General features: G+C 33.8%; 6 protein-coding genes across 10 annotated transcripts; 2 read left to right on the top strand and 4 right to left on the bottom strand.

Annotated features, from left to right (window-relative positions):
• Positions 1–14,753: 14,753 nt before the first annotated feature.
• LOC111512944 (uncharacterized) lies at positions 14,754–24,533 on the bottom strand. The gene is made up of 6 exons (XM_023169107.2): positions 24,394–24,533; positions 23,978–24,329; positions 23,876–23,928; positions 23,459–23,644; positions 18,368–18,522; positions 14,754–15,115 (listed from the first exon to the last, which is right to left on the bottom strand). The coding sequence occupies exons 1-6, from the start codon at positions 24,437–24,439 to the stop codon at positions 14,897–14,899; spliced, it is 1,011 nt and encodes a 336-aa protein (XP_023024875.2). The 5' UTR covers positions 24,440–24,533; the 3' UTR covers positions 14,754–14,896.
• Positions 24,534–29,574: 5,041 nt separating this feature from the next.
• Atp6v0b (ATPase, H+ transporting, lysosomal 21kDa, V0 subunit b) lies at positions 29,575–32,011 on the bottom strand. Its single transcript, XM_023169108.2, has 6 exons — positions 31,824–32,011; positions 31,693–31,741; positions 30,488–30,571; positions 30,094–30,241; positions 29,788–30,039; positions 29,575–29,727 (listed from the first exon to the last, which is right to left on the bottom strand). Exons 1-6 carry the CDS (start codon positions 31,882–31,884, stop codon positions 29,707–29,709), a joined length of 615 nt encoding a protein of 204 aa, XP_023024876.1. The 5' UTR covers positions 31,885–32,011; the 3' UTR covers positions 29,575–29,706.
• Positions 32,012–41,793: 9,782 nt separating this feature from the next.
• On the top strand, positions 41,794–74,530 carry LOC111508035 (uncharacterized). Of its 3 annotated transcripts, none has more exons than XM_074181493.1 (6): positions 41,794–41,939; positions 63,785–64,080; positions 66,435–66,640; positions 67,361–67,444; positions 70,242–70,492; positions 73,628–74,530. In XM_074181493.1, exons 2-6 carry the CDS (start codon positions 63,786–63,788, stop codon positions 73,758–73,760), a joined length of 969 nt encoding a protein of 322 aa, XP_074037594.1. In that variant the 5' UTR covers positions 41,794–41,939; position 63,785; the 3' UTR covers positions 73,761–74,530. The 3 variants fall into 3 exon arrangements, with proteins under 3 accessions (XP_074037594.1, XP_074037596.1, XP_074037595.1); XM_074181494.1 differs by lacking the exon at positions 41,794–41,939 and adding an exon at positions 42,006–42,028; XM_074181495.1 differs by lacking the exon at positions 67,361–67,444.
• Positions 74,531–76,935: 2,405 nt separating this feature from the next.
• Positions 76,936–97,760, bottom strand: AIF (Apoptosis inducing factor). Of its 2 annotated transcripts, none has more exons than XM_074181666.1 (12): positions 97,324–97,760; positions 97,061–97,269; positions 94,409–94,564; positions 94,270–94,345; positions 94,001–94,146; positions 92,725–92,855; positions 89,898–90,073; positions 86,970–87,161; positions 86,119–86,237; positions 82,883–83,101; positions 82,217–82,519; positions 76,936–77,433 (listed from the first exon to the last, which is right to left on the bottom strand). In XM_074181666.1, the coding sequence occupies exons 1-12, from the start codon at positions 97,421–97,423 to the stop codon at positions 77,167–77,169; spliced, it is 2,094 nt and encodes a 697-aa protein (XP_074037767.1). In that variant the 5' UTR covers positions 97,424–97,760; the 3' UTR covers positions 76,936–77,166. The 2 variants fall into 2 exon arrangements, with proteins under 2 accessions (XP_074037767.1, XP_074037769.1); XM_074181668.1 differs by having other exon boundaries at positions 97,202–97,269; positions 97,324–97,759.
• Positions 97,761–97,915: 155 nt separating this feature from the next.
• Positions 97,916–109,431, top strand: LOC111508037 (polyprenol dehydrogenase). Its single transcript, XM_023163456.2, has 6 exons — positions 97,916–98,842; positions 101,245–101,352; positions 101,483–101,656; positions 101,722–101,929; positions 104,406–104,607; positions 108,660–109,431. Exons 1-6 carry the CDS (start codon positions 98,668–98,670, stop codon positions 108,885–108,887), a joined length of 1,095 nt encoding a protein of 364 aa, XP_023019224.1. The 5' UTR covers positions 97,916–98,667; the 3' UTR covers positions 108,888–109,431.
• A 5,666-nt stretch (positions 109,432–115,097) lies between these two features.
• Positions 115,098–121,027, bottom strand: Rab30 (RAS oncogene family member Rab30). Of its 2 annotated transcripts, none has more exons than XM_023163457.2 (5): positions 120,851–121,027; positions 120,442–120,773; positions 119,846–120,029; positions 118,321–118,472; positions 115,098–118,266 (listed from the first exon to the last, which is right to left on the bottom strand). In XM_023163457.2, exons 2-5 carry the CDS (start codon positions 120,610–120,612, stop codon positions 118,162–118,164), a joined length of 612 nt encoding a protein of 203 aa, XP_023019225.1. In that variant the 5' UTR covers positions 120,613–120,773; positions 120,851–121,027; the 3' UTR covers positions 115,098–118,161. The 2 variants fall into 2 exon arrangements, with proteins under 2 accessions (XP_023019225.1, XP_023019226.1); XM_023163458.2 differs by having other exon boundaries at positions 120,915–121,022.
• Positions 121,028–121,896: the final 869 nt, after the last annotated feature.

Genomic DNA, 121,896 nt, shown 5'->3' on the forward strand with positions numbered 1-121,896 from the left:
GTGTCAGTCATATTTTGCAATTGCAGTACTATAGGTTATCAAAAAGTTTCTCTAAACATTTTTTTATCATCAATCTCGCCGCTTCACTTTTGGGGATAAGAACGGTCCGCCCCTCGACAAACCAATCCGAAATCGGCTGCTCTTCGTCCAGCTATGAGTTGAAAACTCTGGCCAGATGGCGGTGGGTGCTTGGTAGTTTTTTCCAATAAGTGTTCAGCCCATCTGGGCCTGGAGCAGCAAAGTTCTTGGAACCCACAAAGGCTCTTCGATCGTCATCCGGGGTAATCGGGTTGCGCTCAGGCTGTCGAAGCTCTCTGTTGAAAGCTTCGATCTGCGCTAGGGCTGGAGTGTCTGAATTGAGTGGCTGCAGGTGTTCATAGATATCTTTCCAGAAGGATTCCACCTGATTAGCGGTCGGCTAAACCTAAGGTTTTTCGCGATACTTCTCGCTCGCCTCACTAGTGACTTCTTAGCAACCACTAGCATTCGTATCGTATCAAGGCAGTGCTGTTTGGTGGTCAGCAGCACGCTTTGACTCAAAGTGTGATGGATACGTCGTAGTTTGGCGGCGTGAAAGGCCTGTTGGTCGCCCTGTAATCCATCACACATTGGATACGAGACGCGTGTTGTCTCGCCAGCGTGATCTCAGCCTCCATCTTGTGTACTCGCCGTTCAATCTTCCAAATTGTAAGGCCGCAATTTCCTCCTTCCGATTCGGAAAGCGATTGGACGACGCTATACTCGGCGGTGTTGATTTTCCAGATGTCAGCCTCTTCTGTTAGAACACTATGAACCTCCGCATCCAAACAAGCCAGTTCTTGTGGCTTCAAGGGCATAATTCTGTGGAGCCCTCTGCGTGTTCTGATTTTCATCTCCATTTGTGGTATGATGCAAATCTCCTCTCCAGCCGTGCCCACGGGTGGTAGAACTGTCACTTCTACCACTTCGTTAACAGGCTGGGAAGAAGCTAAATAGCCCTGCCGCCGAAGATAAGATACGTAATCCCTAAGGTTTTGGGCTGAAAATGCGGCATGCTCCGGATTTGTTTCACACCACAGAGCATGCAATCTCGCCATGTACTCTCTTCGCGCGGGCTCACTACTCTCGTAGCAATGCATAAGGCTATCTTTCAGCTAGCACTCAAATCGTCTGTTATTGCCAGGGTTGTCATTGGTAGGCAAATCACTGTTATAGGCCTCACCACCTTGCCTTTGACCCCTCCGAGCGGATCGATTGTGGGGGCCCCTTCCTTGATTACTGGAAACCAAGTATTAGATCCATCGGGTGGTTAGCCCTGTGGACCCACGACCGGCACCGGAGGTAGAATAGAGTTCTCCTTCCCAGGTGCGCCTGGGCTACTGGTCCGGTTTTGCACCAGTTGCTCGGGTAAATGGTGTCGCAACATACCAACGGCCATGGGTGTTAATGGTCATCCCTGCGTATCATTATTATTATTACTATAAATGAGATAATATCATAAGAATGTAGGCTCTCAAGGCTGGCGTCAATGTTTTGGTTGGTTTTCAGGTTTTGCTCTGGTTATAATCTTCACACGTTTCAACTGCAACAGTCATCTTCAGTGGCGTGGTCAAAATACTCTTCTTGACGTATCAACTAAAACTCCAAATTTCAATTGATGCTCCAAGTTTCAATTGATGCGCCCCCGTCTCTAATATTTATGAAAAACATCCACGAATCCACATATACTCAACTACTCTTCAACCATTCCTGGTAGATAAAGAATGTTATATACGAGGTCTGTTCAAAAAATTAGGCGAATGAATGTGCACAGCTTCTACATCTTGTATAGAGTTTAGTGAAATTCTCAATCACAGATAACGGCAATAAAAATTTAGGTAGATAAAGTCAGGCATTCTCACGTATTTCTGAAAACTTTCGAATACATCCGTGAAGGCGCTAATGTCTAAATTTTGTTTCCTTCAGTGGTATATAGATGACAACCGAATGAACTGTTAAACACGCCTCGATGAGGCGTCTTTAACAGTTCATTTTGGTTTGAACTATCTTTGGATTTGGTTCATTTTTTTAAAGAACAAAACAGAAGCACTACAGGAAAATCCTTAAGGCGTTCTGAGATCGGTGTCTGCCGCGAAAATAGCGATTCACAGATACATTTTGTCGCGTATTTCTGATATGTACCGCTCTTGGTGGAATTAAATGTGCCAAGTTACTTGAAGACTTCCCGTGAAAGTATCTTCAGAAGAGAGACAAATCCCCAACCTTTCTTCGATATTCCAGACTATCAAGGTGGCAAGTGACGTTCGCGTCTCCATTCAATCGGATGGCTCTTTTCTGGATGGAATCCAGCAGCTTCACGGCATGCTTAGGGCGGAGCTCCGTACATCAGAGCAATACTCCAAATGAGGTCTGATCTGAGCTTTATACATCATCAAAAGTTGCTGAGATGTGTACAGTTGTCTGGTTCGGAACAGTGTTCCAAACTTTTGAGAAGCAGCCTTTGCAATTCCAGCGACATGATTGTGTCGACACATATTGGCGTCTTTTTTAACCCCCAACAAACTTATCGAAGCAGGAAGCGGAATTATCTGTCGAGACATTATTATATCCGGTTCGGAGACATTCTTTTTTTTTGGAGAAAACCGATGCCTGTGTTTATGTACCATTGAATTGAACCTGATTAGTTTCATCCCAACGTGACCAACGTTTTACCGTCTGCCATTGTTTCCTTGCAATATTATATAATTATTGAATAGACGAACTGTCAATTGGCAGACGAATAGACCGTGTATAGACGAGAGTGGTAAACAATTTTTTATGACACAAGTGTCAATGTTACTTCATAAGAGATTTTCATCAATTTTTGTTGAGAACATCCTTAAAACAACACAACTTTTATTACCATTTTTTTCAACCGTTGTTTTGATGAAGTGGCAATGAGTAATGATAAATGAACGAGATTTAGAAATACATAAGCAATATTTTTATTCCGATATCGACATAAAAACTAAATAACTTTCATCTGATTCAATGGTTTCTTGAGAAATATTCAAATCAACGCTAATGTAGCTCTTTATACTGCCTTCTGAATCATCATCATCATCATGATCTTCAGCAGTATTTTCATTTCCCAAATCCGCAACTTCCTCATCATTGAGCCGAGCAAATTCAGTAGGATCTACAACAGAAAATAAGGTAGCAATCTAATAATCAATTTTCGTTATACAGTTCAAAGGATGTGAAAAAAATGCAAAATCATTTAAAGGATACGTGAACATATGCTACTACATTTATTTAATTTCGATTAATTACGTAAGGTAGTATTTTCGATATTTTCATGCTGTATTTTCATTTCATTGAGTTCTCATAATTTCTTAAATACTGACGTACCTGCAGATGTTAATATAATTTTTTTGAATGTTTTCAGGCGTATCAGGTCCTTCGAACCAGTTAAATGTGAACTGTCCATTATCATTGTGACACCAGTCATAATTTAATGCGTCTAATTGGGATGAATTTTTTTTAAAGATTTGGTCCACATGTTTGATATATATGCTGTTCTTTGAATTTGTTGCTTTAACTCTCTGGCACACGGTGGTAGATTGGATGCGTCTAACGATCTAACTTGTTTTTTGAAAGACTCCATGTCATCTATCACTCCGTAATGTCTTTCAAATATCCGAACTCTCGCTTCATTCTTGAGACTTTGGATAACTTATTTTTGGTTGTTGCATACAAACGGCACACAAATTCTTCGATTATTGGTGCAGTTTCGGCAACCAAAGAAGGATTCGCCTAGTCTGCAAAAGCTTTTTCAAACTTTTCGTTGTCCATTTGAATTGACAAAGGTTTTTATACCTTTTTTGTAAAAAGCTGATGTAAAATAACAGCCGGTTAAGGCATGGAATGCAGGTAAACCAGCGCAAAGCTGAAAGGCAAGAGCCCGCCGATTTATGTGGCATTTCTGAATCTGCAAGTGTTTCCATAATCAAATTGTGAAGTAACATCACAAATTGTCTACCACTCTCGTCTTAACACGGTCGATTCTTCTGCCAATTGACAGTTTGTCTTCTTAATAATTATATATTGCAAGGAAACAACGGCAGATGGTAAAACGTTGGTCAAAGTTATTATTTTTTTTCTGGAAAATAAAAAATATTTTTCAATTGTATAAACACGATCTATTCGTCTGCCGATTGACAATCGGCAGACGAATTCGTCTGCCATTAATTTTTCTCTGTATTTTTAATAATGAAGTTTATATCTTATCAAGTTTCATACGGTAAAAATGGTTCAGAGACACTGTAAAAAATTGTTAATTAACTAATGCCTATTAATTATTAATACACCGGCAAACCGTCTGCCTCGTGAAAATTCGTTCATTTCATGCTACTGTTAGCCTACGCTGTATTTGGCAGACAGTAAAAAATTGACTTCAGTTAACCGTTTTTTTACTTGAATAAAAAAATGCATGCTTTAGCTAGTACACCATGTAACCGTCTGCCAATTATTTTTTGTGGGTTGCGTAATCTAGCCTTCCGGTCGCATGAATGGCAGACGGTAAAATGTTGGTCAAAGAAGCTTTTTTTTATGCAAACTAGAGTTAATGTTAAAGCGTGTGTAACATGGGAAAAAATTCTCATAATAACGCATAATAATGTTGCTTGTGGCTGTAAATATGTCCTCTGAGAAAGGCAGACGGTAAAAAATGGGGTCAAAACTCTGTCACGGGCTTCCGGTCTATTTATTTACTGGACAGAATGATCTAAAATATATTTCTGTGAATTTTCAGGTTAGAAAGGAAGCACATTTTCATTTATGTGAATATTACCCGAACCAGAATTTCTCAGCACGCAAGACAACTGAAAATACATCCTGGAAGATTTGTCACTTCAAACAATGAAATTTCCAATACTCCCCAAAGTCCATTCGTCAGTTTCCACCACGAAAAGTCTTTCCAAGAGAACTAATTAGTTTGTAAGTTGTAGCCGCCAAACCTTTCATTCTCACCAGCGGCCCTGCGAGCAAATCTGCCGGGTACTTCCATTAGAAGGAAAAAGGCGTGAATGAAAAGTATCCTTTTCTCAATATCCGTCAGTCGTGCCTCTCGAGAGATCGCCAATAAAGGGTAGATTAGCCGATGAGACGGCGATATAAAAGGAATCGCTACGAGTTCGATCGGATGAATGTGGGAAAAAACGCAGGGGGAAAGGGGATGAAATCAGTTTCTTTTTCACAGACACGGAAAGGCGATCAACTCTGCAATGAAAAATTTCACCCCAGTATTTTTAACGAACTTTGAGAGGTGAGGCCTCGTTAATCCTTAACTATATATATATATATATATATATATATATATATATATATATATATATATATATATATATAGGGATGGCGGGTGATTGACGGAAAGCCCATTTTTAAGTCGAATATTTTCTGTTATGTTGGGACAGGAAACAAAATTGATATAATAATAATTTTCAGGTACAAACTGGAAAAAGCCCCTCCAAAATAACTACTTGAACATTGAAAATACGCGGAAGAAAAATTACTTTCGAAACACTTTCACATGAACATTTTGAACGCTACACGCAATATGATATAAGGAACATTACACTAGTCCGGACTTCCATTGGCTAATATAATATAAGAACAAATAAAATACAAAATTTAAATGAATACCTGAAAATAAAATAAAAATCATATCATGCAATAATCTATGAAATGAAATTACAATAAACTAAAAACAGGCAACGAATTAAAGATTTAACAATTAAAAATGAAAAGATTTCAGTCTAAGTAACCTCACGACGTTTCGATATATTCTTCGGGTGATGACTGCACGATTCTTTTAAGAGATGACTGTTTATAGGTCAGTCAAAGGGTTTCACCTATCTTCTCTTTTCTCTCTCCGCTTCACCAATCTAGTGGGAGTTGATCGTTTTTCCGCTTCATTGAAGGTTTACATAATAATATGTTGCGCCAGTTTGGCTGAATGTGTCGTTGGACAACATATATGCAGCTTCTCTGAACTTCCTCTTTAACAGGTGTTTCTCCCTGTGGACGATCTCAGCTTGGGACCTGAATGCAATTCTTGGATTCGCAGTTCGAGTTTGATGGCCTGGTTTTCGTGAGGCTACAACGGATGGTGTTTCCGGATCTAAAGTAGGTTCTGATGTCTTACTTGGACCCAATTCTTCCTAACCTTTTCTACACCACCACTGCACTGGTTGTAACGGCTTCTCTTCCTTGTGAGGCTCCTGCTGTTTCCTAACTTAAATCTGTTCCATCCTCACTTTGGAATAAACATTCCGTTGAAGATCTTTTTTTATGATGCCTAGTTCCTTCTCGAAATCGTCCTTCGAATTACAGAGCTCGAAGCACGATGCACTACAGATTCCTCTGTTGGTAGGTTGATGGTGGTTAGATTCGTGATTCACATACTGTCCCATGTGAGTGAGTTTTCGGTATACAGATGTTTCCCAATTAGTGCTGGTCCTCTTCACCAATACGTCTAAGAATGGCAATTCGTTGGGAATTCCTTTCTACATTGTGAAGGTAATCGAAGGTTTCACGCTGTTGATGTGCTAGTTCTGGTTCCACTTTAAATTATACAGATGAAGCTATTCGAAGACGAGGACCTAAAAGATAGAATGAACTCACCTATAGAAATAATCATGGACTTACTAGGATGATGTGTACAGAACTGTTATTTTCAACTGCCAATGGGATCGCCATTTTCACCAGTTATATAGTCAACATATACATGAAATGGTTTGAAACACTGGCCATTCAAGATTCCCACAAGAAGAACCGAGTCTGGTTGAGATACGTTGACGACACCTTTATAGTATGGAACGATGGGAATACAGAACTGGACACCTTTCTGAAGCATATCAACAGCGTTATACCTTCTATAACGGAGGAGGAAATCCACAATGAATTGCCATTCTTAAACGTATTGGTGAAGAGGACCAACACTAATTGGAAAACATCTGTATACCAAAAACCCACTCACACGGGACAATATCTGAATCACGAATCCACCAATAACCACCAAATCGTGAACTGCGATTCCAATAATTGCATTTACCGGATACCCTGTGAGTGCGGAAAATCCTATATCGGTGAAACTAAGAGACCATTGAAAATCTCCATTGCCGACCACAAGAGAAACACAGCGAGGAGAATTCCAAGCTGAGATCATCCACAGGTTGAAGAGAAAGTTCAAAGAAGCAACATATATGTTTTCCGATGACTCATTCAGCCAAGCTAGTATAGAGATAAAAATAGTTATCTCTCGGATGTTAGTCCAGTTTTTTCCTATTTTCATTTTAATTCATAATATTGTTTATTGCATAATATATTTGAATTGAAGGGGTCATATTTTTAGGAGTGATTAATTTTTGGGAAAGTTTTTGGCTTTCTACTACTCCATCTGATACAATCAAAGTAGAATTTATGTGAATGATATCTGATTCTTATTCCACAACAAATGTTTGAAGTACAAACTGAGTAGAGAAAAGTATCTTCTGTATAATTCAGTGTTCATATAGAAGTATTTGTTTCGAAAGAATTTTCTTTCTTTCGTGTAATTCAATGTTTATATGAAAGTAGCTGTTTCAGGAGGACTTTCTTTCAGTTTGTGTCTGAAAGTTACTTCTTTGCATGATCTACACATCCATGTATAGAGTTACTTAATTTCAAATTGATTACTTCCTTCCTTTCTTTGGAAGATTCTCTCATCCCTTTTTTTTGTATCAGATGGAGTAGTAGAAAGCCAAAAACTTTCTTTCTCAAAAAATAATATAAGTGTTATTTCATTTTTAGCTATTCATTTCGATTTTCAATTTTTTCTGTTCTTTCAGAAATTTCAAATCATATGATATCAAATTAGACAATGTGAGTCCGAACTAGTAAAATTCACCATGAAACATTGTCAAACACTTTCAAAATTCACTTATGGAACAGTATCATCCTGAATGGCGGACTTCGATGTTTCGAAACCTCATGGGCACTGATCGGTATCATATTATAAGATGAATCACTCTTTATACCACATAAGATAAATCGACTCATGTCACGATGACATTACGTAATGACATCCATACGCTTATTTTATTCAATCTCAGCCATGTGAATCTTGTTTAAATTGATAAAAGAATATTTTTAGAAATTATTTTTCGAGAAATTACTTTCTCAATTCAACTTCTCCATCTTAATACAAAAAATTGTGAGAAAGTCTCAAAGGAATAGACCAGAAAGGTATGTTTTGAAATGAGTCTAATGAAAACACTCTTCCCACACCAGAATCAAAATACTGTTTATCGACGCGCGTTTTGCTAACTAAGTTAGCATCATCAGGAGAAGACTAGAATAGTTCTAGTCACCTCCTGATGTGCGAAAAATGTTTCAATAGAACTCTTTCATCAGCTCGAACCGTAATTTTATTCGCACTTCTCAAAAAAATAAAAGTGCTACAATTGTTATTTCATGTACCTCAACCGATTTTCAGAATTCTAAATAATTTTCGGGCTCAATAAAATTCACCTTTCATCGTTGATACAGCTTTGAACTCTAAATCCGGCAACAGACTCGGCAAAAACTATACTTTTTATTAGAAATTTATACTGCGATAGAATTTTTATGGTAACTACGTACGCCGCGCCATAAAAAAGAACCAATGTGATAAGGTAGGATTTGCGAGATCGTCATAGGCCGATCGCCAGGGGGGTTGAGTATACATTTCGAACTCCCCTCCATAACCTGGTGTTACTTTCTTTTTTGGTTCGTCGATCCAGTGGCGGAACCAGCCAGGGGCGCTCTCCCCCCTAGGACACAGGAAATGTTCAATTACACACTGATTTCAATGTATTCAGTTGTTCTGGAAACTAAAAAAATGATTAAAAATTCCAGAACGTCAGGTTATTTTGCAAAACGCAAAATTGTATTACAAAAAAGGAGTTTGAAGAAAGCGCGGATCCAATTTTGGCGGCAGGGGAGTCACATAGTCGTGGTCAAAGTCACAAGAAGTTATAATTTACTAGTTCGGACTTTCATTGTCTAGTATATAAAATGATTTGAAATCCCTGAAACAACTAAAAAGAAGAATTAAAAATGAATAGCTGAAAATTACAATTATATTAAGCAAAATAAACCTGAAATGAAATAATAGTGAAATAAAATACAAGTAAAAATAAAACAATTGAATAAATGAAAATAAAGAAATGAAAAAAGAAAATAAAAAGTGGAGAGATTCCAAGTCACGTTAGTTCACGACGTTACGATTGTTAGTATCTACAATCGTCCTCCGAGAGATGACTATCACCCGAAGACGATTGTAGATACTGACAATCGAAACGTCGTGAACTAACGTGACTTGGAATCTCTCCACTTTTTATTTTTATTTTCTTTTTTCATTTCTTTATTTTTATTTATTCAATTGTTCTATTTTTACTTGTATTTTATTTCACTATTATTTCATTTCAGACTTATTTTGCTTAATATGATTTTAATTTTCACCTATTCATTTTTAATTCTTCTTTTTTAGTTGTTTCAGGGATTTCAAATCATTTTATATAGTAGACAATGGAAGTCCGAACTAGTGAAATTCATCATGAAACATTGTCAATCACCTTCAAACAAAAGTTATAATTTAATTTTGATATTAACAGATAAAAGTAGAAAGTAGGTAGGTATTCTATCAATAAATGTAAGTAATGTACTCAAAAATACCTACCTATATCCAAATAACAAACTCAATTTATGAATTTTTGTTTTACGTCTTCTATTACTTATATTGGAATTTCAAGTTTTTTCACCTTAGTACTTTATTACTGAAGTTTAGTCGTTTCGATTGAGGTTAGGTTCAGCTAGATGTAAGTCGAAACAAAGCTTATCAAACGAAATGTGACGTGACATATAAGGGTGGCGGCCGTAGTGGTGGCGCGGTAAAGTTCAAATTTTCGATGCGTTCGTACCCGAATAATGCGTTTTCCGTCAAACAAATTAATTAAATATTGGAAGTACTTGAATAAAATCTATATTGTGGAAAAAAATATATAAAACATGTTCAACAAATTTAATTAGTGAGGTTAGGTTAGGTCCAAAGTGAATGGATCTATTCCACCCTCCACCGCAATCCGCAAGGTTTTATTGTGGCTCACACCTATTCACAATTGACCAAATAAACCCAGCTTCTTAACAAAGCCGATTAGTTTGTATGGTAAGAGTACGGCTCTGCCGAACTCTAAAAACCTGATTCGGTCCCCAGCGGGGCAGGTACAAGGTATGTGCTCTGCTGTTTCATCATTTTCCAAACAGAGAAGACAGACACTGTCTTCCGACAGTCCGAGTCTCTGCATATGATGATTCAAATGACAATGACCTGTAAAAAGGTCTGTTAGACATCGTAGTTCATTCCTACTGTATTCCAATAACTGTTTGGTATCAAGCTTCGAAGGGTGAATAAACGCCTTGGAGTGAGCCAATCCTGGAAGATTCTGCCAGAAGTCCATAAATCTTCTTGTCATCCAGGGGTTCAATCTTTGTTTGACAAAGCTTGAAACGATCCAACGACAGGTTCTGGTCCGATAAAGCTGGTTGCAGCACCCTCCTTTGCAAGGTAATCAGCAGTCTCATTGCCTTCCAGGCCAGTATGGCCAGAAATACAGACCAAAGACAATCTGTTAAGTCTTCCTATCGAAGAGAGTCGTTTTTGGCACTTTGCTACCAATTTAGATGTTGGTTGCTCGGTAGAAGGCAAGAGCTTTCAACGCCGCTTGACTGTCGGAGAATATTTTTATTGACTTGTGTATGAGGTTGGATTCTCCCAATCTCTCCGCACATAATTTAATCCTACGGAGGTGGCGCCTGTTTTCATAACACGGGAGGTGGCGCTGGGTCTGAGAGACCCATGTTCAAAATACATACGTGGCAATTTTTTCTTCAAACCAAATGATTAGAGGTGATCAAATAAACGTTTAATTGTCTAAAAATCAAAACATGAACATAAAAATATAATGAAAAGCATAAATAAACGAAATAAATGAAGTAGATACATAAAAATGTTACTCTTATCAAAATATTCAACAACAAATAAAAAATTATAAAAATCTCTACTATTTTGGTATAACTGTGTACTCAATAAACCAAAATGGTCATTCTACAAGTTTATGATTGAATTGGTACATTCAGAACATCAAGCTTTGAGGTGGAATATACAAATGAATTTTCCACACTTTTCACACGAAAATCTTGTTTTAGAGTCTTTTTTGCTACTCCTACTCCTGGAGCATATTCTTGGGGCGGCTTGGTTGCAGTAGAAGAGCCAACATAATCTTGCCTTCGTTCCTTCACTTTTTTTGGTATATTCACCTCCAAAGAACGTCGCTGTATATACATCCTTTAGAAAGGTTTATCAAATATTTTCTATGAATAGTTGAATACTTTTTGTTATTCGGAGCATAAATAACTTGTGAATTTATACCTGGTATATTTAGCAAGGCATAAAAAACAACCATTGGCCATCTTCTTGTGTTTCTGGCCACGTTATATGTAGCACATAACTTGTCTAAGTTATCTACACATCCTTTTGTTGAATTATAATATGTTATTATTACAGGCTTTGATTTTTCTCCTGTTGATAAGTCAATTATGTCGTCGTGGTGTAAGCTTGACACCAATAGAACCGTTTTATATTTCTTGGGGACATATGACACTAATGTCATATCTTCTTGAAAACCAAATACGGTAGAATATACTGGTCTCTGTCTCGTGTTTATGAATTCTGGTGGCACTTTATGGTTTATTAGTAAATGTTTGATCAACTCAATACTAGTAAACCAGTTGTCACAGGTCACGTTCGTATTAGTTCCAGAAATTGGCTCTATGAGCCGTAAAACAACGCTATATGGATCAGTTTTTCGATTACAGGGACCCTCCGGTTGTTGTCCAACATAAACCTCCAAATTATTACAGTATGTTGTAGCAGCATCAACCAGAGCAAAAATTTTAATTCCATATTTATTTGGCTTACTTGGAATATACTGTTTGAATCCACACCGACCTCGAAAGCCTTCAAGTTTTTCATATATAGTTGTATTTACTCCTAAGGTATAGGCTTTTTTACAATTCTCCACGAAAGGGTCAAAAACAGTTCTAATTGGTGCCAATTTGTCACATTCTCTTCTTTCATTTCTGGAAGAAATATCATCAAATCGCAAACAATTTAGTATAAATCGGAAGCACTGTTCAGACATTGTTACCCAAAATCTTTCAACTCCCATTCCTTGTCTATCCCAAATATCTTTGGTATTGAAACGGCAACTTTTTAGAGTACCAGCGAGATATAATAGTCCAAACAGGGCTTTTATTTCATTCAAATCAGTTGGTCTGGCAGATCTTTCCCTCGCATAATTATCTGCCACACTGTATATATATATATATATATATATATATATATATATATATATATATATATATATATATAGATTGGTATTTACAACGATTATCTGTAAAATTTCATCAGAAAAAAATAATGACCAGCATTCCAGTTCTGACCCAGCATTCTTTGCATAATTTTTCACTCCAGGAAGGCGAACAAAATTTTTTTTTGTCTGGTCCTAGACGTTTTTTTTTATACAATGTTTCCTACATTTTGTCTTATTATCTTTTTCTATAAAACATGGATATCTTGGAATTTTTTCTGGAGGAGGTACTTCCTCTGCTTCAACTATATCTTCACACTCTTGTTCTGATTCACTATATGTACTTCTTGTTTATATAGTATCAATTTCTAAAGCTGATTCAGCTTCCTCATCATCAGGTACCTCTGTAATCTCATGAACTTCTTCCCACATTTGACGTAATCTCTCCTGCTCCTTTCCATAATCCATTCCTGGAAACAATCATACCATTGATAAAAAAACTATTCACTAAAAATCTCAAACATACCGAATGAATAAAAAAACACAATATTATCACCTTCACAACTAAGCAACACCAGAGGTGGCGTCGGATCTCTCAGACTTTTAAGCTTATATTAACATTATAAAATAATGCTCCATTTACGCTTGTTACACGGTTACTACTAACCAAAATAGAAAGGTAGTGGGAATGACAGTTTTTTCGGATAATCCCCCGAGAAATACCGAGCGAGTGAATATGCGTCGGGTCTGTCAGACTTGGCGCCACCTCCGTAGGGTTAATAGCGTAAATTTCCTCTTGAAATACAGTCGCATAGGTTCCTAGACAGGTTGATATCTGTCCTGGGTCTGCGACTGAAAACACCTGCACCAGAACCGGAAGGTGTTTTTGATCCATCTGTGAACCAACAACTATCTGCTCTTAATATTTCCTCCTCTCGGAGGAGCCAGTCCTCTCTACTCGGGATCAGTACTAAATAAGACAGTTCGTAGTTGACAAGGGCAAGAAAACAGCTTTCCGATATGCGATTCCTATGGTACAGCGCCAGCAAACGAATCATAGTAATGATTGTTACTTCTGTTCGTGTAATGTGAAAGGGTATATTCAAAACGGAAGCAGTCATTTTCATAACCCATTTTGCAATCAGCTTCTAGTCCAATCCCTCATGGGACCGAAATACCAGTGTCCAAGGTCCCTGCTACCTTGGAAGAGATTACTAATTCTGACGAAGATGGTGCTGTACCTAAACCCGATGCTGCTGAGTTTCTTGGAAAAAGGCTCAAAAGCAGGAACTTAATTTTACCGGGAGTATCTGCCTCCTGGTTTAGACATCGTGAGAAGCAGTTGCCGGTCAGGTTTTGCACCAGTTGTTCGGGTAAGTGGTGGCGCAACTCATCGAAGGCCTCAGGTGTTAGTGGCCATCTCTGCTTATTTACTTGCCTCCTTGCATCCATACTATTTGATTAATGGTAAACACGAAGTAGTGACTCAAATAAATGTGCAGGATATGTTTTAATTGTCAGTCAGAAAAACAGAATGAACAAAAGAAGCATATCTTATGCTCAGATGAATTATGAGGTAACACTTATTCTATTCAATGCCTTTGTCAGATCAAAGCCCGAATCCGCTTCAACAATTTGGAATCCGCAAAAAGCATTTCATTCAGAGATGATAGAAAAAATACAGAAGAATTTTCTCAGGTACACCTACTTCAAAAAAAATAAAGAGTCTCCCTCTATGATCTCTACAGGACACAACTAGAACATTTTGAGATGCCAACCCTGTCAGATCGTCAAAGCTTGAATGATGTACTATTTATATTCAACATATTTAATCAGATAATAAATGTACCTGAACTCCTCAGTGTGATCAATCTTCATGTTTCTGGTGCTAGTCTGAAAAATCGCAATAGGGTTTTCTATGTAGGCACCCGATCAGAGTCTCAACTCAATCGCTGCCTTAGGCAAGTGAATGATCTAGTCGTAAGCCATCAAAGTCTGGATTTTTTTTGCTGTGATGAATTAGAAATAAGTTTTAAAAAAATGTGCCATATATACCTGTTTTTATTGATGTTTCTCTTGTACGTAATTTTAGGTTTTATTTACTCTGTGTATTTTAAAATCATATATTTTATGTACCATGACATCGGCTGTATACATATAATCGATTGTAAACCTGTTTCAATTGTAGTTTAAATAAAATCTATCTGTCTATATATCTAAAAAATGTTAACCATGACACACAAACGGTCATACAGCATATTGTTACATACCTTCTTTTAAAAAATTGGATTGCGATCTTTGTTCTAAAATGAGGTCGGTGATGTTCAAGAAATTAATGTACATAGATGATTTTTTGTCATATTTATAAAATAGCAAAAAAATGTACATCCAAACATTATCAAATATAATACAACCTAGTGGATCTGAAAATAATTGAAATTTCATCGTATTTTTCATGGTGAAGCGCCAACAGTTTTGGTTCATTCGTTCTATTGTTCCACATCAACGGGACCTTTGATGGAACATACTCCTCGTTCACATAAACCCTTTACAATTTTTCCTATTTCTTCGTATGACTGCTTACTTTTGTCTCTCTGTAGCAATATATTCTTGACTGCTTTGGCCCTCTGAATATCCTCTTTCAACCGGCGCTCCAAATTCGAAATAACTTTCTCCCATTTCAAAATAGGTTCTTTCATTTGTTTGAACTACAACAGAGAATGGGTTTATTGAATTGTTTCATCTACCTGGAAATTTGTTTTGAAATGTTAAGTAAAATTTGAGTTTCCGAGTGTAAGTCGAAATAAAGCCCTTCTACGCAGAGACAAACATTCCAAGAATAATTTTTTTCCGTTCTATTGCTTGAAAGAAAACCTCCAATAATACCTATTTCTTCTCAAATATCTTCAATGTACAGACATCGATCAATTATTAATTTTTTTAATACACTGTCGGGCTTCTACTCTACACTACTTAACAATGCAATTCATACAAATTATCGACCTTAATTGATAGAGATTACTAATTGGTAAACAGGTAGTTTTAAGACTAGGTAGTCAACACGTACAAAGCACGTAACAATACAAATTATTTTCCACAGATTCATCGTAATTAATTGTAGTCCCCACTTTTCTTGACATTCAATAAATATTATAGAAATTGAACTGAGTCATCAATAGATTTTAACTCTCAAACAGTAGAACACTAGCTTGAGAGCAAAAACAGAAGACCTACTGCAAAAATAGTAGACCTGGCAACACTGAACACGTCATTTCTCTTGTGAGATGTCTTCTTCATGTGTGGTGGATTGATGCGCAATCTATATTGCTAACTTTATTTCTATTATAACATTACAACGTGAACGTGTCGTCAATTTTTCTCAATGTTTCACCTGTTTTGATAGTTATTCTGCTGTTCTGGGCGGATATTAATCCAATAAATGAAAAATCATGAAAGTCGAACCAGTCTTTTTAAATGTAACTAACATGATTTTGCGACTTTTTTATTCAAACAAAGACACTTCAACCACGTAGGGTTTTAGCGTAGGTTCAGTGATTCAGATATGATAGTGCTATATTACATATAACATATTAAACTGTTATGAAAAACCTAAGAGGTTGTCAGTATTACAATTTTCTCCTAATATCTGTACCTCAGAGCCAGATGGTCGTAAGTCCAAAAGCAGCGATTTTCAGGTTATTGGTGGTTTGCACATATAATTTCATGGTCCATCCGGCCGTAACGACTTATGTTCTCTAAAGATTCATCCTTTGTTATTAGGGACGATTATAAGAGCGTAAGTCCTAAGCTTTATTCGAGCCAAAAGAACGTAAGTCCATTTAATACCTAATGGCTGATTTGAAGAATTCACAAAGTTTCTACTCAAGAAAGCCCTGGACATTAAATAGTACTATTTATGACACGACCGTTGACAGAACTTGGTGTATGATGTGGGATGAGACAACAGCTCAAGGAGGTAATGAAATAGCTTCGTGTTTATTCGTTTGGGCGATGGAAGAACTAAGAAATCCTGAAAGATCTACGGAGAAGTTGACAGTGTGGACAGATAATTGCAGCGGCCAAAACAGAAATATTAATATGGTATTCATGTATCTGTGGCTGTTAGAAAAATTAGGGACCCTAGCAGAAGTGAATCATAAGTTCCTACTTGCTGGGCACACACACATGGAAGTCGATGTTAAGCATAGTGTGATAGAGAGGGCGAAGAAGAAAGTGAAAAGTCACACTATTTTTACAACTAACGACTGGGTAAATTTTATCGCTTCGTGTTCAAAAAATGACCCCTTCATTGTGAGGAGGATGTGCCTCGAAGACTTCCTTGATTTCCTCTACTTGAGAAGCAGAGATGGTCCATTTGTTGCAAGGAAGAAAAACACAGACAAGGAACCATTTTTGATATCCCGTGTAGTGTGGTTGCAGTTTCGCAAAGGTGACAGCAAGTTGTACTATAAAACAAGTTTTGCAGATGAGGCCTTCAAAACTGTCGAATTCAAAAGAAATCTAAGAGGGAGGGTCGTTATTCCAGCGGCGATACCAAAAGTGAGAAAAACAAAGAAGAAAATAAATAACGACAAATACAAAGATCTCATGAATTTGATGCAGTGGGTTCCTGAAGAGACGAAAGGAAACTTTCCTGAGGATGACTCCACTGCTCTGGAGTAATGAAATATTATTTTGTAGTTCGTCTATGTTTTTTATGTTGATTAAAAATTTTAAATGAATGCTTGCTTAGTTATGTTTACTTAAAACGACGTAATAATCATTTTTTATAATATGTCTTATTATCACTAAGTCCCAAAAAAGATTCTTGATATAGAGCCATAATGGCGTAAGTCCTTTCCTGCCTAATTTAAACCACGATAATTATATCAATTGTAAATTATTCACACAAAAATTGTCCATGAATGAATAAGGTACGACCCTTTCAATGTTTTTGATGAATTTTGATATGATATCTCGAACAATAGCTTTGTAGCTTCTTTAAGTGAACGAGCAATATTGAAATTGAGTCTATCATTATGCTATAAAACGCATTCGGTTATATATGTTCAACACTTAGGAAATCACACGTTAAAAGGTAAGACCTCGTTAGTCCTTTGCTCGCACAAGTTTCTCAACTTCTGAGAGTTGTCGTTCGTATGGAGGTGACAGCTGATTAACGGAAAAACATATTTAAACAGAACAGATTTTAAACAGAACCACACACTATAAATTTAGGTTGCTCTTCGCCCGTCAGAAGATGTCCATGTGTAGCGCGTGTATGACCAGTCGAAGTCGTGATAAGATTACCTACTTGTTTTTGCCTGTTTTGAGGTATGTTCTTCCATGGTAAAACCGATGACTTGATGCCGGATAAGTTTGAGAATGATTCGTTCTATTGGGATTGCCAATAGTTGGAGAGAATATTTTTGTAAAGTGGTTTCAGATCTTGATATGCCACTTGAAGTTCTATTGCTGTTATCGGGTTGATAATACCTTCCTTTGCTAGTTTGTCCGCCAACTCATTATCAGCTATGCGATGGAATCCACATAAAATCAATTTGTGAACTTCATTTTCTTGCAGTGATTATATAGCTCGTTTTATGAGGAGTATGATGGAGTGGTGGGTGTACAGTACTTTAATTTTGCGACTTTGTTTTATATAATGAAGATTTTGAGCATCCTACTGATACAACAAACTTATGAAAATATAAAATATATATTTGATTGATGCTTGAAATGGTTGTTTGATTATTTAGTACCATAATTATTATTTTGATTAATTCACATTACATGAAATTGACACATAGCAAAAATATCGTCTGAATTGAGATAAAAACAATTTTCGGAATAAGTTTCTAATAAACGTGGTCTACAAAAAGTGGGCATTTGAGTGATTCAAATTATTCGAGTTCAACCAAACTTGTATAAACCCAGAATTTGAAATCATTAACCCCTACCTTATTTATTCTGTTCTTCAAATAAACTACCTCTTGTTGAAGTTTCTTGACGGTATTTTCATCTCCACCTTTCAAAATAGATTGCGGTACATCATTCGGTTCTTTGAATATCCCAATCTTTTCTTTGAGGTCTTTCAATTTCAACAGAACTTGTTCTGAAAACAAACGGTTAGTATTCATAATGATTGGTCTAAAATAGCAGTTATTCAAGTCTACGAATCGGAGAATGTGATACAGTTAACTGAGAAAAAATTTCAACATAATATTAAATTATACCACTAGAAATAATCAGCTGAGTTCGACATTTGGCTTCATTCAAGAAAATTCCTGCACTTAGTTTATTTTGAGGAAGCAATGGCTTCATGATTTCTAAAACAATAAAACTGTTTTATTTTGGTTTCTGGTTTCCATACTTTTCAGAAGGTCAATATTCAAACTTTTTTTCTAGAAATGAACGAGTTTTGACTTCATGGTTGAACTCATGTCCCTCTGTAACGAAGTTGAATTTATTTTTCTATTCTAGAAACTATTCCTGTTTTCTTTGAGACGTCCTTCAAATTTTCTTCCAGTTTGACCTATGTAATCATCGGGCATGAATCACAACACAATTCATAGGCTCCTGATCTATCTGACAACAAAATATTGTCTTTCTTGTCTTGAATTTGTTATTTTTATTATGCATGCTCAAGTATATACTAGTTTTGAACAATAACACCTTTTTTTTTTTCGAAAAATAAGAAATCTTCAAACTAGGTTGGCCCAAATATGTTGACGTTCTATAATGTTTTCTTCGTCTCCTGGAATTGGGTGAGTTTCCTTAATGACTTGACTGCATAGTTTGTTGGAGAGTAAAGAATCTCTTAGATGGCTCTGTGTGGAGAATTTTACATCCAATCAAGTCTGACGGATATATCAAAACCTTTTTTTCTGAATCAAATACTTGTAAGTTTGTAGGATGAATATTCAAAAGATTGAGCCCAATTGCAAGCAGTTGACAAATATTTTTTAAATGAGTCTCAGAACGAATTTATCTTTATCTAATTCTAACAAATAGTTCAAATGTCAAGCTCAAGAAAATTTTTGTGCTGCATTTCTTGTACTAATAACATTTAAAGAAATATTTTCAAAGCCTAAACAGCCATCTGGTGATTAATAGGTGAAGTATGGAAAAGCAAAAATGAAATCACTATAGAGATTTTATCCATGACGCACATGGACTGATTATATACGGGCTGCACTAGTTTCTGAATAGAAATGTATGAGTTTGTATACAAATGTATGAACAATAAAAGAAATCTGAAATGTAATTATCGATGCAATTTCAGATATTTGATGCTCTTTTCTGAGGTCCTACGCTAGAAGTAAACTGTAAATATTGAGTCTTTTTGCCGTTCTTTAGCCGGCCATCTGCTCGATAATGAACGAAATGTTATTCATAGCTACATATCGACCGATGTATCCATGTATGTGATTTATTGTGTTCTTCGAAGTTAAATCTTCTCAATTTTAAATAAATTATACATTACAGCTGGATGTGCTCTTAACAGAAGTATAGATGTTGAATTCAATTTAATGAAAACAATTTCCTCACACCATAATACAAACACTCGACTCACGTTTCGGTAAATGAGTTAGCATCATCAGGATATTACAAAAGCTGAATCTAGATCCTTTTATGTACATTAAGAAAGGTAATTATCTAAATGAGTTTATAATATTAGCCAGTGTGTTAGTTTGTTGTATCGTAATGGAAATATCAATGACTAATAACTGACTATACATATATTCCCCGGATTTTAACTTGTAGTTATGTGAGATAGTAAACAAGGGGTGATTTGTATGTGACCTTTGCTGTTGTTTATGGACACTTTCCCACATATTCCGATTCCCAAACTATCTAAGCTAACAGCCTCTAACAGTCTCAAAAAGTTCAAGGGTTTCTCATTTATTTTGTGGCCGTTTCATATGGCTTGTTGAGCGACACCAGACTTCTCTGGTCTATGATACCGAATATGTAAAACTTGTTTCTTGAAACGCTCAGTTTGACCTACACACTTCTTGTCGCAATAATCACAATTTATGTCGTAAATCCCAAACATTTTCGTTTCCATCATCCTTTCCTACTTGTTGTTATTTGAATACACAATTTTCATAAATTAACAGCTTTACCATTTTTTTTTCGATGTCAAAAATAAAAGGTATAAAGTAAATTACTGAATGTAACGGATGAATATACTTCAAACTTGGTCGATGAGTTTATAAAATTCATAAGAAAACAAAAATCTAGAAGAAAGTTTTGAAGACTGCGACAAAAAGCACGTGGGTCATACTAAGCTCACTATAATACCGCGTTTCAAGGAACACGTTTGATATAATCGGTTTCGTAGACCAGAAAAGTCTAGGTAAAGTCTCTGAAAAATATGTAAAATTGTTGAGATCGATACATGACAATAGGCTTTTCGATGGTTAGAAGTTGAAAAATGAAGAAAACATTTTTGAATAGTGACAAAGGTCCTATTCCAAACATCCGGTTGTTGTTGTCTTGGACAGTTTTGAGGACTACGAGTTCTGTTCAAAAAATATTCATTTATTCATAAATTTCTAGTTTGTCCCCTTCAAAGTAGTTTCCCTCAAATATAATACATTTGTGCCAGCGTTTTTTACAATCCTCAAAGCAATTCTGATTTGCATTTATTGGTATGTCCTTGACCTCTCTCAGCGATTCGGTTTTTATCTCCTCAATCATCGCAAAGCGCCGTCTATTCATAGGTCTGTTCAACCCTGAGAACAGAAAAGTCGCAGGGGAGCAAATCTGGTGAATACGGTGGCTTATAGGCATGATTACTGTGTTGTTTTTGACAAAAAAATCACGAACAAACAATGACGAGTGAGCAGGTGCATTATCGTTTGCAAAAGCCATGAATTGTTTCACCAGAACACCGGATGTTTTTTTTTCGTATTGTGGTGCATACTTTCAAGATAATACTCCTTATTAGCAAGAACTTCTGTTGCACTACGCCACGGTAATCGAAAAAAGTAATGAGCAAAACTTTGACATTTTATCGTACTTGGCGTGCATTTTTTGATCTCGACTCTCCTGGGCTCTTCCATTGGGACGATTGAACTTTGGTTTCGACGTCATGACAATTTACCATTTTTGACGCAAATCTGGTTCGGCGTTGACGTCATTCGACAATTTCTGAGCGATGATCATGCGACGCGCCGATTTCTTTGAACAAAATTCAGCAGTTTTGGAACGAACTTCGCTGCCACACGCGTTATGTCCAATAATTCCGAAAAAATTGCACAGAATTAGCCAATCGAAATACTGATATCCTCAGCAACTTCTCTAATCACAGGTCTGCGATGAAAACATTGCAGGATATTCAACTAGTGATTTTAACAGTATTTTGTGTGCAGATTACGGAAAAATGGGTTTTTAGATTCGGTATTGGTTCAATATTTCTGTATTATATAGCCTATATAAACGGTAAATTGAGTCTGAATTATGGAGCTTTCATGACATTACTACACAATGTGAGTGTATCTCTTAAAATACGGTTTAAATCTATTTATTTCAATAACAAAACGATTTTAAACTGGGAAAATCTGGGCCTCCCAAAGGAGTCAGCAGAAGTTTTAGGGTCTAGACTTAAAGAAAGACATATGTTAGCCTCCGGTGTTTCAGTTTCATGGTACCGATTTAGAGAAAGGGAATTTGTCCCTTTTTTACACAAGATGGTGACTTAGTTTACTGCAATAATGTACCCGACGTCATGAAAATGTTCAACATAACCTATGAACCAGAGAAATGGAGACTTTTCATCGATTCATCAAAAAGAAGTTTGAAAGATGTACTTCTTTACAATGGGAACCAATATGTTTCTGTGCCTGTTGGACACTCAGTTCATTTGAAATAATGCTACGAAAATCTTAAATTTGTTCTTGATAAGCTCAGCTACTCTGATCATAAGTGAACCATTTGTGGAGACTTGGAAGTTATTTCAATGTTACTAGGTTAACAAAGTGGTTACACTAAGTTTCCATGTTTCCTATAAGTGCATGGGATAGCCGTGTCAGAAAACAACAATATGTTCAGCAGGTGTGACCAATAAGAAAGGGTCTTATTCCTGGAGCTAAAAATGTTTACTGGATCCTAAAAGAATCTTACTTCCGCCACTCCATATCAAATTGGGACTAATGAAGCAGTTTGTAAAAGCATGAGACAAAGAAGGAGATTGTTTCAAGTATCTATCTGAAAAGTTACCTGGTCTATCCGATCCTAAACTAAAAGAAGGGGTCTTCGTTGGGCCTTTTAAAAGATGAAAGTTTTGTCACTAAAATGAAAGAAAAAAATGCCTGGAAATCATTTAAACTTGTTATAACAGGCTTTCTTGGGAACAAAAAAGACCCAAACTACAAAACTTTGGTTGCTGAATTGATACAAAACTACAAAATGTTGGGCTGCAACATGAGTGTCAAAGTCCATTTCCTTCACTCATATCTGGACTACTTTCCCGAAAATCTAGGGGCTGCAAATGAGGAACAAAGAGAACGGATCCATCAAGACATAAAAGAAATGGAACGCAGATACCAAGGTCGGTGGAATGTTAAAATGATGGCAGACTACTGTTGGATGTTAAACAGGGAAAATTCACAAGAGCACAGCCGAAAAAGTACCAAAAGAAGCTTTGACACGAAAAGAAAACGTTTTACAAAGACTTATAATCACATGTTTATGTACAGACCTCGTACATTACACAATCAGAGTCTGCTTCAGAGCTCACTGTTGGAATATGAGGTGATCCTACCAAAAATACCCTAGAAACATTTCATGTAGGAATTTGTAAACGAACTTGACACCGCAAGTTCTTCAAAATGTATGTAATAAAATAATCTGTATTATTTGGAGAGGGTCAAAACTTACAAACTCGACGGTTTTTTAGATTTATGCGAGTTCTTTTCTGGTAGTTATGCCTTGCGGAAGTTTTCGAAAACCCTCCCTGTATACTTGTTTCATGATTTCCTACTGTCAGGAGTTCTTTAAGATCCTAAGATGTTTTCATCATTAGCTCACTTACTCGTACATACCCTTCTCCTGTATCAATTGTTTCTTGATTCTTCGTGCAGTAATGATAATTTCTTGAATGGTTCCATCCAACAGCTTACCACACAGGTACTTTGTTGCAGTGACCTCAGGAACTTTGAGGTCGTGAAGGGCACTTTTGACTGATTGACTTCTCTTTTTGATTTTATTAAATTCTGTGGAGATGTCAGCTGAAAAATATTAAATATTTTGTTCAATTTCTAATCAGATATATCAGTTTAATCAAAGTAATTATTGACGGAAATCCCCATTTCAAATATTCAATATCATCAATTTCTCTTGATATTTCTATAAAAAAATAATGAAAACTTCCAGATATCAAATTCTACAGCAAGTTTTTTGTGTTAACAAGTAATACAACATTATGTTAGATTTTTTACAAATGAAGTAACTATACTCACAAATACTTTCACTAACACTAAATCCTTGTTTTTCAATATCATCAATTTCGTTCCTTAAAAAAATTGGTCTTAATTATGCCTTCTATCGTTTAATATACTCACATCATCATATTATACTCATCTCTGGCAGTTTGGCATGTCTGATTCGCTTTGTTTCTCGAGGTTTTCACAATTTCCAGATTGTTATAAATCAATTTCAATAATTCAATCCCCCTTTTTAGTTGATCCGTTTGATTCGCATCAAGGATGTTTGTTTCTATCGACTTCTGATTTTTCCTCAACTCATCAAAATTTCCGATATTCTTCAAGAGTGCATTCAAACGTTTGAGTAGTTCATTAATTTCGTTAAAAGGTGAAGGAAATGAAAAATTCGAAGGGACAACAAATGAATGATTCACTCTATCCAATGCATCCTTCACGTGTTTCATGCAGTCATCGTTGATCGTATCTTGACCTGAAAATAATTGAAAAGGTTCATGAGGATTGATGAAAAGGGGTGTACTTTAAATTTTACTTACTAGTAATGAGCAAAAAGTAAACAAAAACAACTGCTATTCGAAACATGACAGTATTTCTACTGATTGACGAGACCTTTTATTAATCATACCTATATAATTTATAAGGCTTATCTAATCTCAAGGTGTTCGTCGTGAATTTATTGTTATCCAAATACTATGTACAGGATGTTATTGTACAAAGCACGATAAAGGTGGTGAAACCAACGACAGAAAATGAGAAGTATCCAAAGATAAAGTGGACGGAACAAAAAAAAGACTCTTCACGTGATACGACTGCTTGGCACACTTGATTCCCCCAAAGGCTGTAGGTATGTTAGAAATACGCGATGTATGTTGGAACTTATTTCTGAAACCTAAATGAATATGATCTGAGACGATTTAAGTAGTAGTGAAGCAGCAATTCACGTTGGCATTTAATCGCTTCAGTTAGATTATATTCATTTAGAGAACGTGTTTCGGGAAGTTCATTTCAAAACGATGATGTGCTCCAAATGTGTTTTTTGATAGTTCCGAAGTATGTCATGTTGAACTTCGAAAAGGATCGAACCCTTCTCGTGAAAATGAATATACAAAACAGACAAATTCCCAGTCATCCTTCGATGTTCCGCACATTCAGTTTCATCAGCATTTATTCAAATCTTCTATACTTATAAATGCTGAAGGAAGCTGAAATTATAGATGTGCAAGAAGAAAGCATTTTTAAACATACTGTAACGAATCTGAAGCCGCCCCTGACCGATATGCCGGCCGACTCAGAGAACAAACACATGATATGACCGCGAAAGAATGCAGTCGGGAATCGCCGGTAAAACTCTAGTCGAGTACCGAACCGACTACAGATTTCTAGACAGGACCGTTACATTATATAGATAAGCCCGGCTTCCCGGCCCAAGAGGGCAGTTCAGAAAGTGAATCGAGCGGCTAAACAAGAAATTCAAATAGTGGAAATAAATTGAGCGTTTGTTGCTGAGTGTTGTAAATAAAGTAGTTTGTGATTAGTGAAATATTGTTGGAAATAAATTTGTTTAAGACAGCTAATTCTTTAATTTGTCACAATTCCAACTGGGAAGCTGGGAGTCGCGAGGACAAAAGGCGCGTTCATAAAATAAAGTTACCTATTAATCACTGTTTGTCCATATCGGTACATTTTTGAAGTATGAATTGTTGTAAGTAGGTTCTTTTTAGAGCGTAGATGTGCAATAAGAAAGTATTTTGAAATATACCAACTGGGGCTCCAGCCGCGCAGGAAAACGGTGCGTCCATAAAACAAAATTATTTTTTCATCACTGTTTCTCCATATCGGTACATTTTCGGAGGCTGAAATTTCGTATGTAGGTTCGTTTTACATTCCAGATGTGCAATGAAAAAGGTTTTTTAAATATTCAAAGTAGAACGCCGGCCGCGGGGAAAAATGGCGTTTATAAAATCATCATTAATATATCCTTTATCCTATCTTTTCCATTTTATAGCATGTAATTTGTATGAATATTTTCGAAAATAAAATGCAGGGACATAGCAGTTGCGGCGGTACCGGGCCAATTATATGTGGCTCTATCAAGATTGATTATCCTCTAAAGAAAACTTGTTTGTATTGTCTACTGACAAAAAAAGCTGTAAAAGTTGTATGTAAAGACAGTTTGTAATATACTTAGTTTTAGCATTGCACCCGTGCGGAGAAGGGGCTAGTCGCTAGTTTTACATATTCGCTTCATTAGTTTTAGTGGCATATTTATTTGAAAATGTATGCGACATCTGAAGTTTAATCATGAATTTATATATGCAATAATAATAATATATATTATTTATTTAAGATCCAAATACAAATACAAATGAGAGGTACAAATTGAAAGTTCAAATAAATAACGAGATGCTCGATAAGTAAGTAACTCTTTCATATATTACGTTGTGAAGAATTCCTGTGTACATAGTGTTTAAATTTCTTTACGAATATTTGGAGGGAAACTAAATAAGAAAAACTGATCTATGTGTAATTTAATATTCATATTCGACAGTACTTGTTTTGTATGGGTTATTTTGTCCAGTTTTTTCATCTGAAAAAAATTATTTTCATAAATATATACCCATCTTTGTTGAAGATTTTTTATTGGTGTATATAATTATTTCTTTCTTTGTTCGAAAGTTCACCGTTTTCTACATAATGATGGAGAAGAAGTAACACGAAAGGGTTTTTTTCCCAGAAGCTAATGTTAAATATTTGAAATGTTGCACCGGCAGATTTATTTGTATTTACGTTGAATGATGAGAAGGGGACGATTTTGAAGTTAAAACGCGACACTCTCCTTTCATTTCCAAATGATGGCTCTCTTCCACTTTATTTTTTCTTCACCTAAAAACGATCGGGCTCTTCATTAACAATCTGGGTTAAATAGTCAATCTAGTTGAAATGAGAGAAAACCCAATTTTCTATTTAATAGGGATTAGAGTTTTTGCGGCAGAAACACAATACCCGAAATCTAGCAACATTTGTAAATTGAATAAAAAATCATCCAATCAAAAGTACTCAATGGGCTCATAAAGTGGAGTAAAGTATCAGTTAACTCATTCATTGAATCCATGTTTTCTTGTCTTGTCAGAATATGGCGTCGAAAAACAATGAGCCTTTTTCCTGAGAATAGTACAGCGAACGTGTCACGAGAGGCAGCACTAGTAGTAGGGACAAACATAAATTATTCACATGTAAAAACTTGATATTTACGCAATATTAATTTATTATTTAAAAATATTAATCTGATATAAAAAATTATTTTGTGCCAGTATAATGCCAACAAAGCATTGCTGTTTTGCGAATTGTACGTCGGATAATCGATATCCGGAAGAAAACGTGACTTTTATACCATTTATAAAACCTCATATGATGAGGTTAGATGTAAGAAATGGATACATGCTTCGAGAGTGGGTTTAACAGTGCCAAAAATAAATAAATATTCATATGTTTGCTCTAAACATGAAATGAATAGTAAATTTTTCATAGTTATAATTATCATTGAATAGAATGAGATATAACCTCAATCGCTTATTAAATCATAATAATTTATTATATTTAACTAAATTTATTTCATTACCATCTATATTATTCTATAATTATTCATTATTATATTATCTATAATTATTTTGAATTTCTTTTACTACAGTTTGAATCTACCGCTACTCTTTTACTAGAGTCTGTATACTAACCTGTCTATTAATTTTTTTTTCCAGTAACTTTTAAATTACGGCATGCAAGCCAACGTTTTAATGTTACAACATTGTTATCCTTTACAGTTGCAAATTTTAGTTTTGCTTCAGGAACATTTTCTTCTGTTAAAAACATTCTTTTTTAATAGTACTTTACCATATATGTTTATATGAGGATTAGGCAGTTTGTCCCTACCGAACTACTAGCGCTGCTAGTGAGTGATTTTTCGTACTTCAGGAAAAAGGTTCCTTGAATTGATTTAAATCCCATTTGAATTTGTGATATTTAAGCCAAGCCGTCGTACCAACGTAAACTTTTAGCTAAAATTTGTCAATTGCAGAATTACCAGAAAACTGCTCTGACAAAAAATATATTGGAAAAATATTAATTTGTGCGAAAAATGTATAAATCAAAGTGGAACAATGTGTGAAGGTGACGAGCCGAATGAAATAATGTGTATTCAGATCGTTTTTTGGTGCAAAAAAGAAGGTGGAATATACCTTTTTTATCTTTCAAGAGCCATAATTCCGCAATATAGCCAAAATGCATTGTATTTACTTCAGAATCGTGTCCTGCTCATCATTTTACATAAGTACAAGTAAAATTTGTTCAAAATGCTCTGTCGGCATCATTCCGAATATTTACCTTTGAAATAAATTCTTTTTTTTCCTGGAGTTGATCTCTTTGTGTCCTAAAAGTGGAGTCCAGCCTCTTTTTCATCCAATCGCTAGTAATATCTGTGCATAAATCTAGACCAGAACCTGAAGATGTTTTTGATCCATCTGCTATCTACTATATTCTCTTCTTGGAGGATCCAGTCCTCTCTACCCAGTATTTGGACTGTTTAAGGCAGGTTGAAGTCATCAAATCATAGGCCAGATCCTTCGTCATGTCACCAGTGAGACAACTAAGAGTTGAAGATCCCAAAGTCAAAGACATCACTCGGGAATGCCTTGTTGTGATTACTATCCTCTTCCTGGTAGTCGAGTTATCGAAAATAATACAAATAAGTAAAACGGAGAATATATGTAAAGTATTCCAAAAAGAAGGCCAGAAATAACTATCCCTTTTTGCTGAAATAGTAACATAATGAACAATGTCCAAAATAACACTGTATTATATGTCAATTTGAATTCATATACCACTGAAGGTACCAAGTTATAACAAGCTGGATTTTCCATTGTTATCATGCACCACAAGGCAAATGTTGGTAAATATTAGTTTCAACTATATAAAACCTGAAATTTATGGTGTAATACTGGTACATGAATCTACATTCAAGTGAAAGCTCAAGGCAAAAATCGATCACTTGATTCAGTTGTAATGTACTGTTTGTGTTCGAGATATTTTTTTAATTTTTTTTAAGGACAAAACACAAGCACTCTAAGAGCGGTGCCTGTACTTCATATTACTTTCATTTATTATTATTGTGCGAATGAAAATATGATAATAACAATACTATTTTTGTTGTCTCAATTATAGTTTCCATTCTGTCCCTAAACTTGTAAAAGATGACTTACTGAAATTATGTATCATTTGTTACAAAAATGTTCAATGAATATTTCCATGAAAATGTAACAAGTTTTATTTAGATAAATTTCTGGACAGAAACTCAAACAATATTATTTTTGTTGTGTATATCTATAATCACACATTTTACCAGTGTATGGTGAGTTCAGCAGAACGATTTTCAAGTGTAATCACCTACAGTGAGAATAATTTGAAACAAAATTTTGAACAAAAATAATGTACCGAAACTTTGTTATCGGTAATTTATTTGAATAATTTGTGTGAATGTGTCGAAATGTCTAGAATTGATTGGATATATGATCTTTTCATAATAATATTCCCATCCAGCACAATACATACCATGAGAAAAGGAAAAATAACATATCAATACACAAACAAAGTGAACCCTGAACAAAATTCAAGGTAGTACTGTGGAACCATCGGTGAAATACAAATTACACAAATGAGAATCAGAATTTTTAACTATCAATATATTCCAAACTTTGAATTTCAAACATATGTAAACCTTAAAAGTTATTGTTTCTTAGACCAACTGATATAAGTATATACAAAGACTACATATTATGATACATATTCACTGAGGATATCTATCCACTTGCCTTGGAGGACTGAAAAAAAACAGATGATTGTAATAAACTTCCAGTACCCTGAGAAATCAATAAACTCACCAGAAAAACTCCCACAATCAGCCCGAACAAGCCAATAGCACTTCCGAAAATTTCGATGATGAGGATTCGAACAAATAGGGAAGCGTTAGCGGCGTCTGCAATTGCTGCACCAGATCCAACAATGCCAACGCAAATTCCACAGAATAAATTTACGAATCCAACTGTCAAACCGGATCCAAAAATTACGTGCGATCCGTAATGGTTAGATGAGAAGACTGACTCGTCTTTGACAAACAGGGCACCATCAAATTCCTGTAAACTCATCAAAAAAATAATTCAAGGGAATAAATATGATGAAGTGTATACCTTGAAATTACTGGAGAGGACAATAGCCATGATCAAGCCATAAATGGCAACTGCTTCACAGAAAATGATTGAAACCAAATTTTTAGTTTTAATTCTTGGAGCTTTCACACCAGCGCCAACTATGCTGACTCCTGTAGTGTGAATACCTCTGAAATTGAGGTTAAATAAAAACATAAAACACTATGTACGATATCTGTTTCATTTAATTATGGATGTTATGGATTACAAACCGAATGAGTGATTTCCATGAAATTCAATGTTTATATATTTGAAAGAAGTGATTTTTGATTGACTTTTTTCTTCCAGTTTGCATCAAAAAGAAACTTCTGTGCATGATCTACGCATGATGGTCTTTTCTATGTTCATAATGCTTCGAAAATGAATAAAAACTTACATTGCAGCTCCAAGCACAGATAGGGATACAGCTAAACCAATTCCAAAGGATGACCACATATATGGAGAAACACCGAGTAGAAACCTAGTGAGAATAAAATAATGTTATTCAAGAGAATAATAACTAAATCAAATTATTAAAGATGGATTCATACACCAATCAAATAGTAAATCACCCTTAAAAGTCATGAAATGTTGAATCATTGAATTTCAACGGGGACATTTGTCTATGCGTGTTTCGAGTCATAACAAATGTTATAGAACATGAATTCTACCAATATAAACCTTGTCAATTGTAATTTGAAACTCATTTGATAAAACTGTTACAGCAAATGAGAAGAGTTCAAATTCATGTAGTTGAAAATGGTAAATATTACACGTCATATAATACGAATGAAAAATATTTTCAAATTGTTTCAAGCATTCAACAATGTTATAAAATGACTAATGATATTTGATATTTCTATATTGACACACATTTTATTTCCCAAAAACCCTTCTTCAGGTTGACCTATAAAATACTTTAATCATTTTACTGTACTTCAATGAGACCTGTAAAAATAAATAGTGTAGGTAATAATTTAATTACTCAAATCAGCAAAGAATATGAGAAATCAATGTGGTACATTGGGAAGTTCATGCTTACAATGGCATATTAGCAGATAGAACTTTCATCTACTTTCAATATTCCTGAAGACTTCCAAGGGTTACTGTTGCTTATGAGGGCATTTAGATGGTTGTGTTACAATTTTTTTACTAATTAGTAACACTAGAGAATACTCATATTCTACTTGTATAGTATTCAAGTCGATTCTTGGGAGATTCTAGAGATTTTATGCCAATGTTGAGCTCTCATCTTGTGTGTAACAGTTTTGAGTCGTTGCTACTGAAAAACTTACAACTGGTACATTAGAGTAAGTGCCTATAAGACAATATCTAGGCTGGTGCATGAATGTTACACTGAAAATTGAGGATCCAACTGTTTCCAATTTCTTACGACTTGCGACTTATGACCTAGAATTGGGTGAGACTTCAGAAGAAAAATCTAGGAACCATTGACATATAAACTATCTACAATTGCGATGGGAAGATATTCTTGAAAATAAATGGTACCCCTCCCTAAGGTACACTTTTTTTCCCACAGTTTCATCTCCTGAGGTACACATAAAAATTTTAAAAATGACTACCAAATTGTTCTATACTCACCATGCTGGACTGATTTGCTCCCCTTTGCCAGTCAGTAGATAATAAAGAACTTAAACAAAAATTGGAAATTATAAACAAGTCACATGATTGCAGAAAGCACATAAGTTAACTATGAAATCTTCTTAACTTACTAAATATTGTAGTAACTGAAGAAAACAATATTGAGGCTGTGTAAGTTAAGTAATAGCGCATCTTGAGTCCTTTGGAGAGCAAATTAAAAATAAAAAATGGTATCAAATATTTCTTAACAGTACATATCAATCACATAAAACTAAAATCTAAAGTAGCGCTAATCCGCTAATCGCTGATAGGTGTGTTGTGTCATGTGTCAGATAAATAAATAACTTTTTGTCAACGTTGCCAAATCATATTTTTATAACTGTCTACTTTCTGGTAAACACAATCAAAACTATAACATTTCGTTTTCAAAATGGATTGAAGATTCTTTTTGCACGATACCAGCACAGTATTTGCTAAGTACCGCGTAGTTCACGAATTAATCTGAATTCATAACTTCTCTTCGTAGTATTCCTTCATCTAAAATATATAATGAATATAAATTTTCCATTTATACTCTTTACAAATAATATAGGGAAAGGATGGATGGCAGTCCATCAAACCTATTTTTTTCCTTTAAATTATTTTAAAGTTACTTGATTATTTTTCCATAAAGTTAGAATTTTTATTCGATATCGGCAACTACGGTCATTGCCTGAATAGGGTCTTGGGACATATTTGCGTGCATATGTCATGTTATGTAAATTCAAATTTGACACGTCTATCTGTGTCTAGAGACGGTAAGGTTGTCTAACTTGGGCTGATAAGCTTACTGACAGTTCTTTGTCACTAATAAATAAGAACAACGATAACAATATTGTGGGTATTTTCAAACACCAGGATTTCTATGCATCTTTGTCTGCCACCACTCATCTTTTTAATCAGAAGTTTGGAGGGCAGTAGTGATGCAACTGTCTCGCGACAGTTGCAGTTTGGCACCCGTATTTAGGGCTCTCGAACGAAGTCAGAAATCTCACAGCGGTTATGACCCTCTCTTATAAATCGTGCACTTCTCATCGAGAAAACTTTCAAAAATTGGCAATTCACTACAGTTCAATTCCTGCTCAAATCTAAACAATGAAATAAAAAATAGGTATTCAAAATAATTTTGAAAGAAACACTGTAATTGACTATATATAATATCATTACCAATCGGCGCGGTAAAATTTATTGTTTATATTACGACCGTTAAATTATGCAACCAATAAGTTACTTCGTAATTCGACAACTCATTTGTCGAGGTCTTAACAAGAGCATAACGATTGACCCAAAAGTCTGACTTTTTGTTGATATCATGAACATTTTAGAGTTAGATATTGTATATCAAAATATGCATGAACAGAAGATCTTCTCAATGTGATGTCGGCATGTACGTTAAGGCATATAAGGTTAAGAACCTGCATGCTATATGAAAGTGTGAACTGTTAAGCTCTTCGAAATATTCCTAGAGAGAACCAGAGAGAAATATTACCCGATTTGCCAATGAGAATAAAACACTTTCATGAGATTCATGATTTCATCCATAATGTTGTACTTGTTATTATGTGGTGCACACAATTTCATTGAAGACGGAAATGAAAAAAATCTACGTTTGTTTCACAACTGTCATATACAGCAAAAAACCCAAAAGTTTCTCAAGTATCTTGAAGGATTCACAGGGGAATGTAAATGAAACCACCGAGAAACCTCAACACTTTTCAACAAAAATACAAGAAATATCAAGTTATAGAGAAAATCATGAGAGTTCTGGTTCAAACATTTGAGAGAAAACAATTCCGACTATGGACTGTGTTTCTTCCGTAGTTAAAATATATGTTGACTTTATTTTACTCAACTGAGGTTAATCAGTTAAATATTTTACCAAACATGATAAATAATAATATAGACGCATAAGGTAACTTTTTGATTTCTCGTAAGTATTTTGTGCCGTGAAGTCACAATATACATAACGTATTCAAGAAACACTTTATTGTGAGATTTTCACTCAACTCTTCGGGGAAAATTTCATAATAGAGTGTTTCTTGATGTACTTAACTTATTTCACTTTCAATATCCTCCTCTATTCATAATCTTTGGCAAAATTATATCAACTTCTATCTACACCTCATTTTCTGCTTTGAAATGTTTCTCATACTTCAATCTACAACTCATTTTTTGTTTTAAATGTTTTTTCGATACTTCAATATACAACTGATTTTTCATTTTGGATGTTTTTCTCAATTATTGTAACAGTTGTACTGAAGCATAGGAGAGTCAAACTATTTTTTTTATATTTTCGACTCTGAACTAAGATTTTTATCTCGAAAATTTCAAATTTGAACTTGGAATAATGTTAAGGTTGAGAGTTCAGGTTGGCTTATAATGAAAAAAACGTCTAAATTCTGAGTTCAAAGTTGGAAATTCCAAATTACTTCTAGCACAACGTTTTCTAATTGGGGTGAAAAAATGTGCGGGCATGTTCAGAAACTAATTTTATGAAAAAAGTTCACATAAACATCGGTCCGAGAATGCATTTTTTCAACATTTGCGGCGATTGTAATCTCCAATAGTTTTTGTAACCATTTCAAAATTGTTCATTTCATGACTCATCAACAAAGCTATATATGAGAAAATCAATTGTATAATCGAGGAATAGGTATGCGATAAAGTGGTTTTTATCATTATCCTCGAAAGCAAAGAGAGACCTAAAAACAAATCAAGAGATACTCAAATTAAATATTACAAGAAACGTGAGTGGCGTACATTTTTTGATCAATAATGTTGGCTAAACCACAGTATAGAAAACACTTATGTACGGTGGCTAAACTGTGACGAGCTGCCAACTTGACCAATTGTTTATATGTGTTCTTTGTGACAAGGTTCTTCCCGTTTGAACAATATAAAGTTTTGATCAAGAACCTCAAGTTAACTATATATTATTAGTCAGTGAGCTATGCTTGAAGTCTGGCAGTAAACAAATCTTAAGCAAAATGAACATTAAACGTTCAAGCCAGTCTCGATATACCTACACAGTAAGTTTAATGGTCTGACGCCTATCAGAAAACAACTACTCCCCTGGCTAATACCACGAAGGGCGTTGGATTATATTCGACAGGGAACTATATACTCCTGATCTACCCGACACTGAAGTTTTATCTGTATTCTTGTTTATAAATTTGCTTAAATTATTATTTGTGTTGTAATGCTGTATTGTACGGAAGCGTAGAAGGGCCAAAAATTATTTGTTTATTTGATCCACCATAATTTCGACTTATCTCGTAATTTCGACTTTTATTTCGTAATTTCGACTGTTATTTCGTAATTTCGACTGTTATTTCGTAATTTCGACTTTTATCTCGTAATTTCGACTTTTACCTCGTAATTTCGACTTTCATCTCGTAATTTCGACTTGAAAGTCATAATTTCACTCAAAAGTAGAAATATGGTTCCTTGAGTGCATTATAATTTACTACGAGGTGATGTTAACAGGAGGTTCGTGAAGTTGTTGTGTGATTGAAATTTTAATGGAAATATGTGGTTGAAAGTGGGATCAACCTCAAGCGACCCTAAATTTAGAAAAAATCATTAACTCTGAATCAATCAATACTTTCAACAATAATAATTTCGAACTGATGTTGAAACAAGAACAAATATTTCAGTTGAATACCTATACATTTTTGAAGATGCTCGTGTCAATGATATTTCATTAACTTTTATAACACTATTTATTATTTCTCATCTTCACACTTGAAAAAATTTGTGATTTTGAAGGTAATTGGAGGATATTTCTTAAAAGGAGGATGTTCCAGAACTTTACGAACCGATATGGGCTCTGAAAATGAAGTAATGGAGAGGATACAAAAAGCCTTTCATGAAGTATTTACTGAATCAACAAATCGACCATGTTTTTTTGTATGGAAAAAGCATGCACAATCAAAGGATATAATCTTGGTGGTCTATATTACGTAAACATAATGCACAATACTGGATGAATTTATTTCAATCCCTAATAGAAGACAATTTATTTGATGCATCATTTTCGGACAAGTCTCTAGTTCAATTTTGTTTCATACCATTAGAACAGGTAAGAGATGAGTTGTTGTTAATGAATTTTTAATTATAATTTTTATTTCAGAGTGATCTTCATCAAATATGTTTTGAATGGAATATTCATAGAATACGGAAAACAAGAAATGCTATCGCTCCAGCAGGGAGAACAAGTATATTGTATGCGATATACAGAAGATACTTTTCTCTACTTAGTTTATATTTCAAACATTCGTTGTGGAATATAAATCAGATATCATTCACATGAGTTCTACTGGTATACACCGATGTTTCGCCTTAAAGCACTTACCCTAAGACTCTTCAGTACCAAATTGGATAACAATTGTGCATTTTCTATAATATTATCCAATTTGGTACTGAAGAGCCTCAGGGCAAGTGCCTTAAGGCGAAACATCGGTGTATACCAGTGAGGGTGACAGTGTTCCATGTAAGTGCAATTTATTACCATTCATTCAAAGTAGAACTCATGTGAATGATATCTGATTTTTATTCCACAACGAATGTTTGAAATACAAACTAAGTAGAGAAAAGTATCTTCTGTATAATTCAGTCTTCATATAGAAGTATTTGTTTCGAAATAATTTTTTTCTTTCGTGTAATTCAATGTTTATATGAAAGTAGCTGTTTCAGGAGGACTTTCTTTCAGTTTGTGTCTGAAAGTTACTTCTTTGCATGATCTACACATCCATGTATAGAGTTACTTATTTTCAAATTGATTACTTCCTTCCTTTCTTTGGAAGATTCTCTCATCCCCTTTTTTTGTATCAAGGTGGAGTAGTATAAAGCCAAAAACTTTATTTCCCAAAGATACAATATTCATTTTGGGTTTTCTCTTCGCGTTCCGAAAAATCGTAGAGATCTAATGACGCAAAAAAATTAACTGGAGCAGATTGGTTCTCGAAGATTCAATCAGAAAATGAGTAGGCTTCGAATATACAATAAAATCGATTTCTGTCATATTTCTTCGTAAAAAACATGCCACTATGAGAAGATTGGAGCACTGTCGAAATGATTTGAAAAGAATGTCCAAATTTCGAGATAAAAGTCGAAATTACGAGATGATAGTCAAAATTACGAGATAAAAGTCGAAATTACGAGATAAAAGTCGAAATTTCGACTTATAAGTCTAAATTATGGTGGATCAAATAAACAAATAATATCTATTTGGCTCTTCTACGCTTCCGTAGTATTGTTTATTGTGGCTTGATTGGAAATAATAGATCTGAGAATTCAGAAAATATGCTGGATGACCAAATAGAATTGAGTTCTTTCCCTCTGTTGAATCTGTTTTCTAATGTGGAAATTGATATTTAGTTTATTACATGTCCATTTAAGGAATTGGTATATGATATAATGTTTAAGTTTTCAATTAGCTTATACTTTGAGTCTGGTAAAATTATTTAGTCATTAAGTAGAAGATCATGTTCCAAATTGTTACATTGTGTAAAACTTAATCATTATAATAAACACGCTTGAAGAAGCTATTATATGTATAGCGAAACACGTATTGCGGTTTTGATCAAATTGAACCCAATGGACGATTCCAGTACCACTATTCATTGTTGCCACTATAAAATTTTTGGGTCTAGGTAAATCGACTGACATTTTCTAGGCTTTTTTTAATTCGAAGTCGAAACAGATAGAATTTGTAACTTTATAGATTCCTAAATGTTCCCGGATATATGAATCGAATTATTAAAGTTGATATGATCAAAATTAAAAAATCCTAGGGAATTTTACTTTTTAGGTTGTTCAATTGTTCGAAACCTCTCACCTATATATTTTACCTGTTGTCACAAACATAGCATTTCAGTGTTCAGTTTGTTTTTGCAGAGTAGTTACGTTTTGATAGTGTATTCTGTAGGTGTTGTATGATATCGTTTCCCATACCATTATTATTACCAGAGGATATTCCAGGTGCCCTATTGAAATACAATTTATTGATTGAAGACCATTCAGTTGCAGAACTCCAAAGATGGATAGACTTTTTCTATCAGAACGATCCTGTTCTACTGAATACAATGACATGTGACGGTGAAATGAAAAAATTACCACTATTAAACAACGTACAAACTCAAAATTCCCTAGGATTTTATATTTTTGTCCATATCAACTTTAATACTTCGATTCATATATCCGGGAACATCCAGAAATCTATGAAATTGAAAATTCTATCTGTTCCGACTTTGAATTATTCCAAAAAAGGCCTAGAAAATGTCAGTCGATTTAGATCCGAAAATTTTATAGTGGCAACACTGAATAGGGGTACTGGAATCGTCCATTGAAACAGCCCAAAAATTTAAACCAGGCAGTGTTGGTGAACGCACTACTCGACGATGATTATAGACATTTATTTCCAGAGATTTTAGCCTCGAAGATGAGCCCCGGAGTAATCGACTGTGCGTGGGTTGGCGAAAAAACTGGGCGTCAGCTCACATGCGGCTTTTGATGGTTCAAAATGTATTGGAAAAGTCAAAAAGCTCCAATGATTTGAACGATCGACAAGTTTCGATGTCTGTTTTTCTTTGCTTCTGTGCAACTGAAACGATTTTTTTTTTATCACATTGTCACGCGTGATGAAAAATGGTCCTCTATGACAACAAGAGACATCAGAATAGTGGTTGGACACTGATGAGCCATCCAGGCACTTTACAAAGGCAAAAACTCCCCAAAAATGGCCGTGGTCAATGTATGGTGTTCAGTGGCTCGTATGTTTCACTATAATTTACTGCAACCGGGTCAAACCATCACAGCAGAGTCATATTGTGAGGAAATCGATGAGAAGTACCCAAAATTCTATCAGCAGTAGCCGGCACTGGTCAACAGAAGAGGTCCGATCCTGCTCCACGACAACGCCCGTCCGCACGTTTCACAAATCACCGTCCGAAAATTAAACGAATTGAGCGTGGAAGTTCTGCCTCACCGACCATACTACTCAAACTTCTCGTAAACCGACTACCATTTTTTCAAGGACTTCGATAACTTTCTCACCGGTAAAACCTTCACCAATCAGGACCAGACAAAAATGGCGTTCTTCGTCTTCAAAAAATCCCGAGCACACTTTTGAAACAACCCGATACAAACACCTGTGAAACACTCTCTAGAATATTTTTATGCCCATGATACATTTCAATGAGAGAGTTCAAACATTTCTTGAAAATCTGATAACTAGATATAAGTTTAAAAAAAATATTTACATTTTTCTTTTTTTTTCTTGTAGGAAACACCGATAGTACCACTACCGATAAAGCAACGGTGTTACCTAAACGTGTCTAGAATGAAAATATGTGTTTGTGAAAATTGCTCAATTATTATTGTTGTAGTACAAAACTTCGAACTCCGACAAGATTTTTTGACAGAGACGTTAGAGATTAAAAAGAGGAATGGTCCTCCTGACGAAAATCAAGTAGTTTTCATAAAAGAGCTCTAAAACAACGCATTTCAAACTTATCATTTCAACCTTTTTCTTTAAAAAATTATTTAAATAGTTAAAAAAGAGGAATGAAATAATGCATTCAACATTTAAAAAGGTTTCGTTTCTATTTAACCATTTGGCAACATCGGTTATAGCTAATAAAGGACAATGAATCTGTTACCTGTATGAGACAAACAAAGATGACATATTTCAGAGGCGTGCTGTTCTGTTTACTTATGTTCCGAATTCCAAGACATTCTGTGACATATGACATTTCGTGCATCTAACCTATTTTCCTCTATATAAATAAATAACAAAACAAAACTGTTGTTTATGTGGCTTGTGGAGGTGGTATTTATATTTTGCCTTGATTGTTGATTTATAAAGATAATTTTCCTTTTTTAAAGTAGAATATCTAGGTACGTATAAATTATTTCAACTTGATATAGACGCTGTTGCCAATATGTGAATTAGAAACAAATCCCTTTAAAAATTAAAACCCAACATTTGAAACATCAATTTGAATACTTTTCGAAGTGAATTTGAAAAACGCATGAATTAAACTCAACTTTATTTTGTTCAAACTTGCTTTTGCTGTAATAACCCAAATTGAGGAACATTCCCTATTGCTCCAACTCATTTAAATACTTGTGGATCGGGGCATAATGGGATAATACCCCGTTTTGCCCCGTCTTTGTGGTTGAAATAACATTTTTTGTGTACTGACAAAATATTTTGTTGTGACTTCCACTCGAACAAAATTCAAATATATCTTTGTTTTTTGCTTTTTTTTGTTTATTATGTGCTTTCATACTTGCTATTTGAACTTACAAACGTCCGTTAGTTTTCTCTTTTATTACATTTACTCAACTAATTTAGATCACATGTGAAAGGATTTGAACATAAATGAAAGTATTAGGATACTATTTTTTCCACAAAAAAATTGTTATTAAACGAAAAATATCGTAGCGAATACGACGAAGACATGAGGAGAGCAACAAGTGCTGCTCTGACTAACAACCTAGGTTTCTTCCAGCTTCAGCTACATACGAAGTTCAGAAGTCGAACTTAGAACGCCGAGTAAGAAAAGATTGTGATACTGTTGATGCTGACACTGATTCCAATAATGACAACGGGAAAAAGCATTTGAGATGATTCACAACTGATTTTACAGCAGAACAAGATGAGCTGGCGTAACAGGAAAAGAGCTTCGTGTATTTGGCTCAGCGAGATCACATATATAGCCTCACGATTTGAGCAATCAACAGAAATTGGCACGTTTTGATGTTTGTTCTTCTTTGCGCTACTAAAACGATCATTTTATGTATCAGATCGTCACGTGTGATGAAAAGTGAATCCTCTACGACAACAGAATTCAGAACACCATCCATGATGGTTGGACACCATAAAAAAAAGACCATGGTTACTGTATTGTGGTCAGCAGCTGGTGTGGTCAACAGAAAAGGTCCGATCCTTCTCCACGACTGGCAAGAAAAACGCTGAGAAGAAGCGTCAAACCAGAAGGCGTGAAAAAGAAAATGAATCGGAAGATGGTTCATCCCAAGAAAAGGATTAAGATTCTGCATCTATCGTGAGTACTTATACTCAGAGTCAACCGAAAATTGGGTCATCTGCAGCGTGTGCCATGGTTGGGCACCAAATGCCCACAATGTGCCGGAGTAGATGAGGAAGACGAAGAGGTACATATTTGTGAATGATGTCTATCTGATTGAAATGTGTTCTCGTTTTACCCCCATAGCGTTTCCCATCATAACCTCGGCTATGGGACAAAACGGGAAATTTACCGAGTTTACATCAATCATTATTTGCCAAAAAAGTTATGTTTTTGCATGCAACAACTTTCAATTATAACAGAGTGTATGAGTGTTGTTGAATAATTTTATCGAGTTCAATTTTTTTTTGTATAACAAGCTATATCATCTTAACTATATCATCTTGCCCTTTCTTCTCTATATGTTTTGTAGTGAAAGGGCTTTTTCAAATTTTGAATGTAATAATAATGGGCCATATAATACGCAACTGAATCTCTCTTCAACCTTCTGGGTAGTTTCTACCTTTTTTGCATTTGACAACTAGGTTGATCATTTTATAAAGATTTATACAACACATACAAAATTCAATTAATTGAATCTACATTTATAGTCAAAACGATAGTTTCTCAAAATTGGTGTAGGATTCAATAATTTGTTCACACAAGTATTGTTTTTTTTTCTTTTGAGATCACCAGGTATATATTATTAAGCCCGTAGATACAATCTACAAATAATCTACGAGTCTTTTGTTTTATAGACTCTCTATACAAATACTGTTAGTGAAACGCTTGCTGAAGAATTTCTGAAAAAGAATAAAATCTAAATCGACACAGATATCCCTATGAAAATCTATCACGCATCCGTTATACCATCACTGTCGAAAGTGAATAGTTCCCAAAATGAAAAGAATCTTCAATTTCCTGAAGTTGGAAAACACTAACTACTTAATCGAAGACATCCTGCTATGAATAATTGACGAACTTTTCGTCATCAGATTTGAGGACTGCTGTGATATCAAAGAAATAACGCTCCTCAGAGGTAAGTGGGTCAACTATATAAACCCAAGTTCAAGGTGTCTGAAGAAGCATTTGTGGAAGTACTCTTGTAGTGAATGTTCATCATAGCCGCGAGCTGTTAGAAACTGATATAGCGACGATACCGTATAATATTCTCAAGTAAGTTTTTTTTTCATACCCAACGGTAGAAATATTATTTGGTACACCATTTGAAGAAAAATTAATTGGAAGATTATCGTTATCAAAAGGTACCTAGTATAATTCCGTATACTGTTTTATAATCCGGGTAATACGTTTTTTATTCCGGGTATTCAGTGGCTTTTCCAAATCGAAGAGTTTTCAAATTTTACAAATTTATCCCTGTCATTCTCACCATTGAAACCTGATTGATTGAAACAGCATAAATTTATCTATTATTGAACTAGTCCTTCTTCAAAAGATTTATCTATTCGTAGATCGTATTCAGGAGTGTGCCCTAGACACAAATTCGCATTTGATTCAATTCATTTTTTATCTCAATAAAGTATATTCAGTGGAATATATTGGAAGTATTTGACTTTTTTATATATTGTTATAATCAAACAATACTTCAGAATCTATTTTTTTCTGTTCAACTGTCCCGTTTTATGCATTAATTTTCGAAAAAAATATATAAAAGGAGTTGAACCGCTAAAGAAACGTTGAGAAATTAACAAATGACAATATCTAAATTGAAATCCTAAGAAACATCTGTTAATAATATTCATATTTTCCTAAATTTTGTTTAATGTTTAATAATTCTTCTGTTCTTTTTCTTCTGATCGACATTTTTCGTATACTTATCGAATCCAATAATTTTAATGAAAATTCCCCTGACATTTTTCGATGTGGACAACAATACAAAATGGTGAAAATTAGTTACACTGGGTGATTTTTGATTCAATTAGATTGATATTCAAAAGAAAATTCTATAAGTAAAATTGTTGCAGATCGAATCAATTTTTAGAATTTTAACTACGCTGCAAAATTATAAAGGATAAACATATAGGTACTAAACGAGTTCTCTGGTTCTTCGGACCATGGACCTTTTCATTTCAACTTGACAATTTTTCAGTTTCATTTTTCAAAACAACCATATGCCTTGCACTCAAGTGATATTAACATGATCGACATTGATCATGGGATAATTTTTATCGAAAGTCCCTCTAGACAAGACCACGAAGAAAGTATTTTCACTTCTTGAAGAACTCAAGTTAACGACTGTTTGGGTCAACTTATGAGAATTCTCTAATGTTAAAATCCTTAAAGTGGGTCACACACTTTTCAGTAGATTGCTGGTCAACGGACAACGTTCAAAAGCAGTTAATGAGAACGAAAAGTTGTCAATAATCATTGGAATCTAACTTAATTGGTTCGGGAGTTATACGAGGGTGTAATGAAAAGTTCTGAGCCTACTATAGAATCAATATGCAATGTTGCAAACAATTGAAGTTTTTTTATCTTGCTCTGGAAAGCAGGCCTCCATAACTTTTATCACCTCTTCGAGTTTTAGACTTTTTTTCGATTGATAAAATTCATTATAGTCGAACATAGCAATTCGCATAAATAAGAGGTTAACTCGACTAATTGCAAATACTCGTTGTTTGTACAGCAACATGCTATTTTTGTGCAGAGGCATTTTTCTGTACAAAATTCCTTCGGACAACATTCCGCGTCTTTTTTCTATATTTTTTCTCATAGATTGATCAACCAATAAGGTCGAATAGTAATTCCCACTGGTTCCACCCTTTTCCACAAAAAATCAATTTAGATCATTCCTTGGCGGGCACTCTCAAAAACTAAAGCAAGAACTCTTCCGATAGATTTCGAACACGAAATTTCTTAGACTCTGGAGTCGTAGAAATATACACAAATTTCATCCACAAGATGAGAAGTTTTCATATTCAATTCTTGCACGCTTCTGGTCAACAGAAATTGGAAGAATCATTTTGTAGCAGCTGTAGGAATCTCATTGCTTTTTAACAGTCGTATATTGTATTATTCAATGTTTATTAGATGAACATTTAAAGGTTTTGGTAATCCTGTATCGCATCGCGTTTTGCGTTCATAAGGTTTGTTCTTGACTATTTTATGTACAATTGAGAAAGGAATTTCGGTCAAATCTGATGTTGCTTGTAATAGTTTATTCCCTCGAAACCAAACTTGAGATGTAGATTCTTATATACATTGAAACATACTCTCTGTGTTTCTATATTCAAATGCATCCGAATCTTATTCACTGATATCTCTTTTTCGCATTGTTCACCATCGCTATTGGAATCACTACACTGGAAAAAGTCTGCGTTGTTCTCACACTTGTTATTACTATTAGTACTTGTCCAAAGACATTTTGAACAAAAGAAAAAATTTTAAGTAATTATAACTGTACCAATATCGAATTTCAACACTCGAATCAATCAATTCCTGAAATGAACATTGATGACACGACGACGATAACCATCCCCGCATTACCCGATTTCTATTCGTCACCGTAACATGTCTTCAAATTTAATTTTATGACTCTTCAGCCAATCATAAAACTCAGTTAGTAAAAATTGTCCAATTCGAACAGCCAAGTTTACAGTCCACGTGGACTAGTTCGCTACCGGTTCATTTCTATGTATTGGTTTTTTTGGCCTTTGAGAGTGCAGCCAACTTTAAGAGTGCACAATATCGTTTACTTCGACTATACAAGTGAACATTTCAATATTCATTTAGCAATTTATCTATAAAAACTATTACTAAATTGATTAAACGTAGAAAAAAATTAGTCTATAGAGTATTTATTGGTCGGTCGGTCGGTAGGCAGGTGGTTCGACGTAAGTGCTTTGTTCACTCACTAGAATTGACTGCCGTGTTCGTGTTGGTCGGAGGTTCAAGCCCCAGTCTGAACGATCGATTTTCACTTACTATCGTCCAACCCCTGTTAGGAATCACACGTTTAAAAGTAAGACCTCGTTAATCCTTGGCTCGCACAAGCTGAGGGTTGTCGTTTGTAGGGGTGCGACGGCTGGTTAACGGAAAAACATATTTTAAACAGACAGACATATTGACACTCCGGCACATAAAGGTTACTGGACTGTACAAATGGTGCTGAGAATTGGGTATATTGATGGGGAATGTGACATTTGATAGTATATAGGGACATTAAAATTAATTTGGAACAATAGAGTTGCTGAGTCCATAGCACCATTGACCAGTTTATAGATGAAAATGAGATCTGCAATTTCTCGTCTTCTTCTGAATGTTACAAAATGAAATTCATAATTTCTAACCGGAAAGTTTCCATGTTTCTTATAATGATGAAATTTGAGGAGTTTCTTCTGAACACCTTCCAAAGCATCAATGTATTTTGTTTGATTAGGATTCCAGACAGAACTGTAGTACTCCAGTTTACTACGTACCAAACTATAGTAAGCCGACCGAATACATTCAAAGAATACATACATCCAAGTTATGCTTGAAGAAGCTATTGTATAGCGAAACACGTGTCGCGGTTTTTATAAAACCCTTATAGTGAAAAACAGAATAAACTCTATTGATTAGTATTAATCATTGATGAGATATCGGAAGAAAATATACTGAAAGCAGTCTTTCAACTCAAAAATAAATTAACATGTGGCCCATGTAATATACCTTGCCAACTCGTCAAAAAACATTCTGAAGTATCCTCTACACCAGAGGTTTCCAACCGGTGGTACGCGTACAACAAGTGGTACGCAGGAACGTGTAATTTCTCATTACAAATTCTATCGACTTAGAAGCTCTCTGAACAGTATTTTCAATGTGCGCATTAAATGTAAGTTTTTTGCCAAAAAAGATTCCAAAGTCGAGAGTATCATTAACTCTAGGTAAGTCGATATTATCAATTGTATAATTGAACTGGTACGGATTTAATATTCGAGCATAGGTCGTAATTTCACATTTTCCAACATTGAAAAGGAGTTTGTTCTCATTACACCACTTTTGGAGTGAGTGAAAAGCTTCAAATCATCAGGAAAAATCGCGCATATGTCACCTATAAAATGTAAAAATTACAGCGGCCCCAAATTAGATCCTTGGGCAACCCCAGCCTGTGCCAAAAATGCATCCGATGTTTTATCTTCATACTCGACATATAGACTACGGCGATTCAAATACGATCAAATACGATTTTGTATTTTTGAAGAAATACCATATGCACCCAACTTCAATATCAATTGTTGATGGAAAACTTTATGGGATGCCTTGATGATTACATCAACTGACTACATCTATTATCCAAAGAGTTTGAAGAATACAGAGATGACTGCAATCGGTCTATCGTGATTTGTGTATCGGACAAATTGATGGTACTTTCCACCCCTTTGGATAAACTTCTTTTTTCAGCATGGCGTTAAAGATAATGAGTGTAAAGCAGGGAATCCCAACCTTCTTTCATCTGGTAACACTTGACCTTTTTAAAATATTGGCGTACCACCAGACCTAAATATTTCAATAAACATATAATATTTATTCTTCTAAAAGTGTTCAAAGGCTTCTTTATTTAAATTTCTGAGGAAACTTCATATTCAATGGTTAGATATTTGTTTATTTATAACATGTATAATAAAGGAGGAATAAAAAGATTAAAATGGTATTAATTTACAGTTTGATTTATTACCCATAGGTCTAAAAACATACAAATAAAAAATTATTAAAAAGTCAGTAAAAAATTAATCATCATAAAAAATATACTTTTACAGGCTTTAATGCGAAACTGTGAATAATCTATCAACATTAGGAGTAATGCAACTTATCTTCACTCTTAAGTTCTCTTCAATACTTATTCTGCTTCTATATTTATTTTTTTATGTACAAGAGTTCAGAAAATCTACTCTTACACACGTAACTCGTAACAAATGGCATCAAAAATAGCAGAGCTTGCCGGGGTTTTACATCCGATCCAGAAATTAGTTAAAGATTTCTCTCAAAAATAATCTTTCATGGAACTATCTTCTGTAAGGTCGATAAAACTTTCTTTTAGTTCCAATTCATTTGGTGAGGTTCCCGATAAAGGATTTCTGATCCAATCCACTTTTGAATAATCTTCAGAGAAATACTTCTTAAAGCTTTTTTGAAGGCCTTCCAAGTGAAAAATGATATCTGCAACCACATCTGGCATTGGAGATATTTCATTTACTTCAATAAATGAAATATCACTCACATCACTCACGTGTACCACCTGAAATGTTCCTGCGTACCACTTGTGGTACGCGTACCACCGGTTGGGAACCCCCGGTGTAGAGAATACTTCAGGATGTTTTTCGACGAGTTGGCAAGGTTTATTATATGGGCCACATGTTAATTTATTTTTGAGTTAAGAGGCTGCTTTCAGTATATTTTCTTCCGATATCTCATCAATGATTAATTCATTATCAAATTTGGGATATTAGTTTTATGATAATTATGACACTCTTAAAATGATTTGCAAAAGAATTGACAATTGACTGGCTATTACAGTTATGAAATATTTCGACTGAATCATTGGCTACAAATCAATAAATAATACCCTCTGCATACAGAATTGAAAAAACATTTTTCTATTCAATATCAGACTTCAGTGGGAACAGTAAATCACCATCTGGTCATTATTTATTTAACGGAAATGAGCAAATACCGGTCACCTTCCGTTTTGTTACAGTTTGAAGACATACCGTTTAAAATACCTAGTGAATTCATATTTCAATTGAACAATGAATGAGAAACACGGTTTTGTTTCGACATATTATAAAACAATTGTGAGGATGACAATATGAACAATGCAATTTTCTTCACTGACGCGCTAATAGAAAATTGGTGCTTATGTCAAAACGTCATTATTCAAAATAATTGAGCGTTACTTACATGAATCGGAGTTAACAAAGGAGTAGAAAGCGCACTAGTTATATAGAAAAGAAATCTGGATGCTTATTGGGAATTCAGCCCGTTGTGATCATTTGTGGAATGCGGTAATATAAAAAAACATTTGTGTAGGTATACGAACCTTACTATCTATGAAAACTGATTGTTTGAATAATATACTATCATTGTTAGGCACAGGCACCGCTCTTACAGTGCCTTAAGGATTTTCCTGTAGTGCTTGTGTTTTGTCCTTACAAAAAAATTACAATAACCACCTATTCTTACCAAACTTAAAATATTTTGGCAAGGAAATATGGAAATACAAGTAATAGGTTGTAGTAATTTTATATGTTTCAATGGAAACTCAGCCACCGGGAACTATAAAATGGAAGAGTGCTCAAAAATTTCGAAGAATAAGTCAATTTTTCGTGGAGAACTCGATATTTTATACTGTTTTTTTTGAGTTTATAGCCTTCCACAATCTGAAAACATGCAAACTAAATCAATAGAGAATCTGCTGTATAGTAAGTATGGTCAAGGGCAAACTGTTAAGTTCACCCCGAAAAGTTACTGCGTAATGTGAACTACTGGAAAGTCCAATTAGTTGGTAACTAGCCGTTACAAAAAATTAGATTCTAAGCTTTTTCCGTTTTCGCAACCTGTATTGACTCTAACAATCACGCATCAAACTGTGTTGATTCTAATTTCTTTTGACACAAGTATGCCCTTTACTACAGATTCTCTATTGATTTAATTTTTATTTTTCCAAATTGTGGAAGGTTATAAACCAAAAAAAACAGTATAAAAAAGTCAATTTCTGTTTTGAGGCCATCCAATTTTGATATGAAATCCATACTCAAAACTTAACACTCAAAAATGTTTTAATTTCAATTCAGATCCATTTTCCAACTAGCTGTGACTTCATTTGCTTGGACTTCAGTTTTTGGGTTTTTCCCAATTTTTCAGGAGCAAATAGTTGTCTTCAAATGTGTGAAATTATCTCTAGAGGAAAATATTTTACCAGTTCCCAGTTGATTTATGCAAATTAGTCATAAAAAAAATATATGATCTTGGCCAATATATTTCCATTATTTGAAACTATTTAGCATATTTCATCCAATTTCAAAAAAAGCTACTAGTGGTGTAAATAAAATTATATTGAATTCTCATTTTCTTTCCCTAAGCTAGTTTTAAATTTGCTCATACCAAATTTCCATCTCAATTCCATTTTCTTTAAAAAGAAATACCGGACACTAAAAACTTCATATTTCTAGACATTCTTCACGATACATTGGTGATAAACTATTCCAAAACAACAGGAATTCACAAGTTCATCTTGAAATAATACTAACACAGCCATCAAATAAGAAAAAAAATTGTGACTAATATTATAATGGCTATTCATGAGAGTTTAACGCATGACTTCAACATCAAACATTTTCCATCACGTGAAGATTTTGAGTTATAGTTATTTTTATTTCATACAAAAATTTGACACATTAATTATAGGGAAATATAAGATCAAAACAAGAAAAAAACAATATATTTTGAGGATAACAGACTTTATTTACAATACACATGAAAAAACATTCAAATGAAGTATTTTGTGCATAACCTTTTTGCAAATGTTGACTTTCGTTTAAATGTTTCATCATTTTCCCTCATAAGGAACCAACAATAATCCCCCATCATTGCTGCATCCCATCTGCCTTGGTAAAGTTGCTCCATTGTCAGTATGTCTTTGGTGGAACGTTTCCCCTTGTTCGTCACTGACAGCACCAACATTTTCTGGGAAAAAATTCAAATGGGAGTGCAAGAAATGGATTTTGAGAGACATGCGACATCTCATTCTGCAGTAGTTTTCCAGTAGTTCTTCTAAAAGTGTTTCGTAATTTTCCTCTTTCTTGTTCCGTAAGAACTCCGAAACAATTCTTTTGAAAGAACTCAACGCAGTCAGGGCCGTCGTCATTGGGGGGATGGGGGGAGCCTTCCCCCCTGCTTTATCGACTTGAGAAAAAGTTGAACAATTTTGGGCCGTGAAGATAGAAGAAAATAATAGTAAAAAAATTAATAAAAAGTAAAAGAATAAGAGAAAAGAAAGGGAGAGGTAAGAAAAGGGAAGAAACTAGGAGAAGGTTGGGATTTCCCAACATGCATAACTTAGAAATCCCATACTTTGAAATTCTGAGTTGTTTGAAAACTTCAAAAAAAGTTCAATTTCTCCCAAGTAAGAGAACAATCCTGAACAGTCCACAAATTTTGAAGTAATAATTTTACAAAATTCCCAACTTTTTGCTGCTTTTTCGACTTGGAAAAGTAGAGAAATTTCAGGCCGTGAAGATAGAAAAAATAATAGTAGAAAACAATAAGCACAATAAGTGTTGTTTCCTTTCATTTGTATTGAATATTCCTATACATGGTCGATATGGTGGAATACCAAGGACCTTGGTCCAAAGTACAATAATTCCCGTTATTATTTTTATAATTACCAAAATTTATTTTTGTTTGTGCATACCCCTAGTTTTTCTTTTCGCTACGGCACGGTACGCAGCTAATTCAACTTTACTTAATTTTTTATCAAACTGTTGATCACTTAGTAGTTTCTACTGTTACCACCTGTTACCATTATGGAGCAGAAATGCTTTTAAACTTGTATTAGATGCTGTGTTGCCAGATTTTAAACAATTTCCTCAATTTAGTGGAAAAGCAAATTTGGAATATCGTTTTGATTAAATTTTTGTGAAAAAAATTATGACTCAAAAATCTTACGTGTTAGGAAATTTTTACTATCATTTTCGCATTCAGGGACCAAAAATTAAAAAAGAACCCCTTCGTTATTACAGTCGTAAATTGGCTGTAAACTAGTGTAATTGATGAATAACTCCGTATTTTTGAAATAAAGTAAATATAATTTTGATGCAAACTTATGTTATACTGGTTTCAATTGAATTCCCTGCAAACTTCGCATTCGTTTTATGGCTTCATAGTTTTACGTATATGAATATTCGAATCTGCATCAATTGTATTCTTATAATTAATAAATAATCAATGACTATCATCATTATTTTCTTGATAAAATGTGCACGAGCCGTATGAGAAACTGTATAAAACGCACGTGAATATTGAAATGATTGAAGCGAGCAGAAGCAACTGTAATGTTAAGTTGCAGTTTACATTTTAAATTTATATATAACGGTAATTATCATCATCACTTCCTGATAGGAGAGAAAGTAACGCATGAAAAGAATAACGTTAAAACGATTTGGTTGTTCGTGGAATAATTCGTGAGACACTTTGTACGTCATCTGAATTCGATAATTATACGCCTGTTCATATTGTTCTTGGAAGATATTTTCGTAAACTCAGAGAAAACAATTTATCGTCATTCGAAAACCTATTTACAGGAAAGTGGAACGAAAGTTTGACCCCTACGGTAACTTACAGAACACGTCAATTTTTGTTTCAGGGAGTTCAAATTTCATACGAGAACTTTCCTCTTTCGGGCGACAGCTACACCCCATATTTTTTCAATGGCTCTAGGAGTTGAATTATACTTCCTTTGAAAGGCCTGTTATCAATTTTTTTTTTTCGAAATTGGTCAACTCGTCATCAACAAATTTGATATTGAGTGTTTTATTTGAGAAAAATCTTTGTTTATACCTAGGCTTCCGTTTCTCTCACTGATTTCCCTTTCAATCTTCTGACTCAGCTTTAAAAAATTATAAGTGAAAAGCTGTTGTTGACAGCAATTGCCCCAAAACAATTTATCGGATTTTTGAAACTGCCTTTTAGATTATCTAAATTACCTGAACAGCAATCGCCACCATCTAACAATTATCTGACTGATTTCAAAACTTTATCTTAGATTATCGAAGTTGCCCGGACAGCAATCGCCACTCCCTAACAATTATCTGACCCAGTTAGGGATTTCCAGTGGTTAACTGTTGTCAAAAAACTGTTGACAACAAAACAACAACAATTGCTCCAAAATGATCTAGCGGATTATCGAAACTTGCATTGTCGAAGTTGTTCAGACAGCAATCGTCATTCCCTAACAATTATCTGACTCAGTTTTCAGTTGTTGAGCTTTTGACAACAAAATAACAACAATTGGCCTATAAAAATTCAGATGATTTTCTAAGCCCCACTAGACCATTTTGCCAATACATGCATCATCCACATATGGAGTAAATAGGGATTGACGTTACTTCAAATCATTTCAGTTGTCTCTGATTACTTCAAAGCTTAACATGGACGTATATGAAAAACTGTATTGGAAACTTACCTAGATCATATGGATAAAGATGAACAAAAAAACGATGTTTGGCCACTGTAATTTCTTTTAAAGGATTATTATTCATTCACCTCTGATTATTATAAGTATTCCGATATGGTTTTTCTATCGAGGAAATCACCATAATCGAAATAGTAAATGTGTTGAAGCTACTGCAGGAATTTTTACCACAAATAATAATGACCAAAACGTGAGCCATGAATACGTTTGAAACAGTTGATAGATGTATTTAGGACTTATAATTCTGTTAAGAAGAGTAATATTGTATTTCATCAGTAATGCAGCAGTTGAAGTTACAGTTCCAACTCATTTTAAGTGGAAAATCAACAGTCCATCAGAGAGGCTAGACTTCTAGAGCATCTGGTGTATTAACTACCAGTTTTTCGGGTTTTGAAAGCCAATAGATTCTATCTTTTCCAAACAAAACTAGTCCGCGAATTAAACAAAGATGATTGTCGACTTCAATTTTTGGAGGAATTGTGCGAGAACTCGTCTAATAAACCGAATGTTGCTAGTGTTTGAACTGCTCTCAATGAGAACCATACTCATCCACCTTTTTAAGTTTAGTATTGACATGTTTGTTGGTGATTATTTATAATGTATTTTCAATCAATATTTGAACTATCAGCAATTCAAAAGAAAACAATTACAGCTTGAATGAATTAGCTAGATGTCATAAAATTGCATTAGGACACTTTTAAGCAACGAATGACATTTGGTGATAACTGTGCAAAGTTAATTTACAGTATATTTGTTATAAATTGAGAATGTTGCTGCTGTAGCATTATTAAAATAAAAAAAAATCACTCTCAGGTCCGTAATGACGCTTCCCTATGAAGGAGAAATTGTTGAATTTATTGAACATTAAAATTGATGTAATAGAAATTATAAACATTTACTCACGTTATATACTTCAAAAGACATTGTTTTTTGTAGATGAGTCAATGTTTCTTGTTTGTTTTTTTTGGGTTTATAACCTTTCGTAATCTGAAAAAAGATAAATACTGAATTGAGTCAGGTATTGAAGTTTTATTTTTCCAATTATTCATGTTATGTGTTAGGAATCACACGTCAAAAGGTAAGACCTCGTTAGTCCTTAGCTCGCACAAGTTTCTCAACTTCTGAGAGTTGCCGTTCGTATGGGGGCGACAGCTGATTAACGGAAAAACAGATTTTAAAGATATTTTGAACAGATTTATAGACGAAATTCATAAATACGACGCAAACGTCGGCCTCTCGGCCTATTAGAGAAATGAAAGTTCTGAAAGAAGACCAACAACTCCATTACCGATCTTTCTGGTATGGCGCATGGGAATCTGTAGTTTTGGTTGATCCAAAGAAATTAAGGAAATATTGGAGGACAAACAGAATAGAAAATGAATTTGAATTACCCAGTGTAGCACAGGAAGGTGTGTAGGATCACAATCATGATGATTTTTAGTGAAATATCTACTGTAGAATTTGTAGAACTTCTACCAATATCCTCCGAGAAATACAGTAACCTTCAAAGTCTTAAAAAGTTTTGCCAGAATGCTGCTGCTGATGAGTATTAAAGCAGCCTGCCTCTTGTAGATAAGAAAGGAAAGTCACGACTACCGCCAAATAAGCCGAAAAATCAGGATTCCGGAGGAAACTAATAGATCCTAATCATGACTTATAACTATATATTCCAACACTCTCACTGGTAATCTTTTATCTTTTTATTCATCATTTCATTTTCAGTTTCTAAACTTGAACATTTCGTTATATTCTCAGAAATATATTATATTGACTTAACGCCTTCTTGCTTTTTTTATTCCTACACGAATATGAAAAACACTTAAATAAAAAAAAACTTTCGTTGAGCAGCTTTTTTACTTGCAGGCAATCCCTTACAAAACAATAATGAATCATACTCAAAAAAAGCTCGTAGCAGAGTGCATAACTAAGCACAAAATTCGAGCCCACTTGAAAGCGTTCTCCTTCAAACTTTGCAATTCATGACTAACCGCCTTCTTCCCCTGTACCCTTCAATAAAAAAAAACATATTCCTGATAAAAGCCACCCTATGCTTGTACCATCAAACAACTTCCTCATTTGTACAAACATTCATAAACTGAATCCTCACGAATTATTGGCACAAATTCACTGACCTACAAACCTCTACATGCATAATTATTAATAACTGATGTAACGGTTTCGTGTGCTACTAGGACATATCTCGCGACCTAGCACCACAGCATACCTGTTATTCGTTCTTAATTGTCGTTTCTTTCGTCGTTCAGATGTGTATGGCCATACCGAAATACGAGGCCTACCGCAACGAGATGAAACGGGTTAACAGTTTACGAGAAAAAATGTCGGAAAGAGGCGGCGGAATGCAGTATTGGAACCTCTTGCTGACCACATTTTCAGATGCAATGTTTCAGCTATGTCACTTTCGGATTCACCGGAAGTAAAGCTCAAGTTCGTTTTTTAAATGAGCTGACCCCATTTTCAGTGCTTGCATTGCATAAAAGTACTTAAGGTTGATGAATGTTTGTAAATTAATTTTTATAGGACCGTTTTTTTATAATAACTGTATTTATCATTTAGCCTTTCCACTGAGAGATACATCAGTGAACAATTCAAAGAATTCTGGAGCGGTAATTTATCTAGGAAAAATTGACTTTGTACAGAGTGCAAACAGCTTTTTCATAAAGCATCTGATTCAATAAGCAAGATAGATCGGATAACAAAGTTTTCTAAATTTGAAACATTTTTCACAGGCAAAAAATGTAAAATGAGTGAAAGTGTTCGTAGTTTTGAGTGGAAATAGGTCAATAAAATGTTTAGTTGTAATCTATTAAATTCTTACAACTATCGAATATACTTCCAATAAGAAGTTTACCTAGCAGTGTACATCATTTTCGGATCAGTTAGTCATTTTTTGAAATCTGGCTCGGATCTTGCTGAATAATCGGCTCACATTTCGCAGTATTCAACTTGAGGTTCAAGGCATTCAGAATAAAACAAGGAAGTTGTCACGAATAGTAACATGTAAATACAATAGATGTCATATTTGATGAGTTCATCACATTTATCAATTGATATACAAAATGAAAAATGTCCCAGTAGTATTCCTGTAGAACAATTTGAAAACATACCACTAACTATAATCTTTAGCTTTCACTCCCGTGAGGTTTTATCTCACATGAGGATTAGAAAAGCCTCATAAGGTAGCAATGAAAGTTTCTGATAACGTTTGCCAATCTAGTATACTGAAATTCCATATTAGTAGGCACTAAATTCTCAGAAATATTGCGATAAAACGGAAACTTTGTTGTCTATATATTTTATCAATTCATTAAATATATAGAATTTTGTAAGCTTCTGGGGGTTTGAGTCGAAATGACATATTTTTGGATTTTGCCCTTGTGGGTATTGATACCTTCAAAGTTTAGAAAAATATATTATCAAAGATGGATAGAATCCATACTCAGGTACACAAACATTTCATGTTCAGCAAAGCAAGACAATATAATTTGAATGTATGAGTCATATGGGTTGATATAATTTCAGTAGTCTGAATCATTTATTTTCAATGGAAACATTCATGCATGAATTTTTTCATTTTAACGAATGTAGAACATTGTGAATTCTCAAATTTCAAATAAGGCAGGCAAACTTGGAATTTCTTGGGAATTGCTCTAGACCTTTCCCAGCTGGCCAGGAATACATCTAACACCCCAACCACTCGAAATGATGTTTCAGGTACTGTTGTCTTATTATCAAAAACAACTAAAAAATATCTAGGTGTTTTGGGACGAAACATAATGCAAGGACGCTATGCAAAAGTATGTGTTTCCTCAGAGTAAATAGAGAAAAGACTTTATAATCTTCAATCTTAATCTAACATAATGTCCTTCAAGTTGTTTCTTCAGTTTTCAGTGAAGGTTGCTGATTGGTTGATTAATTATGACAGCTTTTTCGTACAGCGTTCCTTGTATCTAGTTCAGAGAGTCTTTTATGTTTTTGAGAGTGGATCATTTTGGTCTTCAAGCCGAACAAAATGACCTCAATAAATTATCCTATCGAGTGTTTTCACAAGAAAAATCGTAAGAATGTTATCGTTGAACATAGTATTAATATTAAAAAATTCATCAGAGGTGATAAAGTAAATTAGTACGTCGAGAAATACAAAACTCACTCAAAAGCCAAAACAGTTTTATCATTTCCAGAAAAGAAGCTAGGAAGAGTTAAAGAATCTCTGGTGTTTTTTATAGTGTGTTTTCTATAGTGTGGTCCACATGTATGAAACAATGGATTTTTTTTGCACAATCGAAATTTTATAAACGAAAAAAGGGAGTTCATATTTAACAACAGTATTATATGTATTTAGAAGTGTTTTATGTCAAAAATCAGACATGACAGGTCAAAAAATATCGAATTCGTTCAAAAGAAATGAAAAAATACTGCAGAATTTAAAAAAAAGTTCAATATTAAAAACTATACTCAAATACAACGATGGTTTTTGTAAAATTTACTTGAATTCGTATTTTTCAAGTAACGGGCAACATCATGCTTGATTTAACAATATTTAATAGAATTCTGAAGCTTTTTTTATGAGGCAAGTATATGATGTGCAATTGAAAACACTCTGAATTATATTATATAATAGTTGTACTCAAAATTCATATGAAGATGCTTTGATTTCTAGTTCTAAGCAGCTCTTCAAAATAGCATTTCCTTATATTTTTCAAAATAAAAGTATTTCATTTTTTAATAGCAAGCTCCAAATTTTTTGCTGTTTGACTTGAGCCAGTCCGAGTTTATCTGATATTTCTATTGTGCATAAAAAATACCATTCGTTAACCACACTGTAGATACGGTAGTCCCTTTCTCACACTTCCTGTATCAATGAACTCCGCTACCATTGAAGAAAACTATGTAGATGCCAAAATCTTCACCGACCTTCAGTCTATTCCACTTAAGCGCCCCACTTAAAAGAATTCCGTTCTTCAATTAGAAGACCTACTTCGGAAAACTAATGTAGATCGCTGTTGAAACAAATACAAACAGGTGAATGATGCTACGCAAATTAGATATCTGTATAGCGGTATATTTATTGTTGATTTAACTGAGCGTATTCGGCCTACTTGGGTAAGAAGATGAGCTCATTAACAGAGATCTCAGACGTACCATCGATTTAAATTAAAACAATTGGATGCGCTCTAATAGCAGAAGTTTGAGTTTTGATGCGTATGAGAGCAGTTAGTGTTGATAAAAATTGCCCAGATTACTTCCAAATTTAGGACTGAATTGCAAATCAATAAAATGCTCACAAAATTCTGTGATGTGAAAAGACATATTATATAAGATTGTTTGGAAAGTTTTGTCCATTTCAATGTCATTTGTTTTTCTAGCTTTATATCTCAATAAATATTTATGGTGTCGTGTGTCTAGTGTGTCGATAAAGAATTTTTATGATGTTCATTTTTCTCATCTTTTGATTATTATTTGATGTCGTTAAGCGATTTTAGGCTGATTTTTCTAAACCAATTCTAATTGAGCCAAAGGGCTGCCGAAACAGTACGAAAAATTAACCAGGCATTTGGCAATGGTACTTATTCAATATAATTGAATAAGTACTCACTGAAATATTTTAGCTTGTAGTAGACTCATAAAAAAGGAGGACAAAACTTTTTAAACAATCTCATGACACTGAACAGTTCCAGATATCAACTGGTGTCTCATTTGAGTCATGAAAACAGAACTATCTAGGTTGAAACAGGTTTATTTGGACAATTATCAAAAAAGACATATAAAAACCTAGTATTTCGATGAGAGGGTGCACAAAATTAAAATAAAATTTGCCAAATGATGAACTTTTGAGTTGAAACCGATAAGATTATTAACTCTTTCATTCCATCTCAATTTTTGGGTCATAATCTGTGTGTCTAACAAAATTATGATAACGTTTGTGAGGTCCTTAAATGAATATCAATCATTTTGCAAGCCAAATGTTGAAGTTCACCCCTGACTATCCAATGATATGGGAAGTTTTGATTTGAAAAGTCTCTCAAAATCACTTTGTTGGAGGTATAAGGCCTTACATGCATTATCGAGCGAAATGGGTAAAATATTTTTCTAGAAGTACAAATTCATTTCACGAATAGGGGAATAGTGAACAATATATTGAGTCAGAATTTTCCGAACCATCGAATAGGCAGGTTTGGACCTCATCAGTGGCTTACAGGATCACCCAACTTTAACCCAATCGACTATCATGTTTTGATTTTTGAAATTTACATAATATGACTACATGGTTCTAGTGTGGAACTTTCTATTTCATAAATATCACTGGATTTCAATAAATCAATTTCAAAAAACCTAATATTTATCTGAAACCCAATTGCAACGATTCGCAATTTAGTAATCTAACATTACAGTCTACATTTATCAAGGATTTCAATTGGAAATGTCTGTCAATTTGAGAATGATGCTTTATAACATATTTTTTCAGTTATTTACATTTTCTAGCAAATTTTTCTAGAGCGACTTCTTTCATTTTACATCATCTGAAACTGGATGGTCAAATAAAGAACATATCAATGTTGAATTTGAAAAAATACATTTTCAACTCGTGGGAAGGTATTTTAGAGTGTGAATGAAGTATTAGATTCAACATCAACATATTGAATATTGAATGTTTCAAATTGAATAAAAATTCACAACACAAAGAGATAACTTCACACTGGATATCGCAAAAACAAATGATTTTGTAGAAGAGATAAATCAAAAACGAAAAAACCAGTTCTCCAAAATTTTTGTGAATATGTTATGTGGAAACATGGTTTATGAAGAAGATCTGCATGTTGCCAAAAACTTTTAAATTTAATTTTTTCAATGAAAAATTCATACTCCATTTTCTCAAACAGCGGAGTACTAAATCATTTCCAGGTAGCTGTTCCATAGGCGTACATAATTGAGTTGGTTAACAAGTGAAACATCTAGTATTTACTTCAAACATTCAATGTTGTATGGTTTGATGAACCAATCCCAGATAATATTCCTACGGCTTTTTTTTTTGTAACATAAATATCATATTTGCATGGATACTATTTCCCCAGAGAATTATCCCACATGAGATATGTGGGGGTGTTGCTATATGGGCAAGAAAAGACATCCAAATACACTCTATTGACTTAAACGATTTTTGTAACGAACAGAATTTTGAAGTCTGTGCGGCATCATTCAAAACAAAGGGAACGACTAATATCATTTTGAATTGCTACAGATCTCCCTGTGGAGACGTTCAGTTCTTTCTCAAAAATATTTATGATGTGTTGTATCATTTATATAAACCTAACCTAAATTTTATCATTTGCGGGGATTTTAATCTCGACATGCACAAGAACATATACTTTAATTCGTTATGTGAAATATTATCATGTTTTGATTTGCGCCCGATGGTGAGGTGGCCAACCCGGGTGACACATACTACATCTACTACAATAGATCAAATTTTCATAAATTTTGATAACAAAGGGCCGTGCTGTGTTTTCGATAACGAAATATCCGATCATAGAACCGTGTTTCTTGAAATTGATTTATTTACTAAAATGAAAGTTCCTAGAATAACTGAGATTAAGAGGAGTTTTGATGAAAAAAGTAGACAGGATTTTCATAATGCAGTAAAAAGAGAGGATTGGACACCATTACAAAATATAGAAGATCTGAATGAAGCTTTTCTTTATTTTTATAAATTATTTTTATATCATTTCGATTTATGTTTCCCCAATCGCACTTATTACCATAAAAATAAATGCAAAAAATGGGTCGATGAAACTATCATTCGTTCTAGTTCCGACTTAAAGGAACTTTTTAGGCTAAAAATGACATATCCTGATTTTGCAGTCATATACAATGATGCAAAACGTAAATATTCATCTCTAATAATTGAAAAAAGGAGAAGGTCAATTATTTCGGAATTATCGAATAAATATAAGAAAACTGACCAAAATATAGTAATCAACAGTAATGGAGAATTGACTGAAGATGCATCTGAAATAGCTTCCCTCTTCAATCAATTCTTCATCAAAACTCCTATTGATTTATCCAACAATATTCCTAAAACCAGTATTCCTAAACTTAACAATGATTTTAATAAGGAGAGCATGTACCTGCATCCGTTTTCAGAAAGAGAACTTCTTCTACTTCTAAAAAGAAGAATAAAAAATAAAAATTCTGCCGGATCAGATGATATCCCAGGATTCCTTTTGAGGGAGGTACTCGAGGATATTATTGCTCCTCTAACTCATCTGGTGAATTTATCTTTTCTAACAGGTTCATTTCCGAATGCTATAAAAATTGGAAAGGTCATACCGATACATAAGAAAAAAGATTCTAAATTATTAGAAAATTACAGACCGATAACAATTCCATCTGTATTTTCAAAGTTATTTGAATATGCCTTTCTAGACCGTCTTTGGTGTTTCATTGAAAGGCACAAGATTTTATCGAATAAACAACATGGGTTCCAGGACGGAAAATCTACGTCTACTGCTATTTTATCTTTCTTCAACCAAATAATCGAACATATTGCAGCTGATGAATGTCCAGCAGCTATCTTTTGTGATCTAAGCCGAGCGTTTGACTGTGTTAATCATGGAAAACTATTAGAAGTATTAGAATCATTTGGTTTGAGGGGACTCCCACTGAGATGAGTTGAATCATTTCTGACGGGCAGGAAACAATATGTATCTATACAAATAACCTCTGATAGTACGAAATATAAAAGAAATTCTGAATGTCAAGATGTCGATATGGGTGTTCCGCAAGGGTCCATACTGGGACCCGTGTTGTTTATTTTGTATATCAATCAGATTGACTGCATTTTGGAGAGTTGTCATCACTCTGCTTATGCAGATGATTTATCATTGGTGTTGTCTGCATCTGACACTAACTTACTAAATGCTAAATGTAGAGATGTGATGGATAATATATCAAAGTTTTTTTAATGAACGTTCTTTATTTTTTAATACGGTAGTACGTTTCCACAATCGCCAGAAGGTGACAAAAAATCTAGAATTTATAGTAAATCAAACAATTTTGACAAACACTCAAGAATCTGTCAGATTTCTTGGGGTGTATTTGGATGAATTTCTGAGTTTTAAAATCCACTGTGAAAAACTAGTAAACAAACTGAATTCCTTGAATTTCCTTCTTTTGAATCTTAGAGATTTTCTCAATAAGGCACAGTTACTGGCATTTTACTACACCCAAATTGATTCAAGGCTGAGGTATAATATATGTCTCTGGGGAAATTCCACCTCGGCATCGGATGTTTTCATTAGCCAAAAACGCATATTGCGTACTTTGGCACATATTTCATTTAGGGACTCGTGTAAAACTATTTTCAAAATGTGCGGAATATTACCTCTCCCATGCATTTACATTTTTGAAATGGCTGTTTATGTTTTTAAAAGTAGATCATATTTCGAATTGAATGAAGATGTTCATGGTTATGACACTCGTAGTAAACAATTAATGTCCATTCCATTTGCGAAAGTGAATATTGCATATTTTGCTCCCAATTACATGGGGCCACGAATCTTTAACACACTCCCAGATACCATAAAACAACATAAAAATGTGATACATTTCAAAAAAGACTTGAAACAATTTTTATTAGACAAATGTTTTTATTCACTTTCTGAATTTTTAACACAAAATTAAAATCATTGCATGTGCCTGTCTTATCTTGTATCTGTATTTTATATATATTTATATTTTTTAACAGAACCCTTAGATTTAGTCTGGACAATTCCCATACATGTAACTGTCGACGGGAAATAAAGATTTATTATTATTATTATTATGAGAATGGAAAAAAGCGTAGTAAGCTGTTCAATTTCCGAAGAAGAAAGATGTATTTCGACAGTCCAAAGTATCATACAGATGTATGCCTTAGAGTTTAACACTGTGTTGAGTTTTATTTTCCTTAAAAATTAGATTATTTCTTATAAACCATCTGAATTTGATTTATATCGCGCATCAAATTACTCTCGATTTTTCAGATGCCATAAGAGTACTATCATCCTATTGTGAGGTAACATATAGGAAAATACATATACATATGTATATATAACATATATAAGTATATAAGTTATGAATAAAAGAGGGCTCAGAACCGAGCTCTGGGGTATTCCACATGTAACTGGTTCTGAGTCGGACACATTGTTCGAAGCAAGTGTCACATATTGGTATCCGTTTATTAGATATGAAGAAAAAAGAGACGGGGGTTCCTCTTATGCCATAGTCATCTAATTTTTTTCAGTTAAACAGAATGGAAGACGTAATCAAATACTTTTGTTAGATGACATAAAGCAGCAATAGTGTGCTCTCCTTTTTCAAAGCAAGTTGTAATGTTTTCGATTACTTTCTTTACCACACTGATTATTTCGCCACAAAAAATAGGCCCTATTAGCCTTGAACAGACAACGTGTTACCACTGTGCTAATACTAAAGTGCCACCAAGATTTACCCAAAGCCATCTCATCCTGAGATGGGTTAAAGGGCACGACAGGAGTAAAGGTGATAGCATTGCCGACTCTTTAGCCAAGGAAGCGCCTGGACTAAAATCGTTATTTAAACACCTCGACACGTGTTCCGATCACCAAGTGATCATCTTCAAAGAGGAAGATTAAAACAGTTTTAAACTTAAAACGTTAAAAATAACGATTTGGTGTTAGGAAAAAACTCCAGTAATATACATTTTATACTGTAGAAACATCAGACAGAGCCCAATCAGATAATTAATTGTATGCTAGATTCATCTACCTAAAATGTCACATCCATGCTCAATCCCTAAAGAGTTGGGATGGAATCAAAGGATGCAGTCTCGCCAGGATCTAACTGGGCGACCCTGGAAAGCTGGCGCCGAAGAAATATCAGGCGATGACCAGGCAAAACCTACGCTCAACAGTAGGATTTCTGACTGGCCTCTGTCAACTAAGCAAACACCTCCATATTATAGGGCTAGTAGACACACCTCTATGCAGGATTTGTGAACAGGAAGATGAAACTGTCAGGCATGTCTTATGTGAGTGTCCGGAGTTATCGTCAATAAGAGAGTGCCTGTTCGGCGAGGCTTGGCCTACATCTGCTGTCCACCTTCCTGGAAGGGACAGATTGGACGATGACCTACGAGGACAACTCCTCGGGAGGATGTACAATGGGTCACATGTGGTCTAAGTGCTATGAGCCTACACTCACCCTCCCTACTCTACAGATACAGATACAAATACCACACTGATTATGAAAGATGATTTTCTAAATCCGAATTGATTTGTTTTGAATAGCTTGAACTTATGTAAATACTCAAAAAGCCTTTTTTTCAGGATGATTTCAATTATTTTGCCGAAAATTGGGACGATCGATATTGGCCGGTAATTTTCAATTGCATCATCACTGCCTTTCTTAATGAGTGGGACATCTCGGATCACTTTGAACCCACACGCCTTCTAAGTGGTTAAATTAGACATGACGCCGTTTTTTTATTATTCCACAAGTTCGTACGCATCGAACGAGTTTGAGATTTTCAGATCAGATATTACACCGACAACCTCAATGTTCAAATTGGATTTCATGAAAAGGAATCCTGATGTAATGACCATTATTTACTCTCAGTGGAAGTTGTGAAAAACCATTTTCCACACCTAAAACGCACCCATTTCATCCCTGTTTGCTGTTGATAATCTTTTCATCTTCAAAAGTTATTTGCATTGGCCTTAATACCTAAAATGTGACAGTACAAAATTCTTCGACCGCTTTTCTTTGAATGACGCATTACTTTCTATTGTTTCAGGATGTACAGAGAAGCCGTAGGATGGGCATTCACCGCCCTGTTAGTCAGCAGCTCGATAGTGAGCACTTTCTCGTACCCCAACTCCCCAGTATACAAGCCTTCTCCTTTGCCCGAATCGAATTCTTATCCCCAAGTAGCGTCCCCCCATCTGAGAAGCCAGCAGCAGAGGACCGATAGGAAATTCGCAGAAAAACCGAACTCGATTAAGAAAGTTGCTCTTGATGACTTGGATGACATACAAACGAACCAGATATCCGAGAGCAGTGGCGGCGGATTTTCTTGGTCTAATTTATTAGGTGAGAAATAAGTTTTTTTGATTCCGAAGATGAAAGCAGATTTTAGCCTCCGAAACGTTGAAATAAGTATCTGTATGATTTATTCTCTTCATTTGATAGACAAAGTTATTGAAGGCGGCAAACTACTTGTGAAACATACTTTGAATTTACGAATACTAATAGTTTATCGTCAGTTTCACCACAAAAGGTTTACAAAACCGCGACGTATTTCGCGGTTTTGTAAACACCAAATCGTTATTTAAACACCTCGACACGTGTTTCGATCACCAAGTGATCATCTTCAAAGAGGAAGATTAAAACAGTTTTAAACTTAAAACGTTAAAAATAACGATTTGGTGTTAGGAAAAAACTCCAGTAATATACATTTTATACTGTAGAAACATCAGACAGAGCCCAATCAGATAATTAATTGTATGCTAGATTCATCTACCTAAAAATAGCGGATATATTACGTTTTTATTTTATTTATTCAACTACGTGCCAATTTTCAATAAGCATAGTATAAGGGGAAAAACATACAACTGAAAAATGAACTGGAATACCAAAAATTCATAAATATATCGATTAGGTTTCAATAATAATCGGCAATGTCTTCATAGTAGATAAGGTAATAATGTGTTTCACCATAACTGTAGTAAATTTCCATAATATCAGGCACAACATTCTCAGAAATAATAGCGCATTGAAACGGAAATATTGTTGTCAGGTTGTGATTCTATATATTTTATCATATAATTATGTTAGTATAATTAGTATTTTTCTTACGCCACTGCAACAGACAGATTAAGGCAAAAATGTCAATTTTTCTGAGAATGTAGTGCCTAGTATTTTGGTATCACATTATAGCAGGACCGGATGTGGAAGTCTGAAGGCCCTGCGTAACGAAGAAGTGGAGGCCCCTTGATTTTTTTTAAATAGTTGAATTTTTAATTTCCCGCTAAGAAATTTAAAAATATTTAAAAAAGGGAAAGCGGGCGAAAATCGACGCGTTCAATAAATAATGTCGTTAAAAATGTTAGTTCAAGTGATTTCGTCAAATAATTTTGAAAATTTTGAATTCGAAGAAGCGAGAAGTTGTGGGGATCACCTGCCGGGTCAACCGTTTTTTTTTTCACTTATTTTATTTCTCTTCAACTCCCATGTATAAATTACACATTAAAAATAGAATTACCACTGAAATGCAATCAGGTCTTTCAGATATATCGATAACCATATTATGTTTAACTTGTAGTAAAAGTCCATTATATCTCAAAGTAGAGTGCAGTAGATTTGCGAAGTATAAAAACTCAAAGTCGTCTCCACAAATAATTAACTGATGATGAACCTATATAGATTCGAAACATGTACTGACTGATGGTTTCAACATTCTAACATCTGAGGGTGATAATAAATTATGGTGACGACTTTGGAGTTTTAATGCTTCGCAAATATTTTGTTTGTGCAAGTATTCTCAGTAAAAATGCAAAAAAATGTTTGAGAGGAAAAACGTAAAAGTTGCTGACCCGTCAAAATTTCAACATTTTTTCAACTTAATGTGGGGGCCCCTCTCCTGTGGAGGCCCCGGGGCAGTAGCCCCGCCTACCCTTCCCTTAATCCGGACCTGATGGCGAAGAACCTTGAATTCTCCTTCTGTAGAGGATTATACACAACACAAAGTGTAATTTCAAGATATTAAATCGGATAAAGTCTGATAGAAGTATAATGCAAAACACAAGTGAAATCACACTCAGGTCTCTGGTAATCTTATTACACACTGTATGGCTCGTGGAAAGTCATCCTCGTTTCGTTCAGGCTTGGAATCCAGCTCTCCTACCCTTTCGGCTGGTTATTGGTCTCGAGAAGGACCAATGGGTTCATGACTGATGGTATGACGGCAAGAAGTCCTCAGACTTCCGGAGAAGATAGTAATCTTCCCATGGTTATTGTCTGAACTGTATGGCTCGATTTCCTTGCGATCGCGATATGATTTAGGTAAAGCTTTTTGTAACACTTGTATATTCAATACCGGTCAGATCTGCGTCTACCATAGATCTCATCAATGATACTAGACTGGATTACGAATGTTACGCTTGGGATGCCATCACAAAGTCAATCCTGAATAGAAACTAACGACTTCCTCTATAAACCATTCACGGAATTAACAGAATGCCTCAGAGACATCTTTTTCTCAACTGACAGTGTGTAGCCATCACCAGATGAACCGAATTTAAGTTAATATTGATCCCACAGATTATCTAAAACAAAACATTACAAAATTCCAGAACACCTGAATATTATGATTTGCGATTTCTTCCATTTTGAACACATTTGTTTTTGATAGAATACATAAAATGATTATACTCACTGCTTTGCAGGAATGGTCATGCAAATGATATTCAACCCAGGTGGCCAACAAGGACCCAATAAATCCGAAGACCTCGACAATGGCCCTATTCCATCATCCCCCTGGGCCAACCTCTTATCTGTGGGTCTCAAGATCCTCACAGCCATCCTTGGAGGAGGTGCTGCAGCAAATGAACAGGGAATCGACAAAGTGGACAACGGAAATTCACCCCTACAAGTGAGTTGTCCAAAGAAATAACTCTTATATGAAAATGGGTGTGTGTGAGACATTTCCAAAAGATATTTGATATGAGTTCCATTTTGTATTCCAAGACCAGTTGTATTCGATAGATCTGCCTGGAAACTAGCCAAAATGCTGAATTTAAATTCGGTTTTCTCAGAACTAGATTGTTGTATATGGAGTGGACATTTTTTCATCCTTCGTCACCACTTCTTTAACAAAATATATCTACTTTCAGTGAGAGTTTGGTATAGAAATGATGTATTCACAGATAGAGATATTTAGGCTTAGTTATTTGTAATCTTGTTCATGTTAGAGTTAAAAATATGGTTTCAACTCATTCTCAAAATGGTGTGACTTGAATATCAAGGTGACTATATCCTAGTAAATTGATTTGGTCTTATGCAGACCAGTTCTCTACGTAACTTCAGAATGGAAAGATCTCTTTTGGGAATATACATTTCTACTCATATTTTACTTGAACTTCTACAAGTTGAAAAATACTGAACATTAAAAAACCATTTTTAAGATTCATCAAATTGATTAAATCATGACTTTATTCTGTACTTACTTTCGGCTTTCTTTCGAATAAAACTGTTTTATCTGTGGATGTATACGATTTCTATATATTTTTTTCTGTACATTACGCTAGAGCTTTTGCTTTTAGTCTCTGTAAATATTAAGAGAAACGCACTAGTAGTAGCTTACATTGCACAGGGTATTCTGGCTGCTGTACTGTCTGCCGTTGTTGGAGGAAGAGATCCTGGACAAGTTAACATGATGGCTAAGCAGGCTGGGGAGGTATGTTCGATCTTCAAAACTAACACAAAACTAATACATTGAAACATAAGACTGATTAGGAAGATGAGTATTAAGTTATTCAAAGTAATTTGGGTGCAATTGAATTCTTATAGGTACATACATATGAGTTTGTCAAACAGCACCAATGTTGATCAAAAAATGTGAACTTTCACGGCCGGAGGTAACTGTGAGAAAGCTATTTTCCAACAAAAACCATCAGAGAGAGTCAGCTAAGGACACCAAAGAACCTTCACCCGAGGTATACCGCAACTTAGTAGCTGCGGGTCGGTCTACTTCGGACACACGAAGTATATACTATATCCATCCAACAAACAAAGCAACCCAAACAACGATAGATGCGAGATCAAAGCAAGATCAGCACGGACATTTACATCTATTGGGTGAAATAAACATGCTTCCTTACGCTGACTGCTAGATTTACCTACAATCGTCTGACGGAACTCATTGTTTCAGATATATGGGAGTGGTCAGTTAAGTTTTAACGCATGTGCTGTGTACATATACAGTATTTTGAAGTTTAAAATTTTTTAAGTGTCAAGTATTGGTACCTCTGAAACTGCTAATTTGTGTTCCTACGCAACACCTAAAAAAAGACCAAAAAACTGCATCTTAAAAATGTAATTATGAATATTACCAAAAATCAAATTGAAGCAAATCCTTTTTTATCCGTTGATTAAATCGTGAGAAAAGTAGGAAACATTTCTGGAGTGTTTTCTTCAAGTGTCTTGGACTTATGAGAGAATATAAACAAAAACATTCTTTTTCGGCTCTAAAACCATATTCCTCACGAAAAAAAATTATTGATGAGGTAGGCGATTTTGATTAAAACTCTATGAGAAGGAAAGTACAGTTCTAAAAGTTGTAAACGATAATCCTGGTCTACCTAATTTCAAAAGGAAGACATTCCACAAATTATTTAAAAAACTTTTTAATTTGAAAAAAGAGGAAGAAATAGTACTCAAGAGTATATAGAGAGACAAAGTAACTTAGAACCATTGGGATAATTTCAATAGAAAAGAAGAGGCAATGAACATCAATAAAATCTGGATATCTGTCCTTAATGGTATGCAAACGATGTCAAGTAATTCCATTAAGATAAACAAAGACACGACCGTTACGAAACGTTGGGCATAAAAACCTGCAGACCACTGCCAAAATGTATCCGGAATATAGCTTTCACACAGCATCGACGTTCATATAGAATTGGATTTAGACTCGACCATCCCTTTACTTCAAATTTGACCCTGTACCAGGGATGGGTGCCACTCCTTCTCGGGGGTGTTAAATTAAAAAAAAGGGCCGGAAATGGATAACTTGGCTCATTCTAAGCAACTTCTGTTCTATATAATTTTTTGTGACTCTTCGACTTATTTGCGAGTGTCAATTTTTCAACCCATAAACTCAAGTTTTCAAACGGTTTTTCGCAAATAACTCAAGTATTTTATCGAAAAAATCAATTTTATCAAAATGTAGCTTATAAAAAAGCAAAATGAATGGTGTAGGTACTTATGGTGACTGTCGACCCAATTCAAACGGAGTAATAGCTTGTTAAATGTGGGTTCTTATTCGTGAAATAACAAAACTAAAAGTTTCAACGTGGAGTAATCAAAGAACAGTTTCGACAGAAACTTATAAAACCTTGAAAGTTTATAGAGGATTCATATAAGGACTGCGAGCTGACCAAATTTGAGGTCCTGCACGTCTAATCCAGCGATTAGGGTACGTGATGTCGAGATGTTGACGAGCAAGAACACTCAAATGAGCAAAACATCAATCTTGGGTGAAACCCCCAAGGCAGTAGAGCTTGGAGTGGTATGGGTGTAGAAGGTTTGTTGTTAAAACTGTCCGTGAGGTTTTTGGGCTGACTTCCAGCTGCATTGCAATATTTCTGCTACCATTTGAAAGATCTTCTATTGCATCAAGTATAGTTTTTTTTGTTCAGGCGTTGTTACTGTTTTTGATCTTTCACCACCTGCATTTTTATTAAAACTCCCAGTTTTACATAATCTTGAATGTAGCGTTCTAAATTTTTTAGCACATGGATTTACTCTGTTAAGATATGTGTCCTGGTAAATTCTCTGTGCTTCTTCCGCATTTCCATTTGCTAATCCATGAATAGAATGCATGTCAGCCATTTCAGCGTTAGTAGAATTATTAATGATGGAATCACTGCTAATTGACAACTCTAACTTTTACTGATATTCTGATTCGTTATTGCACATAACAAGTTTTACTGATATGACAACACTATCACTATCAGCTGGTCTCCAAAGCAGTAACTGCGGCAAATTTCAACCAAATCGGTGTAAGAAAATTTATATTTCATAAATAGCGTATTTTTCAAACTTCAAAGCCCTGTATCTCAGAAACGAAGCAACTCCGGTCATAAGAACTTTTTTTCTTGAAACGACCTAACAAATCACCCTCTGAAATTTCCTACCATATAGTTGAGAAACACCCCATATATATTTTTTCTCAACGACCTACTTAAAAGTCTCGATGAAAGGTAGAACTGGAACCTCTGACGTAGAATAAATGAAAAACAAGTTCTGGTGTGTGTTGCAGTTCTGGTGTTCTCTAACACCAAAAGACCCCAAATTAATAATAATGTTTTCAATCTAATTCCTTGACATGTTAATTTAATTGGATCATATAATTAGTTCATATAGAGTAGTAGATTGTAAATACTTAGTTGTGAATAGTGAAGCTTTGGGGGTTACCAGAATGTCCGTTTTTCGTATCAGAGTGATATATTTACTAGGAACATCTTTTTCAGTTCATCAATATTGTGGTAAATCTCCTTGATGCCTTGAAGACGTCATTCTCTCACCGTTCCATGGCCGCAAGAAACATCGGTAAGAAAGACACCGTCAGTGATGCAGCTGTGGCTGGTATCGCCATGATGAAGGGTTACGTTCGATCCCTCTCTGCCGGGGATACCAAATGCATGCAAAGGTACCTCTGCCAAGCTAACAGCGAATGTTCGAAGGATATCGGCCAAAGTTCGCTATACTGTCATCTCGGAAGGTAGGTTGAAATTATTATCGGTAAAAACTTGATTCGGCAGATATCAAATGAAACATTCTGAAAAAACTGTTTCGTCTCTCAGCTTCTCAGTTAAAAGCATTTGTAATGATCGGTCTGTATATATTTTCAGAGGGAAAGATATATAGGAAGTAGATAGATTTATAAAATTGATTGAGAAAATGAAGATAAATAATATCGAAATAAAAAGGAAGGAAGGATTTCAAACGAAACTAGTTCACGACGTACTATCCTCAATCGTCTTTGGGTATCAGAAATAGGCCATTCATCACCCAATAATGACTGTGGATACAAACAATGGATAAAAACACTCTTTTGTGCTATTGTGTTGCGAAACACGTGTCGCGGTTTGTTACCTTTCAAGTGTGAATCTCACATTAAAGTGTGTTTTTTGAATACGGGTTCTTCATCGATGAACATAAATGTGTACAAAGATAGTTTGTGTATATTAAGCCAAATATGCAGGGTGTAACATAAGTACGTTTAAGTATTCAAGTGGTGTATACAAATTGTAGAAGTTTTTCAAAACATGGTTGGTTTTTGTCATAAGTTTAGTTATCTCAAAAACGTTGCCTGTTGAAAGTTCTATAAGCAACGGCCAACCAAAAATTATGTCAAATACAGCGACTGGCTGGTTTAAACATCACAGGAGCCATGAGAACAACACCAACCGCGCAAACTCTTGGAAGGTTCGAAATAGATGAACATTTCAACCTAGCAGACCACTATTATAATATTCATGCAGTCATTCTTCACTGTGGTTCTGACGTTGAATTTGGTCATTATTACGCCTTGGTCAAAGACGAAACGGACTGGTTTAAGTTTGACGATAGTCGTGTCACGAAGTGTTCTGGCGATGCATTGAATTTATTGGACAGGTTTAGAGGGTCTGACCCCTCTAGACATGTCCGTTAAGGAGGTTACGTTAATTGCCATGTTACGATTGCGCACGGCTGGTGTAAACCTAGAAGAAAGAATGGGTCAGTTGAGGCTGAGCCTATGGCGAGAAGCGCTTACTGCGCAACCTCTGCTGCAGGCAACCAATGATGCAAGTGAACCCAGGTGTGTGTTTAATAAACCCTACAAAATACAAATAAAACGGAACACAGAGTCAGATGCTACAAATGCAATACGCATATATACAGACGGCTCAAAAACCAAAGAAGGCTCAGGATGTGGAGTGTACTCCAGATCACTAACCCTAAGGATTAAGTGGGGAATGGGAAAAAATACCAGCGTGGTCCAATCGTCGTGGTATCTCAATCGTCACAAAAGAAATAACTAGGAAAGGAATGTCTGGCAAAAACATAACAATCTGCACTGACTGCAGACAAGCCCTATTAGTCTTGAACAGACAACGTGTTACCTCAGGGCTAGTTCTAGAGTGCCACCAAGATTTAGCCAAAGCCTCGGTAGATAATTACATTATCTTGAGGTGGGTTAAAGGGCACGACAGGAGTAAAGGTCATCGCACTGCCGACTCTTTAGCCAAGGAAGCGGCTGGACTAAGAATTTTAGGACCCAGTGGCACCTACGGCCTGATGACTTCGACAATTGCGGAACTTCCCAAATGTTACACCCATGCTCAATCCCTAAAGAGATGGGATGAAATCAAAGGATACAATCTTGCCAGGATCACCCTGGGCGACCTGGGAAGCTGGCGCGTAGAAATATCTGGCGATGACCAGGAAAAATCTACGCTTAACAGTAGGATTTCTGACTAACCATTGTCAACTAATATATGTCTAGCCATAATATATGGCTAGTGGACATACCTCTATGCAGGATGTGTGAACAGGAAGATGAGAGTGTCAGGCATGTCCTATGCGAGTGCCCGGAGTTATCGTCAATAAGAGACTGTGTGTTCGGTGAGTCTTGGCCTACACCTGCTGATATAAAGGAGATGTCTCCCAGTGACCTGTCCACCTTCCTGAATAGGACAGGATGGACGATGACCTAGTGCTGTGGGCTTACACTCACCCTCCCTACTCTACAGATACAGATACATATATCTCAAAAACGAATGATTTTTTGATGAACATTTTATAGGCGAAAGTTGTTTATCTTAGTTAAACAACTAGTTTTTGTATCCAAAGATAGGATACAAAAACTAAGTATCCACCACATACTTAGTTTTTGTAATGTTCTCAGCAACTTCACTTAGCGCCCTAGGAGCTAAGTAATATGCATCGATATAGAACATTGTAAATATCTCAGAAACGATCACCTTCAGCGTTGTTGAGGAAGTGTTCCTTTTTTACTTGAAGAAGGTGACGAAATTAATATTTTTCATGAAAAGTTACAAAAATTTAATGTCAAAAAAGTTAGGGCAAAAAACCCTAGGTACCAAATTTCGTGCAAATAACTTATTTTTGCAAAAGTTATTTTTAAAAAACGAACAAAAAAATCAATTTCAACACGATGTATCTCCGAAACGAAGCATTTTCGGATATAGACTTTTTTCTTAAAAATTGTCTCAGGAATGCGTCACTTGAATATTTTAACGTATTAACAATTGTCAATCTTCGTTGAAATACGTCAAAGTTTTATTCTCAGCAAATAATAGTAATTTTCCAGAAAGCAGTAATTCCTAATAAGAATAAAATATAAATGAGAAAAAGTAGAGGTCCTCATATAGACCCTGCATGTGGAACCACGCGTATGTACCTAATATCATTTATTTTTGATATTTTCAATTTCAACTTATCCAAATATATCAGTCCAAGTTTTTTTAATATGTAATTCGTTTATCTTCTTTGAGGTTTCAAATCTGCTTTTTTTTCGAAAAATGGAAGTCTACACGTTATCAACAAATTGATAAATCAAATCCCACTAACTTCAATTCAACACTGTAACACAATCCTTGAAGAAATTGTAACTCCATCTCCCGGTAAAAATATCATCCTTCTCGATCTAATAAAGAATATACAGGATGCTCACTAAACATCTTTTACTGGAAAGCTATCACAAATAAATGAATCTAACATGAATCTCGTTCAATCTTATGACGAATAGAAAGTTTCACCCAAATTCCTGACCTAGGAATATATATTTTTCCTGTTGTTCCGTTTGATTTGAATGAACTCCAGATAATGATCTCACCCATTTTTATTTCAGTTATGCTGTAAGCTTCATTTTGGACAGATCAGCAGGAAGTTCTTCTTCGTTCGACGTTTTATACGAGGCCGGCAAGAGAGGGCGGTATGGAGACAACTGTCAAGAGAAATATTTAGAATGTAACGAAGTCTAACTGAAAAAATCCCAATCCAAACTATTCTTCACCTATTTTCATATCAGGATCATTTAGTTTCTTTCTTCAAGTGACAATTTGAAGAATTTAAACCCAAAAGCAGCCTCTCGATTTATCGATTTCACCGGAGGCCCTTTACCAAAAACGAGATGCCTCGGTGAAGAAAAAATTAATTATTTATGAAAATATTTCTTGACCAAAAACTGTGGATTTCCACTACGACAATGTTTTGTCAGAACGTAATTATTGCTAGGTGAACTAGATTTTACCAACCATATCAAAATTTGTATCCTCAGATTTGTGACACAATATTAGGTTATGTAATGATCGATTTACCACAGAACAAACAATTCAATGATGACTCGAGCCCTTATAACAGTGCATTTAACGAAAATTTTATTTATTTTTTTTCTCATACTATCTCAGCTTTTCTGCACGAATGGTTCATAGTTTACGTAGCAATAAACCATGTAACATATTACCTATTTATTTTCCGCACCATAGATTTACTTTATTTTTTCGGTAAGGAATAGACAATACGACTGCGGAAGTGGTTGACGCCACTCCAATTATTTATAATTGTATGCGAGGGTGTCTGGCAGGAATCGAATGAATTTGTGAATGTGAGTGACTTTTGAGTAACTTAGTGTTATTTCGTTGTTAGAATTAACTAGTTATTTATTTTCGCCGTTTTTCATTTTTTGTTTGTATACATTTTAATGCAAATATACGTTAAAATATATTATTTATAATAAAAAAATATTTCTTCATATGTTTGTTTCATTGAGTCTATGTCCAGTTGAACACCTGGATGGCAAGAAGATGTATGGACTTCTGGCAGAATCTTCCAGTATTGGCTCACAGAAGCAGGGCCGTCGCCATGGGGGGGGGAGGGGGAACCTCCCCATGGCGACTTGGGAAAAAGTTGGGAAATTTTGGGCCATGAAGATAGAAAGAAATAATAGTGAGAAAATGAATAAAAATAAAAAAATGAAAATGAGAGAAAAGAAACGGAGAGGTAACAAGAAAAGGGAAAGAACCAGGAGAAGGTTGGGATTTTCCAACCTTAGGTATCAACTCAAATAAGTAATTTTATGTTTAATATTTTTGAAAATCCATCAATAATATTCAAAAGAAGAATCTACACCTACTCAAATGAACACCTTACCTATTTTAAGTATTTTTAAGGTGCAATTAATATTTTTTCTTCAATAAGGGTTTTTATGTTGATTATCCATAAGTAAAAATGTCGAAGAGTACATGACGTTGTGATCTAAAGATAAAAACATAAAAACTGATTATAATAACGTTTTTTTTATTTTTCCCTCCAAACTAGTGTCCGACCGAAACTGGTTTTTGCAACCAAAACCGAAAACGAATTTCGGCAACGGTCTCAGTTTCGGCCGAAACCTAAACTTTCTTGCAAGGATTATGTTTTGAGAGGAAAATGAAGAAAACGTTATTGTAATCAGTCAGTCTATTTTTTTATCTTTAAATCACAACGTTATGCACTCTTCGACATTTTTACTCATTGGTAATCAACATAAAAAACCCTTATTCAAGAAAAAATATTAATTGCACCTTGAAAATAAATGTTCATTTGAGAAGGTGTAGATTCTTCTTTTGAATATTATTGATGGGTTTTCAAAAATATTAAACATAAAATTACATATTTGAGTTGATACCTAATATCACAATAGTCACGTGGAAGCGGGAAAATGTCTTCGTCGATTGTATGAAATTCAACACACCGAACATGACCGATCACATCGCGGGAACTTCCGAATGCAGTTTCGGTTTCGGCAGGTTTGGCGCCGAAACCGAAACCCGTTTTTTTGCCGAAACTCGACCGAAACCGAACTTTCGGTCGGACACTACTCAAAACATAATCCTTGTAAGGAAATTTCGGTTTCGGCCGAAACTGAGACCGTTACCGAAATTTGTTTCCGGTTTCAGTCGCAAAAACCAGTTTCGGTCGGACACTATCTAACAGGCCTTCTTAGAGGTCACTGTCATTTGAATCATCATATGCAGAGACTCGTACTGTCGGAAGACAGTGTCTGTCGCCTCTATTTGGAAAATGATGAATCAGCAGAGCATATACTTTGTGCCTGCCCCGCTGGGGACCGAATCAGGTTTTTAGAGTTCGGTAGAGCCGTACTCTTATCATCTGACCTGAAGGACCATCCACCATACAAACTAATCGGCTTCGTTAAGAAGCTGGGTTTATTTGGTAGAGTGTGAATAGGTGTGAGCCACAATAAACCCTTGCGGGTTGCTGTGGACTTAACCTATGTCCAGTTGGAAGAATGGAAAATTTACAGTGACTTCCACAAATTTTTTTGTTTTAATCTGAAAAATGGATCAGAAGTGGCTTGTAATCAATGATATAAATGAAATATCAAGTGAGTTGTAAACTACAATTTATTCAATTTAATATTGAAAAAAATGTTTAATTAATTGCACTGAGCTCATCAGAAACTAGATACCTTGCTGGGAGAAAACAGTAAGTGCTTTATAACAATAAAGTTTTAATTTATTCCCAATTAATTTCAGGAATTCTCAGGGTTCAATTATTGGGCCGCTCCTTTTCGTGATGTATACATCACAATTTTCTACTGTTCAGTCCACACATATGCTATTAATATTCAAATACTCAAGTCTCTCAAGCAGCTATCTGATCATTATTATTTGAGAATAAATCCAACTAAGTCGAAAGTTTTATTTGGAAGATCGACAGTTAGAAAGAGATGCCTATATCAATTGAAAATTCTGATTGGCAATGAGTATGTACCTACCTATAGAGAATAGCCCAAAAATCTGGAACTCATTATCGACAACACCTTTAGAGATTCCTCCCACGTGTCCTTGATTCTGAAAAGAGCCTATAATGGCCTGAGATGGATATACTCAAATGAAAATATTCTGGAGAAGCGATTAAAACAACTTCATGTCAGTTTACAGTGTTATCTCACGCAAACTATGTTGATGTGGTTTTTGGTCCTTCCTAGATTACTTCAAAGATTATGCCGATTATTATCAAGTTGGATGTGAATTCACAAGAATGGCAACAATTAGGTTGGGTTCCAATCGAGGTATTTCAGGACCGAAATATTGAGAATTTAATTTCATAAAGATTTCAGTAGTTCAATAGCGGACAATAAAGAACTTCAGATATATTTTCTCAAATTTATTAACCAAATGCTGTCACTGATACCAGAAAATATCAAGGAAAATTGTTTCCAGGTAAAAATAAACATCTTATAATTAATAACAGAAATAGCAAACATCCTGAAAAAATGATAGGACCAAATCAGATGTTTGGATACTTATTTTACGAACGAACACATCCACTTAGTAGTTTTTGGTTGGTTCTCGTTGATCACCTTTGAAACTCGACGTTCCGTTAATCCTCGTGAATGTTGAATAATTTCGCGACTTCGTTCAGATCCTCGTACTTTCTCTGGTCCTTCAACACTTGTCTGGCAACTGACATCCTGTTGAAAACGTTCCACAACACCACTCCAACTACAATATCGTTTCTCAGATAGAATATTACGCCCTTTCCAAAATCTTCTCCTTCTGCTGTGTTTGGAGCACTGCTGTGTTTTCGCGTCTCAGCCATTTCAGCCTTTTGTTCATCCGAGAGGTATTTGTCACACTCGGGAGGTACCTAATCGAAATAAAAATCGTGTTATCGCTTTGAATTCATTAGGCCCAGCAATGCAACTTTAGTTTGTCAACAAATTTTCAGAAATTTCATTCATATCCTGATAAGAATAACGACGAGACGACTTCATAGAAGTCATCTATGAGGAAGACGAATAACTAAAACTCTGTTCATTCAGAAGATATTTGTCAATCCTCTAGGTGATATATTTGTGAAGAAAATCGACATGCTGGTAAAATAAATGTTCATAATTATAAGAATACTTTATTGAAATAAAACAAAGGAGAATTTATATTGATTCATAATCATTCACAACAGCAATTGTAAGTTCTTCAATTTTTTTAAGGACAAACCACAAGCACTAAAGAAAAATCCTTGAAAAGAACAAAACCCGGGCTGGTCCCAAGCGTTTCGTCTGCTACTAACATCATCAGTCATTACGAATTGTTTGTTACTAACACTTTGAGGTATAACTTTTATCCTCGCAGTGAACACACATACTAATGATGATGTCTATTGCAAATTTCATGTTCACAAAGCACGTAAACATAGTCGAACATAAAAAAAGGTTTGTTTGAAGGTGATTGACAATGTTTCATGATGAATTTCACTAGTTCGGACTTCCATTGTCTACTATATAAAATGATTTGAAATCCCTGAAACAACTAAAAAAGACGAATCAAAAATGAATAGCTGAAAATAACAATTATATTAAGCAAAATAAACCTGAAATGAAATAATAGTGAAATAAAATACAAGTAAAAATGGAACAATTGAATAAATAAAAATAAAGAAATGAAAAAAAAAATAAAAATAAAAAACGGAGAGATTCCAAGTCACGTTAGTTAGACTGAGTCATCACCCGAAGACGATTGTAGATACTAACAATCGAAGCGTCGTGAACTAACGTGACTTGGAATGTCTCAATTTTTTATTTTTATTTTCTTTTTTCATTTCTTTATTTTTATTTATTCAATTGTTCTATTTTTACTTGTATTTTATTTCACTATTATTTCATTTCAGGTTTATTTTGCTTAATATAATTGTTATTTTCAGCTATTTATTTTTAATTCTTCTTTTTTAGTTGTTTCAGGGATTTCAAATCATTTCATATAGTAGACAATGAAAGTCCGAACTAGTGAAATTCATAAAAAAAAGATTTTTACAAAAACATATTTTTATTGTGAAATTTTCATTGGACAGTTTATAAAACCGTAATACGTGTTTTTCTATACAATAGCTTCCTCAAGACTCTTCATAGTCTATCAAAACGCTTCAAAAAGATATCTTATAATGCACGAGATTATTTCAGGAATTACATCTGAGTAGACCAAAAACAGGAATTAGAAAACGTTGCATGGTTGCAATGGTGTAATGAATACTAATAAGCTGCCAGATAAGTTGAAAGACAAAAAATATGTCCAAAAAATCAAAGTACGGTAGAATCTCACTAATCTGGCACTATTCAAAACCAGAGGGTGCCGGATTATTGGAATGTTCGGATTATTGAATTAACGAGAAAAAATCATAATAAATAAAATAATGTCTTGTGTTTCCGTTTACTTCAGATTTTTACCTACACACTATTCTCACTTCAAGGCAACATAGTCCTGTTAATTTAGCGATTTACCTCCTAATGAGAGGTAATAAGCTAAATATTTATAAATACCTTTATTATGGCGTTCTAAAAGCTGTCTCAAAAGTCTCATATAAGGTTTGTTTTGGTCCACAATTCTGTACTGTTCGATCATGCGTAGTTATTAAAATATGTTTTGGTTCAGTTAGAATCGTTCTAGTATCGTTCACAAAGTGTTTTGGTTTTCTCCGAACCGATTCGGAACTATTCCAGAACGGTAATTATTGGTTCGTACATTTGAGTAGGGACTGTTTAGAACTTCGAATTTGCTCTTGCACACTAATAAAATTTTTCATTTGCGTTGTGGATTTTCGTAGTAACGTTTTCTTAATCTCATTTTTATCCGTAATTTAGTTGGTGTTTCATTTAGTATTTTATGTACAATACTGTCTCCGGTAAAATAAAGAAACTCGGAGAGTTCATTGCGACCTGTAAATAAGACAAAATTATTTATCAACATTTTTCTTATACCATAACAGATAGACGTGAAATGTATGTAGCAATAATAATTATCATTATTATTATCACATCTTTTACAATTCCAAAAATTTATTCTTGGCATGTTTTTGTCAAACTCATTAGTATTAGATTACAAAGGACAATATATTTTCAATTTAATTTTGGATAACCGGAGATAATGTCGTAGTTAATTCCTGTTACTCTCATTTTTTCAAAAACATCATTACACTTTAGTTATATATTTGCTTAACTTTTTCACTCTTGTCTTTAAACTCAACTCAAAAGTCCAATGATCGTTATATCAGAGTAAAGGTACCTAACCTCCAATCTTTGTTTATACACTTGTCAGAATAATTTTTTTATATGTTTTGGTTTTTTTACTTGTTGGGACCGTTCCAGAACTGTTCTGTGACTATAATGTTCTGCGCATTGATTCAGCGTCGATACGGGACGGTTCAATAACAGTTCGAAATACAGAACCAAAACAAACCTATAATCTCGGGTCTGTACCGGAAGTTATACGAAGTCAAAGGTAAAAATAACAGTTTTTCGCGGTTATCTCAGTTTGTATTGCTCCCATGATGTTAACATCTATTTTAAAAATTGTAAAGCATAAAATTTAGGATAATATTATATGAACCTTTTTTTCATGCGTTCAATCGTTATTTATATAGAGGGCGGTAAACGCGCAGCGCGTACTGTAATCCAAGGTCAACCGTGAATATTACCTTCAATTTTGAATAATTTGTATTATTTATCAGTTGACATATTATACTTAACAACATTTTACAATTTACATATATTGATATAATAATACTAGATAGATAGATAGATCTTTATTTAAAAATAGGTAACCCTAATATACATATATATCCCAATTAAATCAACGGTGTATATATACAACATTAGACAAACACAAAAAAAGAAATACAATGCAACAATAATATACGAAAATCACAATTTTAAAAATAGAATTAATAGAATTAGTAGAATTACAAAAATTACAAGAATTGCTTTCAGTACGATATCTATTTCATCTTAATAAGTTCTTTCAATTGTTTTTTAAACAAATTCAACGATGATGATGTTTTAATGAAGTCTGGTAGTTTATTAAATTCTTGGAAACCTTTGAAAAATAAAGAGTTCATAGTACTGCGATAAGCAGTGCTGCTAATGTGAATGTCATTTTTACCCCGAGTGTTATAAGTGTGAATGTCTCTATTCAATATTATACCTACTTTGTGTAATTAAAAACTCATTATGAAATAATTATTGTACATTTTAATGTATTGAAAATACATTTGAAATATAAAAATAATATTAGATATTTTATCTTCAAAAGGTATAAATTTTTTGATGTTAGATAATATATATATATAATATATACTAATTTATAATATTATACTGCGAAATATAATGCGATATATATATATATATATATATATATATATATATATATATATATATATATATATATATATATATATATATATATATATATATATATATATATATATATATATATATATATATATATATATATCGCATTATATTTATATTAATTTAAGGAAGTAAAGTGAGTTAATATATTTTGATTTTATCTTTTTTCAACAGCTGTACATTTCTGATAATTAAAATGAAAATATTTTTAATAATGTAAAAAAGAAAAGTATTAGTTTTCTTCTTCTTCATCTTCTGGACGTTCAGGAATTTCTGTTTCATCGTCATCATCTTCGTTATCCTGAATCGTTGTTTCCAGACCTTCCAGAATTTCAGGGTCAAATGCACTCCCTTCTTCACTGTCACTTTGCAATGATACAGCATTGAGGCAAGCTGGCCCATTACATTGACCACAAGCTAAAGTGCATTGCAACCCTGATTTTCTACATCCGCACCGTGGACCACATCCGTTTTTACAATTACTAAATAAAGTATTGAATGTTTTTAAATATAATATATTAACTGATAAATAATACAAATTATTTAAAAGGGTAATATTCACAGATATTCACGGTTGACCTTGGATTACAGTGCGCACGGCAAAGCGCTGCGCGTTTACCGCCCTCTATCTCAAAAACGATTGAGCGCATGGAAAAAAGGTTCATATAAATTTTATCCTAAATTTTATGTTTACAATTTTTATAATAGATGTTAACATCATGGGAGCAATAGAAACTGAGATAACTGCGAAAAACTGTTATTTTTACCTTTGACTTCGTATAACTTCTGGTACAGACCCGAGATTATATGAGACTTTTGAGTCAGCTTTTAGAACGCCATAATAAAGGTATATACAAATATTGAGCTTCTTATCTCTCATTCCGAGGTTAACCCCTTTTTTTATGCTAAAGTGACTGGTCTTCACAGGTAAATATGTACGCACGTGCACGTGATAAGTTTTGAGGTTAGACTGCTAGACATGAAACACATTTTGAGCTTGAATTTTCCTATAATAAACAACCAGTGTTTCTTGGAAAAGTTGAGACACCATTTTTAAAATGCCTCACAATTGTATACACGTCAAATTCCCGATCTTTCGAAATTGAATCACAGTTTCCCTAACACAGTACACAGTACAATGGATGTTGATTCCAACGTACTGGGTATGTCATTCAAATGGTACGAGATTTTGACGAGAGAAATAGTACGAGAAATTCTGTTCAGCCAACAACTGCTGATAGAAAGACCCACCTGTTCTTGTTCTATATTTGACCGGATCCCCTCATCCGTAGCAGTCACCACAGCTTTCGGGCTATCCTTATCTGTCGCTTTAGCGAATACCGCAACAGTTGGAAGTGACGAATCTACTATTCCTATGGCCTCGTATCCGACGTCCGGACCCAAATCAGACCAAAACATGCTCTGATGTAGATAGGGCTTTCGAGACCCTGTCATGTTCTCTCCGGCCAATCTGCCAGTAACCACAGCATGATCATGATGTTCAATCCGTCTCCTACCCAGCCTGGGATCATAAAAACATGCACAATCACCGGCCTATAATAGTAATATTGCTATGTTAAATCTACAGAAAATCAAAAAATAATTCATTACAAATCAATGTACTGTTGTTTTAAAATAAAAAAAGACTCAAATCTGTCATTCTCGAACACTCTCCATAATGAATTTCAATACCATCAAGAACTAGATGAACGTAGCTTTGTGTCATTAAGAACCTCAGAGAAAGAAAAATTTCAGAGATGCCTTCTATCTTTTTCATGTGGCCAAAAAATAAGCTATTTGTTTGTGAACAAATCCCTACCGCTGTGCAAGAATAAAAGATTTCAGATTGTTTTTTTTTTATAGTAATACAAGAGAAAAGACGGTACTATCGCCAATTGATAAATTATTTCAACTCACAATGTACAAATCAGTCCTAGCCTGCAATTCGGTATTCACTAAATATCCACCGAGTTCTGGATCAACTTCCAAATCAGACTTTTCTGCTAGTTCTGTGTTCGGTTCCACTCCAACAGCAACGATGGCGTAATCTACTGTTATTACTTTTCCATTATTCAAAGTCAATTCTAAACCCTTAGCAACGGATTTGACCCCGAGAACTTCAGTTTGTGGCATCACCTGAAAAAATTTTATTGATCTATTTTTTTTAACAAACACAGATTTTAAACAAACAGATTTTAAAAAGATAATATTTCTGAGAATAATGACAATATTGATTATTCTCAAATTCAGGGTGAATAACACAGGTCTGCAAAAAAATGTTTTAAAAAATTGTTTCGATTTCGTTAACTGATCTTTATGTAGTTTTTTGCGCTGATTTCAAAAATGAAATTTGTTTTTATCTATCACGTAAGGTTTGCCTACAAAATAAGGATGAAATATTTTAAAAAGTACAAAAAAAACGAGGAATTGTGGATTAATTTTTATTAGTTTTTATTAGTTTAGCTATGTAGCATAAGCTACATAGCTAAACTTAGCATAATAGTGATTAACAAGTGTTTGCAAAGAGATTATAAGTCTTTGTAAAAACGTTTCCTTTTTCCGTCAAAGCTTTTTTTGGTACTTTTTCGGCTGTGTTCTTGTGAATTTTCCCTTTTTAACATCCAACAGTAGTCTGCCATCATATGAACATTCCACCGACCTTGGTATCTGCGTTCCATTTCTTTTATGTCTTAATGGAACCGTTCTCCTTGTTCCTCACTTACAGCCCCTAGATTTTCGGGAAAGTAGTCCAGATGTGGGTGAAGGAAATGGACTTCGACACTCATGTTGCAGCCCAACATTTTGTAGTTTTGTTTCAATTCAGCAAACAAAGTTTTGTAGTAGGGTCTTTGTTGTTTCCAAGAAAGAATGTTATAACAAGTTTAAATGAATTCCAAGCATGTTTTTCTTTCATTTCCATTTTAGTGGCAAATCTCTCATCTTTCAAAAGTTTTCTTATGTCAGGCCCAACGAAGACTCCTTCTTTCTGTTAGCATCGGATAGACCAGGAAACTTTTCAGAAAGATACTTGAAACAATCTCCTTCTTTGTCTAATGCTTTCACAAACTGTTTCATTAGCCCCAATTTGATATGGAGTGGTGGAAGTAAGATTTTTTCAACTCCAGGAATAAAACCCTTTCTTATTGGCCGCACCTGCTTGACATAGTGTTGTTTCCTGTCATGGCTATCCCATTCACGTAGGAAACATGGAAACTTAGTGAAACCACTTTGCTGACATAGTACCATTGAAATAACTTTCAAGTCTCCACAAATAGTCCACTGATGATCAGAGTAGCTGAGCTTAATAAGAACAAATTCAAGATTTTCGTAGCATTCTTTCAAATGGACTGAGTGTCCAACAGGCACAGAAGCATATTGGTTCCCATTGTGAAGAAGTACAGCTTTCTAACTTCTTTTTGATGAATCGATGAAAAGTCTCCATTTCTCTGGTTCATACGTTATGTTGAACATTTCCATGACGCCGGGTACATTATTGCAGTAAACTAAGTCACCCTCTTGTGTAAAGAAAGGGACAAATTTCCTTTATCAAAATCGGTACCATGAAAATGAAACACCGGAGGCTAACATATGTCTTTCTTCAAGTCTAGACCCTGAAACTTCTGCTGAGTCCTTTGGGAAGCTGGATTTTCCCAGTTTAGATTCGTTTTGTTATTGAAATAAATAGATTAAAAGCGTATTTTATCTTAGATATACACTCACATTGTGTAGTAACTTGTTCATTATAAAAGCTCCATAATTCAGACTCAATTTACCGCTTATATAGGCTATATAATACAGAAACATTGGATCCATACCGAACCTAAAAACCCATTCAATAAGAGAATTTCAGGTGAAATGTGTGACTCAACTATAGGTGATAGAATTTTGTTACTATTTTTTCCGTAATCTGCACACAAAATACTGTTAAAATCACTATTTAAAAATCCTACAATTTTTTCATCGCAATATTGTAATTGTAATTAATAATTTATAATTGTAATATTTATAACAAGGCAGTAGTAGTAGTAGACATTTTATGATTATAATAATTTTCATTATCTGGTCATGAAGGGAGTGATAACAAAGATATTTTGAAGGCAGAGAGAACTGAAGAGGCCTGAAAAATAAGGTGAATGTTCACAGTTTCAGCTGTTTAGCATATTCAGTTTGTTGGTGAGAGGCATACAAGTTAAAAGTGTTCTGTGTGTTCGACGATATTCTGCTATAGAAAAAATGGATCAAAGAATTTGCATCAAAATTTGAGTAAAGAATGGAATTTAGTGCCCAAAAACACCTGAAATGTTGTCAGTGGTATACGGTGACTGTGCTCTGAGTCAGATAATTGTTAAGAAGTGGTACAAGCTTTTTGCCGCTTGTGAGAAGCATTACGATAATACACCTGCTCACTCGTCATCGACTGTTCTTAATTTTTTGGCCAAAAAACAACACCGTAATCATGCCTCAGCCACCGTATTCACCAGATTTGGCCCCCTGCGACTTTTTCCTATTCTCAAGATTGAAGATACCCATGAAAGTACGGCATTTTGTGATGATTGAGGAGATAAAATCCGAATTGCTGAAAGAGTGCAAGGACATACCAAAAAGTGCATATCAGAACTGCTTCGAGAATTGGAAAAAACGCTGAAACTGAGGGTGACTACTTCACCTTCTTTTCTGAACAGTCCTCGTATATTGCATGACAGAAATCTTGTATAATTTGCTTCAGTGTAGAAATTATTTAAATTTATCCTTGAATAAAATGTTTTTCAAAATTAATTTAAACGTAGAGCTATCCATAGTCTTCAACAGGTTACAAATGTTACAGTATTCAGGAATTTTCTTTGGCTTGTCAAAACTAGGAAGTCATGCAGTCTCCTAACAAACACGCATCTTAAGGGACGTCCAAAGCCGAGACTTTGAAGTCGCTTCCTAGATTTGACAAGCTGTAGAGTGAAGTATGATGTTATTGTGTTAGGAATCACACGTTAAAAGGTAAGACCTCGTTAGTCCTTAGCTCGCACAAGTTTCTCAACTTCTGAGAGTTGTCGTTCGTATGGAGGCGACAGCTGATTAACGGAAAAACAGATTTTAAACAGATCGAGGGGTGAGGTTATTAGCAATTCAGAAAAACTATATTGAATAAATTTACTTACAAGAACACCTTCAGCCTTGACCTTTTCAGTAGTCCAAAAACTGAGGTATTCTGGCAAAATTTTTCCCATGTTTCCTGGTTCTCTGAATAACTGATATATCTGTTTGCTCTGCTTTTTATCTAGAAAAAAAAATCATCAAAACTAAATATGCCCTGCAAAAAACTCACTCAATTTACTAAAGACACTGTTTGAAATATAATCTTTGCAGAGGGATATGCCATTAATTTTCAAAACTGAAAATCTATAGGAGGAAATGTTGGGAAACTATTTGGATCTTTTTAGTTTGGAGGAATAAAGTTTCCACAAATCATAAATAAAAAAATACTTCGAAAGAATGCAAATCAAAGAATTGATCACAAAGCCTTCAAGACAATCTAATAATTTCAATGATAAAAAAAATATATATGAAGTGTATAATTTGAAGGTCACAAAAATTTTTATTGAGTTTTTAAAAATAATTTCCTCTTCCAACACTTTTCAATTAACGAGGCATTCCTCATGTGAGTTAACAACAAAGACCAATCTAAAGTTACAAGATCACAGTTTTAATTTTTTTCAAATTAAAACAAAAAGTTCCCTGTTGTATTAATTTACGTTTAATGGGGTCTAAAAAGTGATTGATTAACAAGGCAGTCATATTGCTAGCATTAGCAATAAATTGAAATAAATGGAGCTAATGATAGTATCCAAAAATGGACTATAAATTATGTCTGTTGAGTCTTTTCATGAATAGAACTGAAGTCAAAAGAAAGCAGACTGGTTATTAATAACAGAAAAAGACACAACATTCAAGATTTAAACGTTCATTATTATTATTATTATTATTCATTCGAGGGTCGTCTATATTTTACCTTTTCGAGCCATAGCACAAGCCAATTCACTTCCCAAAAATCCTCCACCTATTATCGCAATACTTTTTGATTCCTCAAAGCGTTCGAGGGTGTCTTCGAAATCATAGATACTCCTGTAGACTTTTACCTTTTCTCCAACTTTTTCATCAGCAACAGCCACTTGGAAAACAGGGGACAACATCGGTGTAGCACCTAAAAGAAGAATGTGAAACTCAAAACTGAGAATTTTGTGAAAAAAATTATTATAATGAAACATTAGTTATAGACAAATATCTCTGTGGTCCGCAGAGTGATTCTGTGTTTATATTGTAAAAAGCAAACGATGTTTTAAATATAATGCCAATTTATTGGTACTTCTGATTTTGCTGACAATATCATCAATGCCATCAATGGTCGAATCCTCGAAGAAACTATGAACATTCTTGTAGAACCTCTGACAGTTCTCATAAATCGCTGGTTTCAGTGAAGGACATTTTCCGGATGTATTTAAAATCAGCAAGGTAATACCCATCCATAAAAAAGGAGACCCGAATTTCCCTGATACTTACCGTCCTATTTCATAACTATACCTCTTTTAAGAAAAATCGTTGAAATTTTCGCGAAGGAGCGTCTAATGCTATTTCTAAATGAACACAATATTCTACATGAACATCGATTTGGACTCATCAAAAATAGATCCACCAACGACGTGGAAAATGGAGACCATACGGTTCTAACACTGTGGGATCTGAACAAATCTTTTGACTGTATGATTCATCAATCACTACTAGGGAAACTTGAATTTCATGGTATCAGAGAATCAGCTTTGAAATTCTTCCAGTCTTATCTCTCATCTAGAAAGTAGGCAGTAAAAAAAATATATATTTTTCGGATTCAATTAAATTTCCGGGCACATATTTAGATGTAAGTTTGAAGTGAAATACACACGTTGATCAGGTGTGTAAGAGGCTCAATAGTATTTATTATGCAATTTTGCAGCTGAAAAATATATTCACACTAGAGCAATTAATAAATGTGTACTATGCTCTCTCATATTCACATATTTCTCATAATATTGTCCTATGGGGAAGTACGGCCAACGCATGCAGAGTTTTCATCAGTCAAAAAAGACTAATTCGTCTAATCTTTGGCTTAGATTACCGAATGACGTGTAGGAATCATTTTAAAAAGTTTAAATTACTGACAGTACCATCGATCTACATTTATAAAACTGTAACATATGTTAAATTCAACATCAAGAGCTTCTCAAAAAATTCTGACTCTCATGACTATGCTACGAGGCATGGTGACTTATTTAAAAGTATAAAGCATCGTACATCACTTTACGAAAGCAGTCCTAAATATAATGGAATACGATTTTTCAATCATCTCCCAAGTGATATCAAAAACGAAAAAAATATTAATAAATTCAAAAAAGTTTGAAAAAATATTTAGTGGATTCCTGCTTTTATGACATTAGTGAATATTTTGCTAATTCCTAGTTTTTTTTATTTGTTGTTGCTTGTTTGTATGGATGATATGTTTAAAGTAATATAGTTATATGTTTATCGTATGTATATGTATATATATGTGTACTTATATATGTCTGTCTATATGAATTTTATGACTTGTCCTATATCATGTGTATGATCTTGAAGGATGAATAAAGATTATTATTATTATACGTTAATGTTAATTTATCAGATGAAAGGTCTATGAATCGTGAAATACCTCGGAATCCATCTTGGGTTCCTCCCTTTTTGTAATCTATATAATATTTTGCACAGTACAGTAATCTGCTTTGCCGACGACACCACAATGTTACAATCAAATTCTGATATCTCAAATTTACTTGTAAATGCCAATGAAACCAAAGACAAAGCAGAATACACAATAGCTTTCTCAAGCGTAAAATAATATGTTACTTATATATTACAACTATTTTATTAAACACACTTTTATTAGCTTCACCTGTATGTATGTATGTATGTTAACTATCCTTTTCATTTCATATTTATTCCCGTTTGAATGCTCGGGATCTGTATTTGACAGAATTATCGACATTATTGCTTGATCTATTCGCGGGCAGATGGCGTTGTACGTAACCTCCTTGATATAATTCGAACTCACTTTACATGTATTTCTCTATTTGAAAAAGTTATTTTTTTTATTAACACGCGCGCCTGCTGCTTTATTTGTAAACCTCCTTTGCGGCCTGCTGCCTTCCTTGGGCTAGGTAACTGATTTTCAGGCTCCCTCTCCTGAATCGGAAAATATCAATGGTCATTTTTTCAAACAATATACGGCTGATTGATCCCAAAATTTAGATAAAATAAATATAGTTTAAAAAGACTAAAAAACAGCATACGAAACTAAAAACACTTAAAAACACACTTTTAAAGAACATTGAACTTAAAAGTTGATTTTTTTTCAAATAAGCTAAAAAAAAATAAGGAAAAAAAAATACTAGTATTATTGTGAAAAAAGCGTGGGAGCTTTGTGCCATATTTTTTGTATATCAAGCGCCCGTCGCTTTTTTCACAATAATACTAGTATTTTTCGTTGGTTATTGTTTTGAGCTTATTAGAAAAAAAAATTTTTTAACTTTTTAGTTCGATTTTCTTTTGAAGCGTGTTTTTTAGTTTTTATGAATCTACCCGAGAAGGTCAGGTATAAAATCATTAACTATATGAATAAATTATATTTCCGAAAGTACTGTAATTCTACTTAACTTTTCTTACCTGGAAATAAACAAATTCAATAATGGCAAATTACTCCTGAGTCACCTAGAAAGTATCATAACATTTTGCAGTCCCTCCAGCCATGTAATATAGAAGATACATTTTGTCGAGAAAAATATCAGGGCAACAATGGATTCTAACTCATGATCTCTAGGTTAAGAGCAGAGCGACTACCAAATATTGAAGAAAAAAATTGCCTTTAACTCACCAGTAGCTAGAAGACACTTGTCATAGTGTATTGCAGTTCCATCATCTAAATAGGCCATTTTTTCCATAACGTCCAGATGGGTTATTTTCCAACCTCGAGCTATAGAAACACCTCCATTTTTACTATTCATGAGATCTTTGCAATCTAAGTAAAAATCATCAGGTTCGTAGAACAAACTATAAAAAAAAATATTTCAAACGAAGAAATTTCAGTCCCACATTTTGTTTGATTATTATACTAAATATTAAACCAATTAGACAGTTGAGCAAAATTGTAATTTTGATCAGTAAACTAAAATTATCCCATCTTGTTTCTATTGTATATTAATGATATAACACAACTGGATCTATCTGCTAGCATCACATTATTTACAGACAACACAACGTTGCTGTGGCAGGGGAAAGATCCTACAAAACTAGCTCAAGATGCCTCTGTAGACATGGAAAAAATTAAGAGCTTGTGCGACTCAAATAAGCTTTCTTTAAACTTTGATGAAACCCATCTCCTCACCTTCAAATGTGAACTCCCACCTTTTAGTTTGAATAACAACATTCTCGAGATGAAATTGTCCTCCAAATTCTTAGGACTTCACATTGATAATGAGCTTAAATTTGAGGATCATATTATCAAGTTAAATAAAAAACTTGCATCTGGCTGCTTTGTAGTGAAGTCAGTTTCGAAGGAACTGGGTAGAACCTTTGCAAGATCTGCGTACTTTGCCTTTGTGGATGCTCATATAAGATATGGTATTGCCTTCTGGGGAGTATGCAGCAAAAGCATGCTGCAGACTGTTTTCGTTTTACAGAAGCGAGCTGTCCGGTATGTGTGCGGGGCAAAGTTCCAAGATCACTGCAAACCATTATTCATTGAACAACGAATTCTGACAATAATATCTCTATTCATTCTTGAAACAGTAAGTCTGATTCATAAAAATATATCCAAGCTAACTTGATCAGACTTTCCCTGCCCACAACAACAATGGTGAAGGACTCATTGATATACAATGGAATAAAGATGTACCACAAAATTCCCATATGCCTGATGAGTTATTGTTTGAATATTTTCAGGAAAAAATTAAGCGACATTCTGATTGATAGTTTAGATGAATTTTACAATGACAACGCTTTTTATGAATTATAGTTTACTACTGTATGTCGCTATAATATAGCATATTTTTTTAAGGAAATTTTTTGAATTTTAAATTGTATAGCATTTATTTTGTTTTGTAAAAATGTATTTGACACCCTATTTTATGTAAATGGGCTTTAAGAATTACTTTTATACTACTTTGACATAGTTCATAATCGTTTGTCAACAAGAATTCTTTCTTAGGACAATAAACGTATTTCTCTCTCTCTCTCTCTCTTATTATTTATTAAATCAATGAAAAAGTTGAAAGCTAAGCAGCTTATACAGAGTTTAACAGCAATTAAATGCACTAGACTTGTTTAACCGATTAGAATGACCATAATTCAATGCTCATGAAAAGCACTGTCAACATGAATATTTTTGAATGGCAATTATAATTTTCAAAAATTTTTTGAGATTATATTATCGTTTTCTTTTTCAACAATGTGAATATATTAAAATAACCTACATTTTCAGGTAAAGTCGAGAGCTAGATGCATAGAAACACTGTTTTGTCATAGCTCTCGAAGTGGTTGAAGGGAATAATCGAATTTTGTGCACATGTTGATAAAATTAATATTACTGGAGTTTTTTCCCAACACCAAAACAACACAAGTATAATCTCCCTCTTGAAGATGATCACTTGGTGATCGAAACACGTGTCGAGGTGTTAAAATAACGGTTTGGTGTTGGAAAAAAAATCCAGTAACATTCATTACTACAGCAAAGGTTCCAAACAGTCACAAGCACATGTTGATAGATGGCGCAAGCATTGAAGTAACATTGAAAATGAAAAAAATACCACACTACAATGCCCTTTGAATTTTTTTAATTCCATCCAGCAGCTGGATTCACCAATTACCTACCGTCTATGATGAACTAGCTTCAACCGTTGGAAAATGGTGAACGAAAGGAATTTGTTTTTTGTTTTGAACGTTTTCAATTAATCACATGTCACATGTTTGCAAATGAACAAAATTAGTTACATGAGTCTATGTATGTACGATAAACCTTTTCATAAAATGTAACCAAACGAATCAGTGGCACACATTAAGGACTCGTAGGTTGTGTATGGGTTTCCCAGTCATTTAGTTGCACAAATAAAAGTGGACATTTAAGCTCCATAATTGCAGCAAATATAAACAATACAATAAAGTAATGAGTAAAAAAATATACAACTAACAGAATAGTTGGAATATGGAATAAATCAAGTAGAGCTAATAATATAAATGTATAACATAAAGTGAGTAAAATAAAGAAAACCAACAAAAATATAAACTGAGACAAATAGATTAGAACATACCATATTTCACGTACATGTGTAACAAAAAATATATAAAATGACATGAATAAAATGATATACACAAAATTATTTATATAAAATAGAAGAATACGTTGATGAATGAAGCCAATTTTGAACAAAAAAAACGCGTTTTCTTTCTTAGGCCCGGGAATTTTCGGCCCAGGTTTAAGCTCAGATAATCAGAGAATTTACTGTGGGAAAAGAAAAAAATGTGTCACGAATGATCGATTTCTACCAACAACTCTCAACTAAACTTTTCATGTCATGTCTCATAAAAATGAGATGTTGGAAAAATCTCATGAAAGAAATGAACAACTTTTCAGAATTCTCCATGGTGTTTTTATTATTCACCAGAATTAATTATGCAAAGGTAGAAAAATTTATTCAAGATCTTACCTTCTCTCAGACCCATTCCACTGCTTGAAAATGAACTTTTTTACAGATTCCTTATCATCATTGAACCAGATTTCTTTTGACAGAGGAGGGCGCATATAAGGATAAAATGGTTCATTACTCACTACCAACACCTAGAAAATTAATTAGGTTTTATGACCACAATGGTATTTTTAGAAGACAAAAAAAGAGAAATTACTGAAATACATGTGACGTTTGTGATATGCTCTTTTTTAGATTATTTTTGTGCCAAAAACTATTTTGATAATGATAAATCTTACGATAATTTTGGTCACAATACAAAAAAACTTAAAAAACGAATAGAAGATAGAAAATCAATGCAATAATAAATAGTGTACATTGACTACAGTAAAACAAAGATTACAAAATTTCATAATTTGGAAACGCCATTTCATAATTTGGAAATTGTTGATGGGATTAGGAAAGTGCTGATGAAAAATATAAATGAAGTTAATTTCAAATGAGGTATGACTCCTTGGTTTTTACATGACTTAGTGTCAAAACTTGTCAAATTGAGGAATCATTTATATGTTCACTATACGCTGCCTGTTCAAAAAATAAGGTGAATTGTCATTTTTCAATCTCCTCAATCGTCGCCGTCCTCTCATGGGTCTCTTCAATCTTGGGAACAGGAAGAAGTTGCAGGGGACTAAATCTTGGGAATGCGGTGGCTGAGGCACATTTATCGAAAAAAACAGTAACCAGTGATCAAAGTTGGCATGTTTCTTTTGGTGTTGGCTCTCCTGGGCTCTTCCATTGGGATGATTAGACTTTGGTTTCGATGTCATAACCATATACCCATGATTCATCACCAGTTATGACCCTTTCAAGCAAATTTGGATCGCTGTTGACGTATGCCGACATCCTCAGCAGACTCTTATAGTGATTCAATGATTCTCCATGACAACTTTCTTCACTTTCTCAATATTTTCATCAGTTTTTGAAGTGCTGGGACGTCCAGGGTGAGCGGCGTCATTCACATATTCTCTACCTACTATGAAACTACCACTGGTAAACATTTTTCTGACTCAGAGTACAATCAGCGTATGCCACTGGCAACATTTCAAGTGTTCTAAGCCACTTCTAACTTTCATGCCTCTCACCAACAAACTAAACATGCTAAACAGATGAAATTGTGAACATATGTTCGAAACGATTGTAACAACAGAAATAATCCACCTTGTTTTTTTGAACAGACCTCATATAACCGATGTAAATGATTTTCAGTATTATCCAGAAACAAATTTCATTCCATTACTTTAGCTGTTGGTTCAGCAGATTTGATGGCACGGAATGCGGAAAACGAGGCAGTTCCTCCTCCAATCAGCAGGTAAGGAACTTCTTTTGGAATATCCTTCGATGTGGCTGGGATTTTCACAACCGTTCTCTTTTTTTTAACTTTCTCTGAAAAATTAGATCAAAACGATCAACTAACTTAGAAATATTTCATATATCATAAAAGTACAAAATAAATTAAACCACAATACTGCAAATTATGAAACAGACAAAATAGTAATGACAACTTACTAATTTGATCTGTTGTTTGTTTCTTTACTACTGGTTTATCTTTTTCTTTGTGCTCCAAGAGGCCTATCCACCACAGCTACAATCAAATCAACACAGAAATCAACAATGTATTTTTTCAAACAGTCCAAATCATACTCACAGTCCCTAGTGTAACTGCTGTAAATAATAAACCGAACAGAAGTAATTTTTTGTTTTTGTTTCGATAGTGTTGATCTTGTTCTTCCCATCCACATTTTCTATCTGGATACTGACTCATTAAATCAGGAGATTTACAATCTTGAATAGATGGAATTCGCTATGAAAAAATGATGACAGTGTACATACTTTCAAAAACTACAAACAAAGGTATATAGTATATAGATAAACCGCACAATAAAATAATTATTGGTTAATTAAAAACTAAATATTTCAATTATTACTTTAACAATAATTATTATTTTTTAATACATAGCGAATAAAAATGCTCCATCCACTACTCCTAAACCAGGAATTTACACCAAAGTAATCCTGTTTTATTCTAAATAATTGTAGTTAAGAGTGATAACCGAAGAAATGTGGATAATTTTCTGTAATATATAAGATATTTCAACATAAAAAAGAATTATTGAATATTCAATTAAAACTTCATTTATCTGATTAGTGAAATAGGCGAGAAATAAAACCCTCTTTTTACGAGCTGTCTTATGTTATAAAATTTTTTTTATCAGCGTTACAAACTTTTAAGACATAATGTAAGAAACTGCAGACCTAAAACAAAAACAGTAAACTGAAACAGTAGGATTGATATAATTGTTTTCATATCAAACAATTTGAATATTTCAACTCACGCATTTTCTGATGATCATTTTTCATTTTAGATTAAGAAAGAAAACTGAAAATTGTGAGTTTGAAATAGCTAGATATAGCACCATACATTTTGGCAGCGAAGTTTGTGTTGTCCATTGGTTTTAGATATTTTTGGAATACTGATAATAATAATTATTATTTCCAGTCAGACATAAAAAGTGTTTAAAAATTCGAAATACAATTTAAAAAAAAAAAAGGAACAAGGAAGAAAAGCTCATAATGTAAAACTAAAATGAATATGAGTTATTCGAAGAACTCCAAAAATGTATAAAACATTTTTCCAATGAATCATATTCAAGGCCTTCAAATGACCTAAAAGGTGGTTATATATCTTTGAACCAATCTATTCCGGTTCACATGAAGTTACTCTGAATCTAGTTAAGGATAAATGAAAATGGTTCTTGGTTATAGTATCATATTGGTGAAATTTCACATTTTTTTCAACACAAACACACACAGTTGAAGAATATAAACCAATGTATAATGCTAATTAATTAAAGTTCCTCAAATGATTATATGCCCAAACAAGTTGCTATGCACCTCAGAATATGCTTTTGCTATGAACATATTTCCTACCGAGATATATCCACCCCAAAAACAGACACCATACCCAAGTCGTGTTTTTGCTTGAGCAAAATATATATTGAGCACCTGACTATTAAAACTTTCGTAAGTTAATGAAGACAAACTTAAACGAGTCAAATTTGGAGGTTAAGTGTTGACAGTGGGATTTTCAATTGAGGAACTCTTCAAGAATGATTCCCAAGAACCTTACATTGTAATGAGTATTTATTGAGATCAACCATGAAATATGTTTTCCACTCTGTTTTGCCGATTGTGTTTCATTAGTATTGAAGTATACATTGTTATTATTGAAGTAATTTGATATCCGGTTCACTATTCTAGCAGAATTATGTTCTGATATTTTTGTAAGTGGTGCAGATGTAACTATTGAAAAGTCATCTGCATAAGCGGTTTAATGACCTCCAGTAACTACTTCTATATCATTTACATAATACTATTCGAATTAAATTTAAACTTGATGTGAAAATTAGGATATGCAAATTTTGCCTTATTCACTATTTTCGATTAATCCATTAGTTCAGATTCGTTGCATGGGTCATTACTTGGGTGAGTGTTTGATTTATTGAATACGATTTGGAAAATACATGTTTGCATGTTATCTAATTTTTCAAGTAATAGTTACCTTTTCCACCCCAAGCAATTATACCAAATAGATAAGTTTGAGCTAAGGCATGATATATTTGTTTCAGGTGGTTGATTCCAATGTTCTTGAAGTATTCAAATTTGCTTACCAAATATCTTTTTCATTACATTGTTGGTGTGAGCATTCCATTTCATATTGTTATCAAGTGTAATAACTAGATATTCAATGGATTTCAAAGATTTTAATTCAATACATTTACCATTCACTAGAAAGTATATACCTAACGTCACAATTTCAGAGATGCTTGTCATAGCTAGAAAAGGGAAAAAACAAGATTTTATCTACATTGATGGCAAATAGTGTCCTGTTTAAGAATTCAAGGATTAAAAAAAGTTATATCTACTTTCTATTTTAAATCTGGTTATTTAATATCTTCAAAAAAATTTACATGAAACTGATGATAACTTAATACTTTCAGTTAAGTCATGTGCTATTGACATTTACAAAAATATAATAAATAATTATCAGCTCAAGTTCTGTTATAAAAACCAAAACCAATTAAAAGTATCCTCTGGCATGATTGATTGAGAAATACCTTGCTCAATTTTTTCTTTCTAAAGGATAACTTTCAAAAGTTTAAAAATTTCAGAATTCATCTCTGAAAATAGTGTTACTTCCCCTGAATGAGGTTTTTTCAATCAATTGTGGGTTTGAGGAATAAAATTTTCAATTTTGTTCAATTTATATATTATGGGAATTAGTATAAATAAAAATTACCGTTTGATGGCTGGTACTAGGTCTGGTAGGATTTATATCAACAGGTTTACATTCCTTCAGTTTTAAATTTGGTGGCTGGGATTTCTCTTGCTGGGATGGGTTGGAACAAGGATGGGTTTGAATGGACTCTTTTCCACCTACCTTTCCTTCACCATCTTTAGGTTTACTGCTGAAAGAACTCTTCAGGGCAAACAAATGTGGCCTCAACACTAAAAATAAGACTATGAACTATAATCTAGTTTACCAAACACTGGGACACTTACAAATTTTATCCAAAATTGGGTCACTAGCAGTAGTTCTACAGGAATGTATTTTGACAGACCTACATGTAAAATACTTGCTTAGTCTTATAATTCTAAACATCTTTTCAGGTTCTTAGCCGTGAATTGTGAATGCATAAAGTTTAATTTAGCTACAAGAACACATGGATGTGTACCATAGTTCCAGCTCGTATTTGGAGAAATTGAGTTGATGAAATGAAGTTTTGATGGTTAATTTTGATTGAGATTCAAAAGTAGTGTTTTGTTTTAAAGTAATCGGGTTCTCTACGATCTTTATATTCTCGAAAATTTTCTGTAACCAACATAAAACATAACCTTAGTTCACTGCCTTCGCCGATGTCAGAATGTCATAGACTAGACACAGAACATCTGTAGGATTCTGTGTTTGAAATTTAAATTTGACTATTTGGATGGACCAGTGCCAGTGAGTGAATCACACTTCAGACTTTGAGCTGAAAACGAAAAATGAAATGAGGTTATCTTATTTTTCTTCAGAAAACAGTCAGAAGCAATCTGGAAATCGATGTTTTATGATCTGTATCCATTTTATGTTCTTTGTATCGAAGCGGGCAGATCCTAGAAATAATGAATTCATGTAATTTGCTGTAGATGTCGCCACTCACTTCGAAATGAAAATTCTATCGCCAAGGCACAGATTGCCAAGGCGTCTTATCCAAATCTACTGAAATCTACCGACGAAAATTCATCTTCTGCAATTTTTCAATTTGTGTTGAAAATCTACAATCTACCGCATGTGGTCACCCCGCACCAATCCCATTTTGTGGTGCGAACAAAATACACATTTATTTTAAACATTAGAAACTAATCAATAGAAAAAATAAACTACTTTCATTCACGGGAAGCACAAGACACCACAATAATTTATGAAAACAGCTGACGGGACTTTGTTTTTGTTTTACCATCCGGCTTAGTTTCAATATGTCCGGTAGATGTATCTGGAATTCGGGACGATGAAGTTCCCAATTGCATAAAAGAGATTATATTGGTTATATCGCAGATGTTATATGATAATCAAAACTTGTTTTTTTCAGAAAAGAAATTTCTCGAAGCTCAGTAAAGACTTGAAATATCTATGTGATTATGTTTTCCATGATTTCAAAATTAAAATTTTGAAGGCTACTTCTCCCACCAATAGGAAAATAAGAAATTCCTCAACAGTTATGCAATGAAATTTACAAATCAAACATTCAACTTTCGACCTAACAGCTTGGAGAAAGTTGTAGCATACTGTCCTTGTTTTCAGTTTGTCGAATTATTTCTGAAAGGATAGAGTGTAAATGTGCTTTTGTAAGGGGGCCTACCAAAATGATATTCCTAATAGGTTGTTCAGTAATAATTGTCATTACAATTATTTCTATTGCTAGATCAAAGAAATCTCTGAAAACGATTTTGGCAGAAGCAAAAAATGAAATTTTATACAATTTCATTGGATCTAGAGCCATAGTTCAAGATGTAATAATGAGGGGAAAAAACAAAACAGGCAAGTGATTTGAATACATTACAAATTGGGGTTATACTTATCCCACCTGAAGTCTCATTCACGTCCTGAAAGATAACTCTATGTCAGAACTAGAAGATTTTTTCATTTAAATAGGTAATAGTGAAATTGAGTTTTTCTATTCAATTTATTCAAAACGTAGATCAGTGTTTCCACCCCTTACCAATATATTTGTCAAAGCATTATTGGAAGATTTATTGTGATCATTTATAGCAATAGGTAAGTATATACTACTATTTATTCTCAGTCGATGGTTTTTGAAGTCTGCAGACCCAGAATAATTTTACAAAGTAAATGAAACAAATTCAAACCGCTGAATCTGTTTTTTATGTCAAAAAATTTTTAATTCAAAACTATCACAGCCCTATGGAGAAATACTGTTTGAAAATAGAAAACATTAAACAATAAAAATAGAATTATATTTGATAAACTGCCTGAACATTTTTGCAATGCCATAGTAAGTGAAAAAAAATCTCTCAAATGGGCGTTACATTGTTCTGGTCGCTGGACTCAGTAGAGTAAGTGCAAGATCTAGTACCAAAATTAAATATCATTTTTCTTCATGAAAATATCCATTTATTGAAGTGTCTGTAGATGTTAGTGAAGTAGTCATATTGGATTTGACAATTTTTAAAGATGACTGTTTTTTTCCTTGGCTTTGTTGGGATGACCTAAAAAAGATCATAGTGTTGGGAAAAAAGATTTTTCTGTTATACTGTTGTGGAGAAGATCTTTTTCAGCAAACAGAAAATTTATTTTACAAGAAAAGTGTTTAGTGCAATGATGAATAAAATAAACTACTTCCACACTACTGCATTTAATTTACTCAAAATCTCATGCTATTTACATAAAAATAGAAATAATCTTCTTTATCACAATAACATCCATAAATACTCAACAAGGTTTGGCCATAATTTATATACACCTCAAAAATCACCTCAATATATCACTAAACGGTCCTCTCTGAAGGAATAAGATTAAACAACAACTTACCTGCAAATTTTGAGCATGAAGAATCTTACATTCACTTGCAAAAAACATTTGAATAATTATTATCGACTGAACTCTTTCATAGGAATTTCCATCATAACAGAATGTGTACGTTGTTATGTACTTTGTGTATTTTAATATCAATGCATATCTAGTGTATATCACTATCAAACTTATATTTCAATTTAAAATTTAACTTGCGTTATGTCTTATGGGGTCTTTGAAATCAATAAAGTTTTTTACTATTATTATTATACATAATATGGTGTATGTTCAAATACAGTAATATATTATGTATTAATATAATTAATTTATTGCTGGATTCAGATTGAAATGTGATTCACTTCTATGTATAGTCTTCTAAAAAGTTTAATGATATGTGAAAGAAAGTGTTTGGCTTTCTACTTCTTCATCTTTATACAAAAAATGTGGGAATCTTCCAAAGAAAGGAAGAAAGCAATCAATTTTAAAAAACTAATTCTATACGAAGATGTGTAGATCATACAAATAAGTTACTTACAGACACAAACTGGAAGAAAGAGCCCTCTCATCTGACATCTAAAGCCTATTGCAATCTGACAGAATATTTTAATGACGAAACGATATGAAATTGACGGTGCTTATATGTAATAATATATGTGTACTTTTACCTAGATGTGATTATTTATATGTATTATTTTCATGTAATTATGTAATTGTATATTTATCTGGATGTAGTTATTTACATATTTTCTATTTATCAGTGTTTGTCAATAAGGTCATGTATCTTGGATAATAAACACACACTCTTTCTCTCTTTCTTTCAAAACAACTACTTTCATACAAGCATTGAATTAGATGAAAGAAAAATAATTCAAAACAACAAGTGTGTTATTCCATAATAAGACACTAGCCTTATTGCACGAAGTGTCTTATTCCGAAACATCGAATGTGCTCCATTGAGGATGACAATGTTCCATGTAAGTGAAATTTTACCTCTTTCTTATACTATATTGTGTACAAGTCCTGTGAATGATATCTGATTCAATTCCATAACGAACGTTTGGAGTACAAACTCAATAAGAAAACGTGTTTTTGTATAATTCAATGTTCATAGAAAAGGAGTTGTTTCAAAAGTAATTTTTCTTTCATGTAATTCAAAGTTTATATAATAAAGTAGTTGGTTCCAGATGGCTTTTTCTTCCAGTTTGTGTCTGAAAGTTACTTCTTTGTATGATCTACAAATATTTATAAAGAGTTTATTTTGAAATTGATTGCTTTCTTTGGAATAATCCCAAATTTTTTGTATAAAGATGGAGAAGTAGAAAACCACAACCTTTCTTTTCCAAAAATAAATCTCTTCTAAAAATATACCCTCTTCTTTATAACAAAATCATTTCATCGAAATATTTCAGAACTACCAATCAAATGTGGAAAAGTGGCTGTTATCACTGGAGGCACAAGGGGAATTGGATTGGAAGTGATAAGAATGCTTCTGAAATGTGATATCCATGTAGTAGTGGGTAAGAATCGTTTTAGTGTTACCGGTAATTGATGATAGACTTAGCAGAATCTCAGACGAATCATCATATATCCAAGCTATTTATTAATAAGTTAGTTTCTGATGATACACTCCAGCTATATTTATGTTAGGTTGTAGGAACACCCAGCAAGGAGAAATGCTTCTTGATTCCTTCAGAAAAGATGGCATTGAGAAGGGCAGTATAGACGTTATTAAACTAGATATAAGTGTTATGGATTCTGTTAAAAACTTCGCCATGAATGTTAGAGAAAAGTATCCAGAAGTTCACTATTTAATCAATAATGGTGAGTTGTGTCATAACCCACAAAAAATTTCGATTTTTTTGCTAATCTGTTCCAACCAATTCTAGCTGGAATTATGTTTGGCCCTCATATTGAAACAAGGGACGGTTACGAATCTCAGTTTGCCACAAACTATTTGGGACATTTTTTTCTGACACATTTACTCCTTCCTCAGTTGAAAGCTGGAGGAAAAGCAAAGGAAATGTCAAGAATCGTCAATGTATCATCCTGTGCACATATGGTGGGACGAATAAATTTTGACGACATCAACAGCAGGTAAATTTAAAAAATCGTGTTTCTAGTTTTCTATCAAAGTAACGTTTGAATCTCTCGTGTTGAAACTTCTTATAATGGAACAAAACATGTAACACAAATCAAGTAAACTTAGCAGAATATTAGGTTTATTAATGAGAGTAGTCAGTAACACCTTGAAATAGTTTCTTAAAATCCCCTCCATTTTTTTCTAAATACAAGAATTAGTTTCTGAATAGCAATCCTGAAAATATTATTTTGTTATCAATATCATGAAATATGAAAGAATGATATAAATTATGAGTATCATCAGTATTCTAATTCAAAATTACTAATTGAAACCAAAGCTCAATAATGCTGTTGAAAACGAATACCAAACCATCCATTATGAAAATGTTAATTGCATTATTAACTGTTTAAATGTCCAAACTTCTGATGATTTGATGATTTTTTCTTATAAATATTAACTAATTCTTTTCATAATAAACTTCACAACAAATGGAAAGAAATGAATCAAAACTATTCATAATTTTAATATTTTCCAATCTTAGTTTTTTTTACTATCTCCCCGAGCAATTTTTTATCCCATCCTTAACTGAAATCCTATACATAATTTCATGAATTATAAATCTTATAAATTAATATAATCCAATTCTATATTCCAGATGTACTTCTGAAATATATTTCGATCCTGAACTTTTCATTCAATTGGTAATAGATAAAAATTTCAAAATTTCATTGACAAAAACCCGAAGTAAAACATATTTCTATTGTTTTTTACATTTCCTTCACTATGTCTCAAGACACGCCTGAAGAAGTCATTCGAAAGTATATATATATATAAGTATATGTGTTGTGTTGTGTTTTCATAAACCTGTTAAGTGAAATTTTTCCACGAAAATTTTTTGAAAATATTTATGTATATATACATGGGCAAGCCCAATTCAGATATATGTAGTACAGTGCTATGTAGTACTTGATGCAATACAGTGGTATAAAAGTAAATTATAAGAATAGTACAATTTCAAAGTAAGGTAATAAGTAGATTATTTAAAAAAAATCAAAATGTATAACAATATGAAGTAATATAATTCTTACAGGCAAGTAACAATAGACGCAATACAACAACACAAGCAGAGAGTATTACATGGCTAGGTGGCATGGTTTTTAAAACGGGAAACTGATATATTAAAGATTTGAAGGTTATTTAAAGAGTTAGACATTCTAAGAGTTCTGGGAATAAAGCTGTTTTATAAATAATTGAATCTGTGAAAAGAAACGTAAAACGTTTACACCTGTCTAGTTGAACGACTGGGGACATGTTAAGATATTTTGAAGACAAGCTCTGGGCTGATACTCAGTCCGTTGATAATTTTGAATAGAAGTATTAAATCTCTATGTTTTCTGCGAGCCTCAGGAGAAGGTATGTTCAAAATGCATTCCAATGCAGTATAGTCATAGTATACACGCATCTTGAAGACAATATATCGCAGAAAATTGTGCTGTACGGCCTCAAGTTTCACTTTTTGTGTAACGTAATGAGGGGACCAAACTGTGGAACAATAATCGAGATAAGATCTAATCAGGGAAAAATAAAGATATTAATGAAATCACAGGTGGTTCTCTTTAAAAAGTCAAACTTTTTTATAGATTTTTGAATTACAGCAGAAATGTGTGATTTATAGCTAAGTGTGTAGTCTAGGATCACACCTAGATCAATAGCAGAATGTAAGGTCCGATTATTTATACTATATTCGAAAGTGATTCGGTGATGTGTTCGATGAAAGCAAAGAATTTGGCATTTGGATGCATTCAAACACATACCATGTTGCGAATATCAGTTGGATAGGCACTATAACGTTTTGTAGACACAATGTATCAGCTTCAGCTGAGATTTCATAATATTCTACTCATAAGTTTGTGAGTTATTGTGCTAAGAGTGACACTACTTTTGTTATTTTCAAAACAATGGATCAAAAACAATTTCGTGTTTTAATTTTACACTGTTTTTGATGGGAAGAAATACCGTTCAAGCGATGCAATGGCTTGAAAAGTATTATAAGGACTCCACTTCATCAGAAACAACAAATAAACGTTGGTTTCCTGACTTCAAACATGGTCGTGGAGATACCCAAAACATCCACAAAATCGTTTTGAATGATCGTTGATGATAACATTGATGAGTAAAGCTAATTTTGATTAAAAAAATAACGTTTTCTTCCTTAAGCCCGGGTCTTTTCAGCCCAGGTGTTAAATATGATTGTTGCCTAAAATCCAATTAGAATTTTAACCAATCAAAAAAAAATTCTCGAAAATTTCAACTCCAATTTTTTTTATTGAAAAATTAACTTCAATTTTTTTTATAATCAAAGATTGATATTACATTTTTCTGTAAATCGCTCCAGTTCCATTTCTTGGTGTTCTCTGTCACATACCACCTAATGGTCACCAAAAATTTTGAAATATTACTAATGATGAATATTATTATTTTATTTCCTAGGCATAATTATATTGCTGGAGAAGCTTATGCTCAGTCCAAACTAGCTCAGGTGCTCTTTAGTAACTATCTTGACAGTCAGTTGAGACAAGAAGGAGTTTTTGTACAAGCTCATTCAGTACACCCAGGAGTTGTCAACACAGAACTCTTCAATGGTACACACGTGAAGAATTTGACCCCATGGGTACCTTCGTTATTATTTAAGGTAAGTAGTCAAATGTTAATAGCAGTAATAATTTGAAATATTGAATGGTAGAGATTCAAACTTCCTCACTTCAAATCTTCAAGTATGGAAATATTCAAAGTAAAATTGTTCTGATTTTTTCTGTGTTTATTTGGGCTATCTGAATATTACGTTTATATGAAAAACGTGCATTCCAAATCCAACAATCATTCTTAGTTTATCTCGCCAATCTTATCTCAACTTTTAACTGTGTGAATTCTACAATTTTTAAAAATAAATTTAATTTATATGAAACAATAGGAGACTCAGAGTCCTCTCAATAGCAGGGGAGCCCACGATGCAAATGGGGATTTACTCGAGCGTCATTGAGACATATTAGGTTGCAAAGCTTAGATGATAAGAAGAAAAAAATGTTATATAATATATACCTTTTCATCGATGGGGGAAGCGGCTGTAGATTTTTAAATATGTAAAAAAATACTGTTGCATGGACATACTCGAGCGCGTCAGATATTGATAGCATCAATGTCCTACGTATTTTTAATAATGTTGGTATGTTAGATTTTCGCGTCAGATTTTCTAAGGGGGTGTTAAGTGCAACAAAAAAAGCTCTCATTCAATAATCTGACGATTTCGATCTGACGCAAACTCGCGGCCATTATTATAATGTGCAAAAAAATTCGCCATTTTGAAATACTCAAGCGCGTCAGATTAAGTATATATGGTTCATCTTTATGTTTTAGACGTGCTGTCTCATAATCTGACGATTATCTAGAGGGATTCGCTTAATCTGACAAAAACATTTTTATTTTATTTATTGAACTTAATTAATTGAAAAGCTCAGGAAATAGCATGCAAATAAATAAGTGTATGTTTTTTAAGTAGAATACTTGTATTTATAAGAAAATCTTTTTTTTTAATGCTCAAAAATTTTTATTTTTTTATAATCGATTGATTAATTAATGAAGGAAAGAGAAATTCAACTTTATATGTTTTTTACCACTTTTATTTGTAACTAGCGTTACTGCAGTTTCGTCCTATAAGGACATTTTCAAACTTATACAATATATACGTTAGTTACAAATAAAAATGGTAAAAAACATAGAAAGTTTATTTTCTCTTTTCTTCATTATGATTTCCTACCACGTAGTAACGGCTACATCCATCAATTAATTGATTAATTAATCATCATCCTCATCACGAACGAGTCTCTGTGACCAGCTGTGATGGCGTCATGGCAACAGAATTTAGAGTGGGGACGGAGTGAGAGAGTAATACATAGAGAAAAAGTGAATAGAGAATAGAGGAATAGAAACTCGGAGAGGGAAATATAGGTATCACACAGCTGCACGCATTAAACTTTATCGACGAATTTTTGTTATTTCGGCTTGCGGAAATCATCAGATTATAAATTTTTCGTTATCTTTGAATTATTTCCTTCAAAATAAAAAAAAAAATTAGCTACGCTCGAGAATGTTGAAATGACGTTATTTTTTTACAACTTTGCTGCCCTCCCCTTTCTTTACGTTACTCTCAAATTGTCAGATTTTTGGAATATACACTTTTTAGCAGGTAATTAACTCACCCTACCTTAATCTGACGCGCTCGAGAATTTCTGATGATCAATTTTTTTTTATCCCTCACAGGCGGCCTTATATATGGGGCTCATATTTGGTGGAGGTACTTAACCGGGTACAAGGTATCCCCCTGTATATTAATCTGCCGCGCTTTAGTAAATCACGAAATCCCCGCTTTGGCCCCCCTATTACAATTTCTAATGAAAAAACTAAAAATTGACATTTTGAAACTGAGAATATTGGTTCATGTAAATAGAGGTGTATATTTTTTTCTGACGTTGCTTATTGTTGTAATATCGAAAATGTTACAGGGTTGGATACAGAATAGAAAGACCTTTCAATTTTTTCAAGTTATAATGTTTTCGATAATTTTCTTTACCAAACTGATTATTTTGCCACAAAAGAAATAAACAGAAAGGAAATTTCTGGCAAAAACATAACAATCTGCACTAATAATAGACAAGCCCTATTAGCCTTGAACAGACAACGTGTTACCTCAGGGCTGGTACTAGAGTGCCACCAAGATTTAGCCAAAGCCTCGGTAGATAATAACATTATCCTGAGTAAAGGTAATCGTACTACCGACTCTTTAGCCAAGAAAGCGGCTGGAATGAGAATTTTTGGACCCAGTGGCACCTAGGAACTGATGACTTCGACAATTGCATAACTAGTCAAATGTTACACCCATGCTCAATCCCTAAAGAGATGGAATGGAATCAAAGGATGCAATCTTGCCAGGATCACCCTGGGCGACCCTGGGAAGCTGGCGCCGAAGAAATATCTGGCGATGACCAGGAAAAATCTACTGACTGGCCACTGTCAACTAAGGAAACATCTCCATAATATGGAGCTAATGGAGACACCTCTATGCAGGATGTGTGAACAGGAAGATGAGACTGTCAGACATGTCCTATGCGAGTGCCCGGAGTTATCGTCAATAAGAGACTGTGTGTTCGGCGAGTCTTGGCCTACACCTGCCGATATAAAGGAGATGTCTCCCAGTGACCTGTCCACCTTCCTGAAAAGGATAGGATGGACGATGACCTAGGAGGACAACTCCTCGGGATGATGTACAATGGGTCACATGTGGCCTAAGTGCTGTGGGCTTACACTCACCCTTCCTACTCTACAGATACAGATGGTGTAACTCGAGTATTATTTCCATTTGAAATTTTTGGCATGAAGGTTGTTGTGGGAAGACGGAGGCTGACAAGGTGTTGATTTTTACATAAAAAAATGTTCACCTGAATACTAAATTTGAATGTGGCTCGTTTTTACTATAATGCACTATATATTAGATTGCTTAAAAGTTTTCTCCATTTTTATGAGTTTACTTTAAACTGTAATATCTCAGTGAGTACTCATTGATTTTATTTGAAATAAGCGGAATTTGAAACAGTGCACTTTTGCCAACGTAAAATAAGTTAATTTATTCCGTCAGCATAACAATTATCTGCTCGGGATTCAATCGAGTCGACTAAGGCCGTTTTTGCCTGCTACTTATTGGCGAAGGTTTTACCAGTGATAAAGTTATCGAAGTGCCAGGAAATATGGTAGTCGATTGGTCATAGGTCTGGGGAGTATGGTGGGTGAGGCAGTACTTTGACACTGAATTCATTTAAGTTTCGGACGATGATTTGTGAAACGTGCAGTCGGTTGTTGCCGTGTCAGACCTCTTTTGTTGGCCTGTGCGGGCTACTGCTGACGCAATTTTCGGTATATTTCGTCGATTTCCTAACAATATGACACTGCTGTGATGATATGGCCTGGTTGCAGAAAGTAATAGTGAATGGATTTTTACCTTTGGGATTTGCCTGGGCGTCTCCTGTTGTAGAGGATCTACGTTTCATCACAAGTGACGATCCGATCCAAAAAAGGACCGTTTTGGTTGCGCCAAAGCAAAGAAGAACTGACCTCGAAACGTGACAATTCCTGTTGATCGTTCAAATCGTGGAGCACCCACTTTTGGAGCTTCATCACTTCTCCAATACGTTTCAAACCATTTGAAACCGCCATCCCACGTACCGTTTGTGATGGGTCAGTCTCCACCAGGATCCTCAAATCCTTGTCCTGGATAACTGTAGCTCGACCATGTCTGGACTCTTCTTCAAGGTTAAAAAATCTCCGGAATGAAATTTTACAAACCAACGTCAAACAATGTGTTCATTAACACCATTATTGCCAAATGGTTGGTTAATTTTTTGGGTTGTTATGGCAGCGCTTTGCTTTAATTTGGATCCGTAGAGTAAAATTGACCAAAAATCGCTTAACGGTATAGTACTACGTTGAAAAGAGGCAAAAAATTCAAATTCAGACAAAAAATAACAGGATCAATGTATAGAGTACAAAATTCTCTATCGATTAATATATACTAGAAAACAAGTATAATAAATATTTATTGAGATTTGGAGCTACAAAAACACATGACATTGAAACAGACAAAACTCTTGAAACAACCTAATAGATAAAAAACTGACTATTTTCAATTCTTTTCAGAGTCCGGAAAAGGGAGCCATCCCCATAGTGCATGCTTGTCTCTCGCCTCGTCTTGAAGGCAAAGGGGGAACCTACATTCACAACTGTAAAATATTCGCCGCTAGCAATGCAGCAATGTCTGCAGACCTCCAAGAGAAATTGTTTGAATTTACCAAAACATTACTAGGCATTGATAAATTTGGTGCCATTGACAATAATAATGATAGTCAAATGGCGGCTGCAGTGTAGTTCAATCGATACGAGTCAATGTTATTGTTATTTATCATTTAAATTAGACCTGTGAGAAGCAATTAGTCAAAACACTCAGTTGAACGGCATTGTTTTCTTTTGTTCCTCAGGTGATGTTATGAAGATTTTTTCTAATTTATTTACTACTTAAACTAGGTTTGTTGTAAAGAAAATTCCGTTAAGTGCTGACCAAGTTTCGATAAACTAATGAAACTACAATGGGGAACTGAACCTTTCTGTGGTGGTGTGAAATTTACCCACTGAAATCTTCAGCATGATCCCTCTCCAGTATTTGTTAACAAAACAAATAACAAAGTATACCAAAACGGAATCAAAGTATCCCAAAACCGAATTGATGTTCAGATTTTACTAGTCAAATATGTATTTTTTTATTATGAGAATATTCAAAGTGACAGAGACCTGCACTAGAGGTCAGCATTCTTCATTATGGTTGAGGTTAGATGTCATTGAGTAGTTATGGATATATTCTATTTTTATTTTACCCCAGTTATTTTTGTAATTTTATAATAAAAATTTATAAACATTCGTTTGTGCATTATTACTCAACATTGGAGAAACAGGTGAAAAGTAAGCTATTTTCATAATTTGAAATATATAAATAAATTATATTACGAATAATACTAATATTCTGATGTGTGAAAGAAGTTCGTATTGTATTCATAACTTATAAGATTCATTTTGATTTTCACTTCACTATAAAAGGTTTAAAAAACCGCGACATATGTTTAGTTATAGAATAGCTTTCTGAAGCTGAATTTGATTAACTACTTTTAGATTAAAACATTTTATATTCTAAATCAATTCATTAACTAGTAAAAGCAATTAGTAAAAGTAAAAATACTTTTTATTCAATAGTGAAAACCATGTGAAAAACAAGTCAATAAATTAATAAATATAACAATTAAATATTTTACGGCGACAAAGCATGATTATCTGGTAAAAACATTTCAAGTAATGGGGAACTATTCAACCCAATTTTTATATTTTCTAGAAAGTCAAATTTCAAACCTTTCTTTTGAAAATGAAGAGTTTTGAATTCATAATTGAACTTATGTCCCTCTGTGAGGAGGTGAGTAGTTTTTTGTATAATTCAATGTTTATAGAGAAGGAATTGCTTCTAAAGTTTTTTTTTTCGTGTAATTTAATGTTTATATGAAAGTAGTTGTTTCGAGAGGGTTTTTCTTCCAGTTTGTGTCTGAAAGTTACTTCTTTGAATGATATACCTACACATCTTCGTGAAGAGTTTATTCTGAAATTAATTGCCTTCTTCCTTTCTTTGAAAGATCACCACATTTGTTGTATTAAGATGGAGACGTAGAATGCCAAATCCTTTCCCAAAATATACCCCTTTCAATTTAATCACAACTGTAACTTGGTTAATATCAGTTATTCAGCTAAGATATAAGTCCCAATCAATTCCAGATATACAGGGTATTTATTAAACATGCGACAAATATTAAGGGACTATACTAAGGATATTTTTGATAGGGCGCTTTGTTTCGAAGATACGGGGCGAAAAAGAATTTCGACAATAACAATTTTGGTAATTTTTAAATTTGATCTTCCTCTTGAAGATGATAACTTGGTGATCGAAACACGTGTCGAGGTGTTAAAATAACGGTTTGGTGTTGGGAAAAAACTCCAGTAATATTCATTACTACATCAAAGGTTCTCGGTACAAAAAAAGATTATGCGACTCATTGCTAGGGTACCCTGTACATACTCATGTAGAAATATCTTTTTCCACTTCAGACTTTTAATTAACAATAGTAAGTTTATTTAACTTAGAGCTATGCATTTATGTATTTAATAATAGAAAATACTTTACTTTGATATGAATATTCACAGCATTAATACCAGACAAAGACAAATTTTATATTCCATTTTATAAGTACAAGGTTACAGAAAACTCTGCTTGTTACCTGGGACCAAAACTTTTTAATAATCTTCCACAAGAGATTAGGGAAACAGGGTGCCTGAGAAAATTTAAATTTCTATTTAAAAGATTTTTAATCAACAAAAATCCCTACACGATACAGGAGTTCCTTTTGAAGTAGCGCTGCAAACATTCTTATGTATATGTGCATACATGTATACATAGATAAAAGCTATTAATCTTTATTTATTTGAAATAGGTAATCTTAATCTACATTCACAAAGTATAATCTTATATATAGTAATTAGCAGCTCCTTCGATAGTATTAATATATTTGTTTTGTTTTAAATTTAAACGTACACACTAGGTATTTACATTTCGAGTTATATTTTCCATGGTTTTGCTAAAAGAAAATCATTCAAGTATAGCCAAATACCATAATAATCATATACAATCCTACATATGAACCAATAAGAATGCTATCCCAATATACACTTATAGCCCGAAAGAAAATACATATATTGATACCATTCACGTACAGCCAAATACCACAATAATCATATACAAACATACATATGAAACCAATAAGTTATGCTATCCCACTACCCACTATACACTCATATCCCGTAAGAAGATACATATATTAATACTCGTATTGATACTAAAAATTATTAATCCTGATAGATATACAATACAACGATTTTACTTTTGCTGTAAATGGTTTATCATTTTTATTTTGAACTGTTGCAGAGTTTCTGATTTCTTTATATCATCTGGCAAACCGTTGTAAGCAATGAATCCCTTGAACACCAAAGTTTTAATATTGTAAGCTTTTGTTTGCCTAGTCACATGTAAGTTATGTTTACTTCTCGTATCATGCTGGTGAACTTGCGTATTGATAGTTATATATTTGTGAAAATATGATGGAAGAAGATTATGCAACATTTTGAAGATATAACTCATAGTTAAATAAATAAGTCTATTTTCTATTGACAGCCATTGTAATGTTCCCAACATCAATGATATTGGTGTATATCTGTTACATCTCAAAGTGATTCTCATTGCACGATTTTGAAGTTTTTGTAGTGATCTCATTTTATTGAGGTCAAAACCATACAATAAGGTCGGGCAATATTCGAAGTGAGGTTTGATAATTGTATTATATACGGTCATTCTTGAGCTCATACTCAAATGCTGAGATACCCTCGAAAAAAAAATATAGTTTTTTGAGTATTTTTTTCTGAATATAATTGAAATGACCATTCAACGTTAAGTGGTTGTCAAGCATAAACCCTAAATATTTAAACTCTTGAACTAATTCAATTGTATTATTTTCTATTTTGATGTGAATTTCATTTATATCAAATTGTCTGTAATTAAATGGTGTGGCAATTATCATCCCCTTTGTTTTGTCTACATTCAGTTTCAATTTATTCATTTTGAGGTATTCTGTTATTCTATTTAAAGAATTATTCATCTTTTGTACGGCATTATTCAAATCTCTATCAGTTACTGATATTAACGTGTCATCTGCGAACAAGTGTATATAGTCACATTCATTGTAATGCTTTATGTCATTTATGTATAGAAGAAACAATAGCGGACCCAAAATGCTTCCTTGTGGAACTCCATGTTGCACTTCCAATGGAGCTAACAATGAATTACCAACTTTTGTTTGTTGTTGTCTACCTGTTAAATAGTTGTTAATCCAATCCAGTACTTTTTCCCTTATGCCGTAGAGTTTCAGTTTTTTTAGGAGTATATTATGGTTAATGGTTTCAAATGCTCGTCTCAAATCCAAAAACAACCACAGTGAACATATTTTTACTCATACTATTTTTCCATTCATTAACAGTTAACTGAATGGCTGACTCACATGAATGATTGGATCTAAAACCAGATTGATTCATAAAAAGTATACTCTTTTCATTACAATATTGCAACAGTTGTTTATAAACTACTAGCTCTAACAGTTTTTCAGCACAAGGTAAAGTGTTGATAGGGCGGAATTCACTACATTTATTTGTATTAGTCACTTTTTCAGTTGGAGTAACAGTACTAATCTTCAATTCTGTAGGAACCATACCTTTTTCTAATGATGTATTTATAAAATAACACCATACATGACCAATTACCTGAAAACTGTTTTTTATAATTTTACTATACATTTCATCAATAGGTGAACCTTTATTAGCATCAATTTCCGATATTACTATTTTCAGCTGTTTTAGGTCTATTAGTTCGAAGGCACTAAAGCTATCTTCATAATTTTCAATATAGCAAACTAACTCACACTCTTCAATACTTTGGATAATATCGTTGATACTACTTAGAAAGTATTTATTAAAACAATCTGCTATGTCATTACTGCCTTTTATCAATATATTTCGTCCATTCCGTTCAAAGTATACACCATTAAAATAGTAATTGTGGTTTTTTTTCGGATTTATTAAGTTTTTCAACGTTTTCCACATTAAACGTGGATTATGTACATTTCTATCAATTTGGTTGAAGTAAAAGTGATCTTTCTTTTTTTTTAATGATATTTACAACAGCATTTCGTTTAAGCTTAAAATTTTCCCAATTCACATCACTTGAATTCAGTTTAAAACACTTATATGCCATGTCTCTATCTCTACTTAGTTTTCTGACTTCGTTGTCGTACCAGGGTAATTCATTTTCATAATGAGTAATTGTTTTTAAGGGAGCTATCTCATTTACAACTTGGTTGAAGTGTTCTTTTATATTAATGAAAATATCATCTATATTGGTACTATTTAGCAGAAAAGTGCAGTTAATCAAGTTTAAATTGATATCATCGAGATTTTTATTAGTTAATCGTCTTACAGTTTTCATACATTTGTTGCTAAAATTAATTTTTTCAGAATAGAAACATTTGATTGATATTACAGCATGATCAGTAATTTTTGGTTCGTCTAGTACATTCACTTGACTATTTTCGAAATTCGTTAGTACATAATCAATTAGTGTTTTACTTGTATTCGTCACTCTGGTGAACGTTTTTACCTCTTGAGTTATGCCGTATGTATTAAATATATCCTTGATTTTGTTTGTATAAAAGTCACTTATTATGAACGTGACTGATTACTGTCTTATTTTAATAACATGTATTACTTTTACTATTATTACGTATGCTATTTTCGATGTACCTATTATTAAAGGTTTCAAATTTTAAAATTATTAACGTACCCAAAATAAAAGTATAGTGTACTACACTGGACCTACCAAGTTATAAAAAATCTAACAATTCCGTTGCTACATTCAATTTAAACAGTGTGTCTCGTAAGTGATCCTGGTGTTTTTCAAAAAGTTTAGGAGTCGATTGGATTCTTGCAACCGAGTGGGAGGTAGTTATTTTCAACAGTTCTTGAAGATTAAGAAATATTACATGTAATTTCTGGTAATGAATTGTTATTGTCAACATTCTTTTTGGCTTCGTATCTTCAAAACAAAGCGCCCTATCAAAAATCATCAAAGGACAAAATATCCTTAGAATAATCCCTTGAATTTTTGCCGCATTATATAGTATACATACACATATATAGTATATATACACACCCTATATAGTAATCCAAACCAATATAATTTGCATTCTTGAAGTCAAAAAAGACATTTTCATATTCTCTTTAGAATCATTGGAATTTAATATTGCTAGCTTTGGAAGATGGGCATCATGTCATTCGAATTGACTTTGTATATACTATACTAACCCTAAGACTAATCACAAAAGAGGTTAAAATGAACACTTGCTTTCCTATTGAAATTTAAGTGTTCATCCATATTGTAATAAATATGTTGTATGATATCCTAGATATATTCAAATTGGACAATGACAAATAGGCCTTGATATATCTGGCCTTTGAAAACCAGGTCAGAAATATTAATTTTATACAATAGCTAAAATCGAATGTAATTTTTCACATTTAGAGGTTATTTTCTGTAATAGATAATTTTTTTGAAAAATTGCATGACATTGTACAATAAAAAGCACAAACAACGTCTTTGCTAAGGTGTCACTATTTTATTTACCCCTTTCGGAGTTATGCCCAAGTTATAGTCCAGAGTGTCAAGTTTGATATTTTTGGTGCATTGTGGCGAAGTAACACTCTAGAAAAATATCAGATTTGGTACTTTATACAAAAATTTATACCTTGATTCAGAAGAAGCGTTAAGAATGTATGACGAAATCTAAAAATGAAATATTGTTGAAAAGAAATGTTATTTTCAATGATTGGCTCATAGAATGTCATTGCGAGCATATTAAATATAAGACTGAAAAAAAAACTAAAATATATCTTGTCAATAATTTTATTTTGTTGTTACAGTATCTTTGGTTTAATCAACATGAATAAATATAATAAAAAGAAATACATATACACACCTACACCAACTCAAGTGCAAAAACAATTGAAGTGCTACTAGTAGTATGTCAGATTTAAAGCTCATAGCAATAATAAAAACCTAATAATATAAATAATGTAAACTTTCACGGCCGGAGCTGTGTCAAAGCTATTTTCCGAGTTTTTTGGCCGTGGTCTGCAGGTTTTAATGCCTGAAGTTTCGTCTACTACTGCGGTAGACACTGTCACAGACGATGAGGTAACAGTCGAGCTCTTCGGTAATGTCTACCGCAGTAGTAGACGAAACGTCGGGCATAAAAACCTGCAGACCTTGGCTAATTAGCCGGAAAATAGCTTTGACGCAGTTGATGATATGAAGTTCAAATTTCAATACCATTTGTTTGTCCCTTGATTTGACTCCAAGAAATAGCCTGTGCCAACATATTAGCAAATGTTCTACAAAAATTTACTTTAGAAGATTATATATGGTGACTGTGGAATGTAGGATTACGGAAATCAACTGGAAGTGTAACAGTCCAATTTGAAATACATAAGAGAGCAGCCCGTACACTAGCCACATTTTGCGGTCGGATCGACCACACAGTTGCAGTCGCGTTCACGCGAACTCAAGCCGCCCATAAGAAATACTGTACTACACGTACACGGGCGTTCACAAAAGTCAAAATGGGTGTCTGCAGTCAACTTGCTGTTGATCTCCGCCGAGTCGTCATCGTAGAATCCACTAACCACAAACTTGCAGTCATATCCAACCGCGTACCCAAATTCATCACATACCCAGATCTTATAATATAATTTCTCTAATTACTCGCCTCAACGTTATAGCAAGTCTTTCTTCAGCTGGAATACTTTTTCTCACATTGGTCTCAGCGTTCAATTTTTGATTTTTTAAAATTCTAATTCGTCAAAAGAACCAATGGACATTCTGAAGTAATTAAAAAAAATGTTTTCATCTTGCCGGAGTTTACCGAATAAAATATAAAAATTTCCTTCCTGTTGATGCGCAACTAGAAGTGGATGTACCCAAAGAGATCATACCGAAGAAGAAACACAACATTTCTTCTTCGAACTCCATATTGAAACTGAAACTAAACTCTGACACCACAAAATATAGATGTCAGTTACCTCGACTGCATGGGCGGTTTATATGACCGCAAGTCGACCACAAAAATGTGGTTGGGTCAACCTCGAAGTGTAGTCAACGTGGCCACAATGTTGTGGTTGCCTCAACTGCAAATATGTGGTCCGTGTACGGGCGGGCTAACAATTCTGCCAACACAAAAGTTATTGCCCGACTTTCTTATAGAGCTAGTATTGACTTTTGATGCCACTGTAACGAAAATCACATTTATTGAAGAATTCTTTTGATATGAATTTGCCTTTTCATCATAAAACCATATTTTGTATATTTTTTTGTTTTGAAGATCCAGCCTTATTCATGTTAGTATATACAATTTTACTACGCAAGCTTCAGATAATTATTTGCTTTTGCAAGAGATATAATTTGAAAAATACATAACAAATAATTCCTCAATTTTAAAAAAACTGAATTTTCTAATCTTCCAAAATTAAAATATTATCTGAATCATTGCGAGAATATGCAGAAAATTTCAAGTTGGAATAATTTTTACAGATCAATTCAATACACAGACACATTTTAACATTTTTGTTCATTACAAAAATGAATTTAGATGAGGACCTCAATATGTTGTTTATACACTATTTTGAAAGATTCTTGCCAATAGATCATATCAGATGAGAATTTCGTTTGGAGTACCTGCATTGTTCCTCCTACATTGGCGACTCTATGTATCTATCATTAGTGTCAGTTTTAATGCATACATGATGTTTTTATTATCCATTTTTTATTTTCATTCGCTATTTGAAAGTCATTTTCATTATATTTTTTTTATCATCTATATCAATGAGGCTTTTGTTTGTAGCATAAGTATATTTTCTGAGTTGGCTACTGTGTTATATTTGCCATTAGCGTTAGCTGTCATATGTAGATGTTGTGCGTATTGTCCATTTTTGAGTTTAAATACAAAGAGAAGCCAACTCAGAAAAATTACATGGGCTCCAAATGAAATACCAATCTCGTATGATCTACCAGATTAAATTTGTTCTAGTCTCCGATTCATTTATTTTTTGACAAGACAAACCAAAGAAATTTTCAAAAAAATGTTCAGATTAGTGCCATCCAATGAAAACTACAAAACAGGATACAAAATTGCACTTGCTAGGTTTTTTATTCACATTTAGAATATTAACAATTGGATTGAGACCAACTTATTGGTTTAATAATTTTTACTTATTGATGTGGTATAGTCAATACTTGAATCAATGCTCTTACGGAAGGTACTGGATAATTATAATTATGTTGCACATACCTGGAACCACACTACCACACAAATAATAAGAATTATTACTTATCATGAAATATAAAAAATATTAAGTACTTGGCCCTGCTAACCGAATTCTAAAAAAATGTAAATAAATATAAAAATATGATAAATCTATAATCACCCAACTAGCTGCCATAATAGTAATAGTGAAGTAATAAATTAAACTGACTTTACAATTGACACAGTTGAAAAACAATACGAAAATTGCAGAAACAAAACTATAGTTTGTAATTCTACAATCAACACTGATGTTATGAGGAACTGCTGCTGAGGTAAAGCTCAGTTTTAAAAAAGTCTTTACACAGTTGACTGAGCAACTTAAAAATATTTGAACCAAAAAGAGCTACAAAAAAGTTGTTCACTAAATTTTGATCTGATATCCAAGCGGGAAGCACTATAAAAAAGTTTTTTCGAATATACTTAATAATTCGTTATAATAGACAGCTACAACAAAGTTAAAATTCAACAAATAACATCCTCTTCCTCTTGACTAGTAGTAACAATAAGTAGCTATTAAGAGATACCTAAAAAAGTAAACTAGCACCTTTATGAAATGAAAAAAAAAATTAGTACTAGAAAGATGCAATTCAGATCTAGTTGAGTTTGCTACAACAACTAGAGTCGCTGATTGTTGAAGTTCTGCCATTAAGATTTTGGCTGTTAGAATTATACCTTGGAAGATCTTTACTTCTGGCTTGCTGAAATAATTTTTTTCATATAATAGAATTCCAAAGGAAAATTCATGAGCATACCTTCATCAAATCTTCCGCTATTTGCATGAACAGTTTTTCTACATTGTCTGATTCTTTTGCCGAAGTTTCCAGATAGTACATATTGTGTCTTTCTGCAAATTCTTCGCCAACATGAGCTGGTATTTCTCTATCTTCTCTATCTATTTTGTTACCTGAAATTATTTTTTTCATTACAATTATGGAACGTATCACATTTCAATAATGGATTGCCTGTAGATGTGACAATAATACAAGGGATTGAACGAAAATGAAGTTGAACAGTAAGTAATACTACATATTTTTGTTCCAAGCAATTTTGAAAAAAATCAGAATTTCAACATTACTTTTATGGGTGGACCAACTACCACCGTACAAACTCTGTTGGGAAAATTTTAATAGATTGTGAAGTTATGATATCCAATGATAGCAGTATGAATTTCATCGATCATGCCACTATGTTTTTTATCCCTATAGTGAGAAATAAGTTGTCAGTATCATCTCAAATCTCAAAAATAAGGCTCCATCGGGTCTGCCTGAAATACCTGCGAAACTGATAAAAAACATCAAGATATGTTTAAACACACCACCTAGTCGAATGATCAACTCATCTTTACTCTCAGAAATTAGGAGTTTCAATAGTATATTATTCAATTAGCGAGATATGTGGTCACTACTCAAAAGTATGAAGTTCGCCTTTGGCTGGTGTTGTAAATCATTGGAGCAAGTAATTGTAATTTTTTCGTGAATAGAATACTACACTTTTTCTACGACTTGTAACAAAAACAATTTGAAATAAGATTTATTCGTGAATCCGAATCAGAGATAAAGAAAAAAAGAAAAATAATCTGAAAGAAGCATTCAAAAATATTGTCTATTTTTGTTGTTTAATTCAATTTCGAACAGTTTGAGAATTTTGTGGAAAACAATTTAAAAAAAATGTCGATAATGTGACTTGAATCAAGATTGAAAGCAGACCTCTGACACATTAGCCCAGTCTTTTAACCACTATTCCAAGAAGTTAATCTCATTTATCAGGAAGTTCCACCCAAAGTTTTAAAAATGACTGTGACGTTTCTACCATGGACACTTACTACCCCCTTTCCAACAATGTTCCACATTGTATATGATTTTTGTAAAGCAAAAAAAACTACATGAATAGTAAATGAATATACAGTAAAACTATCAATAGCTTTGAAAAATAATATATGAAATGCATATTAATTTCGGAACTATTCATCAAATCCACCTTGAAAGCACATACAGTCAGGACAACAAGAATACAGGAAGGAAAAAATTAAATTGAAAACATGAATCAAGTGAATTCTGAAATATTCAATATTCTCAAGTTTGCAAATTACAAGAAAAAAAATGCTCTTTGGACACAAAGGTTTGAATGACGAAAAATTACCTGTTTATGGAATCAAAAAATTACTTTGCTACATATCACACATTGAAACGTAAGATCTCATTATTACTTTTCATTCATGAGATCTGTTGACAGTTGCTTAACGAAAAACAGATTTTAACATACAAAGATTTTACTTACCAACAAGCACACGTAATACCTTACTGCTAGCATACTCTTCGATTTCTCGCAACCAATCTGGTAAGCAGTCAAATGTGGGCTGGCAAGAAATATCGTACACTAATATAAGGGCATGAGCAGACCTGTAATAGCTTTGGGTAATTGACCTGAACCGTTCCTGACCAGCAGTATCCCATATCTGTAACTGCAGTAAATGCCGTCAACTTCTAGATTTCACAAATATAATTTGTTATTCCACGTTGGAATCATGAATTTGAACCCATTATATATTACTTTTTGATTTTTTTCAGCTGTGGTTTTAAGATCATTCCATTATTTTTAGTACACAAGATTATTATTTGTTTTGGTGCTGTAAATTGAACTGTTAGAAGAACCACCACTCCAAATTGATTCAGAATCATTGTGCAGAACAGAACAGTTCTGTAACAGTCCCCCCAAAATGAAAAATACCATGATTCCGTAGTTTCTGTTCCAACTTGTGTTACATATGTATTTCTCTACCAATAAAAACGTTTTGTTATTATTATAAAACTGACAGTTACATCTCTTCAAAAGTTTCATGAATCATTTAAATTATAACTGAAATATGAACTTACTTTTACTTTTTCATTCCCAACTTCAACAGTTTTAATCATGAAATCCACTCCTATGGTAGCACCCTGGCCAGGTGGAAAAAGTCCTTGTGTGAAACGCCGCACAAGACACGTTTTTCCAACGCCTGCGTTCCCGACTAAAACGACTTTGAAAAGGAATTTGTAATCATCCATTTTTGCTAGTTAATTTATCTGTATAACACATAGTATATAAAAATCAGATATTTGTTTAGTTTGTTTTGCTAAATATGCTATCAACCTTGGTAAATAAATTTCTCATTGCTTTTTCTCTTATGAAATATTTTTCAGGTTTGACGAGTTCTGAATGATTTTATCTGAAATAAAAATTACGTCATATAGGTGTGTATTTTTTTTCAATGAAAATTGGGGTTTATGATAAATTTCAAATAACCTGTATTAAATTCGAATGAATGATAGTAAGTCCTGTTCATTGCTGATATGTTTCTGTTACATACTTTATCATCACTGGGTCACAAATATAAACATTTGTTTTAATAATTAAAGAAATTCCTCTGTAAACATTCTAAACGTCAATTAACAACAGATTACACCATGACAACTGACACTGCTGACAAGTTCAAGTACTGAGACTCTGAGACAAGTGTAACCAGTGTTGTCAGATGACATTTTCGGAACAGGGAAGATTAACGTCTTTTTTAATTTTTTTTTCAGATAATTGAAATACCAGAGCCGCGTTGGCCCTGAGAGTTCTCTCTTACTATCTTGTACGATAGTAACGAGACACCGTTGTTGTCTATGCTCCGGGGGATATTAAATCCGTGGTAGAGAATGGGAAGTTCCTAATTTATTTAATTCCTCCCAGGTTAATATAATCTAAGAAGTCTGATGTTCTCCTCGGCTATCAAAGTAAAACGATATCTGTCGTGGAGATTTCAGATCCAGGTGAGACAGATGTTCGAAAAGAGGAGGAAAATTGATATATCCAGATTTTTCCTTCGAACTCTGCAGACTCTATCAAGACCACTCTGTTAAGATTTCTCTTCTAATTATTGGAGTTTTTGGTGAAATGATGCCTCTCCTACTTCCAGTGTGGAAAGTGGTTGGTCAGTGATGCCATCGTCTTATAATGAGTCGGAGGACAGGGGACATGCAACTCAAATGTTATTAAGCCACACGTATTTTTAATTCGAAAACATTTTAAAAATTTTCTACTTTTTTGGTAATTCTACCCATTTCACTGAATATTTATGTTGCTTTACTCAATAACCAGGATAAAATAATTTTAAACTTTTTTCCCTTTATTTCAAGGTCAAGGTATGCTAATTATATGTCTCCAGAACCTTTGTATTTTTATACGTGACTGTTTAGAAACTAAGGGAACAAAAAGCAAAGATACAACTTGAAATGAAACATTCATATTTATATTTCAAACAAATATTTATATTTTAATATCATTTATTTTAGTGATCGGATATC

This window comes from Leptinotarsa decemlineata, unplaced genomic scaffold (genome assembly GCF_025532065.1).
Source record: "Leptinotarsa decemlineata unplaced genomic scaffold, Ldec_3_MD MMD2_tig00026314_RagTag_RagTag, whole genome shotgun sequence".
Classification (NCBI taxonomy): Eukaryota; Metazoa; Arthropoda; class Insecta; order Coleoptera; family Chrysomelidae; genus Leptinotarsa; species Leptinotarsa decemlineata.

Coding starts and splice junctions, on each gene's coding strand:
- LOC111512944 (XM_023169107.2), bottom strand. CDS start 24,439: ATGTTTCGAATAGCAGTTGTTTTTGTTTACTTTTTGCTCATTACTA. Junction 23,929..23,977: donor GATGAGTATAATATGATGAT/GTGAGTATATTA, acceptor AATTTTTTTAAG/GAACGAAATTGATGATATTG. Junction 18,523..23,458: donor ACAATTGATACAGGAGAAGG/GTATGTACGAGT, acceptor GTTTGTTTTCAG/AACAAGTTCTGTTGAAATTG.
- Atp6v0b (XM_023169108.2), bottom strand. CDS start 31,884: ATGCGCTATTACTTAACTTACACAGCCTCAATATTGTTTTCTTCAGTT. Junction 31,742..31,823: donor TTCAGTTACTACAATATTTA/GTAAGTTAAGAA, acceptor TTTTTGTTTAAG/TTCTTTATTATCTACTGACT. Junction 29,728..29,787: donor TGATTGTGGGAGTTTTTCTG/GTGAGTTTATTG, acceptor GTTTTTTTTCAG/TCCTCCAAGGCAAGTGGATA.
- LOC111508035 (XM_074181493.1), top strand. CDS start 63,786: ATGTACAGAGAAGCCGTAGGATGGGCATTCACCGCCCTGTTAGTCAGC. Junction 64,081..66,434: donor TTCTTGGTCTAATTTATTAG/GTGAGAAATAAG, acceptor ACTGCTTTGCAG/GAATGGTCATGCAAATGATA. Junction 66,641..67,360: donor ACGGAAATTCACCCCTACAA/GTGAGTTGTCCA, acceptor TACATTGCACAG/GGTATTCTGGCTGCTGTACT.
- AIF (XM_074181666.1), bottom strand. CDS start 97,423: ATGTTTAGAATTATAAGACTAAGCAAGTATTTTACATGTAGGTCTGTC. Junction 94,565..97,060: donor CTAGTACCAGCCATCAAACG/GTAATTTTTATT, acceptor ATTTTTTCATAG/CGAATTCCATCTATTCAAGA. Junction 92,856..94,000: donor CTGCTGAACCAACAGCTAAA/GTAATGGAATGA, acceptor TTAATTTTCTAG/GTGTTGGTAGTGAGTAATGA.
- LOC111508037 (XM_023163456.2), top strand. CDS start 98,668: ATGATATTCCTAATAGGTTGTTCAGTAATAATTGTCATTACAATTATT. Junction 101,930..104,405: donor TTTGACGACATCAACAGCAG/GTAAATTTAAAA, acceptor TTTATTTCCTAG/GCATAATTATATTGCTGGAG. Junction 104,608..108,659: donor TACCTTCGTTATTATTTAAG/GTAAGTAGTCAA, acceptor AATTCTTTTCAG/AGTCCGGAAAAGGGAGCCAT.
- Rab30 (XM_023163457.2), bottom strand. CDS start 120,612: ATGGATGATTACAAATTCCTTTTCAAAGTCGTTTTAGTCGGGAACGCA. Junction 118,473..119,845: donor GGTATTACGTGTGCTTGTTG/GTAAGTAAAATC, acceptor AAATAATTTCAG/GTAACAAAATAGATAGAGAA. Junction 118,267..118,320: donor TAGCGGAAGATTTGATGAAG/GTATGCTCATGA, acceptor AAATTATTTCAG/CAAGCCAGAAGTAAAGATCT.